The sequence below is a fragment of the Pseudorca crassidens genome, chromosome 7 (assembly GCF_039906515.1).
Source record: "Pseudorca crassidens isolate mPseCra1 chromosome 7, mPseCra1.hap1, whole genome shotgun sequence".
NCBI lineage: Eukaryota > Metazoa > Chordata > Mammalia > Artiodactyla > Delphinidae > Pseudorca > Pseudorca crassidens.
The window spans coordinates 22,746,942-22,873,454 of NC_090302.1; the positions used below are offsets into that span (position 1 = coordinate 22,746,942).

Genomic DNA, 126,513 nt, shown 5'->3' on the forward strand with positions numbered 1-126,513 from the left:
ATATTTATGGGCTTGTGCAAATGAGGATGACCAATAGAGTATTGTTTGTGAAATAATAGTGAAAACTGGAAAAATAATAATAGTGAAAACTGGAAAAAACTCAAACGTTTCACTTAAAAAACTCAAATATTTTAAAAATAAGAAATATTTTAAAATATATTCAAATATTTTAAAAATAAGAAATTAAATTATGGTATATTCATTAAATGGAATATTATTCAGAAATTAAACTGAACTTTTAGAAAAATAGTTAATGATATAGAACAGTTTTATAATATCCTGCAAAGTGGAAGGAGTGCTCCTTTTCTGCTCTATCACGATACCAGGGAATGTGTTCTTTTGGTGCCCTGGAACTCTTGTCTTGTTTGATATTCAACCATTTAACGTCACTTGTGGGTGCTTCACCAGTGTCTGTCCTGACACTTGGTAACAATGACCCTGTGAGTCTCTCTCCTGATCTTTTTGAACTTATACAATGATTTTACAATGGGAAAAAAAAAATCTGTATTTAAAAAGGAAAACAATACTGGTAAATACGGGGCCCATGTCCCTGAGATACAGAACCTTGGGATGACCGCTAAGGCAATACGACAGTGATCTTGACAAAACTTGAAAGTGCATTTAGAGCTAACAAAAAAAAATACACATGCCATCAATTGGATTTTTTGATTAAATTGACAATGCTAAAATATACTTTTTTGCTATTCAATGAAAAGACTGGGATAGGAAATCAGGAGTATAAGGGGTATGGTGTATGCTTTGAAACTACATGCAAATTATAACTCACCTCCACAGAGTCATTGTGATTCAGTTGTTCCCTCTGTAATCATCGGAAGCACCTCAGCATGATGATTGAGAGTTCAACGTCTTTTGGTCGCAACCTAGGCTCTGCTGCTCTGTGTGCTTAAGGCCAGTTACACAATCTCTCTGTGCCTGTTTCCTCACCTAAAAAATGGGCATAATGATAGTACTGACATCACAGGGATATTGTATATTTTAAGTTAATATATTTACTTCAATTTAAAAATATACAACTCTCTCACTTGTGTGGTTTATAGAGAAGTTCGATGTAATTCTTATACTCGTAGGTTGTCTCATTCCCTCCTGGCCCCCTTCAGGCTACTTTCAAAATTCTATCTTTGTCTTCAGTATTCTTCAGTTTAATATGATATGCCTAGGTACAGAAATTTTGGTGTTTGTTCTGCATGAACTTCCTGCATTTGTGGTTTTGTGTTTGTCAAATTTTGAAATATTCTTTGCAAATATTACTGCAAATATTTCTTTTGTTCTATCTTATTCTTTTCCTTCTGGTATTCCAATTGTGCATGTTACACCTTTTGAAATTGTCCCACAGTTGTTGGATGTTCAGGGCTCTTTCTTTTTCTTGTTACATTTCAGTTGTGGGCATTTCCACTGACGTATCTTCAAGCTCCCTGATTCTTTTCTCAGCTATGTCCATTCTACTGATGAGTCCATGAAAAATATCCTTCATTTTCGTTACAGTATTTTTATTTCTAGCATTTCTTTTTGTTTTTTTTAGACTTTCAATATCTCTGCTTATATTACCCATCTGTTCTTACATGTTGTCTACTTTTTTTTTAATCAGAGCCTTTAACCTTCAGAAGTGTTTCTCCTGTATATAGTTTTCTCCCCACTGCCACTTACTTGCTTCCCTAGCTATATCATCCCCAATCTCTGTCCTTGAAGTCCTCACCCTTTTTAACTGAAATGTTTCTCCTTAGGTGAGACATAAAAGCTGGAAGAATCTGGACTAAGCAGTAATTATCTTCCACTAGCTGAGACAACACTGTCAAATTCTTTCCCATGGAATGTAGGACTTTGTTACATGATACCTGGTTAAGTTCTTGGAGGTAAATCTCACAAAAGTTATGGGATTTCCTTAAATCTGTACCCTCCAGGATTTTTTCACTCGTATGCTAGTCCACAGCCAGCAGACTCTGCCAGTTCATCAAAATGCCAATTAAATATTCCTACCAGCTTAAAAAAAAAAATATATATATATATATATATATATATAGGCCTTAGAGTAAGCATTCCGTAAATGCTAGCTGATGGTATTACTCTTATTACTATTGTTACTATAATGGATTTCTAGTTGTTATTTTAGTTTTCAGTTCCTTTAAATATTTAGTAAAATTGGATGGTCTATATAACAGTTCCTTGCTTGCTCACGTACTCATTCACTGACTGTAGTTACCTATGTCTCTCTGACTTTTTTGCTTTGAAATCTTAAATAGCAGAGCCTAAAAGACACACAGAGAATCTGTGAGGCTGTGGAAGGCATGCGGAAGAGACAGGAAAGTAAGGGCAGTTATCCAGCAACGGGGAGGGAAACAGAGCACAGCTCAAAGCAGCAGACAGCAGAACAGGGCAATGGAAGCCGTTCTGAGGGGCAACACGTTCCCAGCAGCACTAGCCCCACGGCAGGTCCTCCAAGTAACTCTAACTGTCCTGACCCTGCTTTTCTATGGAGTAGTTTTTCTGATTGGCCTGACTTCCATGTCTTTCTTTTATAATAAAACTCTGTCAGCTGAGGAAAACTGAAGACGTCTTTGACGTTTGCAGAGCATATATGACACACACATGAGTTTTCATGGGTGAAGGAGAGGGACAAGTCTGTGTTTTTGTCTTGGTTGCCTGGAATGACTATGAACAAGAAAATGGCAGGTTTTCCAGCAAAGGTGAAAAAGTTTTTGCATGCAGGTGCCTTTGGAGATTTTAGGTAGAGTCTTCCAGAAGCAGTTGAAAATCTACTTTCAAGAATTCAGACCATTTCTCCATTGCCCTAACTACCAATTAGGTTGAATGAAAGTAAGCTGATATAGGGTAGACTGCTATTTTCTCTTCCCTGTTTATTTACTTTTCGGGAGAATTTGGGTTCATACTGTATCAGGAGAGACTCACATCATCCGTGTTGGCCTCAGATAAAGCTATATTGTGTGGGCACCACTGAGAAATCTTGTGCGCCAAGAACCTGACTTCCAGAGGGTTTTTTTTTTTTTCTTTGTAAGAATCATAAGATGTAACAAGATAGGTGAACAGTCATGCAGAAAGTTGATAAGCAGCCCTACATTAATGCTACTGCCTATGAAATTGGTTTCTAGAAGGAAAAAAATGTCAGAATGCACAAACATCAGGTTTGAAATAACTCAGAGCCACAAGAGCATCTTGCAGAATCCCATATTATAAACTATGCTTTATAAAGAGATTTAATAGACTGTGGCAATAAAATTAATGGATGACAACTTTAAAATGTGTGGCTTCAAAAGCAAGTGCAGAAGAAAATGGTAATACTTTGCAAAAGGTATATACGTAATAGTCCACAATGTTATTTAGAAAGTTATTATTTCTGCCAGGGTGTTCATTGTATGGATGAAATAAAAAGAAAAAGTAGCTAAATAACCAAAAAAGAACCGAGTTCTGAAAAAAGGAAGAAATAAAGATAAGAGCAAAGAAAAAGTACCAAAAAAACTTTCAAAGAAAAAGGTAAATTAATTAGCCACAAAAGATTTTTTCAGAAAAGAAAATGTAGGAATAAAATAAGCAGAGTAAATTCATGACAAGTGCACACAAAGGAGAAACTTCTAAAGAAGAAACACAAAGACAGAAAAAGGGAACTTATTTCTTATCACAATAAGAATATAGCCTTGCTGATTTATCATTTTATTCCTTGGAAACCTTCTATCAATAAAGTAAGCCACAACTCTGTAGAATACGAACAAATATAAAAGTGTGCGTTAAACTCAAGAAATATTGAATAAAAAACCAACACCCGTCTTTGGGTGAGGAGACGATAAATGGTTTTCCCTTTGTAGTTTTCTGTGCTTGAGCTAAACTTCTTACAGGAAGATACGCTACTTTCCTAATGGACGAGAATGAACTCCATTAAAAATGGAGTTCTCAGCTGCGTTTTGTATCAAAATTTAATACAGCAGAGTCCTACTCTGCTGCCAGCTAATTCAGGAACTGAACAGGATGACATGCTTTCCTGTACAGTCTATAATACAAACTTTCCCCATGAGGAAGAGTAGTTATCTCCAATTATCTGACATTTTTCCTCCCCTGCCTTTCCCATCACCCACTTTCCACCCACCCCAGGAGTTCTGCCCTTTTTTTTTTTTTTTCTGAGAAACAAACAGCATGGTACCCATGCCTGCTACTATTATTTCCTATCTGGGTCTCCTTGGGCCTCTGGTGTTGGACTCCGCAGGCTCCTAGAGTCCGAGAGGAGACTGGAGAGTTCTACCTGCCCATCTTCGACCTCAGACACCCACACTCCCCTCTGCCCGCTCGCACATGCGTTCCAGGATTCGGTGGATGCTGGTGAAACTGGGCCTGTCTGCAGGCAGCTCGCTCCAACACAGACGCATCAGATTGTACAGTTCCAGGGGGCAGTTCTCTGGGCAGGAGAGGATGTTGCCGTCCCGCACGTAGCAGATGACCTCCTCGTGGGCCATCCCGTAGTAGGGCTGCAGGCCGTAGGAGAAGATCTCCCACAGGAGCACCCCGTAGGCCCACACATCAGACTCCGTGGTATAGCGGTTGTAGAAGATGGACTCCGGGGGCATCCAACGGATGGGGATGGCGTCATTTTCATTGGCTTTGTAGTAGTCAGCCGAGTAGATGTTTCTAGAGAGGCCAAAGTCGGCGATTTTCACCACCATATTCTCACCCACAAGGCAGTTCCTGGTGGCCAAATCCCGGTGGACAAACTTGCGTTCGGAGAGGTAAGCCATGCCGGCGGCCACCTGCCTGGCGATGCACAGCTGCTCGGCACAGGAAAGGGGCGGCGGGCCGGGGCTGGAGGCCTGCGCCCCGCGGGTCAGGTCGCTGGGACTGAGGCTGCGTCCGGGGTGAGGGGACATGCTGCGGAGGAACTCATTGAGGTCCCCGTAGGCCATGTATTCAAAGAGCAGGCACATGGGCTTCCCCACCGCACACACGCCTAGAACCAAAACAAGGCCTCCTGTTAGAGGTTGCGTTTCTAAAGTGACACGTGGGAAAAAATTGTACGAAAGCAAATGACCAGATCAGAAAATGTGGTGGCTTGGTTTTCTGTTGAGGGCATCATAGTCGAACTCTGACCCCCTTTCTTTGTGTAAACATCTCCTATTTATCTTTTAAGATTCAACTGATCTATCACTCCTCATGGGGTGCTTCAGCTCCTGACCTTTCCAGGATCAGATTTTCCTTCCGTCATTCTTTATCCTTAATCCTGCATCCTATCTACCTGCCTGTTATAATCACCCATTTAGCTGAGGTTTCTTCCCAACATTTTAGCCCTTTAAACTAGAGATTATATCTTAAGTCTTCTTTAAATTCCACACACCTACCGTGTGTCTGGCGAGCAAGTACTCCATAAATATTGGGTGAATGAATTTATGAGTGGATGTTTGCTTTGAGTATGTAATGCAATTGCTCTGTCTTTCTGCTTCCTTTCTGAAGAAGGATGATAAGGAAGCTGTTGTATGAAATTTGGAAAGGAGCACAGAAACAATCCAGGATCTTAGATGAAGTATTCAGGTTACTGCAGTAAAACATGTAGGTAAATTTACAATGTTCATTCCAGAAAGAAACAAAATGTTAACATAAAGAGTCTTAGATTTAGCGCCAGGAAGACATTTGTTAATTTTAAAATCTTGCTGTATTTGAGAGGGAAATGGACAACTTGAAATATTAGATCAGATGGTCACAATTTCATATCAGCATAAAAATAGATCATTAACTATTTTTTTTTCAGGCAAAAGTTAGAAGTCTGTTCAAAAAGGAAGAGAAATGAGAATACTATTGTCTTGGCTTGTTTATTTTGGTGTTAGTTTTTAATTCCAGGGACTTTAGCAATCTGTATATTTATATGTACTATATAAATTAAATTAAAAATTTAAATACAAAATTGGTAAAAGAATTAATGAAATGATAAAATATTTCTCTGAGAAGTTTTTTAAAACTTCAATTTTTTGAATTTAGGTGATTTAATGAAATAGTCTACTCCCTAGTACAGAATATATTCTATGGGGAGGAACAGAGACATCTCTCTGATCAAGGAATGAAAGAAAAAACGTAAGTGAAGTATGAAGGAGAAAAAACTTGGCAAGCCTCTGTTTTCTGATGCAATACATTTCTTCACTTATATTTTCATACCTAAGAGTTTCACAATGTTAGGATTATCAAATTCTGCCATGAGGGCTGCCTCCCTCTGAAAGTCTGCTTGCATATCTGCTGAGGCTTCTTCTTTGAGCATCTTCACTGCCACCATTGTGAAAGGTTCATAGGGAAGTAAGCCTGGAGCCCTGAGAGATACATTTATTTAGCAAGAAATCAAAGATCAGGAAGATTACACAGAGTCACATGATAACTACCCATGTACACACATCCCCACACTCATGCAGCCTTTCCCAGAGCCACAGAACCAAAGTAAGATGCCAATGGCAGGTCACGCTTAAAGTTCCTTGGCTCCAATGAATAAAAATCACTGGGGTTATTTTCAACATAGATTGTTTGAAAAATGCATTATTTATTAATAACAGAAAACCAAAAGTGCCCAAATCCAATGGGATTATCATTACCATCCTAACCCCTTAATCTCTGGCCAGAATAGAAATTCCTGGAAGGCAGGGACCATGACTTATTCATCTTTATATCCCCAAAGAGCCTAAAAGGGTGCCTTGCATATTTTTTGGTTCCCAATAAGTATTTGTGTGAGATTTTCATTAATCATGTAACCTCCATACCAGGGCCACTATGAGTAGAAGTAAGGTTGTATCCTGCCCAAGAGCAACAGGCCAAAGTAACAGTTGGTGATTAAAACCAAGTCCATACTCTGTGGCCCAGCTGTGTGTCTGTGGAGGTACATCCATGCAGAGAGGATATTTTATTCCAACTCACACAAAGACATTAACTGGGCTAGCATTGGCCCTAATACATACTCGTTTTTTTGAGCTCATTGTTGGCTGACATTTTTGCGTAATTTTTTTTTTCCTTTTTCTGTCTTGCCATTCTGTGAACATCTATTTAATATCCATACATGTCAGGCTTTGAGTTCTTAAACTGAAACACTATTTCAAAGTAAACATTAAGTGAAGTGGAGACTATAGCAATGGAAAATGGAAGAGATTTTAGAAGGATTTACTAAAAGCAATGTGAGAAATGATTATTTAAAATGTACAACGAAATTCTCTTCCGAAAAGAAAATATGATTAAACTTTGCTAATTGCTTATCATCGGAACACTTTATAAAGATTCCCTCCATATACACAACCCTATTTTCCAGCAGAGGGGGAAAAGTATCAAGATTCAAAGTACAGTACTCAATAAAAATAAGGTGAATGATGTGAAGAATGAACTAATTTCATAATAACTATTATACACATTACATAGAATCAAGTTAATATCTGGTAATTTTTCAGACACAACGTATTTCAGTTGGTAGTTTTTTTTTTTTTTTTTAACGTGGGCAACTTTACCTTGCTTGAAAGACCCTTCCAAATGCTCCCTCTCCAATATCTCTCACATATTCAATGTTATTCCTGGGATACTCCAGGCTGAGCAATTTGGGATTCAAAAGAAGTGGCATCCTCTGGTACATGGGGTTGGGATGAAGTCTGTCTAGCAGGAGCTCAGAAGGAAGAGTAGTGAGGGTTACAGCCGCTGATTCTCTGCAGGTAAGACAGGTAAGATCAATAATGAGCTGAGGACCAGGTGAGAGCTCTGTACTCAGACTTAGGTTCTAAAGAGACATGGTGTTTAGGAGGAAACAAATTATGCTAAGTTCACCAAAGATCCTTCCATTTTAGAGCCACGAAGAATTTGGTTTGGAGCCTAAAGTTACATTCTTTTTTTCAGGGATTGTGTCACTATCCAATCTGATAGTGGCAGTGGGGCTGAGGGGGCTGACAGCGAGCAGGAACGGCCATATTCTTCCAAACCGTGGTTTAGATTCCATCTGCTGTGAAAAACTAACCTTAGGACATGTGATCCTATGCAACAAGTCACTGACATTTTGAAAGATCATGGTGGGGCTGCTTACGGTTAAAGCAAGGCAATGGCTGTCATAAAGGAAGTGGCAGTGTTATATATACCCCTCCTCCCGTCTCCAGCTTCAATACCAAATACGTAAAGGTTTTAAAAATGTTACTACACGTGGTTCACTTAAACTAGAATCTCACCTTTTCTTATTTTTCCATTGTTTTCGTCTTCGGCAGCAATAAAGAGTGGTTACGGTAAGAAGCACGAATATGGCAAAGCTGGACATGATGGAGATTATTACAGTCATGGAGTATGTAGGTGAGACAGAGGAGGAAGACAGGGAAGAGGGAGGCACGTTTGGAATGTCCACACTCGGCTTTGAGGACGTCATTGGTGGGAATGCTGTAAGTCAACAACAGATTTTCACTCATTCTTAAACTTTTAAGCAGCAACGTTCGTATTCAGGCAATCAGGAAACTAAATTTAAGATTATGTTCTAATGTATCAGGTTCTCCCTGGTTATATATCTATAAAGCGCAATTGTAAGAATCCAGTGAAGTCTAGTTGTAAGTAAATCCAGCTTACAGAATCATAGAACTTTAAAGATGAGACTCAGAGAAAGGAAATACTTTTTCCAAGACAGATGCAAATCCTGGGCTAGTGTCTTCACACTCATCATAGTTTTTATGACCTGACAACAATCATGGACATTGTTAAGTTACTAAATAAAATATTTTTATGAAATTGAAGTCAGGATTATCTAAAGCTGAGGTTTGTTGATTTACAAACAGAATTAAATGGAAGAACATGGAAAATGGAAATAGTAGGACAGAAATGAGGAAGTTAGTTCATCTAATTGAACTCCTGTCAAATTCCTATTAAAAAGGTCAATGCAATATACAAATAAGTTAAAATCTGTATTACCGCTGGAAACCAAAAGATGTCATACTAATGTCCCTCTGTTTGTAGGGTGCAACGTCCATTGTATATCTATTAAAACAACATTATGAATTATATTTTAAATCCTTTTAGTTGACTGAGTAAAGACAAAAACATGGATACAGAATATTTTAATAATATAATCAACAAGAATGTCTTAATAGTGAAGAATGAACTTTGTACCCTAAAAAGACAGAATAAACCTTATTTTCAAATATTTGTGGGATACTGACAGACACGGTCTTTTTTGTCAGGTCACAAAGATGAATCTCAGTAAATTTCAAAAGAAGAAATTATGCAGATCTATTCTTTGATCAAAATGCAATTAATAATAGATTAAATAAAATCCAATAAGACATTCAAAAAAGAAACATTTTAATAACCTTTCAATCAAAGAGTAGAAAGTAGCCATAGTTACAGATGACAAAGTAACTTCCTAGCAGTGTTGATGAGATTTGGCCAAAGATGTGTTCAGTGATAAACTCATAGCATTATCTTCTTCCATTAGATAAAATGAATGAAGTGAATGAACTAGATATTTAATTCAAGACTTTGGAAAAGAAACAAAATCTACAGAAAACAAAGGAAAACAGGTGATATAGTAACAGCCATGTACAAGCAGAAATTAATACGTTAGAATACACATAACACAAATGATAGAATTTAAAAATAGGTCAATAGTTTTTCTGATAAATATTTACAAGGTAGTCTAATCAGTGACATTTTAATTTTAAAATGAAAAGAAAGGCACAAACATACAAAATTAGGAATGATAGAGTCATTTTAACAATAGACTCAAAGGTCAATAAAAAGGAAATGATATATAACTATGGAGTTACATTTTTTTAAATCTTAAGGAAAATGGTAGGAGCACATTAATTACCAAATTTGAAGAATCAGAAAGTCTGAAACTAGCCATAACCAGGAAGTTTAAGTCATTATAGAATTATGGTTATATTCTTTCAGTATCGGAAGAGATACAATTTTCACAGTTTTATAATATATTCCAGTAAGAGAAAAATCTTTCAGATTGTTTTAGCAAGCTATTATAATACTAATATCACAACCTGACAGTGTTAGCACAAAAATGCAGATTATAGAGCATAGATTTAAAAGATGCTAAATGAAATATTAGAAATTGACTGCAATATAGTCAAAGATTTCATAGAAGGAACTATATTATTATAACACATCACAGAGTCAAAGGAAAACTTTCATTGCAGGGATACCTGAAGCCATTTGAAATAGGACACGTAAAAGCAGAGATTATAAGGGGTGCCTACGTATGACTTCTTAGTCTAGGCATGGAAGCAGTGATTATGCCCTGAGCACCAGTGGCTAAGCAAGTGGTTTTGAAGCCTGTGGAGACCAAGTTTGGTTACCCCTGTGACTCAAGCAGGCACCTGGAACTAGAAGAATATTAGCACAGCAGTAAAACATTTGTGCAGGACCAATGACAGCATTTCTCATCAAGCATCACAGCAGTGGTGGATGTAACAGACTTCCCAGGCTCCGCTGTGATGGTTTGAAAGCTGCTCTGACTTTCTGTGGACTGAGTCATTCGAAGATTTAAAAAAATCAATCCAAGATGAGTGGGGAGGGGGGCTTAAATTGGAGAGCTAAACTTAATTCTAATATGAAAGTAGGAACAATCATTAAAAGACAGGGAGAAGGGAAGCAAGAAGGAAATACCCAAAAGATAAACTAATGATTAAAAGAAATCTTCCATCACCCTTCAAAGTGAACTGGTAATATCCTTTAGAGTTTACTCAGAATTCAAGAGACTCTCCAAGAAATATTTGAGGGCTTTACACACTCCCACAGAATATGAGACAGTCTACCTAATAAGGTTGACTTCTCTGTTCAACGATCGACCTACCTGAAGAGCTAAAGCCAATTTCTTTGATAATTGTATTTAACTCAGGGAACATATTTTTAGACATTCCTCACCGTATGGTCAGATGAAATGATCAGTTTATGACATCTGGAGTTCATTTTCTTACATATAGCAAAGATTTCATAAAATGATCTAGCTAATCTATGCTGCTCGCAATTTCTTATAATCAGTGTAGAAGGCAGAAATCTGGATGCTTTTGTGTGTCTTATTTCTGTCTAATCTAGGATTGAAGGTCAGCACCTTTCATACAGTAAACCCTCAATGAATGCGTGAATGGATGAATGAGTAAACAATCAAAGGATAACAAACATCACAGTCATCAATTAAGAGTCCAATCAAAGTTAACTTTGGTTGCTTCTGTGACAAAGAATTGAAACATTTCTTTTTCATTCTTTCAAGTTGGGAATGACAATTTGACAGGCTTCCAGAATAATAGGTTTTTAGGGTTTTCCAAAGCTGTTCTTGTTTCCTAGCTCTGAGTGATTCAGTTGTGACCAGTAGCATTCTTTCTTTCAATATTCTAAGTCTTAGTCCTTTAAGTAAGCTAGTAAAAATCAAGTCCTGGCACTTAGCCAAGTGCAGAAACAATTAGGCCTGGAATATCTAGCCCAAGAAATGAATATGATTTGAGCCTTGAACATGAAAATCAGAGGAAGTTAGTCGACATGAAAAAAATTTCTAATTTCATCCTGAAGATTTCTGCATTCTGATAGGCTTAACGTACCATCTGATACACGTTGGTTTCTAGGACGCCCCTTTTCAAGCAACCTTCTTGAATTCTTTCCTAGAGATTTTGAGATCACCCTTTTAAAACCATTTGATTTGACCCTGTAAACTTTATACTATTGGATGATACAAAAATCATGAATGCAAAATCAAAAGGTGATATTTTAAATTGGCTTACTTTATAGCCATGGAAGGGATAAAGCAACTTAGTAACCTTGAGGTAGGAGATGGGATTTGCATCATTCACTAAATATGGTGCTCTCCATGGCCTAATTAGAAGCTATAAACTGGGATCTCTGATGATCTTCCTTCATATTCTACCCTGGGTGAGTATAGTGAAAAGACTTTGAGAGGGACCGTACATCCCGTTCTGGACATCATGAAATATGGGTGTAAATACGCATGCATGAATCCAGTTACATACACATAACGTTTCAAGGGCACAAACAAAATTACTTACTTGTTAGGTTTTCTTTTTTATAATCTGAAGGGGAAAGGATAAAAATTTGTTTTAAGTGAACATCCAGATAGCTCCTGTGTTCTGTGAGAGAGTGCTAAGAAATGCAAGTTCTTTTTCAGCTTTTTAATATACAATGGGAAAACATTCTTCGCATTCGAATGCGAAAGGATTGCATCTTTGAAATTAAAACAGCTGTTAGGGCTCACCACATAGTTCCTTACAGATGAAGTTCATTAAAGCAACATGCAGCCATTCAGCTTTGTTTTGTGAGATCAGCATTTGCAAACATATGGCTTATTTTTGCATGCTGAAAAATCTGCTTCCTTGGGTAAGAAAGAGGACTTTTATGCTTTTATTCCACTCCTCTGACAAAATATGAACTGTTTCTTAGCCATTTCTCTGCACATTCAATAAAATGTTATGAGCTCTCATAAGATCTGCTTATGAAGTAAGGTAAGATCTCAAGCAGCAGTGAAAAGTGCTCTTTAATTTCTTTTAGAACAAATGGAATAAATCCTTATGTTAACCGGTGCAATTAGGATAGCAATAGGATTCTTGGGTATGGAAGCAATAGGATTATTGGGTATGGAAGGAAGGCAGAACTCAAAAAATATTGGAAATGCCTAGAAATATTAGATTTAAATTCACACCTTAGTTTCCTCAAAATAGTAAATTTCTCTGAACCTCCAAAGTCTCGAGAGAACTCTGTTACCTAAATATGGCAGTCTGGTACAGGCCATGGGGTCCCAGTGCATGCTGGGGAGTTTGTTGCAGTCCGGCATGGAGAGCAGATGTATCCCAGATCTGTAGAGTCCCCTGTGGGTCTTTTCTTCCACCGCTAGCCATTCTTTTGCACAGAAGAGCTCCTTTACTGCCAGGCAGTATTCTCTACAATAATTTAGGGAGAACAAAATTTGATGAATCATAGCACGTTGAAGCCAAATTGGTGGTGGAGCCTAAATCCCATATTTTCAAAACATCATCATAGTACACTGTTTGTTCTTGCAAAAGTGTTTTTGTAAAGATCCTTTTATTGTAAATAATGTGAGAGGCTATGAAATATATGGTATATTATCCCATGAGATGAAATGCTGTCTTGTTTTGTTTTAAAAACATCACTAATGCTACTGGGGAAAAGAACGTTCAAGTTCCAAAGGTAATGGATTAGGAATCCCAGATATGTTTTCTCTTAACTTCATATTAAAGTAACTACGAAGGTACAGAAACAAGGTATGCAGAACTTTAAAAGATCATTGTCAAGCAGTTTCCAGCCTGGGAGGTTTTTCTGTAATCTCAGGGCTAATGGGCAGGGCCTGAGGAACACAGTCCGTGTCTCTGTGTGCTTTGTTCCCTAAAGCAGAATAGTATCACCTTCTTGAAAGGTTATAGGAGGGCTCGGGAGTCCTTACCCAGCCCTACCCTTGGAGAAGCTGAGTCCTATCTCATTGCTGTGTGTGCTTTCATCTGAGAAAGCTAGAGTAAGGTCTGTGTGAGTATGAAGCTGCAATGTTCATCTCTGTGTTGTACTGAGTGAAAAGGCTGAAGAAAGATTAGGTAGATTAGTTGGACTAATTAGAATTTTGAGGATTAATAATTGTTCAAGCTTATCTTATAGGAAATAGGATAGACTACATAGGAAAAATCAAGTTAGTTCCAAATTAAGATATTTGGGAATCATAATAAGAGGAAATTAAAGACAATTAAAGAAATTAAGGATAATAATAGCAATGTCATTCATTCAATATATGAAGTATAAAAGAGGAGGAAATTTTGTGTGAGTGTGTACATTCGTGTGTATGTGTAGTTATATATACATGCATATATATTTTTTACTACTCATGCCTACACTCCTGCTTTCCCAGGCAACCACTTGCCAATATGGACCAACTGAGCATGTGCAGAATGAAAGGGCTGTGCATACTAATGTGATGGGATATAATGGGAGTCATGAGTACAACGATGGGATGTAGATTCTTAATATGTCTGCAAAGGAAGAGGGAACAATGGGGCTTTCAGGCTTCTGAGACTCTGAAGAACTGGAGAAACATTGCTTGGCTTGCTTCTTCTTATGCCTGGTCCCATCCTTGGGTCATATAAGCAAATCTTTCTGCATTCAGATGTTACAGTTAAACTGTGCAAAAGCAATATGGGACATATGAAAGAACTTTTTAGCCCACATTATGTGGAGAAAGCAAATACCTGGGAAAATTATTTTTTATTATACATGGAAAAGACACGTTAGAGAATTTAAAAAATTGTTTTGTTTTCATTGACATGCACTGAAGCATGGCCTCTACAGAAGAGTTTTTCACGGGGAAAAAAAATCAAGATGAAATGGAAAATAGGGTGAAAACTAGGTTAAGTTAAACATGGTAGTGACTGAAGAAAATAAAGACCATAAAGAAGTGAAAACAACTGTTTCACTGAAACAAGTGAAATCTTCATTGAGAAAGAAATGGCACAGCAAGATATTGAACAAATAATAGGGGAAAACTTTAGAAGTTCTAACTGAATGCAGAAAGAAAGATGAAAATAGCGAGTAAGGAGATAACTAAGAGGGAGAAGCAAGCAAGAAATTCAAAGTACAAATAACAGTGTTTCCCAACAAGAAACTAGAGCACATAAAAATATAGAAAAATACTCAGAGATATACTATAAGAAAAATTCTTAAAAAGGACATAAGTCTGGGGACTTCCCTGGTGGTCCAGTGGTGGGGAATCCGCCTTACAGTGCGGGGGACGTGGGTTCGATCCTTGGTCAGGGAACTAAGATCCCACATGCCGCGGGGCGACTGGGCCCACGTGCCACAACTACTGAGTTTGCATGCCTCTACTAGAGAGCCTGCATGCTGCAAACTGCAGAGCCCACGTGCTCTGGAGCCTGCATGCCACAACTACGGAGCCTTCGCTCCCTGGAGCCTGCGTGCCACAACTAGAGAAGAGAAAACCCGCACACCACAACTAGAGAGAAGCCCGCGCGCCACAACAAAGAGCCCACGCACCTCAATGAAGGTCCTGCGTGCCGCGGCTGAGACCCAACGCAGCCAAAAATAAAATAAATAAATGAATAATAAATAAATCTTTAAAAAAAAAAAAAGGACATAAGTCTGATGATTAAATCATATTATCCATTCTTTTTATATTACTTATAGGAAAGAAAATAATGAAAAGAAATCTATTCCCAAGTCTTTCTAAATGTCTAATTTTTTAAACAATTATTGATTATATATAAGAGAAAAGAAAACCTTAATGAAGTATAAAAATGTGAAAATTTCTAGAATATTTTTCAACCCCAATGTGAATAAATTGTTTACAAGGATTAAAAAAATAGAAACAATTTTCAGATTAAAAAAATACTCAGGGACCTCCCTGGTGGCACAGTGGTGAAGAATCTGTCTGCAAATGCAGGGGACACAGGTTCGAGCCCTGGTCAAGCAAGATCCCACATGCTGCGGAGCAACTAAGCCTGTGCGCCACAACTACTGAGCCTGCATGCCACAACTACTGAAGCCTGCATGCCTAGAGCCCATGCTCCACAACAAGAGAAGCCACCGCAATGAGAAGCCCACGCACCACAACAAAGAGTAGCCCCCTCTCGCCACAACTAGAGAAAGCCTGCACACAGCAACGAAGACCCAATGCAGCCAAAAATAAATAAATAAATAAATTTTAAAAAATACTTGTTTAAATAACAGCTGGAATTAAGAAAAAAATTTATACTACGAATGGCTCAAGATTTAAGAGTTAATTAACTATGCTATTCTAATAAATTTGAAATCTCAGTGAATGGAATTTTTTTCTAAAAAAACAAAAAAGTTAAATTATTTTCAATCTTGAGAAAGAACATCTGTGGCCTATGCATTTAAACTGGTCTAGGGCATAAATGTTGGGAAATTACTCAGTAAATTTATTTTGTGCTAGCATATGAAGATACAATTCAATTTTAATTCTCATTGTTCCTCAAAAGATAATTAGATGTCATCTCTGATGAAAGTATAATCTTAAGAAACAACAAATTATGTCTTAAGTAATTTTTTTTTAAGATTTTTTTTGATGTGGACCATTTTTAAAATTTTTATTGGATTTGTTACAATGTTGCTTGTGTTTTATGTTTTGGTTTTTGGGCTGTGAGGCACGTGGGATCTTAGCTCTCTGACCAGGGATCGAACCCACACCCCCTGCATTGGAAGGTGAAGTCTTAACCACTGGACCGCCAGGGAAGTCCCTATATTAGTCTTAAAATGTCTCCAAACCCTCAAAATTTGCAGTAAGTTGAAGAATGGAGCACTCTATTTTAATGACCTCTGTAGTCCTTTTATACTAAATAGAATGCCTTAAAACTATTTCAATATTTAAATAGTTCCTGGTTTTATCAAAACAGTTAGAAATGTGCTGTGTTGGTAGTCTTCATGTGTTTTCTTGAAAAGCAAACAGTATCCATCCAGTTTCTAATAGATACCCTGGGTACAATTTATCCTTTAATCCTCTCAGCTCTATTGCAGACGAGGAAACTGAAGTTTAGCTGAGGTCATATGTCAGTGCATCTAGAAAGCAGTACAAAACAGTATTTGAACTTTGTTCCATTTAGCTCAAAAGCTACATTGATTCCAGTCTTTTCTACACAAGAAGTAAATAAAGGCAAAGATAATTCTATTGAAAGTGGGTTTATAAATTTCAGTGTTTAAAGAGTAGGGGGTTTTCAAGAAATATCTGTTTTATAACTGTTTCTACTCCTTCCACCCCCCATGACACAAGAGTGTCAGTACGTAAATTAGAATATTGGGTGGAATGTATTTTAATGTTCTGACATGCTCACCAAGATCTCATATTTATTGGCTAATAATGCTGAAATACTGGATATGTAGTCTTTATTTTCTCTATCTTGGCTTACTAATGAGGTCCATATTAGTTTGGGATTTTGTTTTTCACTTCCTAGAAAGCAGGGATGTTTATGAATATGATAATAATGTGAACAATAACAAATGTAATAGAATATTATACCTTTTATGACATTTTCTAACTTAGAGCCCTTGTATAATAGGGTATCACCAGTGATTCACATGGTAGGAATTTTGTCCAATTAATTACCTTATATTTTGGACAAAAGCCAGCTTTTGCCTTTACTCTTACACCTAACAACTTCCTCTTTTGAAAACTTTTCCTGTTGGCAGACAGACAAACAGAATTTCCCCATTTATTTATTTTGTAAATTTTACCTGCAAATGGGTGTAGGAGTAGGTGCCACCCCAGGGTTACATTCTTGGAAGATGTGGTTACACAGTAAAGCTTCAGCAGCCGGCCGGCAGAATGGGCTCACGGCTTTCAGTTCAATCCAGGCAGTGTGGACCAGTAGTTCTTGGGCCTCCTCAGGGTCTGCGTAGGAGTTGTTGAAGAAAACAAGAGCATCTTTTGCCAGGACAGCATTACACACCTCCCCTCTGTACTCGGCGCAGTAGCCTTTGTCATCTTTCTGTGGTTTACTGAAAGAAGCAGTGAAAAACATTCCTGATCACATGCTATTTCTTAGCATTCCATCTGCCTTTTTGTTTGTTTTCCATTTCCACATCTGCATCACAGAAATAGAAGACTGCACCAGCAAATTGGTTGAAACGTTCCATCTGAATATTGTCTTCATTTCCAGCAGCAATTATATTACCTCTAGCTACTCCAGAGGGCTATGAAGAGGATCAAATGTGATAATGGATGTGGAAAGCTTTGGAAACGCTCAAGGCCAGAATGGATGGGAGAATTTTTATTGTTTCCATCATAAATAAAATTTAACTCCACATTTGTTACATATAAGCGTACATAGCAAGTAAATACATCTAAAAAATATATTCATCATCATGATTAATAAGTGACTGAACGTAGTAATTGCTCTGATCCAAAGAGCTTGCAGCTTGATGAACATAGTTTATTTAAACGTTATGATAATTAATGATTTGAATTTTGTGGCACATCTTCCAAAAATCAGATCCTCTCACTTCCCAGCATTCCATTAAAGAATAAGAAGAAAGCCACACAGGAAGGAGAAAGCATTGGCTATGACTCTCAGAGGAGCTAAGTAGCATCTTCACTTTTGCTATTTTCTTACCACATGTCTTGGGGAGAGTCATCTGGTCTCTGACAGTGTTCTAATCTGTAAAGTGATGTAAGTAATTATCCTGAACCCAGGTTATTGTGTGTTCATGGGTAATATAAGTGTTAGCACAGCAATAAGATTAAAAGCTAATCTGCTATAACAACTGAAGAGGACAATAAGAAAAATGGAAAACGCAGCTGGTACTCCCTCCACGTATCCACTGCTTCCTTAATGCAATGCTGGGAATTATAATAACTCCTATACTCACCTGACAGATGTTTATTGAGCACTTATTATGTGCAGGCACTGTAATGGTCTCAATATATCCTTATGCCTTCCATCAGATATCTCATTAACAATGACAGCAAATTCAGGTTGCACTCTCATTTAGATTTGTACATCTGTTGGAATTTAGCATTTTATTATCTTTATATAAAGGATTTCAAGGAAAGAAAATTAAACAAATTGGAATTTGTGGGGATTGTTTAAGTTGCTAACAGAGCCCATTTGAATTTGAAAAGGTGATTAGAAACATCATTGACTGGTCTTTGAAGCAAATCTATTAAATGAGATACAACTCATTCAGGTAAAACAATGAACTTCCGTGAAATACTATATTTTAAAATGATGTTTTGTAACATAGAATCATTCTCTAATTCATACTAGCATTCTACTAATTAGTCAACATGAATTTTATTGCATTACCTGTAATTCATTGGGGATTTTTTAAATGAACGCCTTGAATAAGAAAACGCAAAACTCCCATGAAAACTTGGGCCCTATAGGGTTGAGAAAACATCCAGAGAAATAGCTCATGACTCAACCTCTGAGGGAACTCAGGGTATGCTGACACTAAGAAAGTTCTAGAGAAGCAAGGATACTATGCTTTAAGAAACTGAATAATAATACCTAACAATTAGAAATACCCCAGACTGGCTCACAAAATGGTCACACATATTGATAATCCTTCCATAAAAAGAGAGGATGGATAAGAGCAGGTGTGACTCTTTTCACTTAGAAAAAAACTATGGGGACTTCCCTGGTGGCGCAGTGGTTAAGAATCCACCTGCCAGTGCAGGGGACACGGGTTCAAGCCCTGGTCCGGGAAGATCCCACATGCCGCGGAGCAACTAAGCCCGTGCACCACAATTACTGAGCCTGTGCTCTAGAACCCGTGAGCCACAACTACTGAAGCCCGTGTGCCTAGAGCCCATGCTCTGCAACGAGAGAAGCCGCGGCAATGAGAAGCCCGCGTACCGCAACGAAGAGTAGACCCCGCTCGCCGCAACTAGAGAAAGCCCGCGCAGCAACGAAGACCCAACACAGCCAAATATAAATAATAAATACATAAATTTATAAAAAACTATATCATGTAAAAGTTGAATATTTCTCCTAGTGTCTCTGAGCTGAGAATGATTCATCCATGTTGCACGGTCACGTGCTAACTATTGAATGACACTTCTTTATTTTTCCATGAATATATATATATATTTTATATAAATTTATTTATTTATTTTTGGCTGCATTGGGTCTTCGTTGCTGCGCACTGGCCTTCTCTGGTTGCAGCGAGCGGGGCTACTCTTCGTCATGGTGCGCGGGCTTCTCATGGCAGTGGCTTCTCTTGTTGTGGAGCACGGGCTCCAGGCGCACAGGCTTCAGTAGTTGTGGCACGCAGGCTCTAGAGCGCAGGCTCAGTAGTTGTGGCACACGGGCTTAGTTGCTCCGCGGCATGTGGGATCTTCCCGGACCAGGGCTCGAACCTGTGTCCCCTGCATTGGCAGGCGGATTCTTAACCACTGCGCCACCAGGGAAGCCCTCCATGAATATTTTTAATTTAAAAAACTCATGTTTTTTTCTTTAATTACATAAGCAAAAAACATTTAAAAGAAAACATTGGAAACTAAGAAAAATTACACAAAAGAAAAAATGAAAATAGCCTCAGAGATAAGGATTATTAATAATTAAGAACCAATTCTTAAAAAAAAAAATTCTTGTTTTCTGAGTTTCTGCTGCTTCTCTTTTAAAAAGCCCTGGGAAAATCTTTAGAACAACCTCAATGTGAATTAATAGTACGGAGTCCTCACTGATTTTTGAACATTAGCTATATAATGCAAAAGAAAAGAAAAAGCAGAATAGGTTTTGAATAGAAATGAGAAGATCTTGGTTTTAATTTTGATTTGTCTTCCTACCAGCTTGAAGATAACTAGCCTGTGAAAACCCTTTGCATGCTGAGAAAAACCATACAGATACAAAGTATATGGTTCTTATTAATTTTCTCTGTCTCTGTGATGTTCTGGGAGCATTAAAGACTTAGCTTTGGTAGTATATCTTTGCTTGGATTAGCCCCACAAGGTAAGGGATATATAGTACCAAATATATATATACGGGAATAGAGTGAGTGTTTTAAAATACATAGGGAGGACACATGTGCTGAACAGTGTGCGAATGAAAGATGGCATGTCTTCTGCGGGTGGCCTGTATTTTAATTTCCCTACACACACATACATAATACATATATAAAGAGACTGCCCAGTCACAGTTTCAGTCAGAGTTGGAACAATTTCCTCCCCTGTTTTGCTGACTTATAAACCTCAAATTTTATGCAGTGATCAAATTTCAGAGGCAAGATATGGAGGCCAATGGGGCCATTTTTTCCCTCATCCTTCTAACCCTATCACTTAAAAAATTTAAGGAGGTCACAGCAAAACCCAGGGAACAAGATGAATGCAAAAAATTTCCATTGGTGTCTTCTGTCTTTTGCAAGTGATGAGTGCCCTTTCTGTCCAGCTGAAGTCGTATTTCTCCACATGCAGATCTTGGGACTGTGGATGGAGCAACAGCAGAGGCAGCTGGTCCTGTTCCTCGTTTGAACAGTGGGGCAGAGGTCACAGGGATCTGTTCACAGAATGCTGGTTGTTTTGGAATGATCTGCTGGACTACCTCCAAAAATTCTAGTTAATATTGCACATGGAGCCAGTCCCTCTCTTGTCTCCTGACAGACTGAACCTGGCTGACCTCTCTTTCTGAACAGTTTCTCTTTTTGGAGGCAACAACTGATATCTGATCCCACGTCCCCCTTCTAACTTATTTTATAGCAGGCAGCTCTCCTTGGTCAGATGGAATATTTAAAGGATTCTCACTACACCTTTTGCTTTTATTTTCTCTTTGCTTTAACATGTATGAATCCCATTCAGTAGAATACAGTTGACCCTTGAACAACGTGGGTTTGAATTGTACGGGTCCACTTATGCCCAGTTTTTTTTTCAATAAATACTACAGTCCTACACCATCCCATCCGTAGTTGGTTGAATCCAAGGATGCAGAACGTGGATATGGAGGAAGCACATAGACAGAGAGCCAACTCTAAATTATAGGGCGTGCTGGTTGGTGCCCCAACCCCTGAATTGTTCAAGGGTCCACTGTTTTAAAATGTGATCTTCCAGTTTCTATGAGGGCAACACTCTTCCCTTTGAACACGTTGTCCAAGGGCACATCCAGATGACCAGCCATGGTTGGTTGGGACAACCCCACTACCCCAGCGGAAACTCCACACCTTCTTTTCCTGCCCTCCCTAGGGCTGGCACACGTGAGAACGGGACCTCTCCCCTGATAGCGACACATCTTCTTCCTTATACAGCAACTGCCAGGTTCCCATTGTACTTCCCCAACAAATGTGATGGCCAGGGCCCTACGCCACTCTAAACTTCCAAAGCAAACTGGAATTCTTTTCATCCTTTCATGCCTAGTGTCTTTGTATATGATTCATTCTCTATGACGGGGATGGGCAAATAGAACCCGCAAGTCAAATTTGGCCTACTGCCTATGTTTATACCACCTGTGAGCTAAGAATGGTGTTTACATTTTTAGATGGTTGAAAAAACCCAAAAGGAGAAGTGAAAATGATATGAAATTCAAATTTCAGTGGCCAGAAGTACAATTTTATTGGAACAGAGCCAAGTTCATCCATTTACAAACTGTCTGTGGCTCCTTTTGTGCTGCAATAGCAGAGCTGAGCAGTTGCAACAGAGACCGTACGGCCCAGAAAGCCATATACTTGCTATCTAGCCCTTTGCGGAAAACCAAGAGTGCTTGTGTTATCACAAGTGAAAGATGGTATGGAATTTTCATTAGTTAGCATTTATTTGACCATAATCAGTTTAAATTATTTTCATTTGCATTTAGTTGCATGTGAATGATTTATTTCTGTTCTTGAGCCCTTAGAATTTGTGCATGATTCCATTATTATGTTACCTTGTAACGTGTGTGTGTGTGTGTGTGTGTGTGTGTGTGTGTGTCGGTCCCCTAGTAAAATGTAAATTCCTTGGGTGCAGGGAATATGTACAATTTGTTTTGTTTTATCACTTTCCAATATAGTGCCAGGAATAGAGTGAATGTTCTAAAAATGCACAGGGAAGACAGGTGTGCTGAATGAAAGAGGTGTATGAATGAAAGATGGCATCTCTTCTGTGGTTGACCTGCATTTTAATTTACCTTTTCCCGTGTTTATGTTGTATATCCCTTCAGTAGATATTCAGCTTCTCTGTAGAATCCTTCAGGTCAGGACTCTTTCTCAATACCTATTTATTAGGTAAACAAATGCATCAAAGCTATATGAATTGGGGAAAAGATTGAGAACAAACTAAATTTTCTTATGCAATGAATTATTTCATTCCATGGAATTAGAATCAATGGCTTGAGCTGCAGGTCCTGCTCAGTTGCTGTGCTACCTGGATTAGCAACATAGGTATGAATCTGTGTTCTTGAGTCTGTCTGTCTGAGCTCAGATTGAGGCTTTGTAGTTAGCTATGTGGTCTGGACAACTCTTGTGCCTCAGGTTCCTCATATAAAGAAAGAGGGATGATAGCTTTTGCCCCATAAAGTTGCTGAAACATTAATATGAGAACAGTGGTACTCAAAAATGTCCTGCAAAACTTAACTGCTGTTATTAGTAGTAATGAACCATTCTAAATCTCAGTTTCATCATTTGTAAAATTAGATGAAATTTTACACATCATAGAGTTTTTATGAAAGGCAATTTTATGCAGATAAAATGCTGTAAGTTTCACAGTGTTATATTACATGGTGTTACTTTCTTATCTGCAGGATAAAGCTATGAGGGAGGGTTTGGGAGTCAGTTCTGTGTCTCTTTTCCAAGCCTATCATATACTAACTGTGTAAGTCATGTGTACTCTCCAGTTCAAAGTATGTCTCTTTGTTTCTTTTCTGTACAATAGGGATAATACTAGCATCTATTTCATGTCCTGAGGATAAATTTTTAAAATGCATGTAAAGCTCTTAGCACAGTGCCTGATACATAGTAAGTATTCAACAGATGTTGCCTATCTTCATCTTCATCATCATTTTGTGAGAGTATTAAAAGGATTAGAAATTAGAAAGTTTTCTGAAAGATTACAGTACTCAACGAATAATAGATACTCAATAAATGGCATGTCAAACAAAGCGAAACAAAACATTGGTATAACAATAATATCTCACCTCCATTCTAGTAACAGGAAAGGAAGTTTCCACAGGAAATCAAATTAAAGGGGAAAAGAAACAAAAGTTAGTACATTTTCATCTCAAGGTTTGTAACAGATAATTTTCATTCTTCTAATCTCTAAGTTTCTGAAAAGTTCCCTGCTTCTGCTAGGAGGCCAGATCCTGCATTAACAGGCAGATTTGGAGAAGGAGAGTAAGAAAATATTAAATGTCTCCAGGAACTGAATTCTTCCTTTCAAGCTGAGTCAACCGTGGCCTTGTTCGCCCAGGCAGTATCATAGGTCAGAATTTCCCTCTGTTGGCCACCCAAGGACTTTGCATCAAGAAAGCAAGAAGTGGAGGTTGAACAGGAAGAGGGTGGCGGAGCTGCGATTCTTACAGACCCACTGGCTTCACGTGGTCACACAGCGTCCCACACTCAGAAGGGCCCCATGCTTAATTGAATGTTCTGCGGTTATCATCTTGAAACACTTAATAATTTTTTAACAAGGGGCCCCACATTTTCTGGAGAGAACAGATGGAAGAAACAGGAGGAAATTCTTACAGAGAAAAAGGTATATAATTTGGAATGGGTAAAGGCAGAATCTAACAGCAGCTGAGCAGGGAAACCTGTTGAAAGGTGAAAAGTCCAAGGTTATGTATATGAAAGAGCCCTCAATTTAAGATGTAAAAGAGAGGATTCAATACCGTGGAGGTCAACCAGAGCCAAAGAATCCAGCCGTAGAACTTGGGAAGAGATACTCAGCTTAGCTAGGCTTCGATTTCAAGCACAAGTGAGGAAAAAAAAAATCAAGGTCGTTTAAGGGTGCTCAGTCTTTTCAAGAATATTAAGAGAATCAAAGGATGATTCACTAGGCTTCCATGTGTTTCGTACAGAAATTTCTCCAGTCACATTTTCATTTTTGCGGGGGCGGGGAGAGTGGGGAGCAGGGAAGGGGTCCAAGAGCCTCCGATTATAAACAAGTGCTTTTATCTCAAAACTAGATTTTTAAAAATTTCAAAAGCTTCCAACAGCCATCAATATTTGTAGTATCTTTTCCATTATCTGGAAAAGCCAATAAAATGTTGTCTCTCTTCTAAAACAGGCAGCCAATCTAATATAAAAAAGCTGCCTGATTGTAGAAGGAACGCTTACCTCTTGAGCCTAGCTGCAGAACAGCTGGTAGCAATTTAGTGTGGCTACTGGCTGTTAGTCATTTATTCCTTTCCCTTTCATTAAAAACAAAAACAAACACCTTTAATCCATTGGAAACCAGATGAAGCCACCATGAAATGCCAAGGGACGGGGCCTGTTTTGTTGGTAAGAACACTTCTACCTATCATGGCTGAAACACTGGGTGATAGAGGGAGTCGTGTGCCCCTGCTACATCACCCCACGTCTCACAACTGGGGGGAACATTGCGGGGGACCCGGGAGTGTGACTATGAGACATGAGAGAGAGCGTGAAACATGGTAGTACGTTCAATCAGCTATATCGATTACAAAATAAGAGTCCAAAGTTCTAATTTTTTTCTGTAATAATGTGAAACATCAACACAAAATATAGAAAATAAAAATATGAGATGAATGAATAAAGATGTGGTATGTATACACAATGGAATATTACTCAGCCATTAAAAAAATGAAATAATGCCATTTGCAGCAACATTGATGGACCTAGAGATTATCATACTAAGTGAAGGAAGTCAGACAAAGACAAATATCATATGATATCACTTATAGGTGGAATCTAAAATATGATGCCAATGAACTTACTTACAAAGCAGAAATAGACTCACAGACATAGAAAACAAACTTATGGTTACCAAAGGGGAAAGGGGGGGAGGGATAATTTAGGAGTTTGGGATTAAAATATACACACTACTATATATAAAATAGATGACCAACAAGGACCTACTGTATAGCACAGGGAACAATACTCAATATCTTGTAATAACCTATAATAGAAAAGAATATGAAAAAGAATATATATAACTGAATCACTTTGCTATACAGTGGAAGCTAATACAACAGTGTAAATCAATGATATTTCAATAAAAATTTAAAAAATAAAAATACGTGGCCAATTTTGGGAGGGTGGGGAACTCCAATACTAACATATCAGATTTCTCCCTACTGCCCAGCTTTGATTATGCTACATATTTTCATTTGAGCTTTAAATTTAGAATCCCCAGACTCTGAGGTCAATCCAAAGAAGGGGCATTGCAGACAGTGGGGGTGTTGGTAAAATGAGGAGTGGCTTATGTTAGAGGAGGGATGTGACCACAGACTCATTCCTGTACCCTCAGACTGAATAAGCAGAAAAGAACTCTGGACCTCAGTATTTCGTGAGGGACCTATTAATGCCATTGAGAATGGGAAATACAAACATGGATTTTCCTCTACTGGATCCCTGTGTCTGTTTTTCCTAGCTTTATTAAGATATAAGTGACATTCAACATTGTGTAAGTTTAAGGTGGACAAGGTGTTGATTTGCTACAGTTACATAATGCAACTCTCTTAGCAACTTTCAAGTATATAATACAGTATTAACTATAATCACCAATGATGCACATTAGATTTCCAGAACTTATTCATCTTATAACTGGAAGTTTGTACCATTTGACCAATGTCTCCCCTTTTCCCCGACCCCACTGCCCCTGGTATCCACTACTGTACTCTGTTTCTATGAGTTAGACTTTTTCAGATTCCACATATAAGTGATATCATACAGTATTTGTCTTTCTCTGACTGACTTATTTCACTTAGCACAATGCCCTCAAGTTTCATCCATGTTGTCACAAATGACCAAATCTCTTTCTTTATCATGGCTGAATAATATTCCATTATATGTATATACCACATCTTCTTTATCTATTTTTCTGTTGACAGACACTTAAGTTGTTTCCGTATCTTGGCTACTGTGAATAATGCTGCAATGAACATGAAAGTGCAGATACCTCTTTGATATCCTGTTTTCATTTCCTTTGGATATATATCCAGAAGTGGGTTTGCTGGATCATATGGTAGTTCTATTTTTAATTTTTTTCAGAAGCTCCATACTGTTTTCTATAGTGGCTGAACCAATTTACAATTCCACCAACAGTGGGTCAGGGTTCCTTTCTCGCCAATACTTGCTAACTCTTACTTTGTTGATGATAATCATCTTAGTAGGTATGAAGTGATAGTTCATTGTGGTTTTGATTTGCACTTCCCTGATGAATAGTGATGTTGAACACCTTTTCATGTATCTGTTTGCCATCTGTATGTCCTCTTTGGAAAAATGTCTATTCATATACTTTGTCCATTTTTAAATTAGATTGTTTGGTTTTTTTGCTGTTGTATGTGCTCTTTATATATTTTGGATATTAACCCCTTATATATAATTAGCAAATATTTTCTCCCATTCTATAAGTTGCTTTTTAGTTTTGTTGATGGTTTCCTTTGCTGTACAGAAGCTTTTTAGTTTGGCGTAGTCCCACTTGTTTATTTTTACTTTTGTTGCTTATGCTTTTGGTATCATATCCAAAAAAATCATCACCAAGACTGATGTCAAGGAACTTACTGTCTATTTTTTCTTCTAAGAGTTTTATGGTTTCAGGTCATGTGTTTAAGTCTTTAATTCATTTCAGGTTAATTTTTGTGAGTGTTGTAAGATAGAGGTCCAGTTTCATTCTTTTGCATGTGGTTATCCAGTTTTCCCAACACCATTTATGGAAAAGACTGTCTTTTCCCCGTTGTATATTCTTGGCTCCCTTGTCATAAATTAGCTGACCACATATGTGTGGGTTTACTTCTGGGCTCTTGATTCAGTTCCATTTGTCTAGGCATCTGTTTTTATGCCAGTCCCATACTGATTTGATTACTATAGCTTTGTAATATAGCTTGAAATCAGGACGTGTGATGCCTCCAGCTTTGTTCTTCTTTCTCAGGGTTGCTTGGCTATCGGGACTCTTTTGTGCTTCCATACAAGTTTTTGAATTGTTTGTTCTATTTCTGTGAAAAATGCCATAGGAGTTTTAATAGGAGTATATGAAATCCACAAATAGCTTTGGGTGCTGTGGACATTTTAACAATATTAATTCTTCTGATCCATGAACACAGGATATCTTCCATTTATCTGTGTCTTCAATTTCTCTTATCAATGTCTTGTAATTTTCAGCATACAGATCTTTCTCTTCCTAGGTTAAACCTATTCCTAAGTATTTTGTTGTTTTTGGTGCTATTGTAAATGGGATAGTTTTCTTCTTTTTCAGACGTTTTGTTGTTAGTGTATTTTTAAAAAACTGATTTCTGTATGTCAATTTTGTATGTGGAACTTAATTCATTGATTAGTTCTAACAGATTTTGGTGGAGTCTTCAGGATTTTCTATATATAAGATTGCATCATCTGAAAACAAGGAGAATTTTACTTCTTCCTTTCCAATTTGGATACCTTTTGTTTCTTTTTATTGCCTGATTGCTTGGGCCAGGACTTCCAGTACTATGTTGAATAGAAATGGTGAGAATGGGCACTCTTGTCATTTGCCTGATCTTAGAGGAAAAGTGTTTAACCTCTTGCCATTGAGTATGATGTTGGCTGTGGGTTTGTCATATGTGGCCCTTATTGTGAGGTATGTTCCTTATATCCAATTTGCTGAGAGTTTTTATTATGAATGTATGTTGAATTTTGTCAAATGCTTTTTCTGCATCTATTGAGAGGATCATGTAATTTTTATCCTTCATTCTATTAATGTGGCATGTGACGCTAATTGATTTGTATATGTTGAACCATCCTTACATCTCAGAGATAAATCCCACTTGATCATGGTGTGTGATTCTTTTAATGTGCTGTTGAATTTGGTTTGCTAGAATTTTGTTGAGAATTTTTGCATTTATGTTCATCAGGGAAATTGGCCTTTAGTTTTCTTGTAGTGCCCTTACCTGGCATTGGTATCAGGGTAATAAAAATTGGTGATAATTCTTCTTTAAATGTTTGGTAGATTTAATACCTGTGTCTATTTTGATGGCCTTTGGCTCTTCCAGGACTATGCTCATTACAGGGATCATGAGGTGTCTTGCTGGTCTCTGTCACAAGGCTGATGACAAAGAGAAGGCATCTTGCCAATAACCCAGCATCCTGCTGAGTTTAAATTGCAACTTGAGCCTTTTGAGGTTGTGACTGGAGGGGAAATGGAACTTCCTGGTTCATAGGGAGAGGTTCCAAAAGTTTTTCTGGCTCCTTTTGATGACTAACAGCAAATGTAAATGAGTCAGAAAGAAGTATATCACATTTCTCAAATAATACATATGAATCTGGGCATACACATGGAAGAGTTTTGGGAAAATGAAGGCTGATCTTTATTTTTTGTTGTTGTTGTCTTTCAGACACTAGCAATATCAATAGACATAATCCTAAGCACTAGACCAGATTTTTCTATTTCCAGTTTTCCTGCTGGGTTGAGTAAATAAACAGATGGAGTGAAATCTTCAAAGTGAAACACAGAGAATGTGACAAAGGGGACTGTTGACTACAGAACACTAGGGGAGGATGGGGATGGCTGAAATGAGAGAAAGGAGAATTTGGGGTAAGGAAGCATTGCCAAAATGTCCAGGGGAGGCACCGGGCTCTGGACCTCTGGCCAGCGCCATCAGAGGCCAATGGAGAGAGATGCCTAAAGCAGAAGTGGAGAGAGCGAATGTCACAACCAAGCTCTGAGAGATCTGGAGAGCATAAGACCGTGCTTTGAAATGATTCTGAATTAAAGTGGTTCCATGAATCCCTTTTTCACCAGAGTGGCCTCACTTCCATGGAATATTGGTTCAGGGAGCACCCCAGAGTTGGGAAGTACGACAGTTTCCTCAGTGATGGCAGGGAGACTTTTATGAGGCATCTAGCAGCTTTGACTGAAAAGAACAGCTTAAGGAGAGGAAGAAAAATGGCAGGTGTCTCATGGGGTTCAGAGGTCTTATTCCAATGCACTCATGAGACACCCTCATTAAATCTGCCTGAGGAAATTTTAGGAAAAGTAGGGGAGCTTCAGGTCTCATAGTAAATGGGATCCAACAGGAAAAACAGATCAGGGGATGAACAAAAGGGCCTTGCAGCTTTTTATGAATTAGCTACCTGAGGGAGTCCCTCTACTCATTTTAGTAACTTTGTTTCTATGTGCAGATGGATTCACATTCATTATTCAAATACATTACCTACAGGCCCATTGGCTAAAGTCCAGTCATTACTGGTTTCAGTCTACATGACTATTGCCCCTACTGCGGTCACTGCTCCCTATCTGCATTCACCTCTGCTGCGGCAAGCTTCCAGTCCTCTCTGCTGCTACGTGCCAACTCACGCATTGCTCCCACCATTCCTTTCCCCATGCAAATTCTCCTGCTATTTTCCCCCAGGCTGCCTTTGCTCTTTGCCCTCATTCTCACTCTGGTCTATTCTCAACATTAATGACTTCTCCCTGCATTCTGGGACATTACCTTTCTATGCTGCCTGTCCACACTTTAAGGCTCTTTTTACCACCAGAAGATACCATCATTTTCTTTAGGATTACAGCTTCCTCTGTTGGTATATTCTGTTTCTTAACGGTGTTGGATCAGGTTCTCATTTGGACTAGGACTGGGATGAAAGGGGTGATGTTGCCATATACACTATGGTGGTAATTATGCTCTATAGTCCTTTCAGCATCTTGGAGATCATGTCATGTGATGGATCTGTCTTTGTGTGTGGGGGGAGATAAACCCATTTTATCAGGTTCTTCTTTTTATTGATCATAGCACTGCCTTCACACCTGTCTTTGTACTTATGATGGGTGGGCTCTGAAGGTTACCGCACTAAAGAGGGAGTCCCTGACCAGTTCCTTCAGCTTGGTATGTTGCAGAAAGGTGGAAGGTAAGGGAATTAAGAATTCAGATTCACATTTTATAGATTCCTTTCTCTGGACCAAAATCCTAGAAGAGAGGTATATTGATAAATTAAGGAAAAAGCCAAAGCAGAGGGAGTTTTTCCTACTTCTTATTTGGGACTCTAAAAGCAGAGAACCTTTTAGGGACCTCTTACCCTGACATAGGATGGCCATATTAGTGTAAAAATGGTAGCATGACATGGTTGGGTAGACAGCAGAACTGAGTTGGTAGGTGTGAATCATTTTTGGATTTTGTGTAACATGAAAGTGATCCAGAAGTTGCTTCAGGCTGCATGAGGGATAAGGAAGGAGCTGACTTGGATTTTTAGTATATCTGGTATCGTAGGGAGAGCCAGGGTGACCTATGTGCAGATGTTGCAGAGTAGACTCTAGAGAGGGGCTCGATGAAGGATTTGACTGAGATGTAGAGGGTTGTGCTGCTACAGCAAGAGCCTCAGTGGGGCTGAGCCAGACAGGGAGGTCCTCTGGGTCCCAACCAAGCCAAGAGATGAGATCACTAGTTCTCTAGCTGTAGACTTTACCAAATACCAGAGCGGATCCAGAGGACATCACTGCATAAATCCAAGACTCCTTCTCTCTTTCCACGTAGGGAAGAGACACAAGGAGAAAGGGGAGGAAGAAACGTGGCAGGAAATTGATCTTTGAATGACTGAGTAATTACCTGAAATGAGACTCTCTTCAGATTAGCAACATTAATTTTTCTCTTCTAGCCAGTGGAGGTGATTCTAATCTAAGCTAGATTAGATCAGTCTATTTTCTTGGATTTGAGAATTCATACGTAAATGTTTCTCCTTCTCTCTGCACACACAAACACACATACACACACTTTGTAAATATATAGATATAGGTTATATAAATATATATTTATGTATTTAACACTGGGTCTTGATCAAATATCAAATAAAACATAAGATAGTGAGAATCATTCCAAGTAATTAAAAAGCATCAAAAATTTAATTGTTTTATTATCTCTTGAACCTCCTCATGTTCTTTTATCTGTTATTATTTGTCCTAGATGCTTTCCTCAAAATTTCAGACACATCTGAACTCCTTCTACCGCATTCAAACACTTTCAAATCCTATCGTTTCTCTCCTGATAGGTTTCACACATCTCCCCTGTTCTCTCTTTACCAATTGTTACTGTTGTTGTTCAGACCTTCATGACTTTCCCAGACTCCTGGAATAATCTCCTATCTGCATGCCATGCCTCCCCATCTTTTGACACCCGACATCTGTCGATTTGATAAATAATATATCTGATCATATGGCTTGCCTTCTCTAAAAAAATTAAATGACTTCCCATTGATTGAAGAATAGTCAACCTACTCAGGCTCTTCATAACCCAGCTAGAGCTCACGTTTCAAACCTTTCTTCCCATCCTCCACCTCATTCTCAGTCTCCATCATGACTTGCTATTTTCTGAACTCATTTCGACCTTGTCATCTCTAACTCAAATGGCATCTCTTTCCCAAGGATTCCCTTAAACTCTGTCTTGTGTCTGCTGTTGTACTTTGTGCTGCTGCATAGAACATAGTCTGTGCCATAATGTCTGTGACCAATGGACTTCCTTTTTAGGTTGAGAGTCCCTAGAAAACTGGGACTCCATTGCTAATGATCCCATTCGTTAATTAAGTTTGCATCCTCTACCTAACGCAATGGACTGAGCCCAGTGTATTTAATAAATGCATGTGAGGGTGCTTTGTAAACAACAAAGTGCTATGTGAATAGTAATCGTTTTATTATTATTTGTTAAACTGAGATGAATTTACTTTTAAGAATCTCACTCTTCTCTGGGAAAATGACTTCCCATCAGTGGAAATTCTCAAATAACTGATACGATGTCTCAAGATACTGTAGGCAGATGTATCCTTGGAGGAGAAGGCAGAAGGGATCCTTGGTTTTGAAATCTCTTTCCTTCATGGGCATGCCTCAGAGGGCCAGCCTTGTCCAGTGCTCCCTTTGTATCTCTCTGTGTCTTTATTCACCTCATGCTAAAAAATCGCAAACATTACTAGAAATTTCCCCATCAGGGAAGATCTAAGAAGTGGCACTGTAATAAGAAATAGTAGGCTCTGGGGAGCTGGCCCTGGGCACAGGTTCTGCCAGTGCTTGCCTTACATGTGAGGCCAAGCATCTCTCTGCTGACCCTTGGACAGTAGACATGCTATGAATATTATCATGCTAGGCATTTCCTGATACAGGGATTATTTCCATCTCTAGGAATTCCACAAATGTTCTCAGAAGCCTTTGGGACATTTAAGTTTTAAAAATAAACCTTTATAACTGAACACAAGTATCCTAGAAATCCATGTGTCAGCCCTTTTCCTTGAAAATACCTGTAGGTCCTGCTATCACTTGCATGAAACAGGAAGGGGAAAGACCATGAGGTAGATCACATATTCATAAGTAAAAATGCCCTCAAAATGTAGCCATGCGGAAACTGGCACAACCATGTTAAATATCTGCCAACTTCCTCTTTAGAGCCTTGGAAAGTTTGATTAACCCCAAGAAACAAAGAAGAGGAAGGGAAAAAAGAGGGGAGGAAAGGGAATGAAAAAGAATGGGAGGGAGGAAGAAAGGAACGAAGGATGAAAGGAGGGAAGGAAGGAGGGAGGGAGGGAGGGAGGAAAGGAAGAATAAAAGAAGAAGAAAGGGAAGAAAAGAAAATGAAAGAAAAAGAAATGAACTCCTGGAAGCTGTTACCCATCACTTGGGCAGGTATTTGTGGATCTAGTTTTTGAAGCAACAAATCAGCCAAAATCAATTATCTAGGTCAACCTCTGGAGTGTCCCTATGGAGGAAGAAATATCCCAAATGGGACTGGAGTAAGAGATTAAAAAAAAAAAAAGATTTTCCCCAGTGAAAGATATTGTGGAATAGTGCCAACTCTCTCCTCTCCTGGAGCAATGCAATTGTGAAAATCCATCCTACCTGCTATACTGATGGTGGCCGCAGCCTTTGCAGTACTGAATTTCTCTCCATGCTTATTAGTAGCTATGCATGTGTAGAGTCCTGGCTTGGTGATAAACAGCTGCAGTCTTGAGTCAATTACTCGGTCTTTCACACTTTCTTGAATGGATCCAGAAGAAACCTGGTGGAGTCAGGGGGAAGAAGAAGATAGAAGTAGGTCAGGGATTTCTAATATGCTGTATCAGTTGCCTGGAAAGAAAAAGGATAAGGATTACGATCAAAAGGCATGTGGTAGATTGCAAAACTTGCCAACAACTTTTCTCTCCATATGCCCATGACCTTGCAATGTGACTTTGTTGCTCTTCCCTCAAGAGGTGGCATCTTTCTCCATGCTTTGATTCTTGATTGGCTTGTGACATGTTTTAGAAAGACACAGAGACTTACAAAGTTCTTGCACATTGTGGCTTGCTTTCTTGTTGCTCTTAGACCTCCTGTGAACAAGCCAAAGCTAGCCTGCTGGAGGATGAGGCACATATAGCCCAGTCATCCTCACTGATCCAGCTGCGAGCCAATAATATCACCCAGATATACGAGTAAGGCCATTCTAGACCAATCAGCTCCCAGTCAACCTGCCAATCACAGGAGCTAGATCAGCAAGAGCAGGCAATCCTAGCCCAAATCAGGAAAACCATCTGGTTGACCCACAGACTTGATCATTAACAAATGGTTATTGTTTTAAGCCATTAGGCTTTGGGATGTCTGTGATACAACAATAGATAACTAATGCAAAGTAGGAAAGGATATACTGTGTGGATCCTCCAAGATATGTCTCTCTGTCTTGAAGATAGAGTCAATTATGAGAGGTTATAGAGTTTGGGGCTTATTTTCATAATTCCTGTTCAGTTCCCCATAAATGCACATCAAATAGTGAATGGTTATCAGGAGAAAATGGTTGTAAAGCCAATTCTGTTTCTGCCTCATTACTTAAATCAGAAAGTCAAATGTCCTCAAAGAGCCAGGCTATCAATGCCATATTAGCACATAATTGACAGGTTAATTTATGTAAATGCTTATTAGCTGTCAGCATTCAACTCTGTGAGAAAGACAGCTGTCTAGCACATTCTACTGGGTTGCAGAGTTCCAATTTACACCCTAGTTTGTCTGATCCCAAAGCCTGTGCTTTTCATCATTATGCTTTAGTGCCTTCCCTAGTCCTAGAAAACAGAATAGACTTACTAGAAAACAAGAACAGTAGTAACAACCTCAAATCAACCATGAGCAAAACAAATGTCTGACTTAAATGTCATTGTTAAAGTGGTGGCACTTGTTAAACTGGTGGTTCTTTCTTCACTGTTTTCTTAAGCACTCTACCATCTTTCCAATAATTATTGTTTAATTATCGTTGCTTATATGAGGGGAAAATGCTGGTTTGAGGGAAGTGTGAATGGAATGACAAGCAAGGAATTAGCTGATGGTTTTACCTTAACCTTATCTTGGAGGAGTAGGGATGAGTACCATGGTGGCCTTGAAAGAGATCTTTCTGTCTAGAAGAGAATGAAAAACTTGGAGCCAGTTATTTTACTGTTTCACATGAGGGAAGATTTCACAGTTAGACCAGCAAGGGGGAGGGAAGCCCTGAGGTGAGACCAACTTTCCATCCTTCTGCTGCCAGGTGGCTGGCTGGCCCCAGAACCCAGCACTCTCTGTAGCGACTAGGCAGCGAAAGTTTGTTCACTTAGCTTCTTTGTCTTTTTATTCTTTACCTGCGCTATTAGTCTCCTTATGAGAAACACTGGTTTACGTGAGCATCAATTTACCTTAACTGGGGAAACGTCCCAGGTCAGATCAAGTATTGTGGCATTTTCCCCAGATAAGCAGCCTGGACTCTATGAGAAATTGACAAGGCAGAGAGAAAAATATCTTTAAGAGACATACATGCAGTTGGGAATTCAAACCGAATTCATCATTATCATATTTATCAGAGGTGCACGTTCTTATGGATTTGAGTGTCCAAGTTAGATGGAAAGGATTGAACAGTTTGAAATGTAATTTTTAAAAGAATTTATTGGAGTATAGTTGATTTACAATGTTCTGTTAGTTTCCGGTGTATAGCAAAGTGATTCAGTTATACATATACATATATTCATTCTTTTTCAGATTCTTTTCCCATATTATTACAGAATATTGATTAGAGTTCCCTGTGCTATATGGTAGGTGCCTGTTGGTGAAATACAATTTTGGACTCTCCCTGAATTTTAATACAAAGCAACAATGAGAAAAAAAGCTAAAGACCTCCAACCTCTGTCAGTCAGTATGCCTTATGCTCTCAGGATATTTTGTTTATAAATATAATCCCTTTCCGGTTTATATATGTGAAATCCGTGGAACCTTCCTCCTTTGCAAAGTTCATTCCCTCTTTCAAGAAGTAGGTCTGTACCGTCAGTGCCTGGGAGACAACTCAGAAACGAGTAATCCCCCAAATGCTGACTAAACTCCCACAATTTTCATGTTCACACCTAAGAAAGTCACTCCTCAAGGTCACTGAAAACAGTCTTGGGAGGAAAGAGAAGTGAGTTTTAAACCGCCTGACCTCTCTTCTCCTGGACATCATCCAGGTGCTGACATAGTTCAACGAGTAGACCAGCAAGTCCTCAGGCTCATTGCCTGATTATGATGTGATTCCTAAGAGCTTTTCCTCCTGTTTCCAGAGGCCTGGCTTGATTCAGTTTGTGATTCACGCACAGCAGGCCTTGTTAGTCATCGTTTGAATTTGTTTTTCTTTCTTCATGGAGCAGCCTGACCAACAGTTTAGTATTTTTGATGACCTAAAATTCAAAACAGCCCTTTGCCCTGCGTTTTGATCGTTTTGTTCTTCAGGTTTAAAAGCTCAAAATGATGAGTTCAGCTTATTCCTGGGAGCTTTGACCAAGGTATGCTGAGGCGAAGCTGAGGACTTAATTGAGGTGACTCTATCTGGTATTACAGTAAATATGGTATTTCTCCAAGTCACCCAGGCATACTGATCTGAAAGAGCTGGATAAACAGCTCTCTGCTCTGTGTGTGGTATTGAGACAGTGACCTCAAATGAGGGCATCGAACAGGAACTCTATTAAATAGGCATATTAGTTCCCACCTGATTGAACGTATGTAAAAGCCTTCTGAGCGAGGCAATATAGGTGGAATATTTTCTACATATCGTTAATATATTAATAATGCTGTTTGAACAGAATCTATCCCAAGTTATGGATAATCCCACAACTTCATCATGATTTGACCTCAACATAGAGAAACCTCTGAATGGTATTCTGGCTTCTATGACCTTGTCTTGCAAATAGTCCCAGCTGGCTAGGATTGTCTCAGGGACCTTTAGGATGTGGCCCAATACGGTCCATGAGTTGTAATAACGTCTGTCTATGCATCATAGAAAAAGGAACAATTGAGAAAATTTCCCATGCTGTTTTTGATCAACATAGCTATGAATATTGACCTCTTTCGATCTAGCTGCTGAAATATTCAACTTAATATATTCCACTTGATATATGTAATTATCTTGGTTTACCCAGTTAGTGAGAGATGTTTCCAAAGCTCATGCCAGTGCATGTCTCCTGCCAGTGCAGGAGACATGGGTTCGAGCCCTGGTCTGGGAAGATCCCACGTGCCGTGGAGCAACTAAGCCCGTGTGCCACAACTACTGATCCTGCTCTCTAGAGCCCACGAGCCACAACTACTGAGCCCTCGCGCCACAACTACTGAAGCCCACGCGCCTAGAGCCCATGCTCTGCAACAAGAGAAGCCACTGCAATGAGCAGCCTGCGCACCACAATGAAGAGTAGCCCCTGCTTGCCACAACTAGAGAAAGCCTGCACGCAGCAAGGAAGACCCAACGCAGCCAAAAATAAATAAACATATAAATTTAAAAAAATACGTATAATATATAGGTGAGTCTCCCTTTAAGGAAATTCAAAAACCACAATCTTCAACACAGATGATTTGGCTATTTATTTTATAAAATCCTTCTAATAAGTTAAAATGATTCAGCTTTTAACATATTTTAGGAACTATATTGATTGGACAAAGCAAGAGAGATGTGCAGATTTTCTACGTTTTTTATTTGAATGCCAAAATAATAAATAGATGGGTATAACTTTAAATAAATCTGTTTATCAAAATATAAGGATATTTTCTTTTAGAAAAGTAAACTCTGCTATAGCCCCACCAAACTATTATTTCCAACGTTGTAAAACAAACGTGATATTACTGCTCACTCTGAGTTCATCTAAGACTACAAATTTTCATGAAAAATGAATGATATTTCCATAGGAAGAAAGCAAAAGAATTCTTGATGGCTTTGGGGTAAGTTGCTTGCTCTTCTCTTGTTCTTTGGCTGTAATCATTCAGGGTTTTCGTTTTTGGCATGTTCATGGAGGGGGAGAAAAGGAGCATTCACATCTTTTAAAGTACTCGTTTGTACTTGGTAGTGTGTTATGAAGTTAGTTCACTGGCTTATAGTTAGTGAAAAGCCACAGCTCAAATTCTGTTTTATTCTGTGTCAAATATCTCCCAACTCTGCATTTGTCTTAATCCTGCCCACCCAGAATGATACCAGGTCTGTGGCCCTTCCCTGTTCTCCTCAATAGACTTTTCTGGTTGGCTACTTGTCCAACATCTATTAAATGCCTGCAGTTGCCTCCAGTTCTTGTGATTTGCATCAGCACGGGGCAGTCATCTCGATTTCTACTTGGACTTGGATAGTAGCACCAAGAACAAAACTTGGCTGTGACAAAGCGAGAGAGTGGCATGGACATATATACACTACGAAATGTAAGGTAGATAGCTAGTGGGAAGCAGCCGCATAGCACAGGGAGATCAGCTCGGTGCTTTGTGACCACCTAGAGGGGTGGGATAGGGAGGGTGGGAGGGAGGGAGACGCAAGAGGGAAGAGATGAGGGAACATATGTATATGTATAACTGATTCACTTTGTTATAAAGCAGAAACTAACACACCATTGTAAAGCAATTATACTCTAATAAAGATGTAAAAAAAAAAAAAACTTGGCTGTAAGAATAACACTCTCTCTGACCATGAGAACTGCAGATGTCCTTTTGCTTTCTTCCTGGAAGAAAGTTACCATTCATTTATTTTATTCCTGTTTTAGAATCTCTGCCGAAGAATCCATTTTGCTTTCTGTTTTTTGTGAATCACATCTTGAAAGATGAAGTTGGAGTCTCAATAAGACCAAAACTAACTCTAACCATTGGCTTTTTTTTATTACTCCTCAACTCCAACAGAGAATAATCATATATGTTCCAGTTCTAAACTCAAAGGAGCCTTTTGAAAACACTGAATTTTTTAAAAGCCTATGTCTTTCCATTTTCTGTATTAACTGTTTTCAGAGAGCTTAAGACAAATTAACAAGGTCATATTGTCAGTTACCCAGTTTTCTTAGGGCATCTCTTTACACTACTTGGAGAGGCTTAAGACAACTCCTACAGCTTCACAGAAAAGCCACAAAACGTACTGCCAAATAAGATGTGAATTTTAAATGGCATCTAAAATTTAATTCGAGAGCTGAAGAAGGACAAGACTACAAGTTACTTTACTATAACAAGTTTAAGGCAGTCTAAGATTAGTAGTAGCCCCTGGTCCCTAGCAGAAACAAACAAAAATTCTCTGGAGAAAAGAACCTTTGTCTAGACCTCAAATTAATCTCTGACATTTTTTTTCTCAAAACAATGAACAGCAGGTAGTCAAAGATAACTAGGCACACAAGGAAACAAAACACAATGAAAGAGTCAGCAGGAAAACAGACGACAGAAACAGACCTACAATGGCATCCCGCCTCACTCAAATAAAGCCAAATTGTATCAATTGACCTATATAAGCCTGTAGGATCTACAACCCCTGTGCACACCCCTTACCTCTTTCCTCTTTGCTCACTCACCTCTAGCCACACTGACCTACTTGCTGTTCCTCTGACATACCAGGTGCACCTTTATCTCAGTGACTTTGCCCGGTTATCATCCCCACATTATCTACATAGCCTCCTCCTTCAGCTCTTTCAGATCTTTGCTCAAATATCTCCATCTTAATGAGGCTTCTCTGACCACTTTATTGAAAATGGAATCTTTCTCCTGAGATTGTATTTTCTCACTTTCCTGCTTTATTTTTCTCCATGGCATTTGACACTGTGCACATAGACTATAGATTCTCCCATCTGCTTATTTTATTGTTTGTTTTTCCCCATCACAAGTAAGCAAGTTGAGGGCAGGAAACTTTACCTGTTTTGTTTGTGCCTGTATCCACAATGTCTAGAATAATGCCTGATGCCCAGGAGATGCTCAATAACATTTGTAGAATGAATAAATAAATGTTTCTATGTAAAGTGCTTAGAACAGGGCCTGGTCATAGCAACCACATACTATATGTTAGTTATTATTACCAGTATTAGAAATGAAAAGAAAATTCTGTTGCACTAACAGACATGGGTTCTAATTCTGGATTACTTTTCATCAAAGTAGGCTCCAACAGTGGACTAATTCTTAAATTGATGAGTTTTGTGTGGGAAGGAATTAATACCACTTCCCTTTTACACAAAAGCATAAAGAATGAATTTGACTTTCTACTATCCCCATGATGCAAGGAAAGAAGTAAACCTATGGAGTTCAGTCTCTAAGTCAGTGACTTCTAGGATGAAAATATTGGAAGGCTTTGAAAAATGGAGGTGCAGGTGGGACCAATGACAGAGGTCAAGGTAACTCTACAAATAAGTGTTCTGCCCTGAAATTCACCACCAGTGCGTCTTCCCCAGACAAGTTTCCGTACAGTTGGCACTCACAGCGTTTCCATTTTCAATCCAGGTGATGGTGGGGACAGGGATGCCTGTTGCTGTACAGCGCAGGGTCACAAAGGAACCAAAGGTGACATTGTGGGATTCAGGAGGCCGCAGGATTCTGGCAAAAACTGTTAGGAAAACAGAAGTGGTGAGTGACTCTCCTACAGGGAATAGTCAAGCTGGAGTGGTCTTTAAGAAATGCAAATCAGATCATGTTCTCCTGTGAAGGATCTTCCATGTTCCCTCTGTCTTAAGGGTAATATCAAATACTGTGCCCTGGCTTCTAAGCCATTTATGCTACGACTCTATGCTTTTTACCACTCCAGAATACACCAAGCTTGTTCCCAACTTAAGAGATGTCCATGCCATCCTTCAGCCTAGAGCACTCATCCCATAGATCTTCATGTCGTGGTTTCCTTGTATCATCTAAGTCTCTGTTTAAGTGACACTTTCTCAGAAAGGGCCTCCTTGACCACCCAACGTAAAGTCTAACCTTCCCCCCATTTGCTTTTTCATCATCCTGTTTCATTGTCTTTATAGACCTTACCCCTATCTGAAGTTATTTATTTTTTTGTCTATTGTCTGTATCCCCGCAGTAGACTGAGAGTCCTCAGCAACCAAGACCCTGCCTGTTTTGTTCAGTACCTAGGAGAGTGCCTACCAAAGTAATAATATTTAATTGAATTAATGAAATAATTAACTAATGCTTTACATCTTCAACTGTATCACAGTGGGAGGACAGATAAAATCTGTCAAACTTTTCAGAGAGTGAGATGAGCATACAGGGTCAAAAAGAAAAGGAATATTTTAGACAAAAGTGGGCAGGAGAATGGGTGATTTATATTCTTTTCTGAGGCTGAATCCCCACTAACTAGGTAAGAGGAAGTTCTTTTGGTGTGAAAAGAAATTTTACCTTTAATTGAAGAGTGGAGATGAGGTTTAGAATGTACAATAAATTGAAGGGTACTTAGAATCACAGAATCACTAATCTTGGAAGAGACATCAGAGATCAACTAGATTTCTCCTCTTATTAAATAGATGTAGAAACCAAATCCCAGGTAATTTAAGTTTCTTCCCCAAAGTAATAAAACTGATGGGTGAGAAACCTGAGTTCAACTCCTCTGACTTCAAATCCAGTGTTCTTTAAACCATTATGGAATCCTTTTAATTGCCCATTTACTGCAAACATGATTTTTTTTTTTTTGCTCTTGCCTTTTGTTTTCTGGGACTTAAAGACAGAACATAATATTAGACTATGAAATTCCAATTAACACCAGGCTTTGATGCTTAGTTCTTCTAAAACTGCGAAATCTGTGGAGTCTGTATTCGAAAGGAAAGTACAGAAGAGATAGTATATACTAGATAGGAGATGTACAGGCCAGGGCTAGATCAAATTCAGCTGTATTAGAAGTTACTCTGATTTTTGAATACCTGTTTAAAAGGGTTACATAATTCAAGAAGATATAGGAGGATATGATTTGTTTAACAGTTGTATGCTTTTTGCAAGTTCTAACTCCAGATTTGCAGGTTCAGATGAACTCACCTTTCTTTTTTTTTTAGAGAGAGATGGCAATTGGACCTTGTATTTTCTGATCATATTTTAGAACATAATAAATTTGAGGAAAATATAAATTTTGTCCTTAACCACAAGAATCGAACACCCACAATCTATTGATCATCTTCTTTTTTTTAAACATCTTTATTGGAGTATAATTGCTTTACACTGTTGTGTTAGTTTCTGCTGTATAACAAAGTGAATCAGCTATATGTATACATATATCCCAATATCCCCTCCCTCTTGAGCCTCCCTCCCACCCTCCCTATCCCACCCCTCTAGGTGGTCACAGAGCACCAAGCTGATCTCCCCGTGCTATGCAGCTGCTTCCCAATAGCTATCTATTTTACATTTGGTAGTGTATATATGTCCATGCCACTCTCTCACTTTGTCTCAGCTTACCCTTTCCCCTCCCCCTGTCCTCAAGTCCATTTTCTACATCTGTGTCTTTATTCCTGTCCTGCCCCTAGGTTCATCAGAATCATTTGTTTTTTTAGATTCCATATATATGTGTTAGCATACGGTATTCTCTTTCTGACTTACTTCACTGTGTATGACAGTCTCTAGGTCCATCCACCTCACTACAAATAACTCAATTTCATTTCTTTTTATGGCTGAGTAATATTCCACTGTATATATGTGCCACATCTTCTTTATCCATTCGTCTGTCGATGGACACTTAGGCAGCTTCCATGTCCTGGCTATTGTAAATAGAGCTGCAGTGAACATTGGGGTGCACGTGTCCTTTTGAATTATGGTTTTCTCAGGGTATAGGCCCAGTAGTGGTATTGCTGGGTCATATGGTATTTCTATTTGTAGTTTTTTAAGGAACCTCCATACTGTTCTCCATAGTGGCTGTATTAAATTACATTCCCACCAACAGTGCAAGAGGGTTCCCTTTTCTCCACACCCTCTCCAGCATTTATTGTTTGTAGGTTTTTTGATGATGGCCATTTTGACCAGTGTGAGGTGATACCTCATTGTGGTTTTCCTTTGCATTTCTGACCTAAATAGACATTTCTCCAAAGATATACAGATTGCCAACAAACACATGAAAGAATGCTCAACATCACTGAACTCACCTTTCTATCTTTTGATATTGAGGACTCTAAGAGGTGGAATCTAGAAGAGCATGCTAGAAATACACATGTTGGACCCTAAAGCCAGGAGAAAGAAAAAGGAAGGAAGGTGCCAACTTCAAGGCAAAAATGTTAAAGAAAAAAAAAAAGTGGATTTAATGTTTAAAAGGAAGCTGAATTTTCCCCCTTGCCCCAAATAAACACAAAATTGAGCCTGATTTTAAGTAAGTCCTGGGGTCGAATTACCAATATACGAAAGAATAGAGGATTGAGGAACATGTTAAACAACATTATAAGGATACAATTCTATCATATCCCAAATATAGACAACTGAACAGGGCAAGTTATGTTGTTTCCTCACCAAATAAATAATATTGGGGAAAAAAAGAAAAAGAGGGAACTATTATAGATTGAGAAAGGCTTAAGAGGCATACCCCTAAATGTAATGTGTGAATTCTCATTTGGATTCTTATGCAACAAATCAGATGTAAAAAGAAGTTTTTTGAGACAATCAAATAAAAATTGCACTGTCCTGGTAGTAAATGGTAGTAAGAAATTAGTGCTAGCTGGGATGGATGGGGTAATGAAAATGGTAATGTGACTGCGTTAAAAAGCCTTAAAGTACATACGGACTGATTGAATCCATGTCTGGGATTTGCTTTAAAATAAGCCAGCAGCAATAAACTGGTACTGGGTTAGATAAAACAAAAATGGTAGACTATTGATCACGGTTGCTGTTGGGTGATGGGAACATGGGAGTTTACTATTAATATATTACTGTATCTACTTTTTTGTAAGATTGAAATGTTTTAACATTAAAAAGTTTAAAAATTGCAGTAGAGCTTACTCTACAGCTCCAGAGAAACATACAATGGGACACATACCTCTTTTGCCATTGAAATAGCATAAGGTACTAGAAAACCTAAAACCTGAAGAAGGGTAAGGTTCTGAGGAAAAACGTTTGTCAGAGGTATCAGTCCTAAGAGTTCAGAAATAACCACAACAGTTTTAGATCAGAGCTCTGTGGGGGATGATTCCAAACTGAAACAAAATGTGGGACTCAGGGAAAATTTTCCCTAGCAGGCGATAGTTATAACCTGAAAAATTCCATAGCAAGAGGAATAGCAGTCATTATGGTGGTCAGCAGGGTCGGCTCCAACAGCGAGTGACCTGTGTAGTCCCCCAGGGCACCATGCTTAGAGGGGCCCATGCTTCGTTTATTTTTCTGCTGCCTGTGTCTTGAAATTATAAGTGATTTTTGAACTAGGGGCCCTCAGTGTCATTTGCACCTGGTCCACAAATTATGGAGCCTGTCCTGAGAGCCTGGCGGTGAGAGCTAAAACTGCCTTCTTAAAATAGGGGTGAAGGCTGCACCTCTGTTGGAGTTCCAGAAAAACAAGGCTCCAAGGTGAAATGGAAAATTAAAAAGTTGCAAAATGCTGGATGGGTCAGAAGGAAGTGTCAAGAAAGACTAGAAGACAGAGGCTGTCCGCACTGGAAAGTCTAAATTTCTCAAGAAGACAAGCCAGCTAGGAGGCAGTGTACATTTCTTCCAGAGCGACAAATATGGTACCCCATCTGAACACCTGACAGGGGATTTCTCCCAACTCAGTCTAAGTTCACAGATTGTGGACCCTGGACAACTAACACAGAGTGACTGGCATCTGAGCGAGGGTACACCCAGGGATTCTTTTCCTTCTGATGTTTTCTGGCAACAATAATGGAGACCTAGATTGCACAACATACTTGAGTCCATATTCATCATTTGGCTGAAATAACTCTTGTAGGGGGTTGGGGCTATACTTGTATGTCCAGAAGTTTTTGAGTTTGAGTCTACTGCAATGATCATTTTACGGGTCCCACTGCCTTCGAGAATCTGGGGAAAAAAGCAGGATCCTTGAAAGATTGAGAGTGGGTTTAATTCAATTCCATAAATGCTGGAAAAGTGTAGACAGCAGCTGCTGAAGATGACAATAGTCAGTGTGCCCTTAAAACTGAATGAGAGCCTTCTGGCTGAAGATGAGAAGCGTAAGAAACTGGAGAACTATGAAATCTAGATTGTTTTCTTTCTGCTTTAATTTACAAAGGCAAGAATTTTCATTTGGGGACTTTAAATTCTTCCTGGAAATTTAGTAATAAGGGAGGGTTTATTTATTTATTTATTCTGTAATTTATGGATTTTTCTCTTCTTCTGGCTGGCGTTACATTATTTGGAATATCATTTGGGCTCATTGCAAAACCTCTGATGATCCATATTGCACAACACAGTTAAGAATTACGTGCGATGGTAACTAAAACAGAGTCCGTCATCGTTCTAGAGGTCAACGTAGCCTTGGAGTTAATTTAATTAATGTGCTGCTCTGTCCCATATCAGAACCTTCTGGGAGGTCCAGTGGGGCACAGGAGGGTACAGAAAGGAGCACCATTGGCATTGCAGGTGGCTTCATGAATGTAGGCTTGTGCTGACAACCTGGTCTCCTGCTCCGAGGGGGCAGATATACCCTTGGCTGATCATGGGTTTCACTGTTAAGTCTGATGGGTTAAGAGAAAAAAAAAGGCCAGGAAATAAAGGGAAGCTGGTCTCTCCTGCCCTCCCACATTCTTGCCAAAAGATAAAATAGAAACTTGACTCTTTCAGTATTGAAAGATAGCTTACACCTTTCCTGCCAGTTTCCCTCCCTCAAAGAAGGTTGCAAATGTCTTTTAGGTTTTGACTCAGATGTCTTCTCATAATGCTTTCTCGACACATCCCCCTCACACCATGTCATAAGTATTGATTTGTTTGGTTTTGGGCTGTCTCTTCTCCTGGAATGTAAGCATCAGAAGGGCAAAGCTTGCTTTGTTCATTAACACAAGCTGATTGATAGACAGATCATTGGTCGGTTCATTGATCAATTGATCCAGAACCCTGCATGATACATGGTAGGCACTCAATAGATATTTGTTGAATGAGTGAATTAGTGACTCCTCTGATTGGTGAGATTGGGGAAAAGTGCTTGTATATGTGATGAGTATCTCAGTCCTCTCTGGGCCATCTTTCTGCCAGCTACCCAGCAAACAAGAAGGGTATGGGTTAATATGCAGTAGGTAAGTTCTCCAGGTCAGGACTTCTCCATCCTATGACTCCAGGTGAAAGGTGGAGTTGTGGGGAGGAATCAGTAGATCACTTGACTCCAATTCTTGGATGAAGGAAGAGAAAGCTTTATTTTTCAATTCAGCTTTATCGGCAATGAAGCTAATATTCTTATACCCATCAGTATTTGTTACCAGTTCCAAGCATAAAAGGTGAAGGGATGGAGAAGGAAATTTCACCACATTTATCAAACATTCAAAACAATAAAGCCAGTTGCCATTAAAAATAAATGCCAGACTGCTCCATGGATAACAGTATACCTGTAATAATAAACTTAAACATAGTTCAGTAATAAACTCCCATTGTTTTAGCGGCAGCCACAAACTGAAAATTCGTTCTGAGTCATCCATTTTAAAAGTAATGTGATAGGTTTCATATCAAATAAATGTCCCTTGAATATCCCTATTTTACCTATATTTGCATGAAAGACAATATAGAAGTGTTTTTGTTGCATAAACGAGCTGTTTGATAGAAGGGGCATGACATTACTGAGTAATTTGGAAAATGTTTACAATTGTTTCGATGTGGATTTTTAAAGAAAAAAACTATCCAACTCTGCTTTCTACAAATAGTTTTATCCATCATTCTCCAATTCACTGTGAGCTGTTTCTGACTTGCTTTCCTATGGCCAAGCACGTTATTCTTCATCTGCAACATGTAAAGTAGACACGGGCAATCTGTTTATCCCTGGGTTTTCTCTCATGGTATCTAGTTCTGAGTTTGGGGCTCTACTTTCTCTGGGGTAAGTTTACAATACTAACTGCAGGTTGAGAATCCTGTATTCAAAATTGGGCTTAAGCAGCCAGTGATTCCAAAGTTCTGTATAATATAACCGTATTGTATTCCCATTTCCTTTCTCTCTCTGTTTCTTTCCTTTTCCTTCCTTCCCTCCCTTCTTCCCCCCACCCCGCCGCATCTTTCTCATTCCATTTTTCAAAGCACTTTCAGATATATAATAAAGTTTATTATTGGCTGCCATTTTAAGGGGTAATCTGAATTTGTAATAAGGAAGTAGGGCCATTATACACTCTGAAATTTGCCTGGTGGGGTAATGGAAAGCCTAACAGGTGGGGGACCCAAGTTAAATCCTGAAATTAATAAGCAGTTTGGCTTGAGATGAATTGCCTCTCTTTTCTTGGTAAGCGAGTAGGACCAGAAGAATACTGAAGTCCCTTATAAGTTCTATTTCTGAGCAATTATTTCAAAGGACACAATAAGTTTGCATGAATTTTTTCTTTCGTTCTCTTCCTTCTTTCTAATTTTCTAGCTTCCCTTAAAGAGGTCTTTGAGGCTACTTGATTCAAACCAGCACTGACAGGAGTAAATTGAAAACAAGCAAAACAAAAACTAAAATACAAACAAAACCCCCCAAAACCACACAGGAGCAGGTGAAATAATTTTATCTAAATTTAGTTATAAGCAGTGTGATATTTAGAAATAGGAAAACATCGCGGATACCTTATTTGAAATACTAAGATAAGGAGGTGCTATTTCAACGAATACCACCCTAGGGTTTATTCCTAGAGCCAAAGTGTATTATATGAGAACTTGTGAATTGCATCCAAAATACACAAAAGTTATATTAGAACAGTATGATTGATTTGGTTTGGTTTGGAGCACTTGCATATTACTTGTCCACTTCAAGTAATGACAGTAAAAACCTAAGCTGGCACCTTGACATTTTTACAAGTCTCCGAAGATTGTAACACCCTCACCTCCTGTCCCCCCAAGGCTTTTGGTCAGAGGATCTTTCTATTCCAATCTGTGTGAGATTTATATTCTCATGCTGATTGACGTCATTTCATTTTGTTTGCATTTTCAGAGTTTGGGGTACAAAGTTTAAACATTTCTGTCGATTCAAACTTTGCTTAATAAAAGTAAGTGCTCAATAACTATATTATGTAATAAGGCAGCCCATCTAATAACACTGTTAAATGCTGAATTAATATTCCCCGTACATCGTTTGTTATTTCCTTACAAAATCGTGGCACTCAGAGTTTACAAAGTCAGAGAAATAAACAGTTGAATCGAACCATACATTTAAAAAGAAGCAGTGCAGAAAGCAAAAAAAAATACCTTTAGTATCTTGCTCAGGTTCACTCTCTTCTATTAATAGAAACAAGACACACAAACAAACACAAACAAAAACAACGCATCATGAAAAGGGAAACCTTTGAGCACTGAAACAGCGCTGTAAAGATGAATTAGAATCTGCTTGTTTCTTAATGAGAGACAAATGCAATCCAGTGAAACTGCTGGCCTTTTAAAAGCAAACTATTAAATGACATAAAATTTCAAATCATTACTTTTAGTCAGGCAGTATTACACAGAAAATGAACTACAACATATCCCAGCAACGCAGCTCATTCATTCATCGTTTTTATAGCGATGTTGACAATTACCCTTTCTTTCAAGGCCACAGACTGTCTACTCTTCTGATAATAGTAGTAGTGATTGTGCTTCTCCTCCTCAGCGTGGCTTCTCCACTTACGAGGCCCTGCTGTGAAGTCAGTGATGTTGAATCTGGGATCTCAGCTATCATTTCTATGGTAATAGACTCGGGTTGTGGTAAACAGAGGATTAGGGGGTGTCTGCAGAACGGAGCCTACAACCAACAGAGATTCTCTCCTCTGTATCAATTCCCAGAGGCTGCTCAGAGAGCAGAGAGGAGCAAGTCATTCTCTTTCAGGAAAAAAGCAGTAAAGCAAGCTACAAAGAAAAATATCAAAATATCTAAATTGGGTATACGGAATTGAGAATTTTTAGAATTTAAAAAATCCTAGAAAAGAGACAACCACCAAATTAATTGTTCCAAAATGTTTAATACAACCATATCAGATGTAGAGCCCACATGAAGCTCTATTATTCTATCATGAAGATTTATTTTTTCATGTCAATTTAGACCTTTCTTTGTTGTTTAAAAAATATTTTAATTTTATTGGAGTATAGTTAGAATAGACCTTTCTTTGAATTAGTGATGAGCCAAGTACAATATTTGTTTTTAGTATAAAATGGCAATGCTATGGTTAACTACTTTTAATGATAAGAATACATTGGTATAATTCTTTTCAGATTATGGAGACTTTCACACACATTGTATATTATCTCACTTAATCCTCACCATATCTCTGTGATTGTACATGGTTGATATTATTCAGCCCATTTTCCAGACAAGGAATCTGAGACTCACAGATTTGCTGCAGATGCAGACCCAGAAATGCCACTCCAACTTTCAGACACCAAATCTTCTGTTCTAACCTAGCATCGCAGTGAGAAGGCCTCATTTTGGTACTTAATACCCAATACTCTTAAATTTAAGTGAACTTATAATTTCCCAGTTAGATTTTACTCTGAGCTTTCCCTCCCTCCACCAATCAAGTCCGTGGCACATTCTTATTTTATGTTTTTAATTATCAAGGTCATGTTGGCTAAAAATGAGTTTTTTTCCGTGCTAAAAACTTGTCATCTGGACACTTGAAAACTGCAGAGATTCCTTGTTTGCCACACAGATCTTAATCAGAATAAATAAATAAAGGTCCATAGTTGGACCAGATTGGACCTGAAAAATTATATTTGAATGCCTTTGGGCTGCGCATATCTTTCTAGTTCGTCAGCACAATTGTGCTTATTTCTAAGCTTAGAAAAAACCCTTTTTTTTTTTTTTCCACCAGCCAAATAACTATTTATGAGTGCCTGAGATGGGCAAGGGACTTCTCTGGGAATATTAAGTGTCTTTATTATCTGGCTGCTATATCTCCAAAATTTTGTTCCACTAAAGTTGAAGGGCCTTAAGTAAGTTTTGAGAACTTTATTTACTCATCTCTTACACTACTCTCACTAGGATTCTAGAGCAAGTACAGGTAAATCCTCAGTCTCCTTTTAATTTGACACCGTGATCTTCTACTGGGCTGTATTTTAAAGTCGACTCCGAGGGCAATGCTGATTTTCCTTTGCCATCTTTCACCTTGTTGCTACTATTGTTATTATTGTTCATTTTACTTGATCTGTTTGGAATTGGAAGCAGTTTTGAACTAATGCACCCATTTCCTCCGCTCCAGACATGTAGAACCAACTTGGAAGATGAAAGAATGTCTAAGATTTGCCATTTTCCTAGGAGGAGGTCTGGAAGTTCCACCAGAAATTATACTTTCGTATATAGACTCTCAAAGTATTTTTCTACACACAAATGCAAATATACATCTTTATAGATACATATTTACATATGCTTAGGTATTAATATACACATTCACAGTCACACACATGCGCACACAATTGAGGTTACTTTACATTAGAGGCAAATATGCAAGAATACCCGCAAACTATTTAAGGTTGAGTACGAGCATTCAGTGTATGAGATTGTTATTTCAAGGTCAAACTGTAGCCCTAGTTTTTCCGTGTATCCTGCTTGCCTAGCCTACCACGATCCCTCGTCTTCTAAACTGATTGCTTTACCTCTTATCAATTTTTACATATTCTGTTTCATGGTGTTTATTCTCACTTGATTGTTAAATTTTCGTTTAATTGCCTTATGTGTACTGCATCAGTCTTGTCTTCCAATGTGATTTGTAATCTTCTTTGGGGGGTGGGGAGTAGGGGGTGGAGGAGGGAGCAGAATAGCATACTTTGCTTTTGCCTTTTTTTTTTTCCCCTAAAGTCCAGCACAGTCTCTTGTAGAGAAAGGAAATTCTTTAAAAAAGAGTTGGATAGTGATTCATTTTCCGTCTCTGCTTTCTTGGGATTGTTCAGTAGGACATTTAGAACAGAGAATCTGAGACTTCTCATATTGGACTAATCTGAGATAAAATCAACATCCAAGTTAAAGAGGATATCCATCATTTTCTTGAATACTTTGGTTTATGAGGAACTCAGCATTATCATATCAACCCATTTTGAACAACTGTGTTTTAAAAATATATACATATATATTCTAAATCAAACTAAAATCAGTCTCCTTATAATCACCGCCCCCCCCCCCCCCCGCCAAGACCTAGTTCCTACTTCTATCCACTGGACAAAAATGAAAAAAAAAATCCATCAAATATTATCATTTTTCCAAGCTTGCTAGCCCCAGTTTACCATCCTGACTGCTCACTTTTGAACCACCTCTTATCTTTCCCTCTTTTCGTAATTTATCCTCTTATCTTGTGGTACCAGGAACTAAAACTAACATACACCTAGAGTCTCACAAATTCAAAGAATAGCAAGACTCTTTCTAAATACTCTACCTCTATGAATCTAAACTTGCGTAAGTTTTTATTTGCGTTCATATAATAAAACAGGTCATTGGTTCCACTGAAAGTCCTGAATACCCAATACTCATTTCTATATTTGCTTTTATTAAGGTCTATCTCCCCAATTTTGAATATGTGTGTGTGTGTGTGACAGTGAGTAAATATGACTTGATTCTAAGGTCAATTAACTTTTTCCTACTAGTTCACCGTATTAGTTGATGGGAGAAGAAGTTTGGAGGGGAAATGTATTGTTATACAGAAGGAGGGAAAGTCATCAAGGTTCTCTGGCGGAAATAAAAGGAATATATTTGGTTAAATAATACAGGTCATGTAGATCTTGTAGAAAGAAAGAAATGAAACCAGAAGAGAAAACGGGCAGACCTGTGAGACGGTTTCCATTCTTTTGACTGTAAGAGTGAGGAAAGCCAAGAAGATAATAGGAATTTGGCTATCTAGAGTTGAAGTCTCAATGGAGGCTGAAATAGCACATTCTTTGCTCTTTGTAGGATGGCATCATTTATAATTTTCTTCTTAGGCAATATCTTAAGGAAATCTCTGTACTCTAAGAATACCATTCTAGGGCTTTTTCTAAGGACATACTCAGAAATTGGGAAATCAAAATCGTATTACTAGAATTGTTTCCTTACAGTTATATATAATATCCTTAAAACAAACCAGGCAAGTGGCTCTGGGTTTGAGTCCTCATTCTACTGCTTATTAGCTCTTTGAACTGTGATATTGCTCAACTTCTTTGAACTTCAGCTTCTTCATGCAGAAAATGTAGGTATCGACTCCCAACTCATAGAATTATGAAGAAGATTAAGTGAAATGATTTGTACAAACAAGTTAATACAGCAACTAAGACACAGCTAGAAGGTACTGAGGGCTAATTTTGAAGCCATGTCTTCTAGCTCTTTCTTGCTTGCTTTCTTGCTTGCTATTTCTATCTCTATGGTATCTTCCTGACTGATGAAAGCTGTTCTTCCAACTGACTTCAGAGGTAGAAGGTTATTTTATTTTATCTTGTCTTTAAATTTCAGTCTGCCTTAGCGGGCTGCATCCCAGATATTGATCATGTTGAACAGCCTTTCTGTAGGTGTTAAAACCCTGTGCTTAAATCCATTCCTCAATTATCCGAGAAGAATCACTCTAGAAAGAGAAATCCATTCTTCAGGCCCTATTATCAAAACACAGATGCTAATCAATATTAGATTATTTGAATCCATTCTTAAATAGGCTACATTTGTCTCATACAGCATTGTATTTTAAGAATTATTGAGTCAGAGATGCCTGTTAGTAGACAACCATCCCAAAGAACAAAAAAGGTCATTTTAGTTTTTAATTTTATACTTAAAAAAAATGGCTCAGGGGTGGTTGAAAAGAAATCACAGTGAGGCTCTGTGGTACTTTGTTTCTGAACGGATTCTTCTTTTGTTTTCCAATCATTAAAAGAAAACCTGACAATAGTAATGATAAACCTAAGTAAATACCTGGTTTTCCTTTCCTGACTTCTTGGTGGCTAAAGCAAAGAAACCCCATCCTGGTGTGCTGCCACTGTTTACATTTCTGTCCCCTTTGAAGCAGAGCAATGCATAAAGAGGTTTATCCACTGCGGCTCCATCTCTGAAGGGATGGGCGCGCAAGTTCCTTTAGAAAAACATACATGTTACCCTCACAAACTGTGCCTCTCTCCTCCAAGTCAGGCTGGCCTGCCTCTGTGACATTTCAATTCTCTAAAGTGGCTTGGGCTGGGAACATTTCTGTGACCTTGGAGATAATAACATTTTCCTAGCTTGTAAATATGGATGGTGAATAATGACTGTGAGTAAGACATGTTTACCAAGGAAATCAGACAAAAGCCACACAGAGTTAACTTGTTTTGATTTCAGTCCTCGACGTAGCTAGAGCAACTATTAGGAATATTTTTGTTAAAATGGTTCTGAAGGTACATTACAAGTTTAACTGTAAGTCAAAAGTTGAATTTCGGTTCTGATTCACTTTTTTCATTCTAAAAAAAATTATCTTCTGGTTTTAATGGGAGGAGATGCTAAACAGCTTGATGAGGAGGACAGAAGTCGTTATTAGTTTACCCTTTCAAAAGGTTTTTATTTGGGACTAATTTTAGATTTACAGAAGAGCTGTAAAGGAAGCATACGAAAGTTCCCAGGTACTCTTCACTCAGTTTCCTCCAATGTTAACACTGTATATAACTACAGTATATTTATCAAAATCTTCGTTTACTTTTAAATGACATTTTGACCTAATCGCATGAAAAGGAAGATACCTGACTCTGACAGTAGTCAAAGAAACTGAAGTTTAATAAGAACCAGCATTTTCAAATTATTTATTTATTTTTTAGCTGACCAGAAGTTTTATCTGGGAAAAGAAACAGGAGTCACAACCTTAATCTTAAGTGACACGGTAATATCCCAGTTGTCTAAAGTGGCTTGGCTTGGGAACATTTCTGTAGCCTTTGAGATGGGATTCTGGATGTTCCAATAGGACCATATATAGGCCTCCAAACTGTAGGGTCCCATGCTGATGAGATGGTAGATATACACCCATTTTAAAATGGTGTCCAAGAAAGATAGCATAGACTATAAACTCAAATAGCTTGTGAGTCAAATTGCAGCTCCTTCTGGTCTTCATAGCGCCTCCAATAGACACTATCCCAAACTCTTTAGTCCATCTTTGACTCCCTGGTTAGGGGTCAGTGTGCCTGTGCTAGCATGATAAGTCTGCCTTTTCCCCTCCCTCACTGAGATGTGATCTGTACCATGAGCTGCCATTCATCCTTCAAAGCCCTGTGAGACCTCACCTCTCTGAAGCTTTCCCTGACCTTTCACTGTCTCCCCTGTCCTGTGTATGTATCCTGCCCAAACTCTATCATTGCAAATATATTGAACTTTAATTACTGTAATTACTTGCTTGCATGTTCACCTTCCTCACTAAATTTGAAAACTTTTCAAGAAATGAACCATGTCTTATTTATCTCTGTAACCTTGGATTTACCTCACTACATGGAATATAGTAGGCACTCAACAAATGAATAAATTTGAAGTTATCCTAATACTAATGGTGAATAAGCTAAGTTTCTTCTTAAATTTTTAAGCTTCATCTGGAATGAAGACATTCCAGGTAGAAATCTTTAAATCAATGTTTCTCAAAGTGTAGTTCATAGACTACCTATGTAAGGATCATTTGGGAGATTGTTAAAAGGCCTTGACAGAGACGCATCAGATCTGAATCCCTGGGGAATGCAACCTAGAGCTATGCCTTTAAAGAAGATCTGATGTGCACTGATGCTTGGAAACCACTACCTTGGAGGAAGAGTTCCATTAGTCCATCAGCTTTGTTATTTCCATCTCTTTTCATAGAGAATTTTGAAGTGAGTCTAATCAATGGTGTGACAGTAAATTAAATGAAATAACAACACATTAGTTTCAAGAAAAGGAGACCTCTTGTTGGTTTAGTGTAACGGATACTATGACGAAGCTTCAAACTGAATTCTGAGATACGTGCAAGCTAGAGCAAAAAAGAAAATAAAGTACATAGCTCTCGCTACAGGAAGGAGTGCAAAATGGTCTCAAGAGAGACCATTGTTTTCTTCCCACGCACTAAATTTTTTTTTTTTTTTTTTTTTTGCGGTACGCGGGCCTCTCACTGCCGTGGCCTCTCCCGTTGCGGAGCACAGGCTCCGGACGCGCGGGCTCAGCGGCCATGGCTCACGGGCCCAGCCGCTCCGCGGCATGTGGGATCTTCCCGGACCGGGACACGAACCCGTGTCCCCTGCATCAGCAGGCAGACTCTCAACCACTGCGCCACCAGGGAAGCCTGGCACTAAATTTTTAAAGCAATTTCTCACTTAAGATGTTTTGCAGAGCAGTGAGTGATGGAATGATCAATATTTTCAACAAGATTTTTGGCAAACAGCTATTTCTGTAGTGAATAAAATATGATGTAAGCTTGGGGTATGCACTAAGGTTGCCTCGACTTTCCTGATTTTATACTTTTTTGTGGGGGACAGTTTGATTCTAAACAGCCCATTTCTAGTTTGCTGGTAAAGTCACATCTTCATACAGCTCCTTAGATAGGCATCCTTATATCACTTGTCACAATGGGGCCAAACCAAAGTTATAATCTCTAACAAGTACCAAGAATGCAGGGACAAAGCATTGCTGGTTGAGGGTAGATTTATGTTCTTTGGAAGCAAGAGAAGCAGTTGGTAATGTTGACATTCTATTTATGAAATTTGAGAAGCCTAACCAGCAATATTCTCTGGATATAAGTCATCCAGCTTCGTAACAATGTAAAAAACAGACAACAATACCAACAACAGCCAGTATTAATCTAAGAGCTACCATGTAGACACTGTATATATGCTATCTCAGCCCCTTTTAAGAACTTTATGTTCCAAGTCATATTGCCCCCATTTCACAAAGGGGAAATAGACTTGCAGAGGTTAAGTGAATTATCCAATCTCACGTAACTAGTAAGTGGCAGAGTACTGATCTATGTAACATAAACATAGAAAAAGAAAAGACACAAGAATGGGGTAATGAAAGATGTCCTGGTCTAGGGGTTAAGACATCCAAGCTCTTGGATAACTTAGGCAAAGTAATCATTTTTCTGGTCTCAAGTTTCCTTATCTGAAGACTAAGGGATTGAGCTATAACTTCTAGGGCTCATTTCAGATTTTAAAGTCGATGGTTACTCTTCTGATAGAACCAAAGTTAATAAAACATCAACTCTATTCTAAATAAAAATTTAGTTTTTGCATTGAACTTTATTGCTTCTATCTCAAGGATAAAGATGACACGTGGAGTAAAGAGCTGTAAACGTCTTTCCAGTTGCTTAAGTCGTTGCTTTCGTTGTACTGAAGTTACTTTAGTTCTAGAACTAATATTGCTAACTATTATTTGAGTGATTTCTCTGTTCCAAGCACTCTTCTAAGAGCTTTAAACATGGTATTGAGGTTTATTCTTTTTCAACTTATGAGATAGGAAGTATTATTCACCTTATTTTACAGGTAGGGAAACTGAGGCACTAAGAAACGAAGTAACCCACCTGAAGTTAACATAAGTAGTAAGTGGTGGAGCCACGGTTTGAACTTAAGCGGTTGACTCTAGTCTCTGCAGCCCAGGCAGTTTTCTCAAAAATCTAGAGCCCATGTTATTAGCCAGTACATTAAGTTCCTTCCAAAAATCATGCCTTGTATAGTTTATCATTGGTGGAAATAAATATACTAATTAAAATTTGAAAGTCACATATTGGATCTCTGAAGGAAACAGGTGAACGTATTATTTGAATTCCATATTGCCATAGAGTCCTGACAGCTTTCTGTGATACCTTTGCACAATTCAAAATAGCTACATTTTGAAATTAAGCCCACTGATGGCATGGTCTTCTCTGTCTCATACAGCACCTGGTGTATTGCTCAAGGAATCTTTGTTGGACGAATTAATGCATTAAAGAGAAAGAAGTTTTCCTTTTTTTTGGTGAATGTATGTTTGAACTTGTACATCTCATTTTAATACCTAAACAATGAAAATAAAAGCTTACTCCAATTAGAGGATGCATATTTTAGGTCCCAAGAACTTTTCATTTCAAACGATATAATGTCAACATTGTATCAATTTGATTATCTTAAATAATTGAAGACAAATCTTTGAAGCACATTTTCTTTTCTTAAAAGCGATTAAAGAAGCCTAACTGTTCTTCACCTTGAAGTATTATATGTTCAGTGCATAATCATTATATAACACTTGTTTGTCCTTAGAGAACTTTACTGACGCTTCAACTAAAGGACCACTTTACCATTGTTTCTCAAAAGCACTACAGAACTTTCTAGATGAGAATGCAGCATAATCTCCCCTAAAGTTGAAATCAATGGGTCAAACCCTTCTTTTAGAGCATGCACCCTATTAATCATGCAGATTTAATTTTCCCCATGATAGCCCCCCGGGTTATCGAAGGTTTATGCCTGTTTCTTTTCTTTGGTTTTTAAATGCACAGTGTACTCATGACAGCAAATCAAAGCTGTTAGTGGCATCAGGCAGGTAGAATTGATGCCGGGAACAGGGCCACTGCAAATTTTATTAAGACTGCAATCACTGAGAGCACAGCACACGTTGGGGGTTTAAATACCTCTCTCTGTGGCATTTGTCATATTAAGAGCTGCAGCATAAACAAAGGAAAAAGCAAATCAAATGTATGTAAACATTTCTAGATGCAGTAAGGAAGTCTGATCTCTAGGAAAGAAGACAGCCAGAAGTCTAACATTTTTGAAAACAGTCCCGATCGCTTGGAGTTAGATCTCTTGCCATTTGCCTCCGGGACATCCTATGTGTGTATCTGTTTGGGTCTTTTAGAGTTCTACTTATCTTATATACTGCGTATGTTTGCCAAAAGTCTTCAACAACAACAACAAAAGCCTCCAATAGACCAGGTCATCCCTAAGGATACATGGTGAAGCTTTTCAGATTGCAGAGAAAGGGGCTGACAGCAATAAAGTGCCCTGTTCAGTGTTGGGAAACTCTTGCCCTGGAGCCGATCAAGTTTGCCAAATGGCTCACCTTCCCTCCTCCTCACTCCCCAAAATGCCTCTCCCAAGTGTGGAGACATGGGTCTCTTTTTGAGACCCCCTGCAAATAAGGAGTTGTTTAAACGTTAGAGGAGCCTCTATGTAACCCTCTATAGCCCTCTGTGTAGAAGGGTTCTGTTCTCTTCTTGGTCTGCTTCTAGGGCTCTCACTTGCAACTTTATACTATGCCCAGCCACCTCTTTCCACTGGTGATCACTGACTGAGAACCCTTGGTTCTAGCTTCCCTTCTGCCTAACCTTTTCCTTAATGGCTTAAAGCTCCAAGAGGAAACAAGGCAATAATAGAAAATGCAATTAGCAGGGAGCCCGATCCATTCCAACATGCATCTGTTTTAATTTGGGTCTCAAGTATTCTACACTCAACCAGTTTCTATACACAAAGCAGGATTCGTCTGAATGTGATATTCACAGAATGTATAAGATCCGCCCTCAGCTCCAAATAAATAAATCATTTCATTAATAATTAAGGCAAAGGAGATAAGGGAAGTTTAAGGGAAATATGTAAGAATAGAAGAGAAATATAAGAAAATTAGATATTTATAGTTTTTTTTAATGGATCCTTTCCAATGATTAAAAAACTCAGAACCATGTTCTTTCTGGCTATAAGAAGAATAATTACATTATCGTATTAGAAGTGTTTAATTTCTGTGGTGTAGTGTTTATGAAACACTTTTTAAGGGAGAATATCCCTCTCGTCAAAATTGGAAAAGTAAAATAAGAATCTGGTACTTCAGAGGTCATTCAAAGCCTCCCCTGACGGCAGCCTCTCCTTGAAAACTTCAGCTCTACCACTCAGATCATCACACTCCATGGTGGTATCGCCCTGCCACTGAGTACTCTGGAGTACTGAGTACTTCGGAGTACTCAGGAGAAAACTTTTTCAATTAAAGACACATAAGAGAAACAGTAGGGATCATTCTTTGGATGCGCACATGCCTAAGGTAGAACATGAAGTAGATTGGAGAAAGAGACAACGCTGTCCCTTGACTTAGAAGAGAATTCCTTCCATAGGTCCCTGAGAAGTCACTTTGTCTCTTTTCAACCAAAACTAATGCAGCAAGTATCATTGTTCAGGGCCGGCGGGGGGAGGGGAGACTACAAAGAGTTATGCTGCTGAAAATGGTGTTTTTACCTCTGTGAGGAACTAATTAAAACAAATGATCTCAAACAGAAGGAACATTTCTAGTTAAATATAAGGAAATCTTTCTGAGCCAATATGATTGATTTATCTTTGTTTTATAACTGTATATTCATTCGCATATCTGGAGACAGCTAAGGAACCATCTTAGCTAGGGGGCAGAAGCCACAAACAAGGTATGATTGCCATTAAGCTGGGTAAGACAAACCTCAATTTCAGATATATTAAAATGCATAATAAAGAAACAAGAAGTTAGCCAATGCTTGTTGTAAGAAACCAATGACTGTGAGATTCACTCCAAATATGGTAAAATATTTAAAAATGAACATTTAGAAAATGAAATTTTCTATGCAATATGACGTACAGATTTCTCTGGCCCTCATTTATCCTGCCATGAGGGCTATCCTAAAGCCCACTGTCACAGAGGTACCCGAGAGAGGGGTTAACATTTCCAGAGGGAGAGCCTCCATCGTTGTGAGACTGACAGCTCTTTTCTGCATCCCAGGTGACTATGGAATTTGGGAAACCAGAGACTTCCCTGCCAATGGCAAATCAGTATAGCTATATAGTTCTCACCCAGGAGTGCTTCACTTTTCTATGTGAACTTTCTGTTAATTTACTTTATGAGTCAATAACACCTAACCAAGTGTAGAAAATATTCATTGAGAAATCAGAACCCGTATGGAATTTTACTTTGGATCCTCCAAGCTACTACAGAATCATAAATTCCAGGTTTCTGCCCATAATCAAGAAAGAAGAGTCAAACGAGGAGAGAATTCACCAGTAGCTGCCACTCTCTGAACCTTTTCACTTCCCACTCCCTTACTTCCTCAACTTACTGTCTTTAGGGGTTAATTCCCTCCCTAAGGAAATGGCAACTTCCGTGTTCTGTTTATCATGATCCCACCACAGACGTTCTTCAGCCAATAGGCAAGAGTTGTGAATATCTAATCAAGGTAGGGATCGATTGCCTTTGACAAAACTTTTCCCATCCCTGAGTTTGTTCTAGAGCAGAATGGAGCAACAGAGCTACAAAAATATGTAAAACCAATGAACAGAAAGGTTGATGTCACTTGATTTAAATAGTATAATATTTGGAAGAAGTCATTTTTTCCAAAGCATAAATACAAGCATTAATTCTTCCTCATTATAAAGGTCTCTTTATAAAAGTTCAGAAAGTATAAAGCTATATAAAGTATATTATGGAAGGTTACCACCCCCCCATGTAATTCTATATGCAGAGATGATGACTATTAACAATTCGGCATTTATACTCCAGTGTATAATATATAACATACTGTTCTTTAACTTACTTTTTCACTTATGAACACATTAATATTTCTAATGGGTTAATATTTCTAAAGAAATAGGATATTGCCTTGCACATGGTAAGCACTATGTAAGTATTAATTAAATCACTACTAATAAAAGCAGCAAATATATCGTGCATACTGTGTGCCAATATTAATTCATGTAATCATTGCAGAAACCTAAGACGTAGGTCCTATTTTTACCCCTGTTTTAGAGATGAGGAAAATGAGATTCAGAGACAGGAAACAGACCCAAGTCACATATATGGTGGAAAGTCTTAGAAATTAATACATATAGATCGATCTCATCCTTTTTAATGGTCACACGGAATTTCATCACATATTATGTCAGTCTCCTATTGATGCAAATTTAAATTATTTAAAAAACTTTACTATTATAAACAACTTTGTGATAATCTTGAGTATATACTTCTGTAAAGAATTCCCTTAGATAAATTTTTAGAAGTTAAATTATTGAGACAAATCTATACACATTTTAAAGTTTGATGGTTATTAAAAACAAAAAACATATCTACTAGGCTACACCAAATTATAAGAATAATTGCAAGTGCTGGTTTCCTACACCCTGTCAATTGTTGTTATTCTAATTGATGTTCTTTGTAAGCAATCTGTCTTTTCTTTAATAATTAACATCACCTTTTTGTCTTTGGTTCATTATGTGTTTGGTTCATTATAATGTGTCTGGGTGTGCAAATATTTCTGTATCTGCTCTTTATTTTTACTATTGGGACTTGGTGTACATCTCGTACTTGATGATTTAAGTTTTCATCAATTTTGGCAAGTTCTCAGGCATCATGCTTTTGAGTATAGCTTCTCTTATATTTCTCTATTCTCTCTTTCTATAATTTATATCCTTAATTATTTCTTTTTTTATCCTTAATTATTTCTTAAATTCAATTTCATCTTTCCCATCTCTCTGCACTGAATTCTTAATTCTGAAGAGCTGACTTCTAATGTGTGAATTATCTCTTTATCTCTAATATGCCATTACTCAACCACTGAATTTTAATTTTAACCATTATCTTTTTCATTTGTTAAAATTATATTTAATTCTTTATCGGAACTGTTTTTCTTCTTCCTAATGTATCTTACTTTTTTGTTGTTCCTCCTTTTGTGTCTTTAGTTTAAACATATTTATTTTAGAGTATCTATTATATTGTGTTGTTAATCGAATTTCCTGGGGTTTAAATCACTTTGTATATTGTGTCAGCTAATTCTCACTCAAGGCGGGTTGTTTCCTGTGGATGCGATAATTTTGTATTGTGAACTCATCCTCAGTGTGGCTTTACCTATGAAAACCCTATGTAACCTGTGTAAGGTGTTTCTTTTTTCAGCGTTTTTGTTGTTAAATTTTTGACCAGGGACTAATTTTTAAAATTTTTCTTTTAAAGTATGGTTTATTTACAATATTGTATTAGTTTCAGGTGTACAGCAAAGTGATTCAGGTTTTTTTCAGATTATATTTCATTACAGGTTATTACAAGATATTGAATATAATTCCCTGTGCTATACAGTGAATCCTTGTTCCTTATCTATTTTATGTATTTTTTTGTATCTGTTAATCCCATATTCCTAATTTGTCCCTCCCTCTCTCCCTCTCCTTTTTGGTAACCATAAGTTTGTTTTCTGTGTCTGCGAATCTGTTTCTGTTGTGTATGTAGATTGATTTGTATTATTTTTTAGATTCCACATATGTCTTTGCACATATTTGTCTTTCTTTGAATGATTTACTTCACTAAGTATAATATCATCTAGGCCCATGCATGTTGCTGCAAATGACAATATTTCACTTTTTTTATAGCCAGGTAATGTTCCGTTCTATATATACCACATCTTCTTAAGCCAGTCATTTGTTTGTGGGCACTTGGGTTGTTTCCATGTCTTGGCTATTGTAAATAGTGCTGCATTGGGGTGCATGCATCTTTTTGAATTCGAGTTTTCATTTTTTCTGGATATATGCCCAGGAATGGGATTGCTGGATCATATGGTAGCTCTATTTTTAGTTTTTTAAGGAACCTTCATACTGTCTTCCATAGTGGCTGTATCAATTTACATTCCCACCAACAGTGTAGGAGGGCTCCCTTTTCTCCACACCCTCTCTAATTTATTATTTGTAGACTTTCTGATAATATACATTCTGACCAGTATGAAGTGATACCTCATTTTGGTTTTGATTTGCATTTCTCTATTAATTAGCAATATTGAGCATCTTTTCATGTGCCTGTTGGCCATCTCTATTTCTTTTTTGGAAGACCTGGGACTAACTTTTATGTTAATTTCTCCAACTGGGGATTCCCAGACTGGCCGGCTGGCAGCATGAATTCAAAAGCAAATCTAATTGAGATACTGTCCTGAGTGTTGGCTATTCATTCATATGAAGAATGAATATTGGCTATTCTTATGAAGAGAAAGACAAGCCTCTGTGTTTCTATGCCAACGGGTAGCATTTTTCTGGCCTATCTTTTCACTTCAGTGGTTCTCAGCTTTATACAAGGGTATCAGCGCTAACTTCCACTTCACAGGGACCCAAGACCTTGACTTTTTCCCTTTAAGAGCCTTAAAACCAATCTTCTACATTATAGAAGTGGGCACTTGTCTCATTACATGGAGGACAGTGCCCAACCAGCTCATGATCTCACCGCTCTGCTTTTCCAATTCCTATTCATTCCTGACTTCTGAATATTTCCATTTTTTCCGTATGAGTTGTACAACTAACCCGGCATTTCTGGCTGTTTGTAGTGGGAAGATTTTCATATTATCTTGTTGGCCGTGTTGCTGGAGTTCTAAGTGTGTAATCCCGGGTTTGTGTATTTAGTACCTAAAGATTCCATGAGTCATCATTTCAAGCATTCTCTTCCAATATTCACAAATCCTTTGCCCTCTTTTCTTTCCTGGCAAAACTCCAATGCTTACATCTGGCCTTTGGATTTGGCTTTCTACTTATTCCAACTTACACCTGTACTGCTGAGCAACCCTGCAGGAAAACCTGCAATGAAGCAAATTGATGCCACTCTGTATTCATAGTCCTGTTCTCTGCTAAAATCTGAATGTTCCCCAGCAAGCCTAGTTTCCCTGTGAGTCATCTCCCCCATTCCCCACAGCTATTTTAAAACCTTTCCACTCTCCTCATCCCGCTGCCCCCCTTTACAGAAGTATTTTCAGAAGATAACCTTACTTCCTACTTCCGAGAGGAAATAGAGCCCATCAGAACAGAGCTTTCTCAAATTCCATCTGCCCAACTTATGAACTCATTTACACTGGCATACACCTCTTTTCTCCTTCTTCCTATTATGAGGAAGGAAGTTTCTTCTTCCTGTCTGAGTAATCATATAATTGACCACTGAAGCTGAGATATTTTTGAAAGTAAAAGAAGGACTCTATTAATAATTATTCCAGGACAACAGGTGTAAACCAGAACTGTCCTGGGCAAACTGGGACATGCGGTCACCCCCTATATAAAGTTTATTGCTGAATACATCTGTTTTGCCTTCCCAAGCACCACAGTCCCTTGAACATTCCACCTCTCTCCTGTATATTCAAATTCTCCTTCTCTCTGGGTTCCTTCTCGTTAATATTTTAACACTGTCCATGTTTTTTCTTAAACATTTCAATCTTTTAAAAAGAGAAATCATGCAAAACCACGCTTCCTATGTGCCAAAGATGCCTCCAACTACTGCTAACTTTTTTGACTCATCCCTTTTCTCTGCCAAATTTATTGAAAAAAATTGTCAGCATACACTGTCTCTCTTTTTTTCAGTTCCTGTTCTCCTTCATTCACAGAATTCTGGCTTCTTCCCCATCCCCATTCTGACATCACTCTTGACAATGTCACACATGATTCTCTCATTTTTTAATAGAACAGACAGTATTCAGTGTTACCCCATTTCTTAGGTGCCTCCATCTGTGCAGCCTTGAGTGAATTAGTTATCCTCTGTGTTCCTCGGTTTCCTAAAATGGTACAATTATAGGCCGTTCCTCAGTGACTGTTCGTGAAAATTAAAATAAAATAATACATGTAAAGCATTTAGGATTTTAAAATGTTAGCCATCCCGTTGCTCGTCCTTTTCGAAAAACATCCATGTTTGGTCATGGTTGAGTTAGACGGTCCCATCAGTAATTTTGCATGCCACTGTTTGAATCTTTTAAGGCAAGGCGTCAGGGTAGAGTATCTTTACATTGCCATTCCAGAGACCCGGCGGCCTGAGGATGGCAATCTAGAAAGGGAGCTAGCTTTACTTCTGTGTCCAAGGGTGTTTCTTTCATGTTTGTTATGGCTGCTAGGATTTAGCAAACACACTGTACTAAATCCATAACCTGGCATGCTTAACCTCATTAGAAGCTCACAATGGCAGACAAACCATATCTTTCCCTGACATATCTATTTGCCCTCAATGTAGCCCCACATCAACTAGCACTTACAGGGCTCTCATTCTGATATGCTCAAACTAATTTGCAGAGTTACCGATATAATACATAGCAAATGCTCATCTGTCCTAACTGACCATGGCCAGCTTCATCTTTAGCCCTCACCATTGCCAAGACAGCAGGCATTTGAAGGCACGTTGGGATTCTTCCAGTGACTTCTTAGTTGCTTTTTCACATGCTCTGAGTTGTTGGTTGAATTGGCCCTTCCTTTAAAATAGGTCATGTTTGCATTATATCTTGTGGACATGCCTCCACTATTTCTTTAGATGGAAGCCAATTTTTCAGAGCTTCAATAGCCAAAGCAGATTTTCTGCAAAATTTATCTTCTAATAGTAATAATTATAGTTGATACCATTTACTAAATGCATATTATATACCAGCAGCTGTGCTAAGCATGTCACATATTTTCGTGTCTATTGACTAATAAGGATTAAAATGGAGTAGAAATAGACATGTGTGCTAAAATGAGCATCTTAACCTACTGGTAGAGTAATTTTAAATGATATTATGAGCTCTCAGTACTAGCAAGTTTAATAAAATCTCTAGCATATATTAATTACTAACACAATGAACATGATCGTTTCAGTGTTTGGAAGAAAGGAGAGTGTTCAGTTTTACTGATAGGCATGATACAAAACTAAATGGCAAGGCAAGACCAAACTGTGTAATTGAACTCCAACTAATGAGATCTGTGATAATTTTCTCTAGGCCAAAGCTAAACCAAATGGTTTCAATATCTTTGAAGACAGTAACCTAAACAATCAGTATTTGATGTTATAATGCAGTGGGCTCATATTTCATACCTTGAAGAGGGAAATATTTATGATATTGTACACAAATGGATAACATTGGTTCTGTATCCCTCCACATATAGGTCAAGGAAACACTGGATCTAGGCAGACATTCACTGTGTCTGAAAGTGGGACTGAGTGTGTTTGTATGTTTATTTAATTTTCACTCCATAAGTTACATCAGCTGGTTTTTGCATTCTGAGCTTTAAATAGCACTGATAATTTAAAAGATATTAAATTCTAGCAGCTGTGTGAAAAATATATTCTTTTTACATCTGACAACCACTATTCCCTCCAACCTCATTCCTTTCCATGAACAGTTAATTGAAATGAGATCATCAAAGCTGTGAGAAGAAGGTCTAGCTAGGAAATAAAGATAATCTTAAAGAAGCTAATAGAAAACTGTATGATTGAGAAGGAAGAAATGTAGGAAAGGCTCGATTTTGGCCTAAGAGAAGGGTGACATCAAAGTAAGCTATGGGGAAGCTGTGAAGTCTTCCCCAGCTGAACTATAATTTGTGCCAGTGTGTGATAATCACTTTATCAATCAGATAACAGAAAAGGAAGTGATAACTCCTATAGTCAACATTTACTGAGTTTTACAAAGCGTCAGACACTCTGCTAAATACTACCAGTAATTTATCTCATTGAATACCCACAACAAACCCCACTCTGCAGATAAGAAAACTGAGAGCCAGAGAGGTTAATTCTAAGGCCTGTAACAGGAGGAGCTGGGAAGAGTTTTGTACTCAGTTTACTCACCTCGTATAGGCATGCTGGTAGTTTCTATTTTTAAGCAAAATATGTTATAATTTTAGGTCAAGAAGGAGCTGAGGACCAAATGGATAGAATCCCTAGCTCGACCTGGATTCTGATTTCTCAGTGAAGATATTTCACAACCAGTTGTTGGATTAATTGACTTAAAGGAACACTTTAAAAAACGGAAAATATTTTGACAATGTAACTCATAGAAGTAGGACCGTTTGGGGTTATACATTTTGAGCCAGTATTATATTTTTCTCAACCCTTTGTGACAATACAATTGGAAAGAAGTTACTTTTTTTCTTTTCTTTTTGATACATTTTTAAGACACGTCTTTTATGCTGAAAAAAGATAAAATGAATATCTTCAAATTTATAAACAAGGGAGAATTGTCCAAGCCAAGAAGATGTTCTAAAATGATATCCTATTGTTTTAGTATTATAGTGACTTTAGTCAGTTTTGGTTAATTGACGGGCTATAGATGGAATATGACCTGTTATACAAAGGAACATTTTTTTTCTCGTTTCAAATGTTTGAGTGTTGACCTAACGGTCTAATATCTGGAATAAATGAGGGAAATGAACTACCTACTGCCTCTCTGTTTTGCAAGCTGAAATGCTTCACAGTAGAGCGTGAGGCCCTCAGCTAGCCCTGTAATGGGAAGGAACGCAGCTCCTTACCCTCAACTTCCAGCTTCGCCAACTTGGAATATGCCGTCCCGAGGCTGTTTTTTGCCACACATCGATAATGTCCTGCATCTTCCTTTTGCACATTATGAATCCTTAAACTTCCGGATTCAAGAACTGCAGTGCGGGAGTTTTCCTGCCAGGGACAGGGACATGAATTAAAAATGGCCATAGGTCTGTCAAGGACACATTTGCTATATTTCATCTAGTCATCACTATCACTTGTATCAAAAATATTATTTTAACATTTATTTGGCATTTATTATGGGTAACACAATAATAAATGAGATAGTATAAGATTACCAAAATTAATTTTAATAACAATGCCATAAGATATAGTTATTTTTATTTTCTTTCATTATATGAGGACCCCAAGGCTTATTGGATGTCCTACATCAACAAGCCTTATTTTAGGAGTTTCTTTGATATCTAAAAATGTCACATCCAGGTCTGTTTGATTAAAAGCATTGCTTTTAACAGCCATGCTTACTGCCTATATGGTATCCTTAGGGGAATATATATCCTTTGAAAAGTTCGAAAATTCTACAGATAATACAAAAATTGGTCTTTATAGTTAAAATGTTACATCTATCTTCTCTCTGGGGACTCTAAATTCATATAGAGCCACCCCCTGCTTTTATTGTAGAAAATATAACAAAAGGAAAGCCAGAGAATTATATAGATTACCATAAAAAATGAAAATTATTTGTTTTATTTTAAATAAAACAAAGCTAATTGATATTATGTTTTATTTCAATTAATTGACATATATCAACACCTATGTATTCCCCATGGAATACTCTGAGTACAGTAATACGAAAAACATAATGTCTTTGACCTCACTGAGTTCACAGTTGGTAGGTTATACAAGGATGGAAAGAGACGATGGTGATGCAGTATAGTAATTTATCAATAAATGTAGGTATAAGATACAAAGCAGTACAAAATAAGCGTGTGAATACTGCATTTCAAGTTTGACTACTGTATGTGATTGAGGTTGTTGTCAAGGTGGTTTGTTCACCAGTCTTGATGCTCTAACTTCAATCCAGAATGTTCTCATTCCTTTTCTTCCAAACCTTATTTCTCTCTCTCCTCCCAGAAACGATTTGTCAGGTCTAAAGCTTGGAGCTTAGTTCCATTTTTTAAATCTCATGAGTCTCAAAGATTCAATGTTGAAAAATAAATGATTCAAATACCAACCAACAAAAAAGACTGTAGCTTTGCTCTGCTTTGCCTCCTTTATCATCCTTAACACTACTGGTTCCTATCTCTTTTTTCCCCTACTCAGCCCCAACTGGAATGCCTTACAATTTGCATATATGGGAACAGAAATATTAAAGTTTGGTTAAATGTTGTACATGGAAAAAAGTTTATACTAAGTTTATAAGTGTGCGACTGAGCTTGCAAAGGATTGTTGTATTTGACAATGTGTTGTATATACATGTTTTAACATAACAATCACTTACCCTGAGAGCACTGTCCCCCTTGATCCACGACACTGATGGTTTGGGATTGCCCATTGTAGTACATGGTAGAACTGCCTTTAATCCTTCTATTATTTTTATGTTTATGGGAGGACGAGTTATTTTAGGTTCTAAAGGGAAATGAAGGTTAAAAATTAAAAAGCAATATGGCTTTATTAAACTTAGAGTTTCTAAGTTTATGTTTAATTATAAATATACATTAAAAATATTCTTAGGCTTATTATAATACAGAATTCACCAAATGCTAAGACATGTTTTTAGTGGCTATCAAACAGAAATCATTTTTGAAAATTTAGGTTATCTCTGTTTTATCTTATTTGAAAAATCAGTTCATAAAACATGTTAGGAGTTTATAATTATCATAGTATTCTGCACTTTTAAAATAGTTAATAAAAAGTTGATTAAAATAAACTGATAAGGGCTTCCCTGGTGGCGCAGTGGTTGAGAGTCCGCCTGCTGATGCAGGGGACACGGGTTCATGCCCCGGTCCAGGAGAATCCCACATGCCGCGGAGCGGCTGGGCCCGTGAGCCATGGCCGCTGAGCCTGCGTGTCCGGAGCCTCTGCTCCGCAGCAGGAGAGGCCACAACGGTGAGAGGCCCGCGTATCGCAAAAAAAAAAAATAAATAAATAAATAAAAATAAACTGATAACAATTCAACATCACGTAATTCATAGCAACAGACATGAAAACATATGAAAGTAAAGTTTTGATATAAGTTTTATTTGTATAATTCTGAGTTATGTCTACTTTCCCTTTGGTTTCCATCTTAATTTGACTATTAAGTTTGATGATTAAAAATTAGATACATTTATCCTCTAGAAAATAAATCAAATGTTACTATACTTGTAATCAGAGAAATTCTGTAATATAATTCAGAGTAACTCCACTCTGCAAAGCCAACTTGTGTATACTGTTCTGTGAAACACTCCTAAATTCATTTGTTCAGAAGAAATAGTTTATGTCAGTTAATTTTTATTCTCCAACATGGAGCTTTCAGAGGAAGACGTTATTAAATCTATTGCATAGAAGTACTGACAAGTTCAGGATGCCAGTGATTTTACTATTTGAAACACTCATAAAATAATGAAAACTACATTTATTTCCTAAGGAATCTTATGTTACAGTTACAAAGCAGAAGACTATCTTTGCAGGAGAGACTACTGAGAAATAGATGCATTTTATTTTTTTCAGGTCATGTGCCATAATCAATTTGTTACTTTGACATAGAAGAGCAGGAAATAAGGATTTTTGCCCTTCTACTTCAATTGTGTGTGTGTGTGTGTGTGTGTGTGTGTGTGTGTGTGTGTTGGAGGGACATGGTTTGGTGGTGGTTATAAGTGATATTTGCAAAGACTGCATGGTTTATTGATTTTTTTTTTTTTTTTTTTGCGGTATGCGGGCCTCTCACCACTGCGGCCTCTCTCATTGCGGAGCACAGGCTCCGGACACGCAGGCTCAGCGGCCATGGCTCACGGGCCCAGCCGCTCAGCGGCACGTGGGATCTTCCCGGACCGGGGCACGAACCCGTGTCCCCCGCATCGGCAGGCGGACTCTCAACCACTGCGCCACCAGGGAAGCCCTGTCTATTGATTTTTAATCTAGCTATTTATTGCCATTTAGAGGTGGTATGACCCTGCAGTGTGGCAAAGATACAAGATAGGCTTTAAACATGTTATAGAAAACTATCAACGTTGTCACTTTGTCTGCGATCTAAAGCATACAATGCTCATTCTCATCAATGACAGTGAATACCTATGCTTAGACAATGACTAGGTGCCTCAACTGTGAGCTGAGTTGTCATACAGCTATTGGCAAAAGCTTAGCTTAGGAGTTGATACACCTGTGATATAGTCAAAGAGAGTATTATTCATTCCTTCCATTGGGCTCCCTGAACTGATCCCTATGGCAAACCTGAGTCGCAGATAATGTCTTAGGCAGAAAACCTTTGCTTAAAGCAAATAACTCCTGTCTTCTCAATGAAATAGATGTCCTTGTCATCTGTTGGTGAGAGCTCAGGAGAACCTTTGCGGGCAATTGAACATTAAGAAAACTAGGAATGAACTGAGTATTGATGTGGAGTCATGGATTCCCCACCCTAAGGGAGCATGATTCAGGGGGAGCCATGAGCACTGACTAATCAGAACTGGTCATCTTGCTGAAGTGGGATGCTGGAAGTGTCCTGCTACGCCAAGACTGAACCCTTAGTTGTTGGACCATAAGGAATCTGGGGGAGGGAACTCCCGAAGGAGGTCTGAGGGTAGTTGGAGTAGCCATGGGGGTGGGGACCTCGAGGGTCTCAGGAAACAGCTCTTTAGCAAGCAGTGTGGAAGCATTCCAAAATTTTAACAGTTGGGACGGCCACACCAGTGTATAGCCACCTGAATGGGTAAGCTTTCCTAAGGAGAGAGTGGAGAAAAGAAGAGGAGAGAAGAAAAAAAGAGGATTTAGGATAGAACCAAAATCAAGAACATTTAGTGTCAGAAAAATATAAGCAGTATTCAAAGGAAAAGTAGTACCACAAAGTAGTGAAGTACTTAAATGTACTCTTTGGAATCACACCTTCATTCTTCAGCAAAAGAGAACATCCCAACTTCCTTACTTGGTGTTCTTACTGCCCCACATGCTGAAAGAAAGCCTGCTTGTGGGTACATCCCAACCTCTTTACCCTCAGAACCCCCAGATCAGCTTCCCCATGATGTCCCACTAGCCCCACTACATACCTATTATAGTTAATCTCGGACAGCATTTATAGGTGTGACCAAACATAAAAGATTAACAGACATGTGAGAACAACCATGAACATGAAGAAAGAGAATCAAAATAAAATCAAAACTTAGCCTGAAGAAAACAGCAATAAGGCAGGTGAAAGAAGAAAATGCTTTAAAAAAGTGCATTAATAGTATCCTTAGATGAGTGAATGTTGCATCATACACATAAAGTTGGCTATGAAGAAAAGGAGCAGTCAGGGAAAAAATAATACCTAGAAATTAAAAATACGGGTTTTTAAGATCAAAGTACAGAATATAAGGTCAGAATAGCAGAATGGTCATACTGAAGACCAAATCCATGATATAGAAGGAAAAGCCAAATAAATCTCCTAGAAAGCAGAATATCAAGATAGATATGTAGGAAATATGAGGAGAAACAATTGGAGTACAAAATAAAGACTTTCAGCCACACAAACATTCAGAAAATGCATCTCACGTGCTCACACTGAAAAGAAGCAGCAAACCACTTCCTCCAGCAAAACAATAACAATAAAACCGAAAGATAAAAGATGTAAGAAATAGTGATAAAGTCAACAACAAAACCTCATAATAAACGTTCCGGGTGGAACTGGATTCCACCGTGCTTTGTATGGTGCCAATATGCATGTTTCTGGGATTTTTCTCATCAGTACTGTGACATCAGAGAGGAGAAAATAAAGGTTACTTCATTACAAGGTTGAGAGTTTGCAAGCAGCAGGTGCTATAGCACAGGGGGTCATGAGATTTGAGGATGCTGGTAAGGGCTGCGAGATGATGCCACACTAGGTAGGACAGAGAACAAAGTGAAGAGAGAATTGAATGAAGTGCCCATTGGGGGTCGATGGAACAGAGACCCCCCCCAATGGAGTTAAGGGCAGGAGAACATGACCATGATTGCGATCGTATGGAATGGGAGGAAGGGTGTGAGAGAGCCAGACTCTGTTCTTAGCTGAGAAGGAGACAGATGGAGTTTGTGCCTTCAGTTTGGAGGCAAATCATGAGTGTGGGAAACTAGTTTCCTCATCGGACAGAGATGGAAATAGAAATGTCCATGTTCAGGATGTGACCTACTGGGGTTTAAGATTTGAAATACAGTCCATTTCCTGGGGGTGACAAGGTCATAGATTGGGTAGACTGATAAAGAGTTAAGGCAAACATCACTGGACTTGTGAAGGTCAAGGAGCTATAGGATGAAGTGGACAGCGGCTCTGAGTCATGGCTGTTGAAATCGCTTAGGATAATGGCAGGAGTAGGAATGGATAGAAATTTAATAAATCTGGAATCAAAATCTTTGAGAAATATGGGAGAGGACCTAGAAGTGAGTAGCTGACTTGATGAATAGAGTTAGAGAGAATGTGAAAATGGCAAAAGCCCTCATCAGAGGAAAGGTTTTGCACAGGAATACAAAATATAATGGCTTAAAAGCCACAATGAAACATCAGTACATGCTAGCCTTGTTGACATGAAGTGGGGAAGAAATAGCCTCCCTTTAAGCAGAAAAGTCACTCAAGTTTGAAAAGTCGCTCAAGATAATCAAGTTTGAAACAAGGCAAAAGGGTAGGAGAAGTGTCTGCAAAGAGGTTTTAGATTAAAAGGGTGTTTGGTTGTCATGAAACTGCTTTGAAGGTATGGGGTAAAGATTCTAAAGGGAAGCTCCTGGTGAAAGATGTCAGGGTGGCGCAAATAAAGAGACATATAAAGGCATGAAAATGGGAGACGGTAGAGAACAATGAGGCTTGCCTGTAGGATGGTGGTTGATGGCAGGAATAAGAGGTGTGGGACTGTCTCAAGGTTGTGATTTGAACTTGAACTTGTCTGGCTGCCTGAACATACAGGTATGCGGGAGGCTCTATTTACTGCCTGCTTCAAAATGTACCAAGTCAGCTTTGAAATCAATGGATGATTCTCTTTCCTACTCACTCATCTTCACTTGCAGAGCTCCACAGCTCTCGGCAGCTCCTCCCACGCCATTGTTGGCTATGCAGCAGTAAATGCCGTCATCACTGTCTTCCACGCTCAGGATGGTGAAGAGCTGACCGTTCTCCCGAATGCTGTACCGGGTGTCAAAGAGCCTGTGGGTCGCAGAGGATTATGGCAGGTTAGGGCCCCATCTGTGATGTTTTGGCTATGATTAAATGATCACACAGATGGCTTACCAATGGAGGAAGTAGACTAAAGGTAAGAGGAAATTCGATTGAGTTCTGAATAACAGAATAAGCTTATTTGGGAATTGAAAGCTAACATTATATTCTAATCTTTCCTAGGCTCCAATAATCAGAGCAGTGTTGAGTCCTTCAAAAATAACTTCAAAAGGTGATGTCTGTTGATGAGACCAAACATAAAGTTATTTATTTAGGAAAGTATATATCATTACCCAAGATATGAGTTCTGCCCCATATTTACTGGGAAGTAGCAGCTAGATAATGAAAACACACACACACACACACACACACACACATAAGTGCAACTAGCAGAAAGGGATAAACAGATACTCACTACTGTATATAAAACAGATAAACAGCAAGGACCTGCTGTATAGCACAGGGAAATATATTCAATATCTTGTAATAACCTATAAGGGAAAAGAATCTGAAAAAGAGCATGTGTGTGTATGTGTGTGTGTATGTATATATGAACCGAATCTCTTTGCTGTACACCTGAAACTAATACATTGTAAATCAACTATACATCAATTTTAAAAAATGGAAAAAAAAAAAGAAAGAGTTAAATATTTATAGAAGTAACTACCACTTAACTATTTGTTCATTCATTAATCAAATGTTTGTTGAGTGCCTAACAAGTGCCAGGTACAGTGCTAGTTCCTTGGGACACATAAGGAAGCAAAAAAGGTTCAAACTGTATAAATACAGGTTTTACATATATTATCTCACTAAATGACATGCAGTGTGAATGTTGAGAAGGAAATTAGGACAAAAGGAAGAAATTTGAGAGGAAGCGTCAACCTAAAAGTGAGTTTTATGACCAAATATCCTTTACGCTAAATCCGTATATTAGGCAGAGTAAAGCACCCCACCCCCAGCAAAGATCCATGTCTGAATCCCCAGAACCTGTGAATATGTTACCTTACAGGGCAAAAGGGATTTTGCAGATGTCAGGGATCTTAAAATAGAGTATCCTGGATTATCCAGAGGGACCCAATGTAATCATTAGGGTCCTTAAAAGATGGAAGAGGGAAGCAGGAGGATCAGAGGATGAGCTGTGACGGTGGAGGCAGAGTATGGAGTGACACAGCTGCTGGCTTTGAAAATGCAGGAAGGGGCCAAGAAGTGCAGGCAGCTCCGAGAAGCTAGGGAAGGCAAGAAATCAGACTTTCCTCTGGAGCCTCCAGAAAGCATGCAGCCCCGCCAACACCTGGATTTTCGCCCAAAGAGCCCTATTTCAGACTTCTGAACTCCGAAACTGGGAGATAGTAAATTTGTGTTGTTTCAAGCCATGAAATGTGCGGTAATTTGTTACGGTAGAAATGGGAAAAACTAACACGACATGAAAACAAAAACTGTAAAGGGAATGGAATTTTGATTTTTCTAATTCAATGGGTGGCTCCCATCACACACTGATCTTAAAGAGGAAAAAAGGGATGGAGTAATTTTTGGTCTAATGTGACTAAGGATAATATAATCACTAGGTAGTTCATTAAATCACATCAGATAACTGAGGATAGCCATGATATTCACTCTCATGTAGTTTTTGCTTTGTACAAGTTTTCATGGAAAATATGAATATTGGAATATCTTACAGATGTGCTTGTGGACTAAGAGTCCAGCCACTCTGTGAAATATAAACTTCCAAGATTTATAATCTGTGGTATCACTGCTGCTTAATTCAAGTACATAAATTGCTTTTAGATTGTGAGGGACACAAGTATTTATAATTTTCAAAATATAAATTGTTCTTTTTTATTGAAGTATACTTGGTTTACAATATTATATTAGTTTCAGGTGTACATAGCATAGTGAGTCAGTATTTTTACAGATTATACTCCATTAAGTTATTACAAGATAATGGCTATGATTCCCTGTGCTATACAATATATCCTTGCTGCTCATCTATTTTCTACATAATAGTATGTATCTCTTAATCCCATATACCTAATTTGCCCCTCCCCATCCCTCTCCCCCATCCCTCTCCCCTTTGGTAACCACTAGTTTGTTTTCTATGTGAATCTGTTTCTGTTTTGCATATACATTCGTTTGTATTACTTTTTAGATTTCATATGTAGGTGGTATCATACAGTATTCGTTGTTCCCCATCTGACTTATTTCACTAAGCATAATATTCTCGAAGTCCATACATGTTGCTGCAAATGGCAGAATTTCATTCTTTTTTATGGCTAAGATTCCATTCTAAATATATACCACATCTTCTTTACCCATTCATCTGTTACAGACACATGGGTTGCTTCCATGTCTTGGCTATTGTAAATACTACTGCTATGAATTTGGGGTGCATATATCTTTTCAAATTAGTGTTGTCATTTTTTCTGGATATATACCCCAGAGTGGAATTGCTGGATCATATAATACTTTATTTTTAGCTTTCTGAGGAGCCTCCATACTGTTTTACATAGAGGCCACACCACTTACATTCCCATCAGTAGTGTACAAGGGTTTCATTTTCTGCACACCCTCTCCAACATTTGTTATTTGTAGACTTATGATAGCTGACTGGTGAGAGGTGATATCTTATTGTTGTTTTTTCTAATAATTAGTGATGTGGAGCATCTTTTTGTGTGCCTGTTGGCCATCTGTATGTCTTCTTTGGAAGGATGTCTATTCAGGCCTTTTGCCCATTTTCTGATTGGGTTGTTTGGTTTTTTTTTTGACACTGAGTTGTATGAGCTGTTTATATATTTTGGATATTAACCCCTTACTGGTCATATCATTCGCAAATATTTTCTCCCATTCTGTAGCTTGTCTTTTTGTTTTGTTGGTGTTTTCCCTTGCTGTGCAAAAGCTTTCAAGTTTAATTAGGTCCTTTTTGTTTATTTTTGCTTTTATTTCTTTTGCCTTAGGAGACAGATTCAAAAACATATTGCTATGATTTATGTCAAAGAGAAATTTTTCAGAACTGTTTTAGATTTATAGAAAAATTGGAAAGGTAGTACAGAGAATTCACATATACCCCCTACATCCAGTTTCCCACATCTTAGGTAAGTATGGTACATTTGTTACAGGTAATGAATCACCATTGATACATTATTAACTAAAGTCATAGTTTATTCAGATTTGTTTTGTTTTTACCTAATGTCTTTTTCTGTTGCATATTCTCTTCCAGGCTACTACATTTAATTTATTTGTCTCATTTCCTTAGGCTCCTTCTAGCTTTGACATTTTCTATGACTTTCCTTGCTTTGGATGACTTGACAGTTTTGAAGAGTACTGGTCAAATATTTTGTAGGATGCTCCTCTATTGGAATTTGTCATATGCTTTTATCATGATTAAATTGGGTTTATAGCTTTGGGGAGGAAGACCACAGGTAGAGTGCCATTTCGTCACATCATAACAAGGGTACTACTATCAATATAATTTCTCACTATTGATATTGACCTTTATCACCTGGCTGAGGTAATGCTTGTCGAGTATCTCCTGTGTAAAGTTATTCATTATTCCTCAAGAAGCACTCAATTGTATTTTCAAAACATAATTTCTTCCTATTTCACATATCCTTTGACTAACAACTATCTGAACCTGTTGCTCCGTTTATTTCTTATTTATTTGTAACATATTTTTGCCATACAATAAAGGGAAGATTTAAATTTATTAAAAGTAATTTTATTCATAGTATTTTAAGCCAAGTTAGAATATTTATGGTTTCCTGAACCAGACTTATAATGTTGATTTTCTTTGCATGATTTGAAAAAAACTCATTGGTTGTCCATTTCTTCATCTACTTACAATATTGGGAGATAAACACATGAGAGGATTATAGGGCAATAGTTTTCAAAGTTATTTGACAATGTAGGCAACAAACTTCCTTCTTGGACAAGTTAAAAGATGATGATGGGGAGAGTAGTCTTTGAATATTGACTTTTGAATACTGACTGCTATCTAACACCTATTATAATTTCAAAGTAGAGAAGAATATAAATAATATCCCAGTATCTAAGCAACAGTAATATATTACATCATGTTGTAATATAAAACTATTTATAACTTCTACTGTAATAGTGTCACAGGTACTTTATTACCACTGTTATTCATGATGTATATTAAATGAGGTTTTCCTGTATTGTTTAGGAATAGTCAATTTTATTATAGAAGACAAAGACATAAGATGGATAAAACTCATAAAAAGTGTTAAGCATATAAATTGTAAGGCTAATAACTTATGAGATATTGGTAAAATGACTTGTAAGTAGAGATAAAAAGTAAGCTACTGACTTATGAAATATAGGCAGAATTGATAAATTGTGTTGAATATAGGTAGTAAATAAAATTGCCACCTACTAAACATAGATGGAATAAATTAAAAATATGATGGAACAAAGAAGAGCATTATTTATGGTAGGAAGAGATGGAAAGACAAGTTCATAATTCTGCCACCTCTAGACTGACAACTTTGTCACCTTGAAAACAACCACCCACTGGTGATATACACTATGGCCCCATTATGGTCCCATGAGCTGTATCCAGGAAACACAGTTAAAATCCATGGCTGTTGAGCAGGCTAACTGACAAGCTCCGGCCAGGTATACTTATCCCTGCGTCCCTCCAACAGGGCAAATATATATCATTGGCTTCAGGAACCCTCCACCTGTGGGCCCTTGCTCAACCTCAACTCTGTTTCTTGTAAGAACACCACAGTGGGGACATCTGAGGCACAGGGAAGAGAGACTGGACACATAAACTTTAAGTAAACCAAGATTCCTAAGTATATTAACTTGCCCTACCTCAACTCTGTTTCTTGTAAGAACACCACAGTGGGGACATCTGAGGCACAGGGAAGAGAGACTGGACACATAAACATTAAGTAAACCAAGATTCCTAAGTATATTAACTTGCCCTATTTCTTTCCCCTTGTTTCTATCTATGTATTTTATTAACATCGTTATTGGAGTAAAATTGCTTTCCAATGTTTTGTTAGTTTCTGCTGTATAACAAAGTGAATCAGCTATATGTATACATATATCCCCATATCCCCTCCCTCTTGCATCTCCCTCCCACCCTCCCTATCCCACCCCTCTAGGTGGTCACAAAGCAGCGAGCTGATCTCCCCGTGTGATGCAGTTGCTTCCCACTAGCTACCTATTTAACATTTGGTGGTGTATATAGGTCAATACTACTCTCTCACTTTGTCCCAGCTTACCCTTCCCCCTCCCCATGTCCTCATGTCCATTCTCTACATCTGTGTCTTTATTCCTGTCCTTTCCTTAGGTTCATAAAAACCATTTTTCTTTTTTTTTTTTAGATTCCATATATATATGTTAGCATATGGTATTTGTTTTCCTCTTTCTGACTTACTTCACTCTGTATGAGAGATGCTATGTCCATCCACCTCACTACAAATAACTCAATTTCATTTCTTTTTATGGCTGAGTAATATTCCATTGTATATATGTGCCACATCTTCTTTATCCATTCATCTGTCGATGGACACCTAGGTTGCTTCCATGTCCTGGCTATTGTAAATAGTGCTGCAATGAACATTGTGGTACATGACTCTTTTTGAATTATGGTTTTCTCAGGGTATATACCCAGAAGTGGGATTGCTGGGTCATATGGTAGTTCTATTTTTAGTTTTATAAGGAACCTCCATACTGTTCTCCATAGTGTCTGTATCAATTTACATTCCCACCAACAGTGCAAGAGGGTTGCCTGTTCTCCACACCTTCCCCAGCATTTATTGTTTGTAGATTTTTTGATGATGGCCATTCTGACTAGTGTGAGGTGATACCTCACTGTAGTTTTTTATTTGCGGTACGCGGGCCTCTCACTGTTGTGGCCTCTCCCGTTGCGGAGCACAGGCTCTGGACGCGCAGGCTCAGCGGCCATGGCTCACGGGCCTAGCCGCTCTGAGGCATGTGAGATCTTCCCGGACTGGGGCACGAACCCGTGTCCCCTGCATCGGCAGGCGGACTCTCAACCACTGTGCCACCAGGGAAGCCCCTCACTGTAGTTTTGGTTTGCATTTCTCTAATGATTAGTGATGTTGAGCATCCTTTCATGTGTTTGTTGGAAATCTGTATATCTTCTTTGGAGAAATGTCTATTTAGGTCTTCTGCCCATTTTTGGATTGGGTTGTTTGTTTTATTGATACTGAATTGCATGAGCTACTTGTATATTTTGGAGATTAATCCTTTGTCAGTTACTTCATTTGCAAATATTTTCTACCATTCTGAAGGTTGTCTTTTCATCTTGTTTATGGTTTCCTTTGCTGTGCAAAAGCTTTTAAGTTTATTAGGTCCCATTTGTTTATTTTTGTTTTTATTTCCATTTCTCAAGGAGGTGGGTAAAAATGTTCTTGCTGTGATTTATGTCAAAGAGTGTTCTTCCTATGTTTTCCTCTAAGAGTTTGATAGTGTCTGGCCTTACATTTAGGTCTTCAATCCATTTGGAGTTTATTTTTGTGCATGGTGTTAGGGAGTGTTCTAATTTCATTCTTTTACATGTAGCTAGTTTTCCCAGCACCCCTTATTGAAGAGGCTGTCTTTTCTCCACTGTATATTCTTGCCTCCTTTATCAAAGATAAGGTGACCATATGTGCATGGGTTTATCTCTGGGCTTTCTATCCTGTTCCATTGATCTATATTTCTGTTTTTGTGCCAGTACCGTACTGTCTTGATTACTGTAGCTCTGTAGTATAGTCTGAAGTCAGGGAGCCTGATTCCTCCAGCTCCATTTTTCTTTCTCAAGATTGCTTTGGCTATTTGGGGTCTTTTTTGTTTCCATACAAATTGTGAAAGTTTTTGTTCTAGTTCTGTGAAAAATGCCATTGGTAGTTTGACAGAGATTGCATTGGATCTGTAGATTGCTTTGGGTAGCGTAGTCATTTTCACAATGCTGATTCCTCCAATCCAAGAACATGGTATATCTCTCCATCTGTTTGTATCATCTTTAATTTCTTTCATCAGTGTTTTATAGTTTTCTGCATACAGGTATTTTGTCTCCTTAGGTAGGTTTATTCTCTTTCATATTTTCATCATTAGTGTATAGGAATGCAAGGGATTTCTGTGCATTAATTTTGTATCCTGCTACTTTACTAAATTCATTGATTAGCTCTAGTAATTTTCTGGTAGCATCTTTAGGATTCTCTCTGTATAGTATCATGTCATCTGTAAACAGTGACAGCTCTACTTCTTTTCTGATGTGGATTCCTTTTATTTCTTTTTCTTCTGATTGCTGTGGCTAAAACTTCCAAAACTGTGTTGAATAACAGTGGTGAGAGTGGGCAACCTTGTCTTGTTCCTGATCTTAGAGGAAATGGTTTCAGTTTTTCACCACTGAGAACAATGTTGGCTGTGGGCTTGTCATATATGGCCTTTATTAGGTTGAGGTAAGTTCCCTCTATGCCTACGTTCTGGAGGGTTTTTTATCATAAATGTGTGTTGAGTTTTGTCAAAAGCTTCTTCTGCATCTATTGAGATGATCATATGGTTTTTATCCTTCAGTTTGTTAATATGGTGTATCACATTGCTTGATTTGCGTATATTGAAGAATCCTTGCATTCCTGGGATAAACCCCACTTGATCATGGTGTATGATCCTTTTAATGTGCTGTTGGATTCTGTTTGCTAGTATTTTGTTGAGGATTTTTTGCATCTATGTTCATCAGTGATATTGGCCTGTAGTTTTCTTTTTATGTGACATCTTTGTCTGGTTTTGGTATTAGGGTGAGGGTGGCCTCTTAGAATGAGTTTGGGAGTGTTCCTCCCTCTGCTATATTTTGGAATAGTTTGAGAAGAATAGGTGTTATCTCTTCTCTAAATGTTTGATAGAATTCGCCTCTGAAGCCATCTGGTCCTGGGCTTTTGTGTGTTGGAAGATTTGTAATCACAGTTTCAATTTCAGTGCTTGTGATTGGTCTGTTTATATTTTCTGTTTCTTCCTGGTTCAGTACTGGAAGGTTGTGCTTTGCTAAGAATTTGTCCATTTCTTCTAGGTTTTCCATTTTATTGGCATATAGTTGCTTGTAGTAATCTCTCATGATCCTTTGTATTTCTGCAGTGTCAGTTGTTACTTCTCCTTTTTCATTTCTAATTGTGTTGATTTGAGTCTTCTCCCTTTTTTTTCTTGATGAATCTGGCTAGTGGTTTATCAATTTTGTTTTTCTTTTCAAAGAACCAGCTTTTAGTTTTATTGATCTTTGCTGTTGTTTCCTTCATTTCTTTTTCATTTATTTCTGATCTTATCTTTATGATTTCTTTCCTCCTGTTAACTTTGGGGATTTTTTGTTCTTCTTTCTCTAATTGCTTTAGGTGTAAGGTGAGGTTGTTTATTTGATATGTTTCTAGTTTCTTGAGGTAGGATTGTATTGCTATAAAATTCCTGCTTAGAACTGCTTTTGCTGCATCCCATAGGTTTTGAATTGTCATGTTTTCATTGTCATCTGTTTCTAGGTATTTTTTGATTTCCTCTTTGATTTCTTCAGTTATCACTTCGTTATTAAGTAGTGTATTGTTTAGCCTCCATGTGTTGGTATTTTTTACAGTTTTTTTCCTGTGAATGATATCTAGTCTCATAGCATTGTGGTCAGAAAAGATACTTGATACAATTTCAATTTTCTTAAATTTACCAAGGCTTGATTTGTGACCCAAGATATGGTCTATCCTGGAGAATGTTCCATGAGCACTTGAGAAGAAAGTCTTTTCCGTTGTTTTTGGATGGAATGTCCTATAAAAATCAATTAAGTCCCTCTTATTTAATGTGTCATTTAAAGCTTGTGTTTCCTTATTCATTTTCATTTTGGATGATCTGTCCATTGGTGAAAGTCGGGTGTTAAAGTCCCCTACTATGATTGTGTTACTGTTGATTTCCCCTTTTATGGCTGTTAGCATTAGCCTTATGTATTGAGGTGCTCCTATGTTGGGTGCATAAATATTTACCATTGTTATATCTTCTTCTTGGATTGATGCCTTGATCATTCTGTAGTGTCCTTCTTTTCTCTTGTAAAAGTCTTTGTTTTAAAGTCTATATTGTCTGATATGAGAATTGCTACTCCAGCTTTCTTTTGATTGGCATTTGCATGGAATATCTTTTTCCATCCCCTCACTTTCAGTTTGTATGTGCCCCTAGGTATGAAGTGGGTTTCTTGTAGATAGCACATAATGGGTCTTGTTTCTGTATCCATTCAGCCAGTCTTTGTCTTTTGGTTGGAGCATTTAATCCATTTATATTTAAGGTAATTATCGATGTATATGTTCCTATTACCATTTTCTTAGCTGTTTTGGGTTTGTTTTTCTAGGCCTTTTCCTTCTCTGGTGTTTCCTGCCTAGAGAAGTTCCTTTAGCATGTGCTGTAAAGCTGGTTTGCTGGTGCTGAATTCTCTTAGATTTTACTTGTCTGTAAAGGTTTTAATTTCTCCATCAAATCTGAATGAGGTCCTTGCTGTGTAGAGTAATCTTGGTTGTAGGTTTTTCCCTGTCATCACTTTAAATACGTCCTGCCACTCTCTTCTGGCTTGCAGTTTCTGCTGTAAGGTCAGCTGTTAATGTTATGCATATTCCCTTTATGTTATTTGTTGCTTTTCCCTTGCTGCTTTTAATATTTTTTCTTTGTATTTAATTTTTGATAGTTTGATTAATATGTGTCTTGGCATGTTTCTCCTTGGATTTACCCTGTATGGGACTCTCTGTGCTTCCTGGACTTGATTGACTATTTCCTTTCCCATGTTAGGGAAGTTTTCAACTATAATCTCTTAAAATATTTTCTCAGACCCTTTCTTTTTCTCTTCTTCTTCTGGGACCCTATCATTTGAATGTTGGAGCATCTAATGTTGTCCCAGAGGTCTCTGAGACTGTCCTCAGTTCTTTTTATTCATTTTTTCTTTATTTTGCTCTGCAGTCGTTATTTCCACTATTTTATCTTCCAGGTCACTTATCCGTTCTTCTGCCTCAGTTATTCTGCTATTGATTCCTTCTAGAGAATTTTTAATTTCATTTATTTTGTTGTTCATCAGTGTTTGTTTGCTCTTTAGTACTTCTAGTTCCTTGTTAAACGTTTCTTGTATTTTCTCCGTTCTATTTCCAAGATTTTGGATCATCTTTACTATCATTACTCTGAATTCTTTTTCAGGCAGACTGCCTATTTCCTCTTTGTTTGTTTGGTCTGGTGGGTTTCTACCTTGCTCCTTCATATGCTGCATATTTCTCTGTCTTCTCATTTTGCTTAACTTACTGTGTTTGGGGTTTCCTTTTCACAGGCTGCAGTTTCGTAGCTCCCGTTGCTTTTGGTGTCTGCCCCCAGTCGGTAAGGTTGGTTCAGTGACTTGTGTAGGCTTCCTGGTGGAGGGGACTGGTGCCTGTGTTCTGACGGATGGGGCTCGATCTTGTCTTTCTGTTGGGCAGGGCTGCATCCAGTGGTGAGTTTTGGGGTGTCGTTAACTTAGTGTGATTTTAGGCAGCCTCTCTGCTAATGGGTGTGCTTGTGTTCCTGTCTTGCTAGTTGTTTGGCATGGGGCATCCAGACTGGAGCTTGCTGGCCGTTGAGTGGAGCTGGGTCTTAGCATTGAGACAGAGATCTCTGGGAGACCTCTCACCAATTGATATTACATGGGGTCTGGAGGTCTCTGGTGGTCCAGTGTCCTGAACTCAGCACAAAAGGCCAGAGCACCAAGACCCTGTCAGCCACACGGCTTAGGGAAGCCTTCAGCCAAACAGAAACATCGTGAACAGAGCGCACACCTATAGAAACCCTCTGGTAGTTTCCATTCCTTTCTCTATCTATGTATTTTAAATTTATTTAATAAACTGTATTTCAGGCATCTTAATTTGGTCTGTGAGCTTTCCTATTCCAGGACTTCTGGGATAGCTTGCCTGGTAGAGTACTTGAAGGCTTCTGCAGCCCAGGGTAGTTTTCCACATTACAACATATATAGTAGAAGGAAATGATAAATTTCAATTGGAGCTTAGTGAAAACAAAGATGTAATTTTTCCCCATCCAAGTTCATGGATGTGTTCAAGTTCCAGTTTGTGGAGGAGTTAAATGCTCTAGTCCTAAGGCAAGCTATGTGGCCTGCTAGAAAGCCAGTGGTTACATTTGTTACAGATTTTTAGAGTATTTTTGATCAGATAGCTATTGTAATGGGGAAAGGATAGCCTAACCTTTATGTGCCAAGTAGAAATTTTATCTGTTTGAGAGGCTACCTCACTATATACATCAGGAGTCCTTTCTGACTTTCAAAAGAAAAAGTCATGGTCACCTAGAGGTCAGATTCCTAGACCACATGCATCACTTGATTGGGATATTAGAAGTACAGGAAATGAGGCTGGTCCCTATTAACTCCCCAGAGTGTCTCAGAACATGTACCCCCAGAATTAGGATATCATGGTGTTTCCTAATTACTGTGAAACTTCTTCTAGGTCCTAACCTGGGATCCATGAAATAACCCTGACTTCCCCATATCAGTTAAATCACTTTATGTTGGGCAATTCTCTCAACCTCACTGAAGTTCAGATCTTACATTTATAAAATGAGGAAATTTGCATTTTACGTATTCTAGAAGGTGAACTTTAGTACTGCCAGAGTTGTGATTACAGTTATGACAAAGATGAATCTCAAGGCAGCCTTGGGCATTCTTGCTGGAAAAAGGCAGAATACTTACTTAATGAGAATTTTATTTCTGGTCCAGGAAATTTCAGGCTGAGGATAGGATTCCACTGCACACATGAAAGTAGCCACTTCTTCAACTAAGGCATCCACTGTTTCAAGAGGAGTGGTGATGACAGGGGCTGAAAGGAGAGGAGAAATCAAATGAGAGCATTCTACAGTACTGCTTACTAACTCTTCTGTAAGTAGTCAGAGGCCACCACATACCTGAATGAGAATGACATTTCCCCATAGTAGAAATTTGCCAAAAGGAGGGAAAAATTTTGTGCAGAGGATTTTGTTGCTACTTCTAAAGTAGGCATTTGAGAATCAAAAGAGAAGGCTCTCAGGAGAGTCGGACTTAGATTTATTATATATGGGTAGAGGCAGATCCAGGTTGTGTGAAGTTCAAAGTTATATAATTTAGGTGTTCTTTTTACGAAAAAATATATAAAATTATTAATACAAAATGTCTGTTGCCTCCCTAACACCAATCAACTTGAAGGGAAGTGTCACTGAAGGGAAGTCAAAGTGAAAAGAGAAAGCAATCTTAACAATTCCTGTTTAAAAACAATTTTTCCCAAATTTTGTTAAAACGTATGTTTATATGAACACATTGCTAGAAACCACCAGAGGTCTTAGAAGGGGGCTCCTGTAAATGAGAGGCTTTGAAGGTCAAGGTTCATCAGATTTATAAAGAATTCACATCTGAATTATGAGTAGATTAGAAAAAGACTCAATAATAAAAAGACAACCCAAACAACAAATGAGCAAAGGATCTGAACTGACCTGTCTCCAAAGAATGTATACGGATGGACAACAAGCATGTAAAAAGATGCTCAACATCATTAGCTATTAAGGAAATGCGAACCAAAACCTCAGTAAGATACTAGTTTACACACACTGGAATGGTTATAATAAAAAAGAAATATAACAACAAATACCGGCAAGGATGTGGAAAAATTAGAACCTTTGTGCATTGTTGGTGGGAATGTAAAATGGCACAGCCACTGTGGAAAACAGGATGGTGCTTCCTCAGATAAGCATAGAATTAATATATGATCCAGCAATTCTACTTCTGGATATATGCCCAAAAGAACTGAAAGCAGAGACTCAGATATTTGTCCATCCACGTTCAAAGCAACATTACTCATAGTAGCCAAAAGGTGGAGCAACCCAAGTGTCTGCCAACAGATTAATGGATAAACAAAATGTGGTATATCCATTCAACAAAATATTATTTGACAATAAGAAGAAACAAAGTATTGATACATGCTACAACATGGGTGAAACTTGGAAACAATAAACTAAGTGAAAGAAGCCAGTCACAAGAATGACATACTGTACAATTTCATTTATATAAAATATCCAGAATAGTCATTATCTGTAGAGACAGAAAATACATGAGTGATTGTCTAGGAATTGGGAAGAGGATGGAGGGCTTAGGGAGTAATCTATGGCTAAGGAATGCAGGATTTCAAATAGGTGTAATAAGAATGTTCTAAAATCGATTATGATGATGAATGCACAGCTCTGTGAACCGTATATTTTACCCAAAGAGACTGGTATGTGAAGTATATCTCAATAAAGCTGGGGGTTTTGTTTGTTTGTTTTTGCTTGGGGTGTGTGTGTGTGTGTGTGTGTGTGTGTGTGTGTGTTACAAAAAGAAAGACAAAAGGAAGAGAGGCCATAAACATGGTCCCTCTCTCCTCCCACCTCCATGAAATGAGGGTCACCTGGCTTAGAAGAATTGGGGAGGAAAGAGAAGTTAAGAAGGATGAGAATGTGTTGGTAAAGGGATGCACCCCACTTCAATTTACAAATCTGTGAATCCCACCAAAACAAAGGGGTGAGGTCCTGGTCACCTCAAGGGTTTGATGGTGTGAGAGAGTGCCGGCCCCTGTATTTGGGTGAGTCTGAAAATCTACCCCATTGTATAATCTGATTTAAAATAATTATCATCACTGCTTTGTTATTATTTATCAAAGATTTATTTACGATTTTTCATGGAGCAGGCACTGGGTTGACTAGAAGCAAAAAGATGTGTAAAGCACATCTCTGCCTGGTAAGAGTCCACAATATAGTTGATAAGGTAGGATAGATACATAAAATGATCAGCTATAATAATCAGTTATGCCTGCTATCCTGGCATAATTATTAATAGTACCCCCATACTCCAAAAATACCTGAGTTTGGACAGTAAATTATATGGTCATTTTAGTTAAAATGCAAGGTGCCTGGGAAAGCCAAGTAAGTAGTGTGAGCAATATTTTAGATGCAGGGTAGGGGGTGACAGCCCCATAAAGCAAGAAAAAACTGGCACATTGGCCATTTAAAAATGCATCCAGGGCTTCCCTGGTGGCACAGTGGTTGAGAGTCCGCCTGCCGATGCAGGGGACACGGGTTCGTGCCCTGGTCCGGGAAGATCCCACATGCCGCAGAGCGGCTAGGCCCGTGAGCCATGGCCACTGAGCCTGCGCGTCCCGAGCCTGTGCTCCGCAACGGGAGAGGTCACAACAGTGAAAGGCCCGTGTACCGCAAAAAAAAAAAATTTAAAAAAATGCATACAGTGTCTAAATGAAACTTATTTTTTTCAGTAAACTCAGAGGCAAACTCATTGGCTGAGAGTAAGGGAAATGGTGGTTGGGAGTGTCCACTTAGCCCATATCTCTTTCGTAAGTGTTATTCTTTTCTTAAGGTCCAGTTTAAGCATCATCTCCTCCCAATCTCCCTGACATCCTAGATAGAACCAAATGCCCTTTTCTTTAACCTTGGGTCATCCTATATATGTCACTCATAGCACTTGCCACACAGATGCTATTAGAATGATTTATGTCTTTGTCCCACACTCAGTTATAAAAACCTTAAGCTTTGGGTCAGGGACCATGTCTCAGACCTCTCTCTATCTGGAGGGCTAGCACACTGACTAATGTATTGTTTAAATGAACCAAACTCTATTACTGAGGCCTTTATAAAAGGCATAAATTTTTTAAAAGGTTGAGAGGAAGTAGGTGAAAGAAGAGGGCAGAATTTTTAGGTGAAATGACATCTTTTATATCTAGGCAGCAAGGCCCCCCTTTTCCCAACTTTGCACTAAAATGACCATTAATATATACAGAATGCTGTACAAAGAAATAAAGAAATTAAAAGTATTAAAGAATAGTTAAGAGACATAAAAACAGACAGGCACTAATAAACTTCTAACGGAAGTTCCAAAAAAAATAAAATAGAAGAAATGTCACAGAAGTAATATGTAAAGGGATAAATCACTGATCATTTTTCAAAAGTGAAAAACAAAGCAGAAATATTCACATTGAAAGTTTCCACTAAGCATCAAACCAGATAAAGAAAAATAAATTTATCCTTAGATACACTGGATTAAAACTGTAGAAAATTTAAGATCAAGAAAATCTTAAACCTTACTAGAAAGAAAACATCAGTCACCTTAAGAAGAATGCCAATTAGGCTAACCTGATATTACTTGGCAACAGTTGATACCAAAAGGCAATGGACCAGTATTTTTAAAAGGCTGAGAAAAAAATAACTGTTAGTCTGGAATTCTATAGCCAGCTTAGATAATCATTTTTTTTTTTTAAATGAAGACAAAGTAAATACACAGACAAATGCTGAGAGTATTTACCACTGAGACCTTCTCTGAAACAGTTACTGAAAGTATATAAACTCCATAAGAAATAACTTGTACCCCAAAGAAAGGGGCCAGTGATGAGAAACTGTAGTTAGCATAGATGGTGGTAAAAAATAATTGCAATTTTCGACACTGTGGAATATATATTTTTTAAACTCAATAATTTTTGTGTTTAAAAAAAGAGTGGAACTAGAATTCTAGACAAACAATTATAAGAAGAAAGTTTAGGGAAGAAGTTCAGCAGATTGTTAAAACATTCTAAGTTCTTTACCATAAGCAGGAAGATGACAGAAACACTGAATAACTCTAAACACGGGGAGAAAATATATGGTTAGAGACATATTGTTAAAATTTCATTAATGCTTACCACTAAAATAATAGATTAAAACCCCAAACTTCCAGAGTAGCAGAAGAAAAAAGAGACTAGAACTGTATCAATTAAAAAAAAATGATGAAGAAGCAGAAAAGGATAAATAAGCCAAGAAAAGGTATAGTTAACAGAAGACACAAATTAATGTGGAAGAAACATGGCCAAATATATCAGAAATCACAGTAAACACCCATGGTATAAACTGATCTATGGAAAGGCAGACACTATCATACAGGATTAAAAAACACAAAAGACATGCCTAAATAAATTAAAACAGAAACATTGGATATAAAGAGAATGGAAAATATATACGAAGTAAACAAAACAAAGTGATAAAGCAATAATGTAGTACTAATATAAGAAAAAATGGAATATGGGGTGATAAGTAAGCCTTTAAAGAATGAAGAGAAATACTACTTAATGATAAAAGGAGCAATCCATCGGGAAGATACAACAATCATGAAGCTTAATTATTTAAAAATATAGACTCAAACAAAGCCCAGACTAAAATTAATATTACCAGAAGATATTACAATGAAGGAATAGGCTACTAAATTTTTAAAGAAGATTACACACACACACACACAAGAGTGGAAAAATGAATGAGTAGCAAAATGTTATAATCATTTACCTCCTAGTTGTGAGCATTGTGTGTAATTTTGTATTTTGTTTTGCCACACCTTACAGCAAAGTATTACAGGAAAATACTATATAATATTTTAAAATATATAAAATTAATATAAAATATTAAAATTAATATAAAATATTTTATATAAAATATTAAAATTATAATTTTATATTATAAAGTTATGTTTTATATAAAAATATAAAATATTAAAATTAATATAAAATTAATATAAAATATTTTATATAAAATATATAAAATATATAAAATTATATTATCTTTGTAATAAAAATTATAGGACATAAATCAGAAGGCCACAGAAATGTTAATTTTCCAATGCAGTGGAAGCAAATTTGTAATGGATAACACAGTTTGAGAAAGTCAGTCTCTTAAGAAAGAAAGCAGATTTTTCTAAACAACTAATGAATGAAATAAGCAATCAATTGCATAATCACATAGATATTGAGAGATTAAAAAACAAAAAATATTATAGTAAGGTCATGGGATGCAAGTAATGATGGTTAACTGATAGTATTGAATGCTTTCATTGTTTAAAAAGAAAGCCTGTTGAGGAACTAGACGGTAAGAGGTTCTAGCACAGGACTTGAATTCAAATCCCTGTCCGTCACTTACTTCCCACTCACTTAACTGGTTGCCTTGGCATCTTCAGCTGTAGACGGAGATAATAAAACCACCGCATAGGCTTGTCATGAGGATTAAGTAAGTGAATATACATAATGCATTTAACATTGTCCTTGGTCCGTATGGAACACTCTGTGTTATTTGATTCCTATAATTTAGAGACAGAAACCTGAACTATTCAGTTGTTCTCCTGGTTGCTGTATTACCTGCAAATTACCAATAATACTTCTAGGAGTCTATCCCAAGGAAATAATCCCCAAATGGAAAGGCATATAGATGAATTTCACTGCACAAAAATAGATTAATTGTACTAAATTGTACTAATTGTGTGAAAGTGGAAGAAGAGTTAGGCACACAGCTTTGTCTTCTAGCTGTGGTCTACTGGAGCTGGCTTGTACTGGCTTGCAAGAGTCATGTGTTAATTTCTCAGAAATTTAACAAGATAATGGAATAGAGCCATTATTAGAAACTAAATTATATAAATTTGATTAGATAAATTGTGTTAAAAACAAAGTAATAATACTCAACATTTATCACTTTCTAATTATTTTTCTATATTTTACTATTATCTATGTTCTTGTGGTTATTTACATCTAATGTCTGTAGAAATTGTAGGTGTGCTACTATACATCTCCTCCCAACTCAGTGTTTATTGGTACCTGGAAATTGGCTGTGACTGGAGCACTTATACAGCAGTCAGCAAATGTAACATACCAGGGCCTTTTTTTCCTCAGAGAGGCAAATGTTCAACATATATTAGCAACTGTTATCTAAACAGGATACTATTTACACAGTCACTGCAAATGGTACTTTGAAGATATGATATAAAATATGCTCATGCTTTAGTGGCAGGGAGCAGAATTGCATAAACAATCTTATTATGATATCTTTTTTTAGGATATGTAGAAAAAAATGGAAGAAAATATATCAATATCTTTACAGTCCTGGAAGTGTAGGTGATTTTCTCTTTTAAACTTTTGTATATTTTGTGTTTTCAATATCATTCTTAATGGCCATGAATTATTTTTACCCAAAGCTCCAAACTTTATTCATTAGTTTCTTCTCATTCGACATGCAGATGCAGAAGTGACAGAGTTAACAGACATATTATCTTTCCAACGAGGCAACACAAACTCTGTTGAGATCAGTTAAGATCAAAGAAGTAAATCTTAGAATGTCTTGATAAACTTAGACATGGAGAAATACATGAGCTCTTACTAAGAACAGCTTCCCTTAATGTTCAGTGGCATGACAGTTTCATGTGAGATTTGATTCTGTTTTTAATAATTTTAGCATCTAAAACTGATTAAAAACCTGCTATCAGCCATGCATTATACTTTTCATTCATGATCTCATTTATGTATCACAACAAACATAAAGGCAGATACTTTTATTATTCTCATTGGCAGATGAGGAATGAGGGCGACGAATTGTTCAACAGCTTGTCTAAACAAAACAAAAGCAGGAAGTGATAGAACTGAACTTCAAAGTTAAGTTTGATTTAAAGTACCTATCTTTTAACTCTAAGGTATACCATGTCTTCAGTGTGGTACTAGTTACAGAAAGGGGAAAAACATGATTGACACCAATATCAATACCTATAGACAGAGTATAGTCAGTTAAGTCCACTTTGCCCATATTCCAAAATTACCCAAACAAATCTGCTTTCAGATTTTTACTGGCACAATCACATAGTTGTATTTAATGACATTTGTTGACTCAGCAGACCGTCTCCTGTTTGCTTTCATTCTACTATCCAGCTTTCATCTCAGCCAGGGCCTGTTTAAACTAGGACACTATTTCTTCCCTCAATCCAAGGACCACATGAACAACAAATACATGAAAATAAACACAATGCTTTTCTGTACCCAAAGAGTAACTTGACTTGGATACTAGCTGCTGAGAAGGATATGATATTACCCTTTTATGGGCTCTAGCACATGGCCATTGACATACCAACTTCTGATTGACCAGCTGCTGACTGACATAACCAAATGACTGAATAAACAAAGAAGTCAGGTGTATTTGCTCCTTTCTGTTCTGGTATAATTAGGGCTCAGACTTGGAACATATTCATGCTTTTCTAACATCATGAATACAGTATTGTTTTTTCGGTATGACAAAACACTTTGGTGTCGGAAATTTTTCAAATCCCCCAAAGAAAGAGGATGTTCAGTATTGCTCATCATTTGGCATATCTTAGAAACTGACACATTTATTCTGCTGGTGATGTAATCAAACATAAGTTATTTTTTATTATGATGTCTTTGGAACTTGTAAGGGTCATTGATCATCTCAATAATTATTGTTATCTCACTTATTCATACCGTATCATTAACTCTTTGTCACAGAACACACTGTTGGTCCTTGCCTTCAGGAATGACACTGGGGACAGGCAGGTAGGAATTCTGGGTCAGCCTGTTAGAATTTCTGAAATGACCTCTCCTGGGGGGCATTCCTTTGGGATTAAGAGATGATTTCATAGGGACTCATCTAAAATGTGCTTGTTCCCCAGAAGTGATCACGCCACCAATCATTGACAATCCTTAGCATAGTACATAACATTGTAAGTTGAGCACTGGTAGGTCCTTCATTTTAGGAGAAAACTGAGGCTTACAGTGACTACATGCTTTCCCTAAAGACACACAGAAAGGCATTGGGGACTAGAAAAGGAACTCGATTGTAACATTCTCTTCCAGACCTGCAATATCCTTGTTTCACTTTCTTCATTATTTGACCTAGACGACATGGTATGTTGCCAGATAATCTCAGCTCCCTTACTCTCTAGTCCTTTAGCTGCACTGACCCTGGAAAGTACCAATCTTGAACTAATCCAACCAGCTGTCTTCACTGCTCATATGTTCATAAAGTATTGTTGGATAAAGTGAAACAACAGTGCAGATCAGGACCATGATGGGCATGCAGTCTCCAGTCCCAGCGGGTCCTCAGCATGGACATATGGTCCTTCTACATTATCGGATACACTTCTCTCATCTTCCTGAATGGGACCATTTCCTTGAGGTCCTCTAGGCATCCCTTACTTGTCACTTTCCCCCAATAATCTCACGTCCTATTTCACTGAGAAGTTGCCTACTTTACCTTTCGAAATATGGTAGAAATCTTGCCATTTCTTCTCTTTTTCTGTTCTTTAAGGTCAATAATATTTAAAGCAACTGTGTTTCTGCAAACGTGGAATGAGTCACTCTTTCAATATACGTTAGTATAAAACATTCATCCAGGACTTGGTATCCTGGATTTCAATGACAGCTGTGCCTATCTGACTTAGTCATATGTCGAATTTGTGAATTCTATCCCTGTAGACATACGATTTAGAAGAAGAAGTTACTAAAATATACCTCAGGTTAAATCCCTTGAGACTCAAGAGCTTCTCGGTATGGTAGTTATGGGGTAATTTTAAAACTGGAATTTGGACGGGAGTTCTTTGTGCATAGCATGTTAACAAATTCAGGGCTGCTTACATGAACTACTATACTCCTACAGAAAATCCCACTGTACACTTAATACTCCCTGATAAAGCATTAAATATTATCGAAGAATGTGGTTAAGGCGAATGTTCAGTGAAATGTTGACTATTTTCATACATGACAGTTTATAAACTTTTCCTCCTTATGGTTTGATACTGAGCTCATGATTGAAAGTATTACTAGTTGAAATGATTCAGAAAGATAGTGACTTTTCCCTTTGTCTTTGAATATTAGGAATATCAATTAAATTAAAACTATAACGATACACTATTAATTCTACAAAGTTGGTTATTAATTTTATGGAGGAAATCCTATGCCGATGGTTGGAAAAGAACCCATGGAATACTCTTGCAGTATTTTAATTGTGTCGGTTTATTTTGTGATATATTATGCTGCAGACGCCTTGATTCATTCATGCTAAAGGACTTAGGAAAAAGGTATACCATCTAAAAAGCCTCTTCCCATTATTGCCTTCTGCCAAGAATAGAGAAAACAACTAGAGATATTTTGTGTAGAACAATTTCATTACTTTCAATAGTATTAAAATAATCACATATTAATGTGTTTTTTTGTACCAATATATCCCATGTACTTCAACATTTAAAATTTGAAGGATTGTGTTTTCATGATAATGTTTATTCTCAGAACTGGTAAGTGTAGTTAATGAATGTTTGCTCCTCCAGGCCTGGTGTTTTGGCTAAGGCTGATGTTAAACCCATATTAATTTACATTTTTTAATAATACTCAAATACTCTCTTTGAGTAGGTAGGCAAAAATATTTTTTTGATTTTACAGTCTAATTAAAGCAGTAAATAAATTATGAACAAATAAACAAGGTTGGGGTAACAATCTGGCTATTTTATTTAGAAGTCAGGGTCTTGGCTTTGTGACATTTATGCCACCATTTTTGAAGTTTTCAAAATAAACAGTGTGCTTCATCTGTAAAGTTTGGAAGCTACAAATCTTCTCTTTCTAGAATATAAATTAGGAGGTTGGGTTTGGTTTTTCTTTGTGCACGAGATTCTAATTTGGACCAGAAAATCAATTGTCCTGCTCCTTGTAAGACTGGATTTCAGTAAATTTTAGTATTTAACCATGTCATTTTAATGTAACTTCATGTTTTAGAATAGCACAAATAAATTTATAACAATCCATAAGTCCAGACGTCCAGGTGCCGCCTTTCCGGACATCCGTTGTATGATCAGGAAGTATTAAAATAATCTGAAGCCAATGTTAAGTCTTTCTGGCTATTATTAGCTATTTGGAAAGATCTAGATTCTCTTTTATCTGGAGCTACCTTAAAGTATTAGTTGACAATTAGACATTTAAATACATTTGAAGATACTGTTCTACTCATGTAAAATAGAAAAAGAAAGCAACAAAACAACATAAGTCTATGAAATCCGACCGTTTGTGAAGAAAGCTGTATCTTGTTAGCATGTGAATTTTGACCTTGTGGTTCCAGAAATTCTAATGAACCACAAAATCTAAGCTATGTTTCCCATCTACATACAATATATTTTAGTACCTTCACTTATCTATACAATACAAACCTGTTCAGTTCTTTGGTAAAGTAATATGAAGGGAAAATAATGCATTTGAGTGGGTCATAAATCACAGAACCTTTTTTACTCTACTGTAATACATTTAATTCGAAAACTCTGTAGTATCATTCAATCTGCTTTCTCGTGTCTTTGTAAAAAGATTTCAATGAAGCCGCCAGTCACTTCACAAGTCACCTATTTTCCTATCTTTCTTCCTGATTTGAAATACCCTAGTCTCAGTTTCATAATACGCTGGCCAGAAACTGTGGACATTCTTGCTACTGCAACAGGTGTTTGTCAGTTTCTTAAGTTGCTTTCCTTTCCCCTGAGGTGGTGTTATTTCCGGTACATTCCAAAGGCTCTGAAAAAAACCTTTCACAGTCTCTTGCCAAACCAAATCATGGCTCCAGCCTCTAAGTTATTGAGAACCCATTGTTCTTCAGGCTTTTATCTTATAGGCACTTGTGTGCGTCTTTCTCTAATTCCAATGTGGGAGGAACTAAAATATTGATTAAGAGTTTTGCAAAGCTGAAACTGAAAATGGAAATGATTTTTGTCCAGAAGCAAACACTCTGGATGTCTGGGAGTGCGGTTGATTATATTCCCGGCAAACCTGATGTGAAAAGGTTTTCATCATCCATTTAGACCACCCTGAAGTTTGACATACACATAAACAAACGGACCTCGATAACTTGCAGTCTACCTGCTAATGTTTCCCCTATAAGCGAGGGCTCCACATTCACTGAATGGCTGAACTTTTTATTGCAGAACCTAAGCAGAGGAGGGATAGCAGTAGAATGGAGACCATCAATCAATTGCTTATTTATACAGTTTTCTCCCTCTCCATATACTGCACCCCTACTTCACCAAGTAAAACCCAAGCATGCCATAATATGAATCAGTCATGATCGGAACACACGCATGCACCTCAGAACTATGATAAGGCAAGAGAAGACAAGATTGCTCAAACCAACCTTTTGGAAGTTTCTCAGTCCCGCTGAAGGCAACCAAAGTAAGAATATGTACCAGTGGAATGTTGACAAGCTCTCTCATGATTAATCCAGGCTCAGGCAGCAGAAAGTTCTTTCTGGACAACACAAGGAAAATGCCCCCCCCCCCCCAGTTTACATTTTAAAGCATAGTTTGTTCCAAAAGGGTCGTCTGCTAATGACTGTTTGTGTCAGCAGCTCCACTGACTCTAAGTATAATCAGGAATTCTCAGACTTGGCTGTAATGATGGACACGGCCAGCTGGTGAGTATCCACTTAGGCCAGTAATGCAAGTGTAGGGCTGGAGGAACAAGGGAAAGAAAATCCCTTTAGAATCCCTTTTAAGACAGTGGTAGAAGGACAATACCAGATGCCTTTCGCAACCATCACTGGATTCCCCGAGGTATAGTTTTCCTGGTCTTCTGAGTCAGCTCACCATCCCTCCCGCACTCACCCCAGAGCCCTGGGCATATCTAATCATGACTCCTCCCCATTTCTCACTTCCCCCTCCCACATCCATCCCGTTAACAACTCCTACAGATTGCACCAACTCGATATTCCTTGATTTCCTCCCCTCCTTTGATTCCAGCTAGTCTCACCCTATCCCAACCTCCCTTTCAGACATTCATCTTCTTGGAATGACAGTGGTAACCTCCTGTCTGTTCTCTCTGCCTTGTGTCCTACTGTCCTCTAATCTCTTTTCAGATCGCCTGCCCTACTCAAAAGTCTTCAGTGGCTCTTCATCATAGAAAAAAATATTCAAACCTAATATGCCGTAGGAAGGCTCTCTGGACTCTGCCTACCTGTTTAGCCCCATCTGCTACAATCCATGCCTCTAGTTTAGTATTTAGCAACCTGGTTCCTGTATACAGCCTTCCTGCCTCCATGAATTGTTCCTACTGTTCTCCCGTCTTGGAATGCTTTCCCCTCCTCTCCACCCAGTTAATATCTATCTCAGCTTGATCATCATCTCCTCCTGGGAGCCATCCTGGACCAAAACTCCCACATCTTCCCAAAGTTGCATTAGGTTTACCTCCTCTGGGCTTCTCTGTCATTGCACTTACCACATGGTTTTAAGATTTTTTTCCGCTTGTGTTGGTGTCTCCCTCATTCTTTGGCTTCGTGAGTCCACAGAGTCAGCAGCCATGGACTGTCAATTGCAGCAGATTCTTCCAAAATGTTCTCTTATGCAAATTGCCTTTTCCCACTGGAACAATGTGTCTTGGAGACTTTTCCATGTTAATGTACAGCACTACCTCATTATTTCTATTGGCTACACAGATTTCTAAATCGTGGATGTATGATGGTATATTTAACCATGCCCCAACAATGTATGAGAGAATCCATTTCCCCATACTCTCGTCGAAACTTACCTTTGGATTTTTACATTTAAGTAGAATAAAAAGGGTATGTCGTTGTTTTCATTTACATGTATTCCACTCTTACTATTGGTAATGAGAATTTTTCAGGTGTTTCTTATTCATTTTCCTCTTCTGTGGCTTTTGTCTATTTTCCTCTTAGGTCATTTTTCTTTTTCTTATTAATTTATAGGAGTTTTAAAAACTACTCTGGTTGTAAATAATTTATATCATTGGTCCATTGTATATTTTGCAAATATTTTCTGTGTAGAACAGCTCTCCTACCTAGCCATCGTGATTGCTTCAGAAAAGGGCTTAGGGCTCAAGCTGGTTTATGGCTCAAGGTCTCCATGGTATTTTACTGGACCTAATACAAAATAAGCTCCTCTTTCTTAGATCACCGCCTGTGAGGACCAGGAAAGCCAAGGTTGTTGGAGGTTTCATGCTTCATTAACAAGAAATAGTGTGCAAAGCCAGAACGATCCATTGGATTGCCTTGTTTTTGAAATTAATAAATTCCTTTTTATTTTTTTTGCTTGGCTAATATGAATTTGATTCCTTAAATTGCAATCCAAATAATCCTGATGTAATTTTAATAGAAGAGATATAAATTTGGTGTAGTTTCTGCTGTGAGAATACCCTGCGGATGCAACGTACTTCGTGGGAAACTTTGACATTAGCAGGATGAGCACTTTTTTTTTTATGTGAAATTTAGGAATCAGCAGGATGAACAGAGTGGCTGTGGTTCCCATAAGCAACACTAGGGAAAGCACAGGGTTTCAGAGATTTGGGTGACTATAGATTTATGAGCTAAAGTTAAGCTCAGGATCACCACCAGCTGTTAATAAAGGGAAGTCCAAGGTGAGTGATTCAAGGGGCCTCTATTCAAATGTCCAGGAGGAGGATTTGGGAGTGACCACTCTCCATCCTCTTCCCCTAAAGTATAGAACAAGCACTGATGGTGCCCATTTTGAATCCAACAGGAATTGTACCCTCTAGACCAGTGACGCCAGGAAATTATCCCCTACTTCAAATTCTACCACAACCTGAGCCTGAAGGTGACAACAGTACTGTGCGAAGCTAAGGGGAAACAAAACTCTGTTGAGGGAAATCCAGAATGTGTGGCTGAGGGCTGGTTTAAAATGAATCACTCTATTTCTGTTTTGCATATAAGTTCATTTGTATCATTTTTTTTAGATTCCACATATAAGCGATATCCTACGATATTTTTCTTTGTCTGCCTTACTTAGTATGATCATCTCTAGGTCCATCCATGTTGCTGCAAATGGCATTATTTCATTCTTTTTGACGGCTGAGTAATATTCCATTGTATAAATAAACCACATTTTAAAAATGATACACATGAACTTACATGCAAAACAGAAATAGACCAACAGACACAGAAAACAAACTTATGGTTACCAAAGGGGAAGTGGGGGAGGAATAAATATAGGAGTTTGGGATTAACAGATGCAAACTATTATATATACAATGGATAAACAACAAGGACCTACTGTATAGCACAGGGAAATATACTCAATATTTTGAAATAACCTATAAGGAAAAAGAATCTGAAAAAAAAATATATGTATGTATGTATAACTGAATCACTTTTCTGTATATCTGAAACTAACACAACATTGTAAATCAATTATACTTCAATTGAAATAAATAAATAAAATGAATCAACTGTTGGCTAAGAGAAGCCCCTGGAGAGTGTGGCTTAGGCGTGGACGCTGCAGCAGCTCCCAAAGTGTAGCAGCTGGAGGTCGTCAGCCAATCATGGTCCTTGCAGCAGTTTCTTGGAACCTGGATAGAAAATGGCCTTCCATCCTATACTACAAGCAAACCTATTCCTGGTAAAGCAGGCTCATTCAGCCACAGCGAGTGGAGACTGGGTGCCAGCCCGTTATTTGGCTTCTTTCTTGGGCATGTGGGGAGTAAATGGGGCTGATGGCCAGTCTTCCCTTCAGTAAAATGCACTCAGTCACCAGGTAAGCTTGTCTTGCCACCTCTGGTATCTCTGCTTCTTCATCTCAAGAGCTGGCCACGAGAGCAAGCAGCACCATGCTGAGCCATATCTTGGACTTGATGCCAGAATTCAACCATACAGCGGCTGATGAGACCGGCCCCATTCCTGCTGGAGTCAGCACATCCCCCAGCTAGTGCCGCTGGTCTGCACCCTGCTCTCATACATCTGCTGAGGCTTGGCAGGGAGCCCCTTCTAATTATCACAAAGGGCAATGACCTGGTTCTCTGCCTCACTGGTCGGCAGACAGTGGTTCAGAAGTGCCACACGGATTGCCCTCTCCAGAAAATTCCTGGGAAGTCAAAGGGATATTCTAGAGTTCTATTTTTTACAAATGGATTTAATGTCTGATTAAATATTAGGATGGCAATTAGAGATACATCAATATTCTGGGAACATATACCTTGTAAAATTGGGAGGGACTCAAAATGTTTATTCAATGAGTGAATGAATTATATTAACTACCTACTGTATGCTGAACATTCAGCAGGAATCAATGGAGGAGGAAACAATGTCTGGTGATAGAGTGAATATTATACAATAACATTAATAATTAACTAAGTTATAATCTGGAGAGATACATTGTACTGTGAAATTATATAAGAATTGAGCCTGACCTAGTCTGAGGGCTCAAGAAATGCTTCTCTGAGAAGATGCTAGTGAGGCTTAAACCCTGCAGGATAAGTAAAAGTCAGACAACTAAACTAGGGACGTCTGGGAGTGGACCATAACAGGTAGTGGGAGAAGAATGTGGAAATGACCCAGAACATGAAGGATGTGATGTGATGGAAAGAAAAAGGGTCAGTGTGTTTGGAGTATAGAAAGTGAGGGTAAAACCTACAGAGGCAGGTAGAGGAGGTCATTCAGGATCTTGTATATTTCAGTAAGAACTTCATTCTAAGAGCAGGAATAACTCATGGGAATGTAGATCACAAATAAAGCTATAAAAGTGAATCAGCTGCGCTAAGGGGAGAGTGTAGAAGGACAGGAAGCCCTAGAACTGAGCCATGAAACATCCCACCCTTTAAAATTCAGTAGAACATAAAGAGCTAGAGAAAGAGATTGATAAGGAACAGCTAGCGAGATAGAAAAAAACTGATAGAGTGTCACAAAAGGGAGGAAGGGAAGAGAGCGTTTCCAGAAGGAGAGCCTACTTTCCAGGACTGTTCTGAATGCTACTGAGAGGGCAAGTAAGAAGGAACGGAAAGGTTTCCATTGAATTTAGCAACATAGAAGTAATTAATGACGTTGATAAAGGGCAGTCTCAGGAAACAGTGGAGAATGAGGTGAGAAATCAGTGGTATAGAGAGATGGAAGAGTGAATAAGAGGTGTGAAAATGGAGACAGTATGGAAATATGATTCTCTCAAGAAGAGTGACTTTGAAGGGATAGAGAAAGTTAAGCAGCTGGAGGGAGAGGCTGGATGAAGACAGAATTGATTTTTCATTTATTTTGAAGGTGTGCTGTGAAGGATCCTGTAGAAAGAAAAGAGGTTAAAGATACAGGAGAGAAAAGAGATAATAGACAATTCACAGTCTCAAGGAAACCAGGTGGATAGGATCTTGTAATAGAAGATGATGAGGATAAGTAGGGGAGTTTTTGGCAGGAATGGCAAAGAGTTTACTGAACCCTCATCTGATGACTTCTATCATCTCTATCAGGTAGAAGATGAGGTCGGAGAAGATTTAAAACAGTTACTCTGGAGAAGAAGAGAACACACTGCTGAGATTGTTCAGTATAGAGTCATACTGATTCTCATATACCCTGGTGTAATTTTTTTCTCTACCAATTCTCAGCTTTCCACATAACAGATGTTGAAATGTTAGGTTTATTTGGGGGAGGGGGGAAGGAAAGGGTATTTGTTAGTGATATATTAACCCAAGGAAGCAGCATTCCAGAAGAGACAATGAAGTGTAATGATAGGAAGCAAAGTGGATGTATTGCGTTAGAGATAGTCAATAAACCAGTGATGATACTGGCAGGACAAAGAAGGTAGGAAATGGACAAGGGGAGCAAGCAATGAAAAGCGTGGATTCAGGGATGGGGGTAGGTTTAAACCAGTTTAGGAGTTCATATTGGGAACACAGCCCACGACCCGGGGCCATTTTGCTTATGTGTAGTTAAGCTCATTTCTCAGAGTGGAGACCAGCTCTGTAGCTGTTGCCATTCACACGAGGGGCAATGAGGTTGTAACAGTGTTGATGGAGAGAAAAGGATAGATTTAGACAAGTATGGAAAGGTGAATCAGAAGGATTTGTTCATAAAGACAGATTTCCAACTGGAAAAATTGAGTGAATATAGAAAATGGAGTATTGTATGCTAGCAGAAATTTCCAACAGGTAAATGTATATCTTATATATCTCAGGATGCTGTTTGGGTCCCAAAACAAAATAGATGGCCCCGGTCCAAAATAGATGGTTCGTGCCCCGGTCCGGGAAGATCCCACATGCCGTGGAGCAGCTGGGCCCGTGAGCCATGGCTGCTGAGCCTGCGCGTCCAGAGCCTGTGCTCTGCAGTGGGCGGGGCCACAACAGTGAGAGGCCCGCGTACCGCCAAAAAAAAAAAAAAAAACTAAACATACTCATAACAGATTACCATCTGATCCAGCAATTGCACTCCTTGGTATTTACCCAAAGGAGTTGAAAACTTATGTCCACACAAAAATTTGCACACAGATGTTTATAGCAGCTCTATTCATAATTGTCAAAACTTGGAAGCAACCAAGTTGTTCTTCAGTAGGTGAGTGGATAAATAAACTGTGGTACATCCAAACAATGAAATATTATTCAGTGCTAAAAAGAAATGAGCTGTCAAGCCATGAAAAGACATGGAGGAAACATAAATGCATATTACTAAGAGAAAGAAGTCAATCTGAAAAGGCTACCTACTGTATGATCCAACTATATGACATTCTAGAAAAGGCCCAGCTATAGAGATGGTAAAAAGATCAGTGGTTTTGAGGGGCAGGGAAAGAAGGGAAAAGATGAGTAGGCAGAGCACAGAGGAATTTCAGGGCAGTGAAAATACTCTGTATGATAGAATCATGATGGATATGTCATTATACAACTGTCCAAACCCATATAATGTATGACACCAAGATTGAACCCTAATGTTCATAATGTTCATGAACTATGATCATTATGATGTGTCAATGTAAGCATCCTTGCTAAAAAACATACCATTCTGGTGAGTGATGTTGATATTGAGACAGGTATGCATGTGTGGGGCAGGGGGTGTATGGGAAATCTCTGTACCTCCTTCTCAATTTTGTTGTAAACCTAAAACTGCTCTAAAAATATAAAGTCTTCTTTTAAAAAGAGTTTATGTAAAGAGTCAATACAATGATAGTATTCATGTTTTTATAAAAGTTTTATTATAAATATTGAAAAATTATGACAACTACAGATGTCCTTTTATGACCAAGAACTAGTCCTAAAAACATCTTTGCAAGGAAGGCATTATACTCTATAGTGAAGTTGTTTTGTTTTGTTTTAATTCAGTATTTGAAATTCTTCCTATGTTTCTGTGAGTTTTGGTAGGAGGAAAGTCTATGCTGTCCCTACAGAAACTAAGAAAAGTGAATACTTACTCTTGTGAACCTGCTAGCTGGGTATGGTAAGTGACCTAAGCTCAGACAAGCAGACGCCTTTGCTGGGACTGTGAATCTGGAGCAAGTGTCACAAAGAAAGAGGTAGTTAGAATTCACGCCAGTGGTGTGGCATCAAGTGTTCAGTGGCAGTGGTGCCAAGGGCAGCATGCGGCCATGGCAGTGCCTTAGCAGTATCCAGTATCTAGCGATGGCAGTGCCAGTGCCCAGCGTTCAGCTGCAGAGCTGTGTCATCCTGACCAGGCTGTTCCTCTGCTGAGATCGTCGTCCAAGCGCTTTGCCACCTGACTGCCTTAGGTTCCTGCCTAGCTCTTCAGTGTTCCCCAGGATTCCACAAGCTACCCAATATCCTTCCCCCAAGTTCCCTTTCTCCTAAATAAACCAGTCATTTGTTGTTGATTGTAACAATAAATGTCTATTTTGCAGAAAAGAAAATTAAAGCTTTGAAAGGTTGAAAATGTGTCCAAAGTTTTGTAACTAGGAAGTGGAGGCAGAATTCTAACACAGGTCTGTCTGGCTTCTAAATATGATTCCCGCCCATCCCAGCCCCCAAACCGCTGCATCTACAATGTGGATACAGTATACGCTTCATATGACAGGTGGGTGTTTTAATGGCCAAACAAGCGTAGAGGTTGAACTAGTCAAGGTAAGTGGTGATTTTATCTTCTCTGATGAATACAAACTGAGAAATCAGGGAAACGGCAAACATGGTTATACAGTGACTCTGGAAGAAGGATGGGGATGGTACATGCTGTCCCAAGATCACATGGGACATGTCCTGCCGTATGAAGGTGAGTCATCTGGGGTTCTTTACAAATTGGTGTGAACAGTCATAGTAAGCAGGCTGGCTTAGAAGGTGACCCAAGATGTATACATGACTGCAGATGAGATCAGTCAGGTTTTTGGTGGGACTTAGCCAATAAACTTGGGAGGCAGGGAAGTACATGCCTCCTCCCCTCTGGGACCAAAACTAACTTCCTCAGCAGGCAAAACTTAAATATTCCTGAACTTCTAGGAGACCAGACGGTTCATGCAGGGCTTTCCTCCAAGTCACTGTTTCCCTTCTACTTCCTGGTGCCTATTCAAACCAGACCAAACCAACCAACCAACAAACCCCAAAACCTCAGTACTTACTGCCTTCAAACTTAATCTCATCCTGCAAAGTATTCCAGTTTTCTATGGATATGCAGGAGGTAATGACTTACCTGTAAGAGCCGGAGATGATAACATCAGGAATTACTGGCCCTAGAAACCTAGAGTTTCTCCACCGAATTACTGTCATTTGTGTTCACCCATTGCTTTTGCCACTCACAGGATTGTGAATGGGAGACTTAATTATTGGATTTTAACTACTTAGCCTACTGTCATCAATATTGACTATGAATTTCTTGTGCGTCTGCCTATCTTGGTGTATGAAAGAAACCAAGGGCAATTATCAGTTAGTTAGCCATTAATAAATAATAAACTGTGACCTGCCTTCACTGGATCAAGCTTGCTTTAACTTGGTTTTTTATAAAAACTCACATTTCCTCCAAGCGTCACGTAGCCTAAACAACGAGATGTTTGCCCAAGTTGTTTTTTTGGAAACTTGGAGTCAGCTGTGTCCCGTTTGCGCTTAATCCTGAAAAGACTGGTTGGGACCGCTGACCCTCCAACTGGGCATGCGCGAGTGTCCGCTCAGTGACCTTTTGACGTCAGAGGGCCAGGAGCTCCACCCTCAGAACATGCTGGTACCACTCTTCTGGAGGTGCGGCCGGTGAAGAAGCCGGTAGCGTAGTTGCACCTGTGCAGAACTAGGAGTGCCTCAGCTGTTTATTATCTCCAATCACCTTTCCCCACTTTCCCCACGCCCCAGCTTTATCCCATAAATATCCCGAGCCCTTCAACCTTGCCCACGCGGATTTGAGATTCGTTCACCCATTTCCTCGTTTGGCTGCCTCGTGGATAAACCCTTTCTCTGCTTCAAACTTCGGCGTCTCAGGGTCTGGCTTGCTGCACCCCCGGTGAGTGAACCTGGTTCGGTGATATTAACACCTAAGATGTCAGGCAAGTATACAAACGGTGGAGAGGTTTGGGGGGTTTGTTTTCTTCTTAGTGTATAGAAGCCTGTATTGCCTTCTCCACCGGGACCTCAGTTTTACATCAGTCCTATGTATGTACCCTTAGTTCAGGTAATCTTGCTTAGAGCTAGAGATCTAGACCCTAAAGGAGAACTACTTGTAATAGTGTTTCATTTACTCCTAACGGCAGTTTGTGAAGAAGAAAAAGAGCAAGGCACAGCTTTAGCAGAACTATTGCCCCCCGAGATAATGTGTGGCCTCTACATTTAAGGAAAACCCAATGAAATTCCAGTAGTATTTTTGGAAGTAGAACTGATTTTTAGGATGCATATAGGGAAACTAAATAAGCAAAAATGACCAAGGAAAGTTATTGAAAAAATAGACTAACAAGGGGGTAATTTGCCTAGCAAATGTTGAAACACATTGTAAAAGCTATAATAATTAAAATAGTGTAGTACTAGGCTATAAATAGATCGATGGAAATTGAATAAATGATAGATGACATTTTAAATCAGTGGGAAAAGATAACTTCTATCAACTGGGTAGCCATCTAAAAAATTAATTATCTATATACCTCATAGATTACACCAAAGTAAAAAATTATGTATGTTCCTCATGTATTACACCAAAGTAAAATTCTAAAACAATTGAAAGTAGTAGAAGAACGCATGAAAAAAATACATGTGTATATTCTTGTGGGAAAAGTCATATGATACAAAACCTACAAGTCATATAAGGATGAATACATTTGACTACATAAAGTTTTCACATCTGCCTTGGAAAACGTATTGCCAAAAGGCAACTATCAAAAAGGAAAAAAAACCTTCCTAAGATAATAGATATCTCAGTATGTATCTTACTTGAATTTTCCTCAGCATATGACAATATTGGCCAGTTGTTCTTACTCGAAGTTCTTTTTCACTTGGCTTTTCTGCATGTGCTCTTTCTTGTTATTTTTTGTGGTCACCCTCATAAAACCGTTTCTTTCCCATGTAGAATTAAAATTATTTTTTCCCAACATTAAGTCCTTGGCATTCCTCTTTGGCACACATATTCTAAGAGTGGCTTTAGCCATTTTACAGTATTAGACAACATCTATACATGTATGACTCCTACACCTGTATCTTTGAATTAAATCTCTCTTTTGGAGACACCTGCATATGTGGTCACCTACCTGGCTGCCCCACGGCAACTGAAACTTGACAGTTGAGATACAATATTTTAAATCTTAAAACCATTTAATATTTGACTAGAATTAACAGTGAGATCAGAGAGGACAGAAAACCTTCAAACTTTGCTTTTTCTCCACATCACTGCAAGGGGCTCTTTAAGACGAAAATGTCATTTACAGACCATATCTCCATAATGGCTCTCTACGGTTCTCATCTGAGCTAAAATAGTTCTGGAAACCCACATATCTCCAGAAACTAGACCTAGTTCCAAACTCATAAATGAAGGTGCCATTGGGAAAGTTGGATGATATGTGTTTCCTCTTATTGGTGAGTTCTATGAAAGCAAGTACTTTAAAATAATGACTGGCGTATGGAATGTGTTTAATAAATAAGAGTTGAACATAAATTAATAACTTTTTCAAGTTGATGTGGCTCTAAATTGCCTGTAAAACGTGATTTTCAATGTTAAAGTTTCCTTAGAGTAAGTTAGTAACAGACCAAGAGCTAGTCCTGTACAGCTGTCTGTATCTTTAAGTAAGACAGTCTCGGTTGTTTGTCCCCTATATGCCCCAATCCCTGTATGGTAGTGGGAAGTTATTTTGGGGAGTTGTGGGAGACAGCTTGGGAAGGTGTTATGATTTCAGAGCTGATTAAATCTGATACAAAACGTTTTCGCAAAGCTCTCAAGACCTGGAGTCTAAATTTCTACCGACCAAAAGATCTGTCTTCATTTAAATGAATCCAAGATCCTAGTAACAGAGGAAATTGGTCCTAAGGCCCTACAGCATCAGTATGTCCAATACTAAACTCATCATCTTCCCTGAAATGTGGGAATTCCTTTATCTCTTGTTTCAGTCAATATCACCATCTTCTACTCAGCTTCTCAAGCTATTAAGCTGTGAATCATCCCTGACACCCTTTTTTTCCCCTGAACCTTAAATTGAATGTGAATCTTATCAGATTTACATTCTGAAGGCCTTTCTAGTTTGTCCCTTTCTCAGTGCCCTCACTGCCTTACTTTAAGCCCTCTTTAATTGATTGTCTGTTCACTACAGCAGCCCCCTAATGGGTCTGCCAATCATTGCTCTCCACCAATGTCAGAGTTCCTTCTAGTATACAAATTTGGCCACTTTGTTCTCCTGCCCAGAATGTTTTATGGCTTCCCACTGTTTTGGGGGGTAAACTCCACACTCCCTAGCATGGCAAACCTCTGTTCACCTCTCCCCCCTCTTCTCTCATCCTCCCTTCCTCACACTCTTTGAGGAGTAACTGTAGTGCCTTGAAATCACCACATTCTTTCTGGCCTCTCTGCCTTTTTTTTTTTTTTTTTTGCGGTACACGGGCCTCTCACTGCTGTGGCCTTTCCCGTTGCGGAGCACAGGCTCCGGACGCGCAGGCTCAGCGGCCATGGCTCATGGGCCCAGCCGCTCCGCGGCACGTGGGATCCTCCCGGACCGGGGCACGAACCCACGTCCCCCGCATCGGCAGGCGGACTCCCAACCACTGCGCCACCAGGGAAGCCCCCCTCTCTGCCTTTTAACATGGCTTCCTTTCCGCTGAAATGTAACTCTTCTGCTTTTTTTTCTAGCCAGTCACGGCTTGTCCATCAAGATTCCACCCGGTTCTTACCTCCCTAAGAAGTCTCATTTGATGACTCGACCCAGGTAGGATGCCCTCTTCTCTGTTCTCATCAGTGCTCCGACCCTGTGCGCCCCACTCTCTGTATATCACAACACACTGTACAATAGATTCTTACCTGCTCTTGAATGTGAGCTTATCGATGGCTGATTTTTGTATCTTTTATCTTTGTGATGCCTGTGCCTAGCAGAGTTCCTGACGTATTGTACCCCTGGTACCTATTTTATGATGAGAGAGGAATCAATGAAACAATATCCTCCTTTCCCCCTAGCAATTTTAGGCCTTGGTGGTGGATTCTTTTGACACGGGAGTGAAGCATTAAAAGGGGTTTCCTTGGCTTACTTTCATAGGCTGTATTTTTTTTTCCTTTCCTCCAGAGGAGCATTTGGAGTGTTAGGTCATGCAGAATTGCATTTTGCAGCTTGGAGAAATGATGGTTTGAAGGCATACTCAACACTGGAGAGAAAACAGGACTGGAGTCATAGGGCTGTATGCTTGAAGTCTATGCTTTTGGTAGAGAAGAAAGATAATCTATGTTACTGTATTTACCCAGATCATTAGGGAAAAAAATGGCAGGCAGGAATTCTGGGCATATCCTGTGTACAGGAAAAGAGTGAATTTGATTTGGGCGTTCTCTGGCCCTTATCATTTGGGAACCTGAGGGTAGTGGTAAGCAAAGGTCCTCCTTCAGTTCCTCTTATAATAAAACTAGTACCTGAGTGCCCTGTAAGCTGCCCCTCTGTATTGTCATCTCTTCTGCTTTCCTCAATCTTAAACTTCATCCAGAGTTTCCCGAGACAGAGAGGCACAGAGAAGACCATAAACCATCATTTAAGCCCCTTACAAGGATGACAGAGTCATCCCTGTTTCTCACCACCTGTCTCCTTCCTTCTTCCTTATCATCATAACTGGTGTGTTCCAGATTCCTACCACATATTCCTCAAAAACATTAGGTCTATTTTCAGGGGACTGTGGAAAAGATTGGAGAACACTGAACTAGACCATCTCCAAAGGAAACATCCCATTTTAAAAGCTTTATTTCTCAATTTAGTTCCAACCATCAGCACTGTTTACATATTCTGACCATGCCTTAGAGACGTACAATTCTATTCAGTTCAACACGTCATTACGAGGCCTCATCCCAGGCACTGGCATCCAAAAGAAACATCGACAACTGCTTCCACTAGGCCATGTGGCAATGTAAGGAGAGAAGCTCTTGGCAGGGCTGGGAGCACTGCCTGAACAGTGGGGGAGTGTTTTGACAGCCTCTTAGATAGTCCCCAAACGTGGAGTGCCCTTTTGTAATCCCCTTTCCTTGAGTGTGGTCTGGATTTAATGACTCACTTCTAATGAATAAAACACAGCAGAAGCAATGGTATGTCACCTCCGATATTAGGTTATAAGAAGACTGCTCCTTCATCTGGGATATTAGAACAACAGGCCTTGGTGAGGTAGAAGGAGGAACAAAAATGATGTTCAGGGTTTTAGATTGAATACCTGGATGGACGGGGTGTCCTTTACTAAGACGCTGAAGACTGGATTTTTTTTAGAAAGGGAAAAACACAGCTTAAGAAGGAAGATGTTCTTAACCATGATTTTGGTTCTGGATGTGACGTTTGAGAAGTCTGTGTGACACACAAATAAAAATGTCTGCTAAACAGGTTAGATTTAGGGCTTGAAGCTCAGAAGAAAAGTTTGGGCTTCCATGTAAATTCGGGAGTTTTCAGCATGTTGATGTTGTTTAATCATAAGACAGCAGAGATTGTCATGGAAAAGGGTAGCTGGAGCAAATTTGAGACCCCAGGACTGAGCTCTTAGGAATACCAACTTTTAGAGGCTGTACTGAGAAGAGAAAGTTAATAAGGCAGAAGAGAGTGAGACACAATTGCCAGACAAGTTGGAAAAGCAGGTGTGTGCATTCTTGTGGGAAGAAGGAAGCTCCTAAGCAGGAGGAAATGGTTAATTCGGTCAAATGCTGCTGAGGGGTGAGGGAGTTTAGGGATGCGAAGTGTCCATCTGATTTCGCCACATGGTGGTTGGTGGTGACCTTGTCAGGAGTATTTCAAACATGCACGGTTAAGGGCTAACATGAGCACGGAAGAAAATCGCAGACAACAATTCACATGCTGAATTCTTAGATCTCTGTGTTTATTAAATTTCAGTTTGATTTAATTTGATTTATGACATCCTCATTTCCAAAAACGAAAGCAGAAGATATTTGAACTGTTGACACCATACTGAAAGTAGCTTTGGCATTTGCTTGCCAAAATTGCTAGCTTTCATTTTTGCCAGGTGACTAAACAATGAGAAAACGAATCTAGTCAGCACCCCCTTCTCCTTGCCTGGCAATAGTTGCTAGATGCACACACAGACTATGACAGTGCTTCTTTATATGGTTGAATTCAGTCATTGTAAACAAATTGGACAAGGCGCTAGATACATCTTCTAGCATTTTCTGTAAACAGCACAGTACCCTTATAGTGACGTGCTGGATAAATAATGGCTCAGGAAGTGTGTACTAATGTCCAAATGGCCTGGAAAGAATTTTCCAGTTTTGAAAGACATACCATCTCAGGGACAGAGAAGGCTTCATTTAGCTCCTCAACAGCTTAGCACCAAATAACGCTCAGGAGATTACGCTGCACACTGAATCAGTATGACGTGGTCAGTGCATTCACAGTCTGATTTTGCAGTGGTCTCTCTGAGCTGTTGCAAGGATTAGTAAATGCGGTTTTTGCGTAACCCTGACAGCCTCAGGAGATTTAATTTAATAAAAATATAAATCCACAGATAAGTCTTATTTTGTAACATCCTGGTAATCACTAGGATTAGGGTTACCAGACCAGCCATACCTCTGGCCCTTTTGCAAAGCCTGGATGTGTGTGGCCTATGGGCCGGAGGACAGGTTGCTTTTGGTTAGCCCAGGGCAAGGGCCAGACTGAACTGTGCAGACTAGGGAAAGTTCTGGAGATTTTGAGTAGCGGTTTACATAGGGCTTTAGAAATGATTACAGTACATACTCAAGGAGACATTTTCTGTGATTTTCTAGCTTTGCGAGTGAAGTAATATTTTTGAGATGTTTCTTTGTCAGTGGTCTAATAAAACCGTTGTTAGTTGTACTTCTCTGGATTAGGAAATATTTGAAGACTGCAATAGTCTGATGTGATTTTTAGGCACTCTTTGTTTGCTGACTTTTTCTTTTTAAAAATCTTTTTCTGTCTTTAGCCATTCATAGTAAAAAAAAAATAAATAAGAAAAAGAAAACAATCATAAAACATTAAGAACAATAAAAACAATAGTCAGTCATTTAATATTAGTGCCCAGACTTAGCAAACCAACATTATTGCCATGTTTGCCATGTTATTGCCATACACATAGCCTATATGTTAAAGTTTGAAGAACACTGCACATTGTTTTGTGTACGTTTCTACCAACATTGATTATTACGGATTTTATTCTAACATACAGCTATACTATTAATACCATCTGTGCAATCGTTCACGCATTTTAGTTATTTCCAGTTCCTAACCTTAGAAGTAAAATGTCAGCATCTCATCCATCCTTGTTCATGCGATCCTCTGACCTTCAGATAAATATAGGAACGGAATTACTGAGTCTAAGTATGTGAATGTTTATGAAGCCCTTGATATATGTTTCCAAATTTCCTTCCAGATATTTTTACCAGTGTCACCAATTTTCACTCTATCATGACATCATTTTGAACTTATCTATGATAATTTTTTTCTTCCATTTTTGTTGAGATATAGTTTACCTACAGCACTGTGTCAGTTTAAGGTGTACAGCATAATGCTTTGACTTACGTACGCCATGAAATGATTATCACAGTAAGTTTAGTGAACATTCATCATCTCATACAAAAGGAAAGGAAACTGTTTTTTCCTTATGATGAGAACTCTTAAGATTTACTGCCTTAACAACATGCGTATAGAACGTACAGCAGTATTAATTATATTAATCATGCTGTACGTTTCATCCCTAGTACTTATTTATGTCATAACTGGAAGTTTGTACCTTTTGACCACCTTGATCCAATTCCCTCTCCCCCACCCCGCCTCCGGTAAGCACAAATCTGTTCTTCTTTTCTGTAAGTTTTTTTTGTTTGCTTGTTTGTTTTTGAAGAATAATTGACCTACAACACTACATTAGTTCCTGGTGCACAGCAAAGTGATTCGCTATCTCTATACATTGCAAGATGATCATGAAGCTAATTCTAGTTAGCATCTGTCACCGTACAAAGATATTACATTATTGTTGACTGTATTCCCCACACTGTACATTTCATACCCATGACTCATGTATTTTGTAACTGGAAGTTTGTACCTCTTAATCTCCCTCACCTATTTTTCTCATCCCCGCACTCCCCTCCCCTCTGGCAACCATCTGTTTGTTCTCTGTATCTATGACTCTGTTTCCGTTTTGTTATGTTTGTTCATTTGTTTTTTAGATTCCACATGTAAGTGAAATCATATAATCTTTGGCTTTCTGTCTATGATAATTTGATGGGTAAAATAGGTATCTTGTGCTGTTTTATGTGTGAAATGTAACCTTTTGCAATATGTGTATTGGCTGTTAATACTTCTATTGTAAATTATGTGAGCTTGTTCTTAGTCTGTTTTTCCTCTAAGATGTTTGTCTTTTTCTTGTTTAATTTATAAGATCTGTATATATTAAGAACCTAAAGTATTATATGCATTGTCGATCTATTCCTCATTTATTCAGTTTGCCTTTTATGACTGAAAAAAATGTTTTTAATTTTTATAAAACTTAATCTATCAGACTTTTTCCTTGTGCCCGCTACCCAGGCCCTGCTTTTATGTTCATAAAAGCTCTCTGGATTCCAAGAAAAGATAATAACAACGTACATTCTTTTCTAGACCAACTAAGAGTTTATTCTCTTTATATTAAATTTTTCAATCAATCCAGAATTTTCCTTAGCATCATGGAAAGTAGAAATATGACATTTTTTAAAGTATCAATTATTAAATAATCTCTTTATTAACTAATCCATTTATTAAATAATCTCCATTTATTAAATTAAATTTAATAATTGATTAAATAATAAATAATAATCTCCATTTATTAAAAAGTAATCTCTTATTTATCCCATTTACCTGAGATCTCATCTTTTTAGTGTATTAAATTCTTGAGGACAATAAGATGGTAAGGAAGGGAAAGGCAAAAAGGAATTACCTTGAAGGGTGACAAAGATGATTGCACGGAGCACTATGTTAAACATATTCTGGAACAATTTTAGGATCAGAATGGAGTGCCGTGATTGATTACTAAGGACTCCCATGAGCACATATGTGAGAGGGTAACAGGAAAGATGCTTTATATTTGTACATTGTGTTTCATTGATGTCTATCTATTCTTCACCCACTATCATATATGTAGCTTCATGTACCTAATATATATATATAAAGAATATATATAGCAAAAAATTATAGAATTATAATTTATATAAAATTATAGAAATATAATTATAATTTATAATAAAAATTATAGAATTACTATGAGAAATTGGCAAATCCACAGCTATTATAGAACCGTTTCAACCACTGTGGAAGATTTTAACACACCTCTTTGTAATTGATAATTCAAGTGGAAAAATTGTAGGTTTTTTCCAGTTTTATTGAGATATAATTGACATTGTAATATATTTAAAGTGTATAATGTGATGATTTGATATGTGTATACGTTGTGAAATGATTTCCACTACCAAGGCAATTAACATATCCATCACTTCTCATAGTTACCTGTTTTTTTTTCAATGAGAAAGTGTAAGATTTATTCTGTTAGTACATTTCAAGTATGCAGTACAGCATTGTTAACTATGGTCATCATGCTGTACATTAGATCCTCAGAACTTACTCATCTTATAACTAAAAGTTTGTACTGTTTTACCAACCTCTCCCCATTTTTTCCACCCCCACAAATACAGTGTTTGTCTTTCTCTGTCTCACTTACTTTGCTTACCGGAATGTCCTCCAGGTTCATCCAGGTTGTCAAAAATGGCTGTATTTCCTTCTTTTTTTTTTTTTAATTGACAAGCTGGAATTTATTAAAATTAAAGCCTGCTCTGCAAAAGACAATGTTTTTTAGGGCAGTGAAAGTATTATGTATTATATTATAATGATGGATACATGTCATTATACATTTGTCCAATTCCTTGGTCCACAGCACCAAGAGTGAACCCTAAGGTAAACTGCGGACTTTGGGTGATCGTGATTCATCAATATCGATTCATCCTTGTTAAAGAATGTATCATTCTGGTGAGTCATGTTGATAATGGGGGAAGTTATGCACATGTAGGGACAGAAGGTATTTGGAAAATCTCTTTACCTTCTTCTCAATTTTGATGTAAACCACAAACTGCTCTAAAAAACAGTCTTAAAAAAAAGATGGTAATAAAACTTTCTCATGGAGTGATGAAGTTAAAAGGGGATGATGTATTTTGTGAACAAGGGCAATATCTAGCTCATAATAAACTAGCATTCATAATTGTTAATTCCTTTCCCCAGCTTTATTCTCCAAATAGGATGAACAAGCATTGTACCAGTTCTCTTTTCTAGTTTACTAATTCTATATTCCAGGTATAATGAAATGTATAAATGATGAACATTAATGTTCACATATTTCAAAAAATGAGTGCAAATTATTTTACAATTAGCATGGTATAAAATAGATTAATGGAAGAATACTATAAATAATAAAGCTTCCTCTAATTTCACTACCTAAAAAAAAAAAAGACAATGTCAAGATAATGAGAAGACAAGCCACAAAGTGTTAGAAAATATTTGCGAAGGACATATCTGACGAAGGACTGCTACCCAAAATACACAAAGAGCTCCTAAAACTCAATGACAAGAAAACAAACAACCCAATCCAAAAGTGGGCCAAAGACCCTAACAGACACCTCAGCAAAGAGGATACACAGATGGCAAATTAAGCATATGAAAAATCTGTTTTACATAATATGTTTTCAGAGAAATGCAACTTAAAACAACAGTGAGATGCCACTACACACCTATTAAAATGTCCAAAGTCCTGAACATTGACAGCACCAAATGCTGGCAAGGATTCCTTCTTCTTTTAAGGCTGAATAATGTTCCATTGTATGTGTATACCACATTTTCTTTATCGATTCACCCGTTGATGGATATTTAAATTGTTTCCATATGTTGACTATTTTGAATAATGCTGTGATGAACATGGGAGTACAGATATCTCTCTGAGATTATGATTTCATTTCTTTTGGATAAATACCAGAGGTGGAACTGCTGGATCATAAGGTAGTTCTATTTTGCATTTTTTGAGGAACCTCCACAGTGGCTGCACCAATTTATATTCTTACCAACGGTGAAAAATGGTTCTGTTTTCTCCACGTCCTTGTCAGAACTTGCTATTGCTTGGCTTTGGCTGATAGCCATTTTAATAGGTGTGAGGTGGCATCTCATTGTGGTTTTGATTTGCATTTCCCAGATGACTAGTGATGTTGAGCACATTTTTATGTACCTGTTAGCCATTTGTATGTCTTCTTTGGAAAAGTGTCTACTCAGTTCCTCCTCCAATTTTTCAACTTGTTGTTGTTGTTTTTTTAATTTATTTTATTTATCTTTGGCTGCGTTGGGTCTTTGTTGCCGCGCACGGGCTTTCTCTAGTTGCGGTGAGCGGGGGCTACTCTTTGTTGGGGTGCATGGGCTTCTCATTGCGGTGGCTTCTCTTGTTGCAGAGCATGGGCTCTAGGTGCATGGGCTTCAGTCGTTGTGGCATGCGGCCTCAGTAGTTGTGGCGCATGAGCTCTAGAGCGCAGGCTCAGTAGTTGTGGCGCATGGGCTTAGTTGCTCTGCGGCATGTGGGATCTTCCCAGACCAGGGCTCGAACCCGTGTCCCCTATGTTGGCAGGCAGATTCTTAACCACTGCGCCACCAGGGAAGCCCCATTTGTTTGTTTTTACTGAGTTGTATGAGTTCTTGATATATTTTGGATATTAACCCCTTATCAGATATATGATTTGCAAATATTTTCTCCCATTCAGTAGGTTGCCTTCTCATTTTGTTATTGGTTTCCTTTGCTGTGCAGAAGCTTTTTAGTTTGATGTAGTCCCACTTATTTATTTTTGCTTTTATTGCCTTTACTTTTGGTGTCAAATCTAAAAAATCATTGTCAAGATGGATGTCAAGGAGATTTCCCCCCATGTTTTCCTCAGAGTTTTACCGTTTCGGGTCATTCATTTAAGTCTTACTCTACTTTGGGTTGATTTTTGTGTATGTTGTAAGACAGATGTCTAATTTCATTCTTTTGCATGGGAATATCCAGTTTTCCCAACACCATTTATTGAAGAAACTATCCTTCCCTCATTGTGTTTTCATGTCTCCTTTCTCAAAAATTATAGTTGACTATATGTATATGGACTTATTTCTTATCTGTCACCAGTGGATCGGCCATTTCCTCAGTTCTTGCACTCTCGAGGGAAAGAATTCAGTTGAGAGGCACAGAGCATTTTTTAAGCAGCCAGAGTTTTATTAAGCAGAGCAAAAGTACAGTCCCGAGAAAGCATGAGAGCGGGCTGTTTGGAAACCAGAAGCAGCCCTGCAGTGGGGTAGGGTTGGGGTTTTTTTTTTTTTTAGAGTGGTGGCCCCTCCCTGTGTCCTGTGTCATTTGACTGACAAGTTGATTGACAGCTTGAGGTTATGTAACTTTTCTCCTCGTGTCCAGGTGCTTACCCATAAGCACCCAAGTGAAACCCACGGGGGGTGGCAGGGGGGCAAAAACTGCAATGCTAATTTATTACAAATATGGTGCATGCCCCATAGTGTTTGTCAGTAAAGCGTTTAAAACAAATGGATACTGGGCTTCCCTGGTGGCGCAGTGGTTGAGAGTCTGCCTGCCGATGCGGGGAACACGGGTTCGTGCCCCGGTCTGGGAAGATCCCACATGCCGCGGAGTGGCTGGGCCCGTGAGCCATGGCCGCTGAACCTGCGCGTCTGGAGCCTGTGCTCCGCAACAGGGGAGGCCACAGCAGTGAGAGGCCCGTGTACCGCAAAAAAAACAAAAACAAACACAAAAAAACAAATGAATACAATAGTGATTACCTCTGTTCTTACAGAATTTTGTGTATTTATTATGTTGTTCTTCTTTCCTTACTAAATTTTATAAAATATCCGCCTTGAGTATTGTCCGTAACTCATTGTTACAGAGGTGGCCCTCCCAAAAACTCAGAAATGAGGATGATACAGCTGCCATTAGAGTTAAGCTCTGTCGCCCATGCACAGTGGATCAGTACATAGACACAAAACATCATAAGATAAAGTGAATTCCAGGCTGGAAGGGCTTGAGGATGACTTGTTTCAATATATCCACATATTTAATAGTAAAGGATTTTTTAATCAAAAAGATGGTCTGCTAAACCATGGGAACATAAATAAATATCTTCAGAGATTAGTATTGATGGTACTCATCCTAATAATTCCCAGGGAAATTGAGTTTTAGCAATCAGGCTTTCAATTTTTCTTAGAATTATGCTTTGAAAGAAACTATTAAGAGCTAACTCTGCTTGAGTGCTTACTGTGCTAGTCAGTGTTTCAAGTATTTTACATCTATTATCTTATTATTTTATTTTTTGTGGTATGCGGGCCTCTCACCGCTGCGGCCTCTCCCGTTGTGGACAACAGGCTCCGGACGCGCAGGCTCAGCGGCCATGGCTCACGGGCCCAGCTGCTCCGCGGCATGCGGGATCCTCCCGGACCGGGGCACGAACCCGCGTCCCCTGCATCGGCAGGCGGACTCCCAACCATTGCGCCACCCGGGAAGCCCTATTATCTTATTTAATCCTCATTAGAATGCTGTGAGGCAGGCACTCTCAGTGTCCTCCCTTATCGTAAGATAAGGGATCTTATTCTGTAATTTGCTCAGGCTCCCATAGTTACTAAGAGGCAGAGCCAGAATTTCAATCTGGGGAGCCTGAATCCAGCACCTGTGCTCTTAGCCACTCATCCAGGCAGCTTCTGGATGAACATTCATTTAACAAATATCTACTGAATGCTTGCAGAGGTGCCAGGCACTGTGGTTGGTACTGAAAACCTGGTGGGACTCAAAACAAACATGATGCCCGCTCTCCTGGAACTTACAGTCTGCAGGTAGACAGGACTTGGAGCAACAAGTAAGTATATAAGTACAAATCGAGGCAAGTGCTCTAAAGAAAAATTACAGGGTGCTCTGGAGTGTGCAGTGGGGACCATTTCATAGATAAGAAGACCAGAAAAGGTCTCTCTAAGAAAGTGATAGTTAAGCTAAGATTAGATGGATTAGTAAAAGTTAGTGAAGAAGGGGGGAAGAATGTACCAGGCTTTGGGAAGAGCGTGGCAAAGTGTTTCTAATCCCCTTAACAAGACCTCACAGGGATATGGACACATCAGGCTCTCAGTGCCATTAAAAATCAACTTCTCCCTGTCCCTTTGTTCTGACTTTATGTTCACTAAACAATCTTGTTATAATTTTGCTTCATGTAGAGTTTAATGATAAGAGAGTGCACTGATAGGCAGACTTATAGTATTTTGGTTATTATGAGAGTCCTTTCTCCTTGTAAATTAATACATTCACATTTATATCAGTCTTCAGTACATTCTCCTCTTGTTGCCTAATTTGTCAGCCTCAGACCCTGAGCCTTCACAGCAAAAGCCCAAAACCTCAAATGGAATGATCTAGAGTCCACGTTGAGTTCCTGCCCAGCTTCCTGCCTCTCCTTTGACAATTCAGATGTATACATCTTGTCTCTCTCATTGTGAAGTTTTATTAATATTCAATATTTGGTAAAGTAAAAGAAAGATGAATGCTTTAAGAAAAAAACAGACGAAAGTGGGTCCATGATCCATGATTATCCTGATTAGTTTTACTGAAAAGAAAATCCATCTGGGAGATGGTCTGAATGAAATCATGTTTTGAATATTTAGGGAATAAAACAAACACCATCTTGTCTTAGCAGTCATGTGCTGAGTGAGTAATGCTGGTATTCTTTTACGAGATTGTTTGCGTATAAAGCTGTAGTAAACCGTGCTAGTAAGTGTTTCTCCACTATAAGCCTGGAAACGAGACTTACTCATAATATTTATTTCTTCTCCAGAGTGCTTTTACAGACCTGAAACATCTGAACTAACAAAAGGCCTCCAACTTATAATATAACACAGCTGCTCTGAGGATTGCGTGCGCGCATATGTGTGTGCACGATGTATTTATTCATTTATGTGCCCTCTGGAGCAAGGGCAAGTTCAGCCCAACTGGAATTCGAAGTGTCTTTTACTGGGCATTTGTTAGACGTCAAAAGTTGGCTCACGTCTAAAGCATCCTCCAGGCAGCGTGCAGCTGAGAGCCATAAACGACGAGATTGTATATTGTTTAGGAGCTTTGAGGCTGCTGGGTAGCTCTTCCACAGTGGACAATTCGTTTTTCTAATAATAAATGCAGAATAGGGCATTTATTGTAAAGAAGTGGGAATTGTATAGAAACTATTATCCAAAGCTTTGTTTATATACTTTATTTGCTGTTAGTAATTATTTACAATGTTAGCCTCTAACACAAGCACTATGCTTTTAGCAGAATAAACAGAAATGGTTATCAGCCCCATAATCTAGCTCTTTCTTCACATTTGTCCTCCCAAATTGGTTGAATAAAGTGTGAGAGATCTTAGATGCTACCAATTTAGGAACAATCTAGAGGTTCTAAGAAAACTTTTCGTCTTGTCTTTTCTATCTCTTTCCCAAACCTGTTCATTCATTTCACAAACTCCACTTGACCTTGGGGATCCAGTGACAGTTAACTCTATCTGGGAGTTCACAGTCTGGCTAGGGAGATGCTGTGAGTGCATGGACAATGCTGGGAGAGTACAATAGGTGTGAGAGAGGCATGTTTAGAGCCCTGTGGTGGGGGGGGCACTGTGGGTGCTGATGTGGGTCCCGCAATGGTGAGGCTGGTCTGGGATGACCGCCAGAGAGGAGAGCATTTGAGCTGAGCAGTTGTTAACTAGGTAAAATGTGAGAGCAGGGAGAGGAGTAGAGCTCATGGGAAACCACCTGTCCACGATGTGTGGGGTATGAGAGAAATGTGCTACTTCTTTTCTCGCCTAATTCATCTTTGCCTCGTACCTTTTTATGAATGCCAAGAGAAAGCAATGAGACAGGAACTCAAAGGAAGAGGTGAAATAAAATATAAAAAGAACAAACACAGATCTCTTTGCCATCTGTGGGAAGGTAGCTACTTGACAACAGGTGTTTAATATTTCTCTTCCCAGTGGCTAGTGAAATCAGCCAAGAAATGGAGAAACAGCTCCATTCATATAGGAAACCAGGGAAGGGTACCATCCAAATGCTAGAATTTCTTTTAGTTACAGGGCACATGGGATCTGCTTAAAGAAGCTTAATCAGGATTGACTTGCAAACTCTTGCCTTAGAAATTAGAGGCTTTCAAAAATTAAGAAGAAATTCTGAATGCCATAAATATACATTAGTTTATATGGTCTAGGGCTTGAGTTGGAAATGAACCATCAGATCATAAGAAAACCCTCCTCCTCGAGGGTCTTGGGCAGCAGCTCGTCCCCAGATTCACTGGTATAAGTGCCTTGGGGGAATCCAGCCAGATTTGAGAGTAGTTAACCTGAGACGTCTGAGCCCTGGATGGCTTTGTCAAGCCACCGGCTGCTGGCAAAAGTGATATTGGAAAACTTTTGCCTAAGCCCAGGCCGCCAACTGTTCAGAGTGCTAAAATGAGGGTAGGTGGAGGTGGGGAACAGTCCTCTGTAGGTGGCACAGTTACATCAGGTTTCCATAGCTTATGCTGTGCCAGGAAAGATGTGGTATCTGGCATGTAAGTTTTGAGAGAGAGAGATGAGATTTACTTCAGAAATGAGACTTACCTGCCAAGGCTGCCCAGTGCCCTAGGTCCCTCTGTTTGGGCTACTGGATCAAGGAGCTGGAGACCAGCCTTCCTTATGAAGACCCAAGTGATGTTTAGGGAAATCCAGGGGGCGCTGTAAGCACCCTATTACTGGGGAGATATACCAGGACCTGATCAAAAGAAAGAATAAAGAAGAAATATTCCTTTCACAAAAAGTGGGAGAAAAACAGACCTTAAGCATTAGACTTTTTTTTTTTTTTTTTTTTTTGCGGTACCGGACACGCAGGCTTAGCGGCCATGGCTCACGGGCCCAGCCGCTCGGCGGCATGTAGGATCTTCCCAGACCGGGGCATGAACCCATGTCCCCTGCATCGGCAGGCGGACTCTCAACCACTGCGCCACCAGGGAAGCCCAAGCATTAGACTTTTAAAAACAAATTATTGCAGAAAACAGAAACAGATTTTTGTAAGTAACAAATATTCAAAATGTTGAAATTTCAGGTATAGAAATCCATTGCTGATATATTTGTGTTTGTGGGTTTTTTTTGTTGTTGTTTTGTTTCACTACCCAACACCCAGACTCCCTCCCCTCCCACTCTCAACAGTCTTGCTAAGGAGTCAAGGCCCAGCCTTACATAAAGAAGCCCAAGTTTCCAGATCCTCCCCCGCTTGCCTCCAGACCCGGGTGGGCACATGACCAGGATCCGCCAATCAGATGTTCCTGACCACTACTTCCAGTCTTGAGTCAGCAAAAGCCAAAGTCATGTGAGAATTCATTCACTGACATGGCGCAGGGCAGCCACGGTAGAGGGTAGAGGTGCTGGTGCCAAGACGTCACCAGAGCCCAACTGCTCCTGGGGCATGGCCTTAACGTAGTGCCTCCTGCCTAACTTTCCTTGGTTTTTACCCATTTCTCAAGTTCGATTCACTAGCCTTTCCATTGATTCTGTGAGCTTCACAATATTCTTCCAGTGATTTCTTTTCTGCCTAAATTAGGCTGAGCTGGTGTTAACTGATGGCATCTAATACAACAGTTAGGAAATTTTTTTTTTTTAAAAAAAGCTTTGCCTGAAGAAGAGGTCCATTTGCACCCTCACGTGGCCTTTAGGGTTTTCACAGATATAAAAATGTGAAACCTTTCTTTTTTTTATTGAAGTATAGTTGATTTACGATGTTGTGTTAGTTTCTGGTGTACAGTGAGGTGATTCAGTTATATATTTATATTCTTTTTCATATTCTTTTGTATTATGGTTTATTACAGCATACTGAATATAATTCCTTGTGCTATACAGGAGGACCTTGTTGTTTATCCATTCTATATATAATATTTTGCATCTGCTAGTCCCAAACTCCCCATCCATCCCTCCCCTCCCTGCCCCCGCCTTGGCAACTGCAAGTCTGTTCTTTACATCTGTGATTCTGTTTGTTTCGTAGATAAGTTCACTTGTGTCATATTTTAGATTCCACATATAAGTGATATCACATGGTATTTGTCTTTCTCTTTCTGACTTACTTTACTTAATATGATAATCTCTAGGTTCAACCATGTAACTGCAAATGGCATTATGTCAGTTCTTTTTTGTGGCTGAGTAGTATTCCGTTGTAGTATTCCATTGTATGCTATGGCTGAGTAGTATTCCATAGTATTCCATCTTCTTTATCCATTCATCAGTTGATGGGCATCCAGGTTGTTTCCACATCTCAACTATTGTAAGTAGTGCTGCTATGAACATAGGGGTGCACATATCTTTTCGAATTAGAGTTTTGTCTGGATATTTGCCCAGGAGTAGGATTGCTGGATCACATGGCAACTCTATTTTTAGTTTTTTGAGGGACCACCTCACTGTTTTCCATAGTGACTGCGCCAGTTTATATTCCGGACAACAGTGTAGGAGGGTTCCCTTGAAAACTTCTTGTTATAACCCACAGAGTTCAGTACTGGGATCTCCCCCAAGGTGATGTCCTACTGGTTTTTTGCTCAGCTACCCTGTATTGTTCATGCCCATCCTGATCGATGTCTCACTACCCACAAACACATCTCCTGGATCATAGCTGCTCTCCCAACGTATTCTTTGGTATCAACCACCTTCTGCATTCTTAGTAGGTGCTATATTCCTCTTATCTGGCTGAAATCCTAGTTCCAGTAGTTTTCCTCACCATGACTTAAATGCTAGGCCCTGTGCTACACCCCACAGCTCAATCAGGTTAAAAATGTGACCTAATTAATTGTGTAGAACAAGCAGATCTAAATTCTGTCTTTGAATGCAAGCCAGTCTCTCACAAATGGGTGTCATAAAAGCTTTAGCAAGATCTTCTCATGGCTCAAAGAGAGACATGCCTGATTTATGATTTCTTGATAGCACTTAACATTTTATTTGGATTTAGAGATAACTCTAGACACATCAGTCAAGCAAGATGTTTTCAAATCTTTCCTCTCAGCTGTTCCTGGTGCCAGATTGTCTAACAAATAGAGGCACAAACAGATGTAATTTGTGACTGGTGGAGACCATTCTCGGTCGTGCAGCAGGCCAGCTGGGAGCCCAAGCCACAGTCCAGTCCGTGCCTGACTCAGAGGCATGAACAATGTGTAGAGATCACACTTACAAAATAATAAAAGTTTAGTGCAGAAAATTAATTAATGTTTGCTTGCAAAACTTGATAGCTAAAAATGGTATTTTATTATAACATGTATTCATACGATGGACTGTGCAAGGTAGAACCTCCCTTACCTGATTAAAAAAAAAAGAAGCTATCGTAATTGAAAAATAGAACTTTGGCAAAAGAATCAGTGGTATATAATTGACAGTCCAGAGACATGATTGTGTATATATGTAATATGTATGTAAACACACAGATACATGTATATATGCATATATATGTAATATCTCTATGTGGTGGGGGGGGTTATTGTTTCCCTCAGTTGCTTTACTGCATGTGGCAAAGATCACCGGTCCAGTCTTGTAATGCCAAAGAAACTCAGCATCCCCATACCACACATCACCACTACCACCTGCCCCCCATCCCTGGGGGAAAAAAAAGACCAAAGAAAAGGACCCGGAGTCGGGACAACAGGGGCAAGCCCCTCAGTACGTGATCTGGTACATCAGGAGCAGCCCGTGGACCCCAGTAACCATCAGGCAGCTGTGGGGGACACATCCCAGCACACAATAGAGGAGGTCTCGGGTGCCTGTGACACCTTGGTCACCATGGGCATGCAGTAGATGCTAACGAGGTGGTCCATCCCAACACTCACCCACCCCTGGCAGAGGGAAGAGGACTTGAGACAGAGGATGGTGCTATCCTTACACCCCACCGTGTACTTCGGGCTCCCACAGATGTGCTGCAGCTACTGCTGGCTATTGGCTGTGCCCACCAGTACCCAGTCCTCTTGGAGGCGGGGGTACAGGCTCATTATCTGAGACACGAATTGGTATTCCTGGGGCTCCCCGGCTGTCCCTGGGTCTCAGCACCGCTGGCAGGAGTCCAGACTGTCAGGTCTGGATGTTCTGGTCTTTGACAATGATGGTCTTGGTTCCGTTAGGGTGACCCGGCAGGGCCCTGAGCACGCCCTGGTCCTGCAGGTCCCAGATCCTGACGGTGCTGTCGGTGAAGCCACGTGTACATATTTGGTAGTGAATGAGAAGGTTATTACAATTTTGTGCATAATAAGGATTATTCAAAAAAGGTGTGCCAAGGTGTTTTCTTAATTATTTGGAAAAGAAATCTTCACTTTACATCATGTTCATAAGCTAATTTCAAATAGATTTAAATAACAAAAAGCCAAAGTACATAAAAGCTGGATGAAAATATAGATAAATCTGAATGATCTTATTAGCATGGGGATAGATTTTCTAAGAATAAAAGCAATGTAAGGAATAAAGGAAAGCAGCAATAAATTTGACTACAAAAATTAAACTAGTTTGTATTATTTAAAAAACCACATCATTAAGAAACAAATTACTGGAATTCAAAGATTCAATAAATAGTATCTGTCTCCCCCATCCAACTTCTGAACCAATTGAAATATAAAAGAGATAAGTCAATAGACAGAGGCCAAAATATCACCTTTATTATTATCAAGCTCATGTTGGAGAATGTTGCCGAACAGTGACAAACGGGTGAGTTTGCTACCATAGAGCCCCTGAGTTAGGCTTATGTACCCGTCAACTCACAGGCAGCCTTGGAGCAACCCAAGCGTTCACATTAGGGGTCTGCGCCTGTTGAACTTACGACATGAGAAAACAGAATAGAACTTGTCCCTTTTGTCTCACTAGGGGGAAGTTTGCTCTCAAATTAGAAAACACTTGAAAAGGGTACTGAGCTGTGTATGCACAGATTTTGCTCCCAAACTCATCAATTGGGTCATGATGCTGCTTCTCCCTCGAAAAGAAGTGATAACAAGGTCAGAATATGTCCAGGAATCTCATGCACATAGAATTCAAACATAGACATCAGGAAAGAGGTAGGACCATTCTCTACGTAAGACAAATTAAGGGTAAATATTTGTTACAGGAATCGCATTGATTACTAACTATAGTGGGCAAAGAGCTCATATAAACTAATAAGAAAAAAATTCCAACCTAAAATTCAACAAAGGACAAGTCACAGGATTACAAAAACCTAACAGCATAAAAATTCTCAAACTAATCAGTATTCAACGAAATAACAAATAGTAAACGTTCATGTGTAAGTGAGATTTCTTAGAGTTGTCATTCCACCTTGGAGAGAAAAGCAGGGTCCATGAGCTTCTGTGCAACTGGTATCGTGACAATGAAGTACAAGCAACGGCCTTGTACCAATCAGCCACTGGTGACTGCAAGAATGATTTAATTCCTGATGTTATTAAGGTCTATCTTATCAAAGAGTTAAATCAAATGCACCAGTAAGAATTGGTTCCCCATTTCTAAATAGCAAGTTATAGGAGAATGTTGGTCAATGGGCAGCATGTAATACACCATGCTCCTACCTCCAGCCCTAACTTGCTTTGCTTCCATCTGTAGGATGGATGGTGCAATGATAGGACATTAGCTCAGGGCTAGGACAGACAGTGTAGTGGGAGAGGGGTGGATGGGATGGTAGTAAGTGGGGCTGGTGTGGCTGAGGGGTGTGTGCAGTCAGGATATAGACACAGTTTGTTAAGATAACGTATCAGACAGAACATGATTCCTTGACTCCTTGGCCAGTCGCATTTACCCAGGGAAAATACCCTGATTTGAATGTCTGTGAAAAACATTAGGACCTAAATAGAATAAAATACGTCATTGCTTGCCTTTCAAATTGGGAAGTTATACTTTCTAAGGATGATCGTTGCTATTGATGACATAGACCAATATTCTCCTACACAGATGGTGGTTGTATAAATTAATGGGAAGTTTTTATTAAGAGCTTTATAAAGATAATACATTTTGACTCAGTAATTTCATGTTCAGGACTCTATCCAATGCAGAGATTAAAAGACATTTACATCTATGTCATACACAATAGCCCCC

The 126,513-nt window shown here is 38.5% G+C and overlaps 1 protein-coding gene across 3 annotated transcripts; it reads right to left on the minus strand.

Annotated features, from left to right (window-relative positions):
• Positions 1–1,463: 1,463 nt before the first annotated feature.
• Positions 1,464–96,495, minus strand: MUSK (muscle associated receptor tyrosine kinase). Of its 3 annotated transcripts, XM_067743687.1 has the most exons (16): positions 96,238–96,495; positions 84,968–85,094; positions 73,109–73,260; positions 68,422–68,549; positions 66,950–67,091; positions 57,367–57,396; positions 48,065–48,094; positions 40,225–40,349; positions 33,410–33,569; positions 23,586–23,592; positions 17,224–17,487; positions 12,721–12,896; positions 8,187–8,388; positions 7,485–7,676; positions 6,163–6,311; positions 1,464–4,966 (listed from the first exon to the last, which is right to left on the minus strand). In XM_067743687.1, the coding sequence occupies exons 1-16, from the start codon at positions 96,314–96,316 to the stop codon at positions 4,284–4,286; spliced, it is 2,646 nt and encodes an 881-aa protein (XP_067599788.1). In that variant the 5' UTR covers positions 96,317–96,495; the 3' UTR covers positions 1,464–4,283. The 3 variants fall into 3 exon arrangements, with proteins under 3 accessions (XP_067599788.1, XP_067599786.1, XP_067599787.1); XM_067743685.1 differs by lacking the exons at positions 48,065–48,094; positions 57,367–57,396 and adding an exon at positions 12,009–12,032; XM_067743686.1 differs by lacking the exons at positions 48,065–48,094; positions 57,367–57,396 and having other exon boundaries at positions 96,238–96,494.
• Between the last annotated feature and the right edge of the window lie 30,018 nt (positions 96,496–126,513).

Coding starts and splice junctions, on each gene's coding strand:
- MUSK (XM_067743687.1), bottom strand. CDS start 96,316: ATGAGAGAGCTTGTCAACATTCCACTGGTACATATTCTTACTTTGGTT. Junction 85,095..96,237: donor GACTGAGAAACTTCCAAAAG/GTTGGTTTGAGC, acceptor CTCTCCTTTCAG/CCCCTGTCATCACCACTCCT. Junction 7,677..8,186: donor CAATGGAAAAATAAGAAAAG/GTGAGATTCTAG, acceptor TCTTACCTGCAG/AGAATCAGCGGCTGTAACCC.